Consider the following 111267-nt stretch of genomic DNA (forward strand, 5'->3'; position numbering starts at 1 on the left):
ATAGTTAAGATCTCATTTTATTTTAGAAAAGACAATGTATATAGTTAAGGCATCCTTTGAAATTGAGACATTATTTTAGGATTTTTATAGGAATTGAAAAAAACCCAAAATTGCGTGCGTTGCTAGGGAACATTACATTTTTCGCAAGGTTTTATCGTCGAGGTGTGATGACGGTAACAACTGATATAAATTTAAGAAAATCTAAAACATAAGTTCAATTTTTAGTAAATTTTGTCCGGTTTTTCTCAGTTTTATATAGTAACCGCGGGAAAGGTGACCAGTGGCAAGTTGATTTGAGGATTCGTATATGTGGGAAAAATAATTAATGAGTTGTGGGGGTCACGAGGGATTTGATTTGATGGTGCTGTTAGCTCCACTCACCGTCCGTGCTGAGATAATCTATTTGATGAGAAGGCATGGCATCAGATCCAGCGCGACTCGTCGCCAAAAAGCAAGGTAGCAGGTCAACATTACATCGTCGGAGCTTCTTTTCACACGGGAAAACGATGAGCCTCTTTTGTCTCGTAGCGGCTTTGCCGTCGGCGAGCCCATGGTGGCGCGTGTGGGTCGGGATCCGGGACCCAGATCTAGAGTGGGACCCACGTGTCAGTAAGAGAGAAGGAGCATGTGCAGTGTGCAGGCTCCAGGTAAGCTGGAGGCTAGTGGCAAATCTCCCTGTTTTTATGTAGGAATTAGACAATTCAATATTGAGCTGGAGGTTAGAATTATTGAAATTTCGTGCAAATTAGATTTTTTTTTTATGTAGGAATTAGACAATTCAATATTTTAATTCCAATATATGTCGCCTGGTTAACCCAGTTCTTTTATGTAAAATGGCTGAAAAGATAAATATTTTATGGTAATTAATTGATGAATTAAATATTATAAAATTGGAAATAGATTTAAAATAATATTCTGATAACATAAGATTTTATTTTAAAACAATCGCCCCCTTTAACATAATAGTCTATCGTGGTATGTTCCTTCTGTGGTGAATGACTGGATAGTCAAATGATTTTTCGCAATTAACGGATGAATTAAATATTATAATTTTAAAGTAGTATTTCATGAGATATTGAAATTCATGTATCTATATAAAGTTTTTTAATAAATCTGTTTAAAAGCTCACAAAACATGCGCATTCAACTATCATTCCATCCCTTGGAACTGAACAGGACATATACATACACTATTAGGAATAAAGAAAACTAAAAGCATATTATTGATGATATGATCCCCCCCCCCTTCCTCTAACGGACTATTCCATCCGTAAAAAGAAAAGGCAAACCCTGTGTATGAATCTGACGGGGATATGTCCAGATTCAGATATGTTCAGATTCATACTTAGGGTTTGCTTTTATATATATATATATATATATATATATAGAGAGAGAGAGAGAGAGAGAGAGAGTATGTTTGCAACGCGTCAAAAATTCCTATACATCCCAAAGAGAACTCATTATGTGCGAGTTTGCGAGAAACCGAAAACATCCGGTGAAAGGTGACTTGATCTTTGCAACAAAACTAAAGCATCGAGAGAGAAAAAGAAGCAAGGGTAGTCAATACTTGACCATCTAATCTGTGATCAAATGGATAAAAGCAGGAATCTATAAAGAGCAAGAACAACAATATGCAGGATAAATGGCTTGGCCTGGACGGGGACCTCTCAAGCACGAAGCCGGACACTAGATTCGAGTGTCCGGTATATATGCTTGGATAGCACCGAATCTAGTTAAAGTTGGATTTGATTAAGAGCGAGTGCTCTAGCACTAACTTTGTTAAACATTACTAGCTTAATATAAATACTAGTACGTGACTACCTTTAGAAGGGAGAATCCTTCATCGTGTTTGTATTGGGAAAAAAAAACTATTTTGCATACTTCAAAACTTTTATAAAGTCTAAAATCATGTATTGAATTTCAATTCTCTATGGGCCGTTTGAGATTATTGACCAGATTGTTGTTAGCTATTGAGAAATAGTACGTCCTATCGCTTGAGATTGAATCCAGAAAAAATAAAGCACATGTCTTAAACTCAACTGGACATATTCTACTATTACAATAATTCTAACCGGCAATGAAACTAGAGGTCTTTCTAGCACCCGGATAAATATATCAAACGTTTGCTATAAAATTCTATTTCCAATCGCTACGGTGACACCAAAAATCATATAGGAGTGTATGTGTCTGCCGATCGAGCTTAACCAAGAAAAGCTAAACTGCTCAACTCAAGCAATCTTGTGGTTCAAATGTAATCTCCGAAAAAAATAATCCTTTCATAAAAATACGCCCATTAAATAGAACATCTCCATCTAAAGTGTCACTCTACTCGAACTAGCCAACTAGGTCGATCTCTCGCTCACTTTATGATGAATAAACCAACCATGCCAACCCAACGCTACGTATATGTACGTGACGCAGATAGCGACCTCGTCACCGCACATCGATCTCAACTAATGCGTTCGTTCGCAGGAGAAAGAGAGAAAATGGTTTTGTTATTCGTGCTGATGCTTTCCAAACTACTAAACATTATAAACTTTTAAAAAACATTTTATATAAAAATTAATTTAAAAATAGTATTAATTATTTTTAAGTTTAAAATAATAAATACTTAATTAATTATTCGGTAGTGGCTCATCTCATTTCATACATCTTGTCGATCTTCGCATTTCCCCTCCTCTTATACATATCAAAGAACGCTCACACGTACGCGTATACGTAGCATGGTTGGTATGGTTGGGTTGGCATGGTTGGTGAATTCATTATGAAGTGAGCGAGAGATCGATCTAGTTCGATTAGAGTGACTTTAGATGGAGATGTTCTATTTGATGGCTGTATTTTCATAAATATTTAATTAATCATTTGTTAATTGCTCGTCTCATTATACATATCTTCTCGATCTTCTCATTTCCCCTCCTCTTATACACATCGAAGAACGCTCACCTAGCTAACAGCAAGTACAATAGCAGGCTATAAGCCAGTTTTAAACATATTTTAAAAAGATAAAGGAAGAGAGAAAAGAGCAACGGGCTACAGATTTATAGTCAGCTGCAGCACGGACTCTAAGACGTACTGTGTCTATGACAGGTAGGATCTGATATTAATAGTATAGTAAATAAATATTGTATAAATTGGTTATTACATTGGTTATAGATGATTTGGAGCTAATAGTTGGTTGTAATATTAAGCTTGCTCTAATGCGCTCCGTCTCGCGCATTTCATCAACTTTAATCAAGCGATTAATCAAGCTGATGAACGGATTAGGCCACTCTAACTAAAGCTTAATATTAATCACTCCCCTTTTTATTTCTTTTCTCTTTCTGTCTCTCTCTCCTAGGAGATCTCCGCAACGTCTCTCTGCTCTGCTCCCCCATGACCATGACGCGACACCCCACACGCACCCACCGCCACCTCTCACTGCCCCGTGGGCCCCACCTCCGTGGACCCCACCCGTCAGCGACCGTACCAACGCTTGCCTTTTTGACCCCCCCCTCCTCGTAAAAGCGACGCGGTACCTTCTCACTTGTACTACTACCAGCTAGCCTTCACTTCGCTTCGCTTCCACACTACACTGCTGCTTCGCTTCGCTGCGCTGCGCTGCTCTAGCTTGCCTCGTGCGCGGCGGCGATGCCAAGCTCACGGCGAACCACCGCTCGCGGCGGCGGAGGAGGAGGAGGAGGTGGGGATGGTGATGGTGGGGGTGGGGGGAGGGCGGTGCCGCCGTTCGCGGGGAACAACGCGGACCACAACCCGCGGGAGCTGCGGTCGTGGGCGCGGCGGACGGGGTTCCACCCCTCCACGTTCTTCTCCGGCGAGTCGGCGGTGTCTACCTCCTCGTTCGCCTCCTCCGTGATGCCGCAGCCGCCCCCGCCGCCTCCCCCACCGGCCACCTCGCGCCGCCCGCCGCGAGCACCGGAACGGGAGCTGGACACGGAGGAGGACGGCGACGAGGAGTCCGATCTCCCCGCGCGCCCGCGCCTCGACCTCGAGCGCGGCGTGCGCGGCGGGCGCGGTGCGCGAGGGGGCCGCCCGCCGCCGCCGCGCCGCCGAATCGACCTCCGTGGGGAGCTCGAGCTCGAGATCCCGGACGCGGCGCCGGCCGCGGAGGAGGACCCGGCGCCGGCGCCGGCGAGGGGAGGCCGCGCGGACGCGAGGAGGGCGAACGGCGTCGAGCGGGTGGCGGCGGTGAACGGGGGTGCCAGGAACGGCAACGGCGGCGGCGCGCACGCGGCGGCGGGCGCGGAGGCGAGGAAGAAGGCGGAGGAGGCGGAGGCGAAGCGGAAGGCGGAGGAGGCGGAGGCGAGGAGGAAGAAGGAGGAGGAGGAGAGGGATGCCGAGCTGGCCGCGTACTACCAGGAGCAATGGGCCAACGAGGAGGACGGTGGCGGCGAGGGCGGCGCCCCGGCCGTCGCCAGCGAGACGGCGCCGCTGTACGGGGAGTCCGGGCTCCGGTGCGGCGTCACCGAGAACCCCGGGTGGGGTGAGTTCGTTCTTCTCCACTTCTCCGTGGCATTGCGAAGTGATGGCTCTGATATCATGGTGATTTGACAGTAGCATTTCACAGTGACGGTCTAAGCTTAGCTGATTTTGAAAGTTGACAGTGATGTTCTAGGAGTATAATTACTAATAATCGTAGTGATAGTGATGGCGATCAGTAGTCACACTGGCTAAGTCCAATTTTTATTCTCCAGTAGGTGTGCCCGCAACTTTGCGTAGATGAAGTGCCACAAAGGGATTACTTGTGTTGATCCCTTATCATTGTGTGCATGCAATCTGCCAATTTTCACACACTGTTAGACAGCATATGCAGGGGAATTAGGAATTGGGGTCCCTTGATTCTGGGCACTCCAGTATAGTATTAGCTCTGTTGAATTTTGAGCTAGATGCTACTCAGGGTTCGTAAGACAATCCTTGTTAAGGGGTTTCAGATTCAGATAAGCAGAGTTTTGCAATTAGAATGGACCAACATAAGTAAACTTCCCTGCTGAAATCAACACATTAGTGAGATCAAAGCAACAAACTAAGAGTGCATTTCTAAACACTTGCTAGTTTAAGGCCTGTTAAATTCATGTGTTGGAGTTCTTCTATGGTCTTGTAAACCTTTTAAATATGTTTCTTTATTATTAATACTGATATTTTTTAAGTGATGTTAAGCTAACTGGCAGCTTAGTACACTTTAAACTGGCTAAGAATTGAATAGAACTGCGCAATTCCATTTGAATCATTATAATGATCCAAATGGTATGACATAACAAGAGAATGAAGTTATGTAAATGGAACTAGCAGCTTATAAATTCATTCTCTTATTATGTCACACTGTTTGGATCATTGTAATTAAATTCACATGTATCATGCTTTTGTTTCTCTGTTTGACGATTTTTTTAATGTCAATCTGATGGTAACTGCAGGGACAATATTAATTTTATTTGCTCTTTCAATTGCAGTGCCCCTCATTTTTTATGGCATACAACATTACTTGTCAATAGCTGGTTCACTTGTTTTTGTTCCTTTGATATTGGTACCGACCATGGGTGGATCTGATGTACGACCTTTTCTTCCTTTTTTAATTCCTCTTATTTGTGTTTAGCTGGACATTTGCCTTCAAATAATAAGCTCCCCTCATGTTGCAGGAGGACACAGCAACAGTCATTTCCACCATCTTATTAGTGTCTGGTCTTACAACAATACTTCATACTTTTTTTGGTTCTCGGCTTCCATTGATTCAAGGAAGTTCTTTTGTATATTTGGCTCCTGCATTGGTGATTTCAAACTCGGAGGAATTCAGAAATCTTAGTGAAGATGTAAGTTCTGAGTTCATCAACACCTTTTTACTCAGCTAGCATTATTAATTAAACATTTATCTAGCAAACATCAATATAAAATGGATTTCAGAAAGCTTCAAATGGGATGACAGCATGTAATGGACAAGATTTTTTCATGTATATAAACGAATGGAGTATTAGACAGCATGTAAAGCTTGTGTTGGAGATACAGTGGTACGGAAGTAGGCTGTAATCGTGACACTTGGACACTAAAATACCACCCAACTGCCAAGGACCATGAATATTATGTATGGTGACACGGAAAAATATGAAATAGCAGTCACCCTTAAAACAGGAGAATAGAATCGAGCAAGTTTAGTGATTGGATTTGAAAATCAAATGACATCCTTGAAAGTACCCCCAAATTTGATTCAAGGGCAACCTGCATTGATTTGAAAGATTCAAATTTAATTTTGACCGATATGGTTCCTTATTCCTAAACAAAACCAATATATGAATATATGATGCGGAATATATTGCTTGCCTTGTCCAGTTTTACAATTGACAAGAGGCAAGATACCTTTTGTGGTGGGTTGTGTCTTCATATTTGAATTCGTCTAAGATTTACTTGTATAACAAGCAAAAAATAAGTTAACCATTTAATATTCGAAACAAGGGCCTGGATCATCCAACTCTATTAACATAGGATTCATTCTTTATGACATGCAGAAGTTCAAGCACATAATGAGGGAACTGCAGGGAGCTATACTTGTCGGTTCAGTTTTCCAGATCATTTTGGGATACAGTGGTCTTATGTCACTGTTTCTAAGGTATACCAATCAACCTTTTCAGTCTATTTCATTATCCAAGAAAATAGTGTATACTTATGCCTACTTATGGTATTCAGGTTAATAAACCCAGTCGTCGTGGCACCGACAATTGCTGCTGTTGGTTTAGCCTTTTTCAGTTATGGTTTCCCTCAGGCTGGCAGTTGTGTAGAAATCAGCATGCCCCTTATTTTATTGGTTCTTCTGTGCACCCTGGTATCCTTCCAACACATCTTTATCTTTTTAATCAAGTGACCATTTGCATATCTTCCTATTTTATTTTCCTTGCACCTGCATGTTGCGGGGCATTTAATTATTCCCATGGCAGGCAGTTCTGTTCTATATACTCCGACACCATACTGATTAGTCTTTTCATGCATTGCAGTATTTGAGAAAAGTATCCCTGTTTGGCAACCGTATCTTCCTCATTTATGCGGTACTTCTCTAATCCTGTCCATTTAGGTTCATTGCCGCTGTGTGCATATACCAGACAAGCGTATTACTCTATCCATCAGCTGTGGTGAACCAATGCTTTATGTGATTAAATCATGCTAACAGACCTGAGATATGCTGTTTGCAGGTGCCCTTCAGTGTTGCCGTTGTATGGGCATATGCATTCTTCCTCACTGCTGGTGGAGCATATAACTTCAAGGGATGCAACTCAAATATACCCAGTTCAAACATACTAATGGATTCATGCAAAAGGCATCTAGAAACCATGAGGCGTTGTCGAACTGATGCTTCTAATGCTTGGAGAACAGCTGCCTGGGTGAGGGTTCCCTATCCATTCCAGTGGGGCCCTCCTACATTTCATTTCAAAACGAGCATCATTATGGTAATAGTTTCACTGGTTGCATCAGTTGATTCGGTAAGTAGCTTCTGTTGGCAGAATAATAACTTTCCAAAGAGTACTGAAGTAAAACCCAACACTTAAAGACATTTAACAAGTATTGATGCATCATGCATTGCCATCTTTGTACACCTGCAGCTTTCCTCGTATCATGCTACGTCATTGCTGGTCAATTTAAGTCCGCCAACACGTGGAGTTGTTAGCAGAGGGATTGGCTTTGAAGGGATTTCCACTCTTATCGCTGGAGTATGGGGTACAGGAACTGGCTCGACAACTCTAACAGAGAACATACATACCCTTGAGAATACCAAAATGGCCAGCAGAAGAGCCTTGCAGTTTGGCGCAGTCCTGTTGGTCATTTTTTCATTCTTTGGTAGGATGCAGCATTCTTTTGCTCTATCTTGTTTCTCTATTAGCTGCTGACTGCTAACATCAGAATTTCTTGGCTGCAGGAAAAATTGGAGCCCTCCTTGCCTCCATTCCTGTTGCTTTGGCTGCCTCTGTTCTGTGCTTCACCTGGGCACTAATCGTCGCGCTTGGCTTGTCCACATTGCGATACACCCAAGCCGCAAGCTCGAGAAACATGATAATCGTCGGGTTTACGCTGTTCATCTCCATGTCTGTCCCAGCTTATTTCCAGCAATATGAACCCAGCACCAATCTTATTCTACCAAGCTATCTCCTTCCATACGCCGCAGCTTCAAGCGGACCGGTTCGCAGTGGCAGCAACGGGGTAAGCTCTCTCCCTCTACCAGTGTATCGAAGCAATGACTTTGCCATGGCATCCTGCCATCCAACTACTACTGCCATCCTGCCATCCAATTTAGGTAAAACCTTCCCTAACACTCTCCACTCATCCTGCAGCTAAACTTTGCGGTGAACGCGCTCCTATCCATCAACGTGGTGGTGGCTCTCCTCGTCGCCTTGATCCTCGACAACACGGTGCCAGGCAGCAGGCAGGAGCGCGGGGTGTACATCTGGTCAGATCCAAACTCGCTGGAGATGGACCCTGCGTCGCTGGAGCCGTACCGGTTGCCTGAGAAGATCTCATGCTGGTTCAGATGGGCAAAGTGTGTCGGCATCTAACAACAAAAACAACAGAAGGAATGACCCCCCAACTGCACATTGCGTGCCGGAGGTGAAAGATTCTATTTATTCTATTGCACCCTGCTGGTGTAGGGATCATATGGAAGAGAGAGTTAATATACGGATGCTATTTAGATAGGACCATGTTGATTCTGCTAGCTCCGAGGATGTCTGAGCATACTACCACTTATAAGTTGTAAATGTAGTCGTTTTGTTAGGAATGATTACCTATGTATTGACAGGTCTCTACGTGAAAAGAACTTCTCAGATTAGTTCTTGTGTGCAATCTTTGTCCCACAGGCGTGCTGCCATCATTTTTCATACTGATTTAGGCACAATCACTCGATCAGTGACACAGTGACCACAGAGAACAATAGGGGAAAAAACAGCAAAGATAAATAAATTTCGTGCAGTTGTGACTTGTGACATGCAAGACCTACGGGATTCCAGGGGAACAAGAGCGCATTAGTCCAATGTATATAAAAGCTCTATAAATCGTAAAGGAAATTCAGAAGGCGAATTTAAAAATCAGGCACAACGAATCTCAGGCCACAAGAAAATATATTTGAGCCGTTTACAGTTTAAATTAACTTGTATATAGCTAGGATACAACAATACTCTCTCTGCCCCCAATCGCCGGCGCAAAGTTAGTAGGGTCCTAGTTCGCCGTGGCCGCTGCCGGCCTGCTGCTTCCGCAGCCTTTCCGATTGCACGCCGTGCGGAAAGGGTAGTTCAGGTTGTTGCACTCCGGGCAGGTCCAGCTCCCTTCCGGAGCGTCCTTGTCTTTGCGAGATGGGGTAGCATTAGATCCCTGAAAAGAGTAGGGAAAAAAGTTTATGCTTCTCTATCTATTTGAGAGTTCAACAGCCAAAAAAACAAAATAGAGTGTATGGTTGTAAGTGTTCAGCCACTAGTAGAATGCAAAGCATGACACAGAAAAGCATTGTAACATATAGGAACAGAATACAGTGGTTCCAATTTAGAATTTATATGTACGCTCAATTTCATTAAAAAAAATTACCAACAGTCAATCTCAGAAAATAAATTATTTGCGATATCACATGAGACAAGAGTTAAGCAGAGTTGTGTATAAAAAATATGTATTCTTTCCCATGGGTTCCCAACCCGTCTCCCTCGTTTTCCGCGTGCACGCTTTTCAAACTACTAAACGGTACACGCTTTGCAAAAAAATTATATAGGAAAGTTGCTTTAAAAATCATATTAATCCATTTTCAAGTTTTTTATAGCTAATACTTAATTAATCACATATTAATCTATCGCTCCGTTTTTCGTGCGGAGGGGAGGGGTTCCCAACCCCTCCAAAAGAACACAGCCAACAATGATGGGAGTTTTCTACATTGATTGAACGCAATTGTATAATCACCTGAACAGATTTCAGTTTATAATTGTCACTTGGAACAACAAGTGACATGAATACTAGGGCCTTCTTATCTTGAGCAGTTGAGCAGACAGACAAATTTTGGAAAGATGGAAAGGGAATAGTCTGCTTACAGGGCTTGGCCTTGGAGCTCCACATTTCTTCATATTGCAACTGTTTCTGAAGGAAAAGTTGACATTCTCACACTTTGGGCAGATCCAGTCATTCTCAGCCATTCCATCTGGGCCTATAATAACAAGTTCCATAAGAAACTAGAAACCAGTAGATAAACAGAGAAGTACTGAAAGGGAATGGAAAAGTTAGCCTATAGGTAAATGACTTCAATGAAAATGAAAACAGGAAAATAACAAGCTGATCCATTTCATTTCATCTCCACGCAACTTAAAATGGTACCCTTTAAAAATGAACCAATGTGACTATAAGCCATGTGGCACAACATCAGCATCATAAAATGATCACATTGAAGTCACCCAAGCAAAAGGCGAGGACCTCTACATTTCAATTTAACAGAAAGTATGCTATTGACCAAAGACAGCTGCAGTGTTACCACATGTCCCGATGAATGTGTTAAGTTGGACACCACAGGATTAAATAAATGCACTAAATATGAGTTACAAACTAAACATGCCTTTTAATAAACCATAATGCTTACACTTTATCATGTGCAGGTGCGGCACTTTGTTGAAGGAACAACAGACCAAGTTTTCATATACTTTTTTTTAAAAGAGAAGAAATAACAAAGTGCATATAGGTGGTAAAACAACAAACTAACAAGAATGTATTTAACAGATATCATCAGTTACCTCCACGACGCTTGCGTGAAGCAGAGCTGTCATTATTTTCCACTAATGCTCCACCAGACCATGGGCTAGAAACCTTTATAAATATATGTAGAACGATTTATGAATTCTTGGAGAACAGAAGACCAATTTATAGAATATAGAAGTGCGGTAGCAAAGACAAACCGGCATTGGAGATCCTCTAAAACCATAACCATATCGGCCTAGCTCAGGTCCAGGGCCATAGCCCATGCCTGCAACGGTTACCAAAGGAATCATATGCCAATCTGAATATCTGTTGAGATAACTGCAATATTCAATTGAGAAAGAAATACAGACCTCCCATCGGACTGCCCATTGGTCCAGGTTGACCATAAGAAGAAAAAAGGCCATATGAAGCAGGAGGTCCAACTGGTGGACCATATCCATACCGCAAGCCAAGATGTGGATAGGGGGCACCATAGCTACCAGATCCAAGAGGAATAGGAGGTGGGGTGCCAGCACTACCATAAAACAGATGTGGCCGATCATATCCAAGATGTGGCCGATCATATCCAGCAGCAGGAGGAGGTGGCACTCTCTGTAAAGCATGCAAGATTTAGTACAGAAATATTTCTCCAGGGTTGTGGACAGTTAAATTCATTTCTGTCATGTCACTTTCATGTACATCAGATTTACATACAAGAGAGTATCACAAGAAAGGCCCATCATTACCTAGCACCAGAATGTGTTAACAGGTGCTTATAAAATATGCGTATTATTCTATTCTATAACAGTTTCCCAGTACTGAAAAAGGAAATGATTGGTAGATTTCCACTACGACATCTAGTTGAGAAAAAGGAGACCCAAAAGCTAGATTCACTGATACATACAGGTTAGAATAGCAACGGAACTATATGTGTAAAGATTAGATCCTACAGGAACATGTCTGTCGACGATGCAAAAGAAGGGAAATAACCAATCACCACTTTTGGTTTATTTTCCATCAGACCACATAACCACATATACCAGTAATGACATCACTTGGGGAATCTACAACAACTTACTGGGCTTAGACTCGGTGATGGACGGGGTGCACCACAGGCTCCGCGGTTGCAAACATTTCTAAAACTGAAGTTGACATTACCACACTGAGGACAAGTCCAGTCCCCCTCCCTTACAGACACTGAAAATAGTAGAACCTTTTCTTAACCAACAGACTCAAGTATTAAAAGACAGTATAATGAGTTCCCTGTCCAAAAGAGGAACTAAGAACAATATTATAATACACAAAAGACATTTCTATCTGGAAAGTGCCCTCCAAACAACGCTAAGGAAAGCATAGGAATACCACGGAAATAACGCACATAAATTTTGCAGAGATACAATACTGCATGCTACCTACCCCAACATTTTACGAAAGCACGGGACTTATCTTCTAGAAACTACTAATTTAAATTTATGCATGCATTCTTTACCACATGAAGGAACCAAAGGGACTAAAAACTGCACCATGTTTTCAGAAAAGGAAAAAAATCAATGCACAAATAAATAGTAAGCTCACATAACTAAAACGTTGATTAGAGAAACTACAGATAACCCAGACTAACACAAATGTTCAAACAATTCAATAGTGAGACGGAACCAAATAGCCACCAACTACTTACAGAAGATAGTTAGTTCCCTGGAAAAGCAACACGATAATATTAGGTAAATATTATTACAGAAATAAAGGGAAAGAACCAACTCGATATAGACAGTAGTGACCATGCAACGACTTCTTTTTGCAAACTCAGGGGCAAATTCAACTATGCAAGAATCCAATTAAACATTTCTGTTAAGACAAAAGGCTTAATGAGATTATACGTATAAGCACCATCAATAAGACCGCGTAACACATCAACCTATAATGAAGAGAAGCTTCTGAAAAGGTGGTTCCCAATGAAAATAAAAACATAAATGTCATATGACTAACCAAACCTTGTCACAGAGAAACAATAAGGGTCATATGTATCAGAGGAAGTCACAAAAGTATATAATCCAGCACAGTCAATTCTCTGCACTCATCCTCGTTTTCATTGCTCTCAAATAATAAATATACATATACTACCATATTTCCCTGTTTAATGCGTGCACTCCTCGCAGTTGGACCAATCCCCAACTCCATGTTAAACCAAACCGTTACTCAAGAACAACCCTAACACTCTACTTCACCAAACCCCAACACTTAAAACTTCTACTTCACCAAACCCTAACTCCCAGACTTCAGCTCTCATCAAATGAGACAAACTCTTATAATAGCTTCATCATTTCTTTAATAGAAACGGAGGGCTCTGCCCCTTTGATTAAAAAAAAAACCCTAACTCCGCACTTAACCTCAACCAAAACCCGGTAATAAGAGAAGAAGGGGGATTCCGCCGAGAATCTCACCGTCGTTGCGTGACCTCTTCGAACCGAATCCACCGCCGCCGCGGTTCTCCACCTGCGTTGACAGCACGGAACATCCCCCGGAATCAATCAAAACAAGCATCAGAGAGATCGAAAACCCTAGACAGACAAACCATCCAGAACTCCTCCCCCGCCAAGAACAACCCGAACCAGAGACCGGACCAAATTGGAAGCCCGACGTTACCTTCGCAGAAGCCATCGGAACAGAAAGGAGGATACGGCCCGCCCGACCCGCGCGGTGGCTGGCGGCGCCGGCGGCGAGGCGAGAGGAGGAGAGGGCGGCGGAGGCGGAGGCGGAGAAGCCGCCGCGAGAGAAGAGAGCGAGAGACCAGGAGAGAGAGAGAGAGAGAGAGAGGTGGGCGAGATTTATTTATTTGTTTCCTTTTTTTTTTCTTTTGGCAAAAGGGGCGTGATGATGTGAGCTGTGGATTCGCTGGGCCGCGTGGTGAGGCTTTTGGAATGGGTGAGGCCCACCTGGGGGGTGGTCACCGACGAGTGGGCCCCCACCGGATCGGACACGCGGCAGGCAGCGGCGCAACTTCGAGAAGTACGGCTCGAGACATGGAGTATGTCGCGTGTCGTGGGCTTGTGAGTTGTGAACTGCGACCACCCGTCGGTTTTTGATCATCGAAGAAGATGATTGTTCTAAAAAAATTAATACCATCTTTATTTCATAAGACTTTCTATTGTTCATATTTATATTTATATAGATGTTAACGAGTATAGGTAATATATATATATATATATATATATAAATTTATTAACATATATATGAATACGGATAATGTTAGAAAGTCTTATAATATAAAACAGAGAAAGTATTATTTTAGGCAATAATTAAGAAAAGAAAAAAATATCATTTCCATATTTTAATTGAAGTACAGTGTTTTGATAGCTTTCCCTAAGAAAACTATTACTCACTACGCCCCATCATAAGTTTATTTCTTTACTTATTTCATTTGCCCTAAAATAAGTTTTTTCAAGTAATCATTACATCGAAGCTTATAAAAGTATGAAACAATTACATTGAGAATAGATAAACCGGAGAATAATTACATTGAGATTTGATAAAATAATTAAGGATATTCGAGTCTTTTCAATTCCGTATTGATATATGTATGTGGGGTGGATGGAAATGAACTTGTTATTTTATGAAGGAGGGAGTACAGATAGCTTTATTAGTAGCGCTTTGTGGTTGTCTGGCGGATTGAAGGATTTGAAGCTGATTTGGGGTTTGTTCACTCATTTTCAAACTTTTCTAAATTTTGGCCTTGTCAAAATTAAGGCAACACACTAAAAACATCCTTATCAATAATTTCCGAACCTTCTAATCTGAAGACAGCTAGTAGGAAAAACTGATAAGGTCCTAAACCAAAAATAACCTAATCCTACGTTACCTTTGCTATTATTGAAGTTTTGGTAAGATTTATTTTCCCGATGAAGTGACAAACTCTTGATAATGCCTTATACTAAAGTTGATATGCAACTCTAAAGTTACCGATCTCTATATATTAATTAATATATTAATATGTACGTTTCTCGAGTTTTAAATGATGCAACTTTTGCAAAAACTTTCTACTAGTAATTCTTAGGATATGTTTTAATCCATTTTTCATTGCATAATAATTAATTCTTTCATTTGTATCCTTGAATAGCTATAGCACATCGATTAAATATTTAACCATTCAGCACAAAAGAACATACAATATCAAGTAGCAAATCACACATGGGTGATACAAAGTACAATCTTACTAAGGCCACCGAAGTTCGGTGTGCTTGTGTTATCTTTGCTTCCCTCCTTCCCACACCACGCCGCTGGAAGCTGGGCTCTATCCTACTTGCCACCGAGCGCCATCCTTAGACCCACACCTTACTGCCAAGTGTCGTCCTTCATCTAGCACTTTTTCGCTAGCGCCAACGTTCCCCATCATGTCGTGCCCCACCAATCTACGATACACATCATGTCGCCTGGCGCTAGCTGCTATTTCCACACTACCTTGGCTTATTTCCCTGCCATACTAAGAGTCAAGTACTCCCTGTAGGTCTCGACCAGGTTTTGGGAGCACACATGGTTTGGGCCCAAGGGTTATTTTGGTCTAATCCCTGCTTCAGGTACAGGAATCAAGGCCGATTGCAACCAAAAAATTATTGACCACGTATTACACGAATTGTTTATGTATAGTTTAGATATAATATGAATAATTATACAAACATGAGCCTGTCTAAATAATTTTACGCCCTAAACACCACATATATTTATTAAACGAGAGGTGTAAGTTTTTTCAACTAGAGGTTTGGGGACAATGTGGGATTGGTTAGACCCATCCCTGTTTTTTAGAATGAGACAGTCCCATTCTCTGTTTGGCATGAGAGATAAAGTGGTCCTACTTTTTTAGAGATGGGAGGGTGCGATCCACATGTCAGGAGAGAGAAAGTGGGTTGGATTGTTCCACAATTTTTTGAGATGTGAAGCTGATCTGGATCTTTGCGAAATATTCCCTTTGGGGGACCATAACATCCCACTCATCTACAAACCAAACATAGTGAAAAATGTGTTCAACCCAACTCGAGCCACCCCTCTATCGAACCACACACATGCAGTGATTTTTATGGAAATACTCGACGAGGAAAAAGGAAAACTCTGATCATGTAGCAGAAAAAAAAAGAGTAAAATGTACATTGGACCATTTTTTATTACCCAAGTTTTACTTCGGATCACTTTTAAATCTATCTTTTCAATTTGGATTAGTTAAATTTACTATTGTTACGGTTTGGACCACCCCAAACAACTTTTATTGCCATATCTAACTTCCTTTTTGGCAAATATATGGACCATGCATAGAGGAGTTCACCCGTATACCAGAGCTGATGCGTTTAAGATTATTGATGTGTATTGAAAAAAATCGTTCGATTACAAACCATAACAATGGCAAATTTATCCAGTCCAAAATAAAAAGATAAGGTGGTCCTAACTTCTAAGTAAATCTTAGGTAATAAAATATGGTCCAAAGCTTAATTCACTTTAAAAAAATCAAAACGGAGAGGCCCACTTGCCATCCCCATATGCTTTTTCCTTTATTTTTCCAGCTCTAATTTTTCCCCTTTCCTCCTCGGCCGTTGCCGTTGCCGTTGCTCCCCACCATCTTTCTCTCTCTCTCTCTCTCTCTCCTCCTGCCAGTAGCCGCTGCCGCCGCCGGCGAGCGATTCCGCGGTGATGTTCGCCTGGCTCCTCCGCGGCTGCCGCGACGAGTGCTCCGCCTCCGACCAGCTCAAGCAGGTCCGTCTCCTTCCTCTCCCATCTCATCCCCCAAGAATCTTCTCTCCCACCAATTTGAATGCGATAGTGAGCAAAAAGAAAAGGGGGCGGATTGCGGTTTTTTTTTTTTTTTTTTTTTTGCGTATGTCGACTCAAGAGAGGGAGATGCTACGGTTTCTCATGCCCCCAGTGGGTGAATCGATGAGTGCGTGCTTGTTTCGTCCCTGCGCCCCCGGTGGGAGGAGGAGATGGAGCGAGCGATTCGTGTGTTTTTCTTTTTTTTTTTTCTTCAGTGGTGTTCATGACTTTCTTGTCCACAGTGATCTTCTAGGACTCTGTATCGCGGGCGTACAATGCGAGTTGTTCATGGTTCAGACCCCAGTTGCTGCCTAGTGCCCTACCCTCCTACCGAGGCCTCCTGATGGCACTGAATGGATGTAGTATCTGTTAATTGAATTACTAGTTCTTTTGGTTAGATCAAATTATGTTTTTTTTTCTCACCTGTTGCTGATGCAGGGAGTTGTGAAAGAGAAAAACAGATGCTGGTTTTGGGGTGCTTTTAGTGTCAATGTGGGCTTTAGTAGCGATGCCAAATTATAATGTGAAAAGCACAGTAAGAAATTAAAGGGAAACACCCTTTGAATGCAACTTTCATGTTCATATTCAAATAAGAGGATTAAGAAAAAAGGGGGGTAGCACCTGCCATGGATTTGTTAGGCTTACTACTGTTGATGGGAAAAAAAAAGGTCTCTTTGAAATTGCTGTTTCTTTTCCCTTTTAAGTTACATAAATAGGGTAAGTTCAGTAAGTTGCTGCATTTGTGCCTGCTTGACTGCTGAATTAAAAAAACAGGGCAAAGCTCTGGTTTTTTAAGAGCTATTTCCCCTTTATCTCGTTTTGTTTTTATTTTTGCCTTTCTGAGCTAAATAATCTGAAAGTGTTTTACTTAGCTAAACAATTGTATGATATTCAGGACTGTTGGCAACTCTATGAACGCATCGTTTTATTACCTTGTGAGTTAATTGCTTATGTTACTATGGCTCTATAGGCCCGTGATGTCTTCGTGGCAAAAGAGGCAGTTCTGCAAAAGAAGATCTCTCAGGAGATGGAACGTGCCAAGGAGTTCACAAAATCAGGAAATAAGCAAGCAGCAATGCAGTGCTTGAAGAGGAAGAAATACTATGAAAGCCAAATGAATCAGGTTGGAAGTGTCCAGTTGCGCATTAATACCAAGGAGAAGATGATTGCTGATCATAGCGGGAATAAAGAAGACAAGTGAAATCAGAGTTCTGAATGTATGCCTCTTTCTGTTACTTATATTTGCTTGGATCAGATACATAATCTTGTGTGGTTAGCATAGTGTAGCATAGTTTCTTTTACCAACAATGCAAATTGAATTTAACATTGATGTGCCCTTCCATAATTTATGAAAGTGGCTGCTTTAGATCTTTGCTCTTTCACTCTTTATTGGAGAAAAGTGAATCTCATAAACTGCAGTGTTTATGATTTATGTGAACCATGAGCATAAAATTTCATTTGGATTCTCACTGGATTCAACTTTGACATTAAAAAATTCGCTTGATGTATTTAGTCAATGCACTTTCAGCATGGTTAGTATCACTGATTTCAGTATTTAAGTGTGAGCTAAAACTGGTGGACTGTGATCACTGATTCAGGAGCTGTGCATTTTTACTGTCTATGTGAGCACAACATAGTGCACACTTCAACTACATGTCTGCCGTTCTGTGGCGTGAAATGTGATGTAGGTTTCGTATTCAATATGTGAATTACACTGCATGGGTATATTATAAGTATAGAATGTGCAAACCTGAATTTTGTCTCAACACCTAGATGTGCAGATCAAGTCTGCAGCCTTTTTTTTTAAACCACTTAACCAAAATTGCTCTCTTGTTGCAGAGTAGATGGCAGCAAATTTTACCCAAGCAGCTATGCTAACCTCAGTAACTGCAAGCAATGAGTGATGTCAACATCATGTTAGTGATAGCCTTGGTTTTTTAGGGGACAACCTTTTTTTTCTTTTGAGAGGACAATTTGTTTTCCCTTTTTTAGATGGACAACCTTGACTATTTCTGTACGCGTGTGGGTGGTTTAGTTCTCAGTGAAACCAATATTTGTAAATATCACAGTTTTCTGTCTTGCCTTACCACCAAATCCTACAGTATTTTCATGCTTTCAATTTTGTGTAGCCAAATTAACGACTCTGATGTTTCTACATGTCCGTAGACAACCTAGCATTTTATCAGACTCTCAGACAATCCTGGGCATTTTAAGGTTGTTCTTTTTACAAGAGTAGGCCTCACATTCCAAGCTGAAACGTGGATCTGGAAGCATGAGGCACCATTCAACAAAACTTGTGGTGTCCAAAGGATCATATGAATTAATAGTTAAAATCATTTGCTAAGTACGACCCAAAACAATTTAGGGCTCCTTTACAATACGGAAGTTCTTCCAGATGACCGTAGGATATGAACTAATTCCTATAAAATAATTTCGTAAGTTGATAGCTTTCAAGTTTCAACTTGATGAGCGTGGCTGATGAATCACAGCTACAAACACAGCCAAAATGCAAACAGAGCGAACTTAAGTCACCAAAAAATACTTTCAGAACCATGATCTTTACAACGCTAAGCCAGCCACCTGTATTTTTTTTTACCAGCAAACAAATTCTACGGTAAGTGTCAACCTTGTACATCTCGTACCAAAACGAATATTTTCTCCAGAAGAGACAATGATAACGGATACTCGCTTCAAAAGGAAGCACCATAAATAAATTGATGTGGGGAAGTTTCCTCAGCTCTGGTGCCAAAATGTCTCAAGGTAGGGCGTCAGCACTTCCACAAGTGGGGAGGCAGGTAAGTACTTCATTGAAACTATGCCATTGGTTGTCGCCTCCTGCAATCAGATTTTAAAAAATTATTCGTAGCTGTGGTAATAGAGCAATTTTATACAATGAAAAGCATTGTATACACCACAAGGTAAAGATACATCCGTATTATTAAACATGTTGACAACCAATTTAAAAATAGCTGAAGGTTACTAGGCAATCCTTAGCCAAATAAGGCTAGGAACTACAACTGCAGTTCCATTAACACCACCAATTGTTTCACTAGTAAAAGTTGCTTGACAACATAACTCTGATAGCTGTCCCTAACAACTTGACAGCAAACTGCCTTACATTTTTAACAGGCTATACTAAACAAAATTTAAAAATATTATGTAAGGTAAGCAAATCCAAACCCACAAGAGAAAGAAAAAATATATTACCTTTTTGGTCGGATGCGGTCCTCTTCAAAATCCATTATTCCTCCAGGTTCAGAGAGAAAGTCGTCATGCCCCCGTAAGTCGATGTCTGCCTGCTTAAATTGTTCAACTTCTGCCATCAAGTAAGAAACATGGTCCGGCAATTCCACTATTTAATACTATATGAATACTTAAAAGCATTTAATACTAAAATCAGAATGGAACACATGACAGTAACTGGACATGGGTCAACAGGTCATCAGAGGAATGAGGAACATAGAAAAACATCATAAGAATTATGCAAAAGCCTGATGTTCGCTAGAAAAAACAAAACAGATGCAAGTTTTTTTTCCTTTTTTTACTGTTCATCATTCAATATCTGAAAAACTACAGTATAGTTGGTGCTTCAAATTGATCCAACTCACCTTGATTGATTTTTTGGCTTCTTCTACCTTGTCTTCGAACTCTTTCTGGTGCTTCTTGTTCACTTCACTCATTGTATCAGCCCACTTAATTTTCTCCTGAATCTGATGCAATAAATTATCCGATGTTCCCAGCCTGTGCAATTTACATCAGCATGAGTTGGTACCAATAAACTTCCATTGGTCCCGTTAACATGCACCTCATAATGTTTCAACATAAAATGGACCGAGTAAAAATGTCAAAGCACGAGCATATAAACTGATTACTTGTGAAATGTCAAAAGCACAATATCAGCACCAAATGATGCATATACACTATTGTCTAAATGAAAAACCTCAGAGGTTATTCATCTTTTAACAAATTCAAGGAAACACTTCTATATGATTTAAAACATAAAGCTATGAACTGACAATAAAAACAATGGATAGTGTATAATTAAAACTTAAAAAGGTTAAAAGGCAGACAGAGTGGGTTGGCAAGAGAAGACACAATTTCACATTATCCCTACAGCACCCAACTACAAAAAACAACCAAAACCATACCAACTACAATAGTAGCCTGAAGGGACAACACACATGGAATCTAGAACAAATAAACATAGCAAAATAACCCAGCCGCAGTTCCCATAACACATGACCTCAATGTATCTTTCAGAAGGTCATATCAGATATGAGGGAGAACCATATATAAATGCAAACATTAAAACTTCTGTGAACAAAAAATAGGGATGGGATGCAACAATCACTCAAGTAAAGGTACACACCAGTCAGATAATGTATCTATCATATTGTTCAGCTGATCAGGTGTAAGATCCCTTCCAGTTGCAAATTGTACCTGTCAAGTACAGACAGAATTTAGGGGGATCATTTGCCAGCTAAACAATGAAACCATGAACAATGTACTTGTAAGAACAAGCATCTGACCTCAAAACACCTCCGCAGCTGATCCAATTTGCCCCTGACAATACCCTAGGGAAGCAATTAAACGTTAATATTTGACTAGAATACTAGCATCTATGGTGTAAAAGTTCAAGAAACAAACCGATGATCCTAAAGGCTAGAGAGCTTACAAGAGCAATAATCCACACAAGATATATTTGTAATGACATGGTTTTTGTTAGGGAGGTTAGAAGATGGAAAATAGAGATTTAAGTGCCTAAGGCAAAAAAATTCTCACCGAGTACATGCACTCATTGATGAGGAAATCTTCGAGTTCTCTTACATTGGAAACATCCAATTCTTGCATGAGTTGATCATATGGTAGCACCTGAATAGAAATGATAATAAAAACCAAGCACATTTAGTATTGTCTAAAGCAAAAACATAGAACAGAGTTTTAAGGTAAAAGATAATACTACATGAACTTGACTTCCAGTGCACACTCAAACAGGCTATGCACATAAAGAATAAGATAGTATTCACAGATAGTGTAAAGCTAAATTGGGCACACATAATAGGATGGAAGAAGCTTGTTTCTGGCATTGGTTGTTATCTGTTCAGAGAATCACTATCACTTAACACATATAACTGCATAGAACTATTTCCCATCATACGTAAAGAAAGAAGAATGAAAAACCTAGATAATAAACATGCAGACCAGCTATTATTTGATGAAACAACTGTGAGGATACATTTGGATCTTAAATTATCTTTGCTCAGCCTGGCATAAACCTGCTCATTTCATCTATGGCCCACATAAGCAAGGCAGCGAGGCACGATATTTGGTGCCATCAACAGTTCATGCTCACATGCTTGTCGATGAAGATGGGGCCATTTTTTCTCTCCTTTGACAGCAAGTTTTTTCTGACAATTGTTAAGCTAGATTGACAGAGAAAGTTAGATTTGTTTTCTTTTACTACCAAATGATAACTCCCCTTGCTATGCAAGGCTAAAATCCCCATTGCCAAGGATCTAAACGCTCCCTTAGTAACTTTATGTACACAGGATAAGCAAAAAAAAAATGCATAGCATATTAGACAGTATCAGCCTAAATTTGCACCTTGGTTGACTCAGCCAAAGTTAGCACGCTGAGTTGCTTCAGCTTCCGGACTTGATCAGGTAACAACGCAGGGAGATTGCCAGAATTACCTACATGTATGAAAATTAAAAACAATTAATGAAACAGTAAATGTTCATGTTCTGCACTTATCTGATATTACTATAAACAGAGAATACCACAAACTGCAGACCGTTTTAATGACATGCCGATGAGAGAGGAAACAACAAAATTCTAGCAACCACAGCCTGACACACACTGATCATATTGGTGGGTGAAAAGGCAAATTGATTGTCACAGCTCAAATTATGATTTCAAGCACAGAAATGTGATAATTCTATCCACATATTGTTGCAGAATATAAACCATAAGACAAAGATGAATTATGATTAATTAGTATGTGAATCCCATCCAAAAAATTAACCTATGACAATATAACACAAAAAAAAGTGTGAATTAACATTAACACAAATCAGCACTATTGTTAACCATTAAACATATGGGCTATGGCCCTCACATGCCAATCGCGTCCATGGTAAGCGGCTATTTCATAGGGTGTACCCCTAACACACAACAACAAGACAATGCACTAGACTCACGCACCAAATAAGCATACACATATGACGCATGACAACACATACATAAGGGCAATGTAATGTACGAATCGCAACGGGAGGGGGTGATCTTACTCTTGTAGTCCTTCAATGTCCCATAGGCGAAGAGGCGGAGCACGTCCAGAGACGACGCATACTGCGTTCCAGTGAGCTGCATCAACGAACTGACATTAGATCGAAATCAGAGGGGGGAGGAGAGGTGGTCCACCCCCAAAACCCTAACCCTAAACACGCGCGGCGCGGCGGGGCGCAGGCGGAGCGAGAGGCGGGGGGTCCCTTATACCTTGGAGAGGGCGGGGAGGGAGAGGAGCTCGGAGAAGGCGAAGAGGGCCGGGTGGGAGGTGGCCTCGAGCACGAGCGCCGCCAGCTGCGGCGCCGACGAGGAGAGGGCGGCCGCCTGCGCGGAGAACTGCTCGATCAGCTCCGCCTGCCGCCGCTCCGCGTCCATCGCCATCGCCGCCGGCGATTTGCCCGGGGGGCTAGTACGCGCTAGGGTTTGGGGGATCGGGGTTTCGCTTTCTTTTCGGTTTCGTTCGCCTCGGTGATATTCTGTGTGTTTTGTGGGATTGTAGTGGGGAGAGTGGGTTTCGGGTTCGGTTGGGCTCCACGGTGGTGGGTGGTGCTGGTGTCCGGCTCGTTGCCGCATACTCGTGCTCGGGAGTCGGGACCTGGAGGGCCACGGTCGCTCGGGCTGCGTGTCGACGTGGGGGCTTGCTGCCATTAAGAATGCATCTTCCCCGTTTACACACCAATTTTTTTTTAGCCTTCTTATTACTCCTCCTCCGTCTGCTTTTGATAGTTATATTTTATCTTGATACACAGATCAAGAATAAATAATTCTACTTATCATCCATTTAAACATGCTACTAGTCATTTCTCGTAAACAAGCGATTCATTAATATTTACATTTCTCGATGGCCATGCAACCAATCTTGTGTGGAAGAATGGAGAGTCATGCATTAAATCTGAGAAAGTCATTAAGATGATAAGTTGTTGGATTGAAATATGCCTATCAAAAATAAATTTTTCAAATTTGAAAATATAACTATCAAAAGTAGATGGAGAGAGTATTATACCGCCAAAATAAACATTTTTCAAATTTTAGCAATACCAGCGATAGACTAAATATGTTGTTGTCAAAATTCTCTAGGCATTAACAATGTTTGGTAACAAACTAAATACATTCACATGTTACATGTTTAGCTCATCCACATACATATTTTTGGATAGCCGATATAGTTCATTGCCTAATCTGTTCTACCTCATCAATGATCTGGGTATCGACTGCATCAGATCCAGGAATTACTTTCAGAGACTTGATTAGTTCAGCTAGATGTTTGACAGAAGATTTGAGCTATGATCTCTGATCCTCAGTAGCTTTGGGCAGATCGGCAAGTTTATGTTCTTCAATAGCAATCTGTGCATTGCACTGCTCCAATTCGGCTAGGAGTTCTATCTTCCGAGTATTCAGCCGATCTATGTTGGCTTGAGTGGACCTTGGACCAGCTTCCAACTCATCAAGTTTTGCCTTTTCTTCATTAATAGAAGTCCTGCTAGCCTGGATGGTGGCCTCAAGATCTTTTCTTTCACGGCGATCAGCAACCCTTTGTTTAGCCTTTTCAAGCTTGAGCTGATGATGTTCGAGGTATGCCGCTGGGGTGATAACATCGGTTAGTTCATCTGGGAGTTGGTCGTAGATTACAAGGAATCTATCTCTGATTGATCCACAACTGACCACCAGAGTTTCTAGGGAGCCTTCAAGCCGCTTTGAGATATCCAACAAGGTTGTTTTCACATTATCGGCTAGAGGCACCAAGGCTTTACTTGTAGTTTCTTCCTCTTCATCCATAAACTGCCTGATGTCAAAAGAAAACATATCGGCTAGAACCTGAAAAAGGAGAATATTGAGGTTACTGATTAGTAGAAGTAACATGATAGCCAATATGATTTGTGGATTCAAAATAGGCACTTACAGGGATGGCAGGGGCTGGTGCTACTTCTTCCTTCACATGATGGCTACCTGCAGCTGATGGAGTGCGTTCGCTTGATTCATGAGGAATAGGAGTTGGAGAACGAGGAGGCTGAAAAGAAATAAGTTTGGATTAGCATCGGTTATTTGGAAACTTAAAAGGAAAGATTTCAAGTTTAGTTTACCGATGGGGCTGGTGCTCTTGGTTTCTTGGAAGCTAGCTTCTTTTTCTACAATAGTACAAGTTGAGAATCGGCATAAAGGATTGGAGCAATAGATAGAAAATAAATGCATACCCTCGGTTTGTAAGTGGGATGTGCTGGAGGTGATGGAGTTCTTTGAGGAGCAGAAATGTCGGCTGGTGGTGTTTGTTCTCTTATCTCACTAATGTATTCCACTTTCATATATTCATATATGAGACTAGTAGATAAAGATATGCTTATAACAATGTTAGTCTCGTGTAATTGGATTTGTCATTAATCACCAAAACCAAATTAATGGCACTTGAACTTTCAATCTCCCCCTTTTTGGTGATTTACGACAAATCCATTAATAATGACCACATTTGGATATGAAGGGTTAAATAAATGATATAAATTAACATGATATCAACATGATATGAGAAAATGGCAATTGATTTATATCCATGCATGTGATGATTGTGCATATGGTGCATGTTGTATGCTATGCATGCGATGCTTGTGCATATAGTGCATGCTGGATGCTTTGATAAGTGATGATATGCACCAATTGTGGGATCCTAGAATATTTTCCTCCTGTATATCAACGATCATATCAAACGTGGGATCCTCAAATATTCTCCCCCTTTTGGCATTAATCACAAAAAGATTTGCATGGAACCGAAAGAGAAACAATTTTGCTCAAGCAAAACAAGAACAAACATTCATAAGACCAAATAAAAAAATTAGATGAAAGTGCAAAGCAAAAATTTGAGAAAAGATCCATGTAAGAAATGCTCCCCCTTACTCTCGGAGTCTTGTCACTTAGATAAGAAGAATTAGAATGGATTTTATTCGTAGGAGGGAGTGATTGTGAGCATTTGAACTTTCTCTCGAAATGTACTCATCAATTATTTTCTCTGTGAGAGGAGTTTGATCAAAGATACTTGAGAGATTTTTGGTCAAGTGTGTAATCCCGGTAATGGAATGACAAAGATTAGTAAATACCGAGTTCAAGATGATCAAAAGATACTACCATTTTATATGGACACTACTTGTGTATGCAAGTGTAAATTTGGAATCAAGAAATGGTAGTTGGCTTTGATAGCAAGGATCAACTTGTATTTGGTGGCAAAGATTAGAATTTGGAATCTACCCATGGAGGCTTGGTTCTGAAAAGTATAAAAATGACTTTTGAGTTTCGGTGGATTCATATATCATGGGCATTTCAAAAACCAAAAGAGTTCAAGCAAGGAACACATCCAAAAGAGTTCAAGAATTCATGAAGTTTTTCTAAAAAGAAAGGTCTCATTACTTGAAATATCACCATGCTCAAATAATCAACAAGAAGTGATATGCACTTGAATCCATGTTTTGCTGAAAAGCATATAGCAAAGGTGGCAACTTTTGGCAATGGAAACATGTGGAAACGAGATCAAAAAAATATGCCATAAATTCTGGAGCTAGATCATGAAAGAATACACAAGTTTCATTTTGGGACCATTTCCTAGATCTCAACCGAAATGTAGAAATGAAGCTCAAAATCTTTCAGCCAACTAAAACATTCTGATTTTTTTCAGACTCTTGAGACTGAAAAGGAGGTTGAAAAGGCATCCAAATGACCACTGAAAATTTTGAGTAAATTTGGAAGTAAACTTCAACTATTGAGGATCAAAAGTTGTTATGTAAGTTACTTCTAGTTTGCATCCCATTTATAGATAAAAACATCTCAAAGTTTCAATAAACTGGAAGTTTCAGATTTTTCAGATTTTTGATAACTCCATATTAGCTTATAAAACAACATTGAAAAAGCACCCAAATGACCTCTAACTATTATGGGTAAATTTGGCAATCGAGCTCAACTACAGAGGAACAAAAGTCATATGGTGATCTCTTCCAAATTTGCAATCTATTTGGAGATAAAAAATCACAAATCAGCCCTTGTTCTGAAAATTTCAGTAAGCTGAGCAAAAAGAGAAAAAGTCAAAATAATTTCAAATCAAATCCAAATGAGTTGAAACCGTGCAGATATGATCTTTATACTTGTGAGTAAATTTTCCAAAAAGAATTTCTTAAAAATATTTTTTCTATCAAAAGAAAATACAAAAGGAGCATTGTAGGCCTTTAGATTGATAAAATTTGAGTTGAGAGCTCAAATCACATTCAAATTTTAAATCCGTGGAGTTTGACATTTGTAAGACCTTAGGAGGGTTATAGAAACACTTCTAAGCCAAGACTCACAAAGAACTTTGGCTCAAAAGGCTTAACACACCATATGCAAGTTTTGGCAAAAATGGTCAAGTCAAGGTTTTGGCTGAAACTCAAAAGGTTATAGAGTTTGAATAATTGGTCTTTTGGGGAAACTTTGAATTAGAGAAATGTTTGGAATGACCAACCCTCAAACTTTTATATTAGAAATATTTTAAAAAATGCAATAGATTTTTATTTAGGGAGATAGATCATTTTGAGCAAAAACAAGATCATAAAAGATACTATTGGGACCAATTTTGCTATTTTGTTTCACAAATGAAAATTTTTACTTCAAAAGCCTTGCAAAACATTTGAAATACATATTAGGATACTTTTGAAAGGATTTTCACAAATTTAGGCTATTTAAATAAGATTTTTGACTTTTGACCAAAATAGGCTCTTTTGAAAGACTATAGATGCAACTTTTCGGAAAATTCAAATTTGAGAGCAAGAGGAATATGGATTTGATTCAGATTGCTCCCCATTGATGCATCCCTCATTTTTGCTCCATGAATTCAAGATTTGATAGTAAAGGCCATTTTTTTTTTACAAAAGACTACAAAAGCTCTCTTCTCAAATACCTTTCTCTAATAAAGCGAAAAGAAGCAAATGAGATGGTTTTGGAGAGAAATGAGTATGAATGAATCTTATGTACCCATTTGAGCTAGAATGATGCATTTATGCAACCCAACAATGAGAACTCATCTAAGTGCTAGTAGGTGGCCGTTTATGGTCAAGATAATATTTTGGATAAGATTGAGATTTAAATTTCTTTTGATTGATTGGCCTCTTGGACAAATTTTGAATACCAAAAATGTTTGAATTAGCCAAACTATCTTTTTCATTTTGAAACCATTCACAAATTCCTTTTAGAATTAAGTATACAAAACATTTAAGTTAAAAGCTAAAACAAGATACTTAGAGCTACATTTTTGTTGAATTCATTTTCTTTGAAAATTAGCTCTTCTTTGAAATACAAAAGTATTGAGAGACATTTCAAACATACTTTAAAATCATTTCCAAATATATTCTCATAGAAAAGCTATACTTTTTCAAAATTTTCACTTTTGGCTAAATGGTTTATTTTGAAATTACCAACTAGCACTTAGCCAACTTGAGCACATATGAGGGATGTGATATGCATGAATATGATTGAGTACTAAACACTCATATGCCACAACCTATCTTGCTCAAAAATGCATAAATGATGACTTTCACATATGCAAGGAATGTAAATTCTTAAATGCTATGAGAATACAATACAACCTACACAAGGTTAAATACAAGATAAATCAATATCGATACATGTAACCGAGATGACATTGGTTTTTTATGTGAATTTTGCAATGGTTGGCTCCAAATTCCAAACTTGGTGAGATCACTAACAAGTATATGGATTTACAAGAAACATATGATGAACTTTTGTGTTCCCATGAGAACCTTGTAGATTATCATGTCATGGTAGACATAGCTCATGAGGTGATAATTGCAACGGTAAAATCCTATGAGCCACATGTTCAAGTTGATTTTACTTGTGGCTAACACTTGTTGCTCCAAAACAAACATTTCCCCGAGCACTACATGTGACGCGGGCCCCACCTCTGCTATGCCTCTCGGGTCTTCGCAAGGCCACGTGAACCACATCAAAACGTTGGCTCGTGGAGCCCACCCAACACAGCCAGTAACCTGCGAACCTCACTGGGAGAGCTACTTGCACTGTGAGGGCATTCACAGTTGTAATGCCCCGATTTTCGGTCAGGATTAAAAATCATTTAATATTGCATTGTCTAGAAATTAAATAAAAGATAAATCAATTTAATCAAGTGAAATTATGGAGGAAATTAAAATTTCCTTTAAAAATCATTGGCCGAGAATATTTTGTAATATTTTTTGTGCCCTAATATACTCTCCGGAATTTTCTGTGAATTTTCGGAGCTCAAAAAGTAATTTTAATAGCACAAAGTTCATTGAATCAATTAAATAAAAAGAAAACAAATTAAAAACTCCCCTCCTCCTTGGGCCATTTTCGGCCCAAGAATCCTTCCCCTCCCCCGCGGCCCGCGCGCCCCTCCCCCTCTCGGGCCTCTCTCTCCCCCCCTCAGCCCGCTCGCCCTTGAAGTCTAAATAACCCCCTGCTCCCTCTCTCCCTCAGGCTGACAAATGGGACCGCGGGACCCACTTGTCAGGTCCATCCCCAACCTTCCTCCATCCCGGCCAGCAACCGCCCGAAGCCGCCATGCCGCCTGTTGCCGCCCACGTCGCCGCCGATTCCAGCCCTCCCACTCGTGCCCTCGCGCCCAAACCGAGTGAAATCGGTTCCCCTCCACCTGCTCTACACTCTTCCCATGTTTCCCCCGAAAATCGCGTCGGGATCGAGCTCCACTTCGCCCACGATGTCACCCACGTCGCCGGCCGTTGCCGCTCCAAATTCGCCACTCCCCGGCCTCCTCGTTGCTCCCTCGCGCTATAAAAAGCCTCCCCGTGCTCTCCTCTTCCGCTTACCCTTCCTCCCCGAGCTTCTCACACCCTCTCCCGTGCTCCCCACACGAGCCCACGCGCCGCCGCTCGCCGGCGACCCTCCAGCCGGCCGCTGCCGCCGTCCCCGCGCAGCGCCACTTGCGCCATCGCGTTCGCCGCTCTTTGCCGCACCCCAGCAGCTGCTCCATTTTCCCCAATAGCCACCGGAAAGCCACCCCACCGCGCCACCAACCTCCGCCGCTCGCCGGCATCATTCAGCCGCCCACCACCGCCGTGCTGTGCCGTTTCCACTGACGGCTTCGCCGCATCAAGCTTCACCCCGGCCTCCACTCCGAATCCACAAAACTACCACCAAAACGCCATTCCACCATGCATCCGAGCCACCACTGCCTCCTGTCGCGTCCAGCCGGCCACCACTACCGCCCTAGTGGCCGCTGCGCTGCGCCGCCGCCGCCGTCAGCGTCGCCATGCTGAGCTCCACCCCGGCAGCCGCTCCTCTCCCTTCAACCACCACCGAAAAACCATCCCCACCGCCAACCTTAGGCCGCTGCCGCATTTTCCGCCTCCGGCCGCCTCCTGCTGCCGTCCCAGACCACCTCGCGATGCGTCGTCGCCTTCTTCGGCTCTGCAAGGACGAGGAGTCCCTTGGCTCCAGCCGGAACGCCATCTGCCCCGCGCGAGGTGAGCTCCATCGCCGTGCTTGTTGCCTCCAGCTACCCTTCCTCGTGGTTCCCGGCCACCCTGCGCTCGCCTAACCCATCCATCACCTTCCTCACGTCACGGCGCCCCTTGGCTACCCCTCTGTTGGCGCCGCCCGTCGCCGGAACGCCGCCGCCCCCACTCCGCCGGGCTCCGCCGGCCGCCTTCCGTCGTCGTTCCGTCGCCGGCGCCCCTCGGTGAGGACCCCCTCCGTCTCCTCTCCCTTTCCCCTCTTTTCGCCGCCGCGTCGCGCCGCTGCCGCCGGTGGCCGTCCGGCCGTGTGCCGCCGACGCCTGGCGAGTCAGCTCCCTCCGTTGCCGATTTTGGGCGCTGCCCATGGACCACCCGTGCTCCTAGTCCACGGCGCCACCTAGGCCGCGGTGGACTTGGTCCACCGTGTGCCCTCCCCTTGGAGCCACTGATGTGCGGGGCCCGCGTGTCGGCGCCGGCTTCTCTTGCTGATGTCAGCGGCAGCCCTTTTCCTTTGTGAATATATTTAATAAATGCATCATAAACCGATAATAATTATAGAAATTCATTTAATGGCTCAACAACTTCTAAAATTCATATCTAATTCATTCGAACTCCAAATTGGGCCATTCAACTTGCAAAATTCATCTAAAAATGAGTTCTACATGTATGTTTACTTTTTATATATTGTTTCCTTGGTTTTTATTAGAGTTTTTCCTCGTTTTGCGTGCCAGCGTGTAGAATCCGTTGTTTCGGAAGTCCGCGGTCGCGAGGAAAAGAGTTCGGAAGATCAAAGTGAAGAAGCAAGGCAAGTCACACATTCCCCTTGTTTTTGATCCTAATTTATAAACGTTTTACCGTTTGCAAATAAACATGCATGTCTTGCTAATTACATGGAATCCGGGTATTACCTATCTGCATGCTTGTGCTATGTTTACTTGATATCTGTCCTTTGTCAACATTGGGTAATAAATCGACTAGCTCAGGTTACTTATGTGACCTAGCTAGAACTATATGCTTAGCCATGCTTAATTACCACTAGCTCAGTTGATGGGATAATTGCAGTATTAGACCTTTTTAGCATCAGAACGAGCTGCGTGCTCGAGACACCTGGCCATGTTTCAGTGGCCATAATTATCCAACTAAAATGCGACTGAATGGTGGGCTGTGGGTACATGGTTTTGCTAGTCGCACCCATGGCAATTAAGGACCGGTTTGCGGGATGCCCTGGAAGAACTTATCGTACTTACCACAAGCCAGCATGGGCAACGGTGGGCTTGTAGTGTAGCTTTCCTCTAGCTAATGCATCCAGGCAAGGGTGGGCATGATGGAGTTTGGATGGGCCCTGCGACGGCCTATGCGGCTTCCGGATTCACCTAGGCACGAGAGGGGACTGCCCGCTGCCTTGCGAGGAGTGGGGGTGAAACCTGAGGTGTGGTGTGCTTGGTTAGAGGGGGTTATGCGAAGGGTCCTGTCACGACCTCTTTCCGGTATGTCGTGGTGGCATGTCGGCGCACGGAAATGTGTCGTGGGGCTGTCTTGTGGGTACAGTTGTACACCTCTGATCAGAGTAAAACTATTCGAATAGCCGTGCCCGCGGTTATGGGCGGTCGACCAGATTCACCGTGATTAGTCCCACCTTAATAAATCGACTCAATGCACTGTAGTTCAGGTGGGTTAGTTGGGCCTGTTCAACGTGGTGTAGCGTTGATCAGTGGAGATTTAATGCTACTTTAATTACTCAACAGTTTTACTGTTTTGCTCAGTAAAACGTTTTACAACCGCCTTTATGCAAATAGCCTCAAACCGTCCTTGTATTCCCCTTGCACGCCTGCATCGTTGGTGTGGCTTGCTGATTACGGTGGTTGTACTCAGCCTTGCTATTATTCCCCTTTTCAGAAGTGTAGTGCTTCTGAGCTGAAGACGGAGTTAGAAGACCAAGGCTCAAACCCCAGTTGAGTTTTGCCTATGGAGTGGAGCTGAAGCCTCGCTAGGATCGCCTTTTTTCCGCTGCTGCTGCTTTTGTTTCGGTGTGAGGACTAAGTGCCTCTTCTGTAAGTATTTTACACTTTATTTACGTTTGGAACTGTTTATTACTTGTCGTTTTGTATACCCTGGCTGGTCTTAGACAGGGATTTAATGCACAAAATAATCTGGAAATTTGGGCTAAATTTCTAGGCGTGACAAAGTGGTATCAGAGCCAACTCGACTGTAGGTTGAGCCAAATGGTCACACCCTAAGGACAAGTTTTCTGAAAACCCTATTTGCAAAATGTCTCCTCTCGCCCTTCGACATTTTTTTGCGAAACGGTTTTTAAAATTCTCCTCCCTATCCCTCCAATTCTTTTAGTTGTCAAACCTGGAGGACAAGCCGTCAGCTTCGTGCCTGTTTCGTAGTCAAGTCGAGCCTCAGGCTTCGTGCAAAGAGCAAGAAGATCGATCAGTTCAGAGTTGTCGTTCCGCGAAGGCCAAGAGAAGTTTTCCCGGAGTTACCTAAACCCAATCCTTCCCAGAAGAGTAGTTTCGTTAGCTGCTAGATCGTGTGGTTGTTTGCTTGTGTGTAGGGGTATGGTTTGCATCATTGGTGGGGATGCGACCATACTAGGTTGTTTGCTTAAGCAACTTGAACCATAAAAATCTACTCACAACAGATCAGTAGGCAAGTGGTTTAGTACCTTACCTTTAGAAACCCCTCTCTTCCACCTCTCTTCCGTTCTGGCAGCGGATGGTCAGTATCAGAGAGAAGAGCAACAACAACGACGGTGTGTTAAAGTCATAGATCAACAGTTCAGTTGAAAGTTACAATGTACTCCCAATGCCAGAAGAACCCCTGCTCGTGATCAACATTTGGTGTCCAGGATCAGAAGATGGGTGTATTGATGTAGGAGATGCAAAGCTCGATGCAAGGTCGAATGTAGCGGAAGCAACTCCAGCAGTAGTGTGTTGCAGTCAGAGTCAGTGGATCAGTTCAAGACAACAAGCTACCAGCTGAGTCGGAGCACCTCGCTCTGGTCAGATCCTGGCTAGCCAAGATCTAATGATGGATGTGTCAGATGTTGATACCGCAACCGCAGAGTCCAAAGCAGCAGATGCAACGACAATGTCTCCAACAACAAGTACAAGCTCAACTGCAAGTCGGAATCAGGATCAGAGCGAAAGTCAGTTTGTTTTCCAAGAGCAAGCACCTGCAACCTCAGACAGTACGCCACCAAGTCTTCAGCAGACCAGCACAGCCAAGCCACCACTAATCCCAGGAGCAACAAGTGATACCTACAGAAGGTATGGGTTTCAAGGCCAGTTTCTTGCAAAGTGTTCAATCACCCGTTGGAATTATTTGTCAAAACGACCGACAATAGGGCACCGTGCCCAGGAGAGAAGAAATGTCCAGGTCAGCTTGCTTATAAAAACTATGGTACACCGCAGTCCAGTCTTTGGCAGAGAAAGGACGCATGATTCTTGTGAGAGGGAATATATCATGTGCTCAAGGATAATCAACTGACTTTGGTACTAGCTAAGGCAATGAGAGACCAAAGGACAACTTTGCAACATGTTCGTCAACTTATGGCAGTCAGTAACAACAGAAGCAATACTTCCGCCCTTCCACCAGCTCCATCTGCCGCGGCAACCCACAATGATAGTAATAACATTGTCACCAAAGTTATGAGTTCTTTGCTCTGGTTTCAGTTGGGAGCATGCACAGCGGGAAGAGTGCGCATCAAAGATCCATCAAGTGAGACATGTCTCAATCGTCTTGAGCCGGGACATCACCTTAGTAATGGTCTACTCTTGAGACCAAGAAAGGTAGTCCACCATTGTTTCCAACTGTTGGAAGACCTATCATCTCTCAAAAGGTTGTTCAGCGCCAAAGCGTCAGTTTCATCAAGTCAGCAACATGGTTAAAATGCCTTTGCCTCCTCAAGTTACATTAGTTCCTGTATGAAGTGGTCAGATCCAGTCCAAAGACCCTAGAAAGAGAAGTACTACCAACCGTCACTTGGTTGTAAAGTTTCCATCACGATGAATGTAATTAAGTGCACTGACAAGGTCTCTATTATTTCTCTAGCAATCATTTCAAGATTTCAGAATCAGCACCAGCAGAGCAGACGAAGCCAGGAAATCAGTGATCTACTTTAACTGCAGAGAGACATCTCAATTCTTCAGCAGCGACTGCAGTCAATGTCTCAAGCATTAGACTTCAATGTGGTTATCAACATCAGCCATGCATCTCATGCTGCTCCAACTCAGATGTCTGGCAAGTAATTAACAGAAGAGTTGCACCGACAGTGAGAAGGTCTCGTTCCTTTCAGCTATCAAGAGGATTGATGTTTGTCTTAGGAACGTCATTAGTCAAAGTTTTGTTCTTGTGGGAGCTTCAGCAGTTCTGTCAGCAAGAGTCAACAATTGTGCACTGGCCTTTGGTGTTGAAATACCTTCCTTGTGCATAGAAGTTCCAATCCAGTGATATAGTTGAAAAGGGAATATTGAATAGAGTAAGAGTCAAGCGGTTCTCTTCTTTTCACCTTTGAGTATGCAAAAGCAAGTTAACATGTGTATCTGCAAGTTACAAGAAACCAAGAGTTTCCCTTCTAACTCATCGCACTTTTGTTGTGCTCCAAAACCTGTTTGCGAGCCAGTAAAGAAAGGATTAACCAATGAAGTGACAATGGTTGGATCCATGGTGCTCGACACTATGAAATCTCTCTAAAGGCAGTATCAAGGGTATTTCAAGTGTAAGGAGTAACGAAAAAAAATATTCGGAAGTAACATCATACAAGGAATCTCTACCCTTGGAAACCGTTAGAGAATGGTAAGCGGCAATTACACCCTAGTGGTGTGATTATGAAACAAGAATGGTTTCCATAGTTCAAGGCAACCGCTATAAATTCTAGAAAATCCTCATGAGGTTTCCCAGAAGTTGAAAAAAAGAAATTGTTCCAATACATGGGTCAGAAGTATACATAGTCAAGTCCAGAAATGTGTAGTCAAGCAGGGTATATGGCAGAGAATCCCCTTTCAACGGATCATCTTTACCGAAAATATGAAAGTGAAGTTGTTATGACCAGAGAACAGAAACTCTCGGCAGCATCAAAGTCAGCTTCTGGCAGTCCCGCAGATTACAATATTTTTGGGAAAGCAATTGCAGGGTTTACAGTTCATCAATCCAGGAAGAGTCAGCAAAAAAAAAATTGATGTGTGGGGTTATGTCATGAGAAGGACTCTTGAGTTTGATTCGTTAAGTGGTCAGTGTGTGCTTCAAAGAATGTCAACTATGCAATCTGTCCAGGCATACGGCACCGAGGTCAGGCTAGAAGCAGGACGGTTATGCCAACAGTAGAACTGATTGGGAATGTTAGTCATGAGTCAGTATGTTTATGAGCTAAATGAGAGTTCCTATGTATGGAATTTCCTATCATCAACGAAGTTAAGTTTCAGATCTTGTCGGGAGGAAAGTGCACCGTCATTGTTTCATGTTGATTGATTGACGAAGTTTTCAGTCTTCAAAGCCAGGACTCTTTTTAAAATCAGAGAAGTGTTGGTTTTTTTTTCCAAGGCCAGCAGTTCAATTGTTCCTAGTCAGGCAAAAAGTATGACTACTCCTGTAAGGGGGGTAGGTCGCAGAGATGAGCTTTGGCTCACCTCATCGCTGTTTCAGTTGAAGGTTCAACCTAGTGCAACAATTCGGGTAGTACTTGAATAAGTCAGTTGCAAGGTGTCAGCTGAGTTACACCGATCTCAGGGCATCCGATTGAATTCTAAGGTACACCCGTGAGGCTAGTTCAACAACTCCGCTTAGAGAAGCGGCATCAGGGACAGTTGCAGTTCAGACGAAAGATTGATCAAGCAGCTTCTTAGAATACTTACCGTTCATGTCAAGAGCAGCCCAAGCGAATTAAGGGTCAATGATTTACGAATGCCAGAGATAAGTTTTAGGAACAACTCCATCCTTCTCTAGCCAGCTTGGTGAACTGTCAGGTTATCAAATTGCTAGTACCAACGGTTCAGCCCAAGATAAGAGAGTTTCACGAGCATCCGCAGCCCTAGTTTGGGTCAGTTCAAGCAGAACCAATCAGTTCAGTTTTGGGAAGCAATGGGACAGCAGGGTTGAATCCAGCCAGATCGCTCGTATAGCTTTCATCAGTTAATCGGTCGTGTTGGGTACCAGAACTCCAGGGATCTAATCCAATGAGGCCAGTCAGTTCAGTTGTTTGAAGCAAAAGAACAGAATGGTCGATGCCGATCAGTTCAGTTATGCAGGTTTGATCCATCGAGCAATCAGTCAATCAGTCAGTCCGAAACAGAAAAAAACAGTGCAGTGTGCAGATCAGTCAGATCGGACAGACCACCCGCACAACTAGTTTTCTTTCTAGCCATCCCAGAATCTCGGGATGAGATTCTTGTAAGGGGGTAGATTTGTAACGCCCTAATTTTTAGTCGGGATTAAAAATCATTTAATAATGCATTGTCTAGAAATTAAATAAAAGATAAATCAATTTAATCAAGTGAAATTATGGAGGAAATTAAAATTTCCTTTAAAAATCATTGGCCGAGAATATTTTGTAATATTTTTTGTGCCCTAATTTACTCTCCGGAATTTTCCGTGAATTTTCGGAGCTCAAGAAGTAATTTTAATAGCACAAAGTTCATTGAATCAATTAAATAAAAAGAAAACAAATTAAAAACTCCCCTTCCTCCTTGGGCCATTTTCGGCCCAAGAATCCTTCCCCTCCCCCGCGGCCCGCGCGCCCCTCCCACTCTCGGGCCTCTCTCTCTCCCCCTCGGCCCGCTCGCCCTTGAAGTCTAAATAACCCCCTGCTCCCTCTCTCCCTCAGGCCGACAAGTGGGACCATGGGACCCACTTGTCAGGTCCATCCCCAACCTTCCTCCATCCCGGCCAGCAACCGCCCGAAGCCGCCATGCCGCCCGTTGCCGCCCACGTCGCCGCCGATTCCGGCCCTCCAACTCGTGCCCTCGCGCCCAAACCGAGTGAAATTGGTTCCCCTCCACCTGCTCTACACTCTCCCCACGTTTCCCCCGAAAATCGCGTCGGGATCGAGCTCCACTTCGCCCACGATGTCGCCCACGTCGCCGGCCATTGCCGCTCCAAATTCGCAACTCCCCGGCCTCCCCGTTGCTCCCTCGCGCTATAAAAAGCCTGCCCGTGCTCTCCTCTTCCGTTTACCCTTACTCCCCGAGCTCCTCGCGCCCTCTCCCGTGCTCCCCACGCGAGCCCAAGCGCCGCCGCTCGCCGGCGACCCTCCAGCCAGCCGCTGCCGCCGCTACCGCCGTCCCCGCGCCGCGCCGCTTGCGCCATCGCGTTCGCCGCTCTTTGCCGCACCCCGGCAGCTGCTCTATTTTCCCCAATAGCCAACGGAATTCCGCCCCACCGCGCCACCAACCTCCGCCGCTTGCCGGCATCATTCAGCCGCCCACCACCGCCGTTCCCGTCGCCGCCGTGCTGCGCCGTTTCCACCGACGGCTTCGCCGCATCAAGCTCCACCCCGGCCTCTACTCCGAATCCACAAAACCACCACCAAAACGCCATTCCACCGTGCATCCGAGCCACCACTGCCTCCCGTCGCGTCCAGCCGGCCACCACTACCACCCTAGTGGCCGCTGCGCTGCGCCGCCGCCGCCGTCAGGATCGCCATGCTGAGCTCCACCCCGGCAGCCGCTCCTCTCCCTTCAACCACCACCGAAAAACCATCCACACCGCCAACCTTAGGCCGCTGCCGCATTTTCCGCCTCCGGCCGCCTCCTGCTGCCGTCCCAGACCACCTCGCGATGCGTCGTCGCCTCCTTCGGCTCTGCAAGGACGAGGAGTCCCTTGGCTGCCTCCTCACCGTCGCCATCCCCCGCCGGAACGCCATCTGCCCCGCGCGAGGTGAGCTCCATCGCCATGCTTGTTGCCTCCAGCTACCCTTCCTCGTGGTTCCCGGCCACCCTGCGCTCGCCTAACCCATTCATCACCTTCCTCACGTCACGGCGCCCCTTGGCCGCCCCTCTGTTGCCGCCGCCCATCGCCGGAGCGTCGCCACCCCCTCTTCACCCGAGCTCCGCCAGCCGCCTTCCGTCGTCGTTCCGTCGCCGGCACCCCTCGGTGAGGACCCCCTCCGTCTCCTCTCCCTTTCCCCTCTTTTCGCCGCCGCGTCGCGCCGCCGCCGCCGGTGGCCGTCCGGCCGTGTGCCGCCGACGCCTGGCGAGTTAGCTCCCTCTGTTGCCAATTTTGGGCGCTGCCTGTGGACCGCCCGTGCTCCTGGTCCACGGCGCCGCCTAGGCCACGGTGGACTTGGTCCACCGTGTGCCCTCCCCTTGGAGCCGCTGACGTACGGGGCCCGCGTGTCGGCGCCGGCTTCTCTTGCTGATGTCAGCGGCAGCCCTTTTCCTTTGTGAAAATATTTAATAAATGCATCATAAACCGATAATAATTATAGAAATTCATTTAATGGATCAACAACTTCTAAAATTCATATCTAATTCATTCGAACTTCAAATTGGGCCATTCAACTTGCAAAATTCATCTAAAATTGAGTTCTACGTGTATGTTTACTTTTTATGTATTGTTTCCTTGGTTTTTATTAGATTTTTTCCTCGTTTTGCGTGCCAGCGTGTAGAATCCGTTGTTTCGGAAGTCCGCAGTCGCGAGGAAAAGAGTTCGGAAGATCAAAGTGAAGAAGCAAGGCAAGTCACACATTCCCCTTGAGCATTTTGATCCTGATTTACAAAATAGTCTGGAAATTTGGGCTAAATTTCTGGGCGTGACACTTCTCCAGTCTCCACTCCCCTCCCCTCTCTGGCGATGAGGCCGGGGAGGCGCGGTCCCACGTCGGGTAGATCTGGCTGCTCCACAGCGCCCTCCTCCTCTGCTCAACTCCCTCACGGCCAGCGAGCTCGGGGGATCTGGTGACAACCTGACGAAGCCGGCAATGTCCTCACCTTCCTCAACCCCTCTCATCCCCCTCCCCTCGTGCGGCAATGTCCTCACCTTTCTCAACCCCTCTCATCCCCCTCCCCTCGTGCGGCAGTCGACCTCCCGGCAACGAAATGACATCTTGGCGGCGCGGATCGAGGGAGGCGGCTCCGGATCGACCTCAGCGGGGCGGATCGAGCTTGCCGGCTCCAGGTCAACCTCAGCCCCGTCGGATCGAGGTCACGGCGGCATATCGAGCTTGTCAATGGCGGACTGACCTCGGCGTTGCAGATAAAGCTCCCGTACCAGACGATGGCGCCACTAAGCTCGCCAAATCCGCCAGCTCTGGCCTTGGGCGGAGGTGACATCTCGGCAGCGGTGGCGGCACATCATCGGCAGCAGCCCGAAGATGACGTCTTGACAGCACAACAGCTCGACCATCGCCATCTTACCTTCCTCCCTTTTCATCTGGCACACGCATAGCCTCAGCGACAACGCAAAGCTCTGACACACTGACGAGAAACGCTGGGCTTTGTCTGGCTCTGCGTTCTTCACTTGCTAGCGGGCGGAGCAGACGTGGCGGGGAATCTTTGACGTGGAAGCCTGAGGCTAAATAACATGTGTATGCATTGTGAATGACCTAAGAACTAGGGCTATATATATGTCTCGATGCATCCATTTGGTGGTTAAAAGTGGCTTTTGTTCGAAAATGCTTGTGGTCGAACGTCCGACGCAACAAAGAAAATCGGATATGATCTGCTCACGAGTCACGACCTACATGCATGTCTAGTTGTTGTCTCATCTTTTCTATCAGGTTACTGCATGGCTGCAAATTTCTCTCTCTTACTTTTTTCCTTAGTACTTCACTCTAACGTATAAGTACGTATGTATGTAAAAAAAAGCTATGCATGTATTAGTAACTTCAAACTATTTTTCTCCAAATATGTTAATTGCCGATTACACTATGATACCCGTTGTAATTAAATTTTTACAACAAGGTCTTAGTTGATTATATTTTGATGAAAAAAATAAATAAGAAGAATAAAACACTGTTAGAACTTAATTGAAACATTTTTATTCCATATATGAAACATCGAGTTATAAGTACCTAATTGAAACATTTTTATTCCATATATGAAACATCGAGTTATAAGTGCTGTAACACTGCACATATCTATTGAAACACTCAAAAAATATATCGGTGCAACATTTACATTGAACTAAAATACTTATTGAATCATCTAAATAATATCATGTGCACCATTTATAAAGATCTACTGCAACATGAAATTTAAAATGTGCAACATAGTCAAATTCAAATTGAAACATTTATTTCTCGCACGTGAAACGTCCAAGTTTAACAGTTAAAACATCTGTATTTTTTTCATCAGAATATAATGATATGATATCTTATTATAAAGATTTAGTTATGATGAATACAATGGTGCAATCGGTTTGTAAATCGGATAAATGGTTTTCAAGGAAAAAAGATTGGGATTAGCTGAAAAATTATCGAGTGTTTTTTTTTGAGGAAAAACTTTCAAATCTAACTATAGTATATAATTTAACTAGAACTATACTATAATAATAATAACTTGTATATATGTATTAAAATAATATATGCAACTTTATATCTAATTTATAATTTATATAGAGATAACAATGTAGTTATAGTGTAGTTACAATATAATTATAGTGTAACTGCAATGTAACTAGCATATAACTATAATGTAACTTGAACAAATCTATCATAAGCATGCGATGATGGGACTAACTTGTAAAAAGATAGTTTAGATCCAATAGCAAAATATCTCAGCACAAATTTTAGCGCAGAATCAACGGCCAAAAACTTTTGACAGTTTTCACTCATGAAAACTGTCGACAGTCAGCTAGCAGTTCCGAAAAGGTTTGAAGCTTGCCACTGTCCCTGCACCTCTCTCATTCGGTATTGTGCATGCGCGGTCAAATTTTTATCAATGTTGCTCTTCTCTGCATGTATAGGTAATAGTTTTTTAATCGGATAGATATAGAAGGATGGATATGGATATAATAATAGAAGAGATGTTCGATGAAAACTATCACATAGACGTCCGATCGGTAGTCGTCTCCACTTTTGTTGCCTCCACAGAGTGGCCTCTTTTTGGCCGCCCGCGCCACTTCCGCCCACATCGCTGTGGTTTGTTGACCAGGCTGCTACAACAATGACGGTGTCGAACCCGCACCTCCGAAGGTGCTTGACGATTCCTTTCCTGGCAGCCGAGCCGACCACCACTTGATGAAAAAATGGGCATACCTTGGCAGAAGGATGGATTCTAATAGCTCGAGTGGACGTCCACCCGTTTATTGCATGTCAACTAAATGGCTACGAAAAATTTTCAAAAAAATTGGCAAGATAGATCAATATATAATATATCACTCCACAAACATGCAAGTTAAAATTCAACTTCTACAAGTTGTAACAAAAATAACAAATTTAACTGTAAATATACATATAGTAATTTGAGTTTTGTTTGTTATTTTTATTACAATCTGTAGAAATTGAATTTTAACTTGCATGTTTGTGGATTGATACATTACATATTGATCTATCTTATTCATATTTTTTTAATTTTTTTCATAACTATTTAGATGATATACAATAAACGGGTGGACATCCACTCGAGCTGTTAATATAGTTTCCCGCCTTCTGCCTGCTCTTCAACGATCTCCTCGACGTCCTGCGCCTCGTCGCCCCGCCAATCACCAGCAACACTAGCGGTCAGCGCCGAGGGCCTCTTCACCGTGCGCGTCGTCCGCCTCGCCACCGTCAGCCGCGGTTGCAGCAGCAGCCAGTGCGCCGCCGCCACCAGCCCGGAGAAGGAGGCCGCCCCGAGCTCCGCTCCCTTCTCCCGGTGCACGCGGATAGCGATGCCCCCTCCAGGGGCATGCCAATATGCCATGCCCCGGGAAGCGCGCCGCCTTGGTCCTGGTGGCCGCCGTGGCATGCCCGCTTTGCGCGGTGCTTGTGGCGGCGGCGCCGATTCGACCTAGCCCGAGTACTGGACGGCCCGGAGGCCGGCCGTAGAGGATGAGGCGCGAGGCCTCGCTCGTGGCCGCACCTCGTAGCGGGGGCGCTAACCTCCACACCCGTTTCCGGCCGAAGCAGGGAGCAGCATGCTCGCCACCGATCGCGCGTCGTGCCGTCCCCGCAACGCCCTGGTCACGGGTTGCGGCCGCGAGTGCGTCCGCGCGGCGTGGGTGATGACGCAGCAACCTCAATCCACGGGGCACTGTAGGGAGGAGGAGGACGCTCGTGGTTGAGGACTTGGCCACGGACCCGAACAGGAGGAACCTCGTGGAGGCCGGCCGTCGCGTAGCGGAGGAGAAGCACTGCGACCGCCTCGCCCGCGCCGAGGAGGTGACCGGCGGCTCTATGCGTTACGGGGTGGCCACCGGCGGCGGAAGGCAGGCAGCGAACCCACGAATCGCCACCGGCGTCGGGATGCCATGTCAAGCGGCGAGATAGGCAGATTGCATTGAGCCGCACGCCGTGGCTGTCGGCAGTCGGCACCACACTGATGAAATCACCCGCACGAGAGAGTGCAGCGAGTGCTTGATGCCGTCGAAATCAGCGACGTCGAAGTCGAAGGTCGCCGTGACTTGCGCCTCGTCCGGTGGCGACGTTACGGGGCTCACCGAGGGCTCTCCAGGTACCTGCCCTCCTGAGTCCCGAGCTCGATGCGGATTACCATCGCGCGCCACCGCGTCGTGCGGGAAGAGGAGAAGAAGAGAACGGGCGCTGATGCCGCTCGTCGCCTCGATGGCTGTTTCCGCCGCCGCACGACGTGGCTCCACCCTTCCGATATCGCCGCCAGCGAAGCGGCCGGAGATGCTGGTTTCCCCGCATCGGCGTGACCACCACAATGCGCCGCGACGGTCGGCTCCCATTTGGCAACCGCCACGGTCTATTGTCGCGTTCGCCGGGAAGAACGGCTTGTCGGAGAACCTCATGAAGCAGCCGGCGTCCATGGCGCGCCCGTCGGAGTCCGGCGGCCGCCCGTCGATGTTCCTCGCCGCCACCTCCTGGCACTGCGTGCACCCGCCCTCCCCAACAGTCTCCACTCACTGGGACGCCGCGAGCCACGAGGCGCGAGGCGCCGCGGCCGCGAGCTCGCCGACCAGCCCACGCGCTGCGTCCACGAACCCGCCGTCGGCGACGTCGGCGGAGCCGTTGCACACCTGCGTGTTCTCAGGCAGCGTGGCCGGGCAGTCGAGGCAGGCGGCGCTCTCGTACCTCACGACGCAGCCGTCGAGGATGGCGCGCCCGCTGTTGGCGGCGCCGCACCTGGCGCGGAGGCGCGACGCGGCGGCCGGCGTCGAAGCACGCGACGCAGTCCGCTCCCGCGACGTACGGGCGGCACTACGCCATGGCGAACGCCGGCGCGTCGGCGAGTGGCTCCGCCGCCACCACCACCGCTGGATGACAGGTTGGCGAGGAGCACGGCGAAGGTATCGCTGACGGCGGCGAGGAAGGCGCGAGTGGTAGGGTGGCAAGGCCAAGGAAGGAAACGTGCAGTGTACACTACTGATTGGACGAGGTATAAATCAGAGAAATCGACAAGCAGCGATGCAACAGCCTTCTTCTTCTTCTTCTTCCCTTCCCTCTCGGCTCTGGCTTGCAGCGGAAGCTAAGCAGAGAGCAGAGCTTTGTATCGAAGCTTCTGGAAGCAGAGAGGCTGGGCCCACCTGCCTCTCCATTCCTCTCATCCTCGTCGATAGATCGAGCAGCTTGCCGCCGCGCGCTCGTGCAAGTGCAGCGCGTGCCGGTCAATAAAATCCCCTCCGTCACGGCTCCCATCCACGATTACCCCAATCGCCGCCCTTCCCTCACCCACCCACCGCCGCATTCGCAACCGCCTTCCTCCTCCGCAACCGCAAGCGCAACACGCAACATGCGTAATCAACAGGCGGCCGAGCCACACCGCGCGCCATGGGTGGCGGCTGCTCCGCCACAGCCACGCCGCCGCGCCCGCGGCCGGCTTCCCTTCGGCAACCGCCACGGCCAGGGCGGTGGTCGCCATGCTTCTCCGCGGCGGTTTGGCGGCCTCCACGACCACGAGCGCCCTCCTCATCGGGTCGGTCCCCACCGCGCCGCGTGGAATGAGGCTCCTCCACCACGTCCTCAGCCACGCCACGGCGGCCACGGCCTCGTCGCGGGGGAACCACGGCAACCGCGACGCGGCGTCCTGGAGGAGCTGGAGCTCGATGGTGCTGGGGCACGAGGCGGCGCCGGGCGCAATCCCGCCCAATGGATTGCTGGTCCGCGCCAGCAGCCACGCCGCGGCGGCGATCTCCATCCCGTCGCTCGTGGCCACGCACTAGGAGGTGGGCACGCTGCTCCCTCTCGGGCCGTGCGTGGCGAAGTCGTGGACGTGGAGAGAGGACGCCAGCACGGTAGCCAGGTTGCCGTCGCTTCTCCTCCTCCTCCTCCTCCACCCCTTCATACTCCAGTGTGGTTGCCCAAGATCGGCGCCAACACCGACGGGCCATTCTGGCTTTCCCGTTTTGGAGGTCACGGACAGCAAGCGCGCGTACTCACCGGGCGCAGCAGTTCGGGGCTTCCTGGTGCCAGACCGCAGTGGTCGAAGGGAGCTCTACGCCCAGATTTGCGGCGGCGGCGACAAGGACCTGCTCGTCTGCGTTCGCCGCGTTGGCGAGTCCGTGGTCGGGTCGGGGCCCCGCTTCGTCGCGTCGAGGCGCGCGGCAGGCGCGGTGGCGAGGCTTTGCTGTCGCTGCGTGGTCCGCCAGCGGCCGATGGTGGCGGGGCTCTGCCGCTGCATGTTCGCCCAGCGGTCGAGGGTGACCAGGCTCGACTGCCGCGTGTTCGCCCAGCGGTTGAGGACGCCGAGGGTGGCGGGGCTCCGCCGCTGCCGCTGCAGCTGCATGTTCGCCCAGCGGTCGAGGGAGCGGTTGAGGACGTCGAGGGTGGCGGGGCTCTGCCGCTGCGTGTTCGCCCAGCGGTTGTGGAGGGTGGCGTGGGCGTCGGCGCTGAGCCGCAGGCCTTGGTGGCGGGAGTCGGCGACGCGGCGCAGGGTGGCGAGGCCGTCGTCGTCGCGGTCGCGGACGACAAGTCAGCCGCGCGGGAGTCGGCGTCAATTGAACTGGGAGTGGTGTACCAGCAAATGGAGGCCGTATGGGTTAAGATCGAGCGAGAGGTTGAAGAACGAAGAAAGAACAGAGAAATAGCCAAGAAGACGCGGGACTGGGCATCTGCAATTGATTCCACAAAACGCAGCGAGGCCAAGATTGACGATCTGATCAAGCAATATGATTCTCATTCGAGACGGGCGTCCGAACTGCGGTTGAAGATGGTGAACTTGCAGACGAGACCCATCTCCCCTCCCCCCCGGCTGCGTCGACACCCGTCTCATCTTTTGCCTCGCAAAGGAGGCTAACTACTCGATCTTCTTCTACTTCGCCCGTCCTCCCTCCCTCCTCTTTCTGCTAGCTCCAACTATTTTGACTTCATCTTCGGTTTGTTCCTACTAGATATCGGTTTCTTCTCCTTAGCACTTTGCTCTCTTATTAGTATTAGCTTGATAACTCTTGCCTGCCTCTCTGTTATAGACTATTACTTGGGCAAGCCTAGGGTGTTTGCAAATTGATACTTAATATGCATGTTGGTTGACAACATTCTTCTTTGTGATCGTGCTCACGTACTTTTGACCTGTGCTAATTCAGTGTTGCCACATAATATAATCTCTATCTTCCGGAGATGGTTTTTGGTCGTTTCAGTAGACGACATTCCGTCATTCTCTTACATACCATCTAAATGGTCATAAAAAAACTTAAAATTTTTTTGATAAGATAAATAATATGTGATATATCACCTCGCAAATTGTATGCAAGGTCAAATTTAACTTATACAATTTGTTATTTTTGTTACAACATGTATAAATCTAAATTTGAATTTTACATGTTTATATAGTGGATATATCTTATATTAATATATTTTTGTTTAAAAAATAGAAAAAGAAAAGAGAAAAAAAAACAGCCACGAGCCAGTTCTGAGCATGTTCTTGTAGGAGGGGTAGTGCAAAAGAGAATAAGAGGGTCGGTAACCATCGAGTTATGGTAGTGCAAAAGAGAATGAGAGGGTCGGTAACCATCGAGTTATGGTAGTGCAAAAGAGAATGAGAGGGTCGGTAACCATCGAGTTATGGTAGTGCAAACGAGAATGAGAGAGTCGGTAACCATCGAGTTATTTACTTCTTTTATTATCGACTGACAACTACTTCATCCGTTTTAAAATGTAAGTCATTTTAGTATTTCCTAAATTAATATTGATGTTAATAAATCTAGACATATATATTTATATAGATTCCTTAACATCAATATAAATATGAGAAATGTTAAAATGACTTACATTGTGAAACGGAGGGAGTATTTCTTAGCGAAATGTACATCTTATATATATGCACCACGGTGCATGTGCAAATAAAAACTAATTGATCAAACAAACACAGAAAGAAAGAAAATCTGTTTTTTTTCCGCTAGCCGTCGCAGCGCCTCCTCCAACTCAGGAGGGTCCGGTGACAACGGGCGTAGTATTTCCCACTCCGCATCTGGTTCCATCGCCTCCACGTCGTGATCCGGCTGCTGCTGCTGCGCGACCGCGACGCCGCCTCGGCCTTCTTCTTTGTCGTTGATGAGATTGATCTTCCAGCTCCTGAAAGAGCACCGTTCTGATCCATGGTGTTCTACTAGCTATACTTTGATATCGATCGATCACGCCGGGCGGCCGCTCTCTCGTACCTTATATGGAGCGAAGCGTATATATGCACCGGGAGGCCAGGGAGATGTCCGACTCGGGATAGAACCAACGGCCGACAGAGAGATGTCCGACTCGGGAGTACGTACGTATGCCATGAGACTAGGGGTGGAAACGAGCCGAGTCAAGCTAAAACTTAAGCTTGGCTCGGCTCGTTTCCTGGCTCGAGCCAGCTCGAGCTGGTTTGCAAGCCTTTCTGTTGAAACACCTCTTCATATATATTTAATAATTATTAAAAAAAAGTAAAAACAAATCATCAACATGTAAAATTTAAATAAGTTTTTATATTTAATTCTTCAAAATCTTAATGATAAATTTCAAGTTGACAGATAATAACACTATATAAAGTAAAATAATCAATATAAACACACGATGGCCTAGGCTCGCGAGCCAAAACAAGCGGCTCGCGAGCTAGCTCGGCTCGGCTCATTTCAGCAACGAGCTAAAAAGGAGGCTTGGGCTTGGCTTGTTTCGCTTACGAGCCGAGCCAAGCCAACCAAGCTCGAGCCAAGTCCGAGCTGAGCTCACGAGCCCGAGCTTTTTTTTCCACCCCTACATGAGATGCAGTTGTCAGTGTCATGCTCGGACACAATGCATGCGGGGGCTGGCTGATGCGCGGGTGGTCGCGTGCCAGTGCGATAAGTTCGCCGCCCTCTCTAAGAGCAAGTTTAATAGTATAGTATAGCCCACTACTAGCTCCAATTCGTTTATAGCCAATCTAATAGCCAATTCATACAATAGATGCTTTACTATACTATTAATATATGGTCCCACCTGTCATACACACACTGTGTCTTGAAGTCCGTGCTGCAGCTGGCTACAGATCTGTAGCCTGCTGCTCTTCTCTCTCATCTTTTATCTCATTAAAATATGTTTGTAGCTGCCTTATAGCCTGCTATTGTACCTGCTCCAAGCGAGATTGCTAGTATATGCGATCAGTCGTGCGCCCCTCCCCGCGCGACTGGACACATGTCGCGCGTGGAGAGAGAGGACGGTAGACGCGCTGTGCGGGATGAGGGAGGAGCGGGTTTTCCCTTTTTTGGTTTTTTTCTGTTTTTTTTTCTCTTCGGTTGGTTTTTTCTTTTTTTTCCCGTTTCTTTTATGGTCCGTTTTTTCCGGATGTTTTTAACATGTATGTATACTAAGTTTGTATTCGTATGTATACAAAATTTGTATACGTCCTATATAAATTTTGTGTGTATATATTTTTTATGCATTAAAAATATATTACTATATATATACACACACGTATGGATATACTATATACATTGTATACTGTAAGAGAGACTAGAGGGGGGGGGGGGGGGGACTGACCTCCCAAGGCCATCCATAGTGCAGCCCTCATGGTACCGTTCTTCACTTGAAAAAGCTATGCCATCTAGAACAAGGCTACACATTGGATACAATTCTCACAATGCACACTTATGTCATTCAGCCTCAGGATTCGGGAGGCACTGATTGGCGATCAGTCGCGCCCCTCGCGTGCCGTTCGATCAGTTTCTCACGTCTTAGTCTCTCTGTACAGTGCATGTATATGCATATACTTTATATAGACACGTATACAAAGTTTATATGTATGTATATAAAATGTGTCTATATATATATATATATATGTATGTATGTATTTATATTATAAAAAATATATACACATATATTAAGTTTGTATACGTAGTATACAAAGTTTGTATATGTATGTATACAAAATATGCCAACTTTATATACGTATATATACAAAGTTTATACATGTACATATAAAAATACATATACAAACTTTGTATATGTAGTATACGTATTAAAAAATGAAACAATGAAAAATATACGGAAAGAAAAGTAAAAAAAGAAACCTTGCGGCAAAAAAACAAACAAAAAAACCGCGGAAAGAAAAAAACAAAAAAAAAACTAAAAGAGAGGAAACCGTGCGGAATTGTAGGAAAAAAAGAAGAAAAACCGCGCGCTGTGCCGCCGCCCGCGCGCCCCCTCTCTGCATGCGACACGCGCACGCGTCCAGTCGCGCAGGGGAGGGGGCGCGCGACTGTTCGCCCATTCGCAATCTCGTTGGGCTTCCACATCAAAGATTCCCTGCCAGATTCCCTGCCACGTATGCTCCGCCCGCTACCAAGTGAAGAACGCGGAGCCAAACAAAGCACCCTCGTTAGTGTGTCGGAGCTTTGCGTTATCTCTGAGGCTATGTGTGTGCCAGATGAGAAGGAAGGAAGGGAAGATGGCGACGGTCGAGCTGCTATGCTACCGAGACGCCGTATTCGGGCTGCCACCGACGATGTGCCGCCACCGCTGCCGAGGTGTCACCTCCGTCCAAGGCCAGAGCCGACGGATATGGCAAGAGCTCAGCGGCGCCATCGTTTGGTACGGGAGCTTCATCCGCAACTCCGAGGTCGGTCCGTCGTTGACAAGCTCGATGCACTGCTTTAAATCGTAACCATTCATTCTCCCTTTTCCATTTAATATTAACCCTTCATTCATTTCCCAATCACAACCTCACCCCCCCATTTCCCATTATCTAAACACACCCTAAATTAAGTGCCAGATTTGTCTGCATAATAAAAATAAATAAAATCTTGCTAAGAAAAAGAGGCCAAGTTGCAATTTTGTCAGATTGTCAGTTCAATGTAAATGCGTGAATAGATATTAACAGTGAGGGGGCTAATCGCATGAGAGCCCATAATAGACCCTTCTCAATCACTAAGTAGATATTAACGGAAATATGTCTTTTTTTTATAGTAGAGAGATAGGAAATTTTATACTAACTCCGTGCATCACCATAACTAAGTTCAAAAAAACAAATCATATTAATATTTTTTTTAAAAAGATTAGCTAATATTTAATTAATCATACACTAATAATCCATTTCGTTTTCGTTTTGTGTACGAGGAAAAGCAAATTCCAATTGCTCATCTAAACACACCCATGAAGCAAGTTTAATAGTAGAGCTAAATGCTGGCTATAAGCCCATATATAAAAGCTAACATTGTAATATATGAACTATAATATTTTCTCTATAGTTTTTCTCTTTTCTTTGTTCTCACTTTTATACTCTCTATTTTGCTTTGTCCTATTTTTCAGCAACTACTTATATGCCCGTGCATTATAATTATTTTATTCAGTTTGAAATTCTTATGAAATGGACTATTATATGGAAATTTTGTAGGAAAATTAGTATGAGGTCTTACCTTATGTTTTCTGGTCTTGAATTCCTAGGTTTTTCGGTGTGATTATCAAACAACAGTTTTGAAACTTTTCTATGTTTCTAAATTTCATAAAAATCCAATAAACATGGCATTCTATTTTAACATTTTTTTCTTTTCCATGTATTGACGATTCTGCATTTCCAATTTCCAAGAGCCTATCCAATAAACATGGCATTCTATTTTAACGTTTTTTTTCTTTTCCATGTATTGACGATTCTGCATTTCCAAGAGCCTTGCTCCCTTCGTCCCATAAAAAACTAACCTAGTAGTGAATATAAAAAATCAACCTAGTAATGGAAATGACACATCCTAGTATAACGAATTTGAATATATATCTGTCCAGATTTTTTTTTACGGAGGGAGTATGTTTCATCAGTCATCACCATCACTAAGAGCATCTCCAACAGCCTCTCCAATTTTGACTCTCCAAATGTCTATTTGGCCAACTCTCCATCTAATTTGGCAAGTCTGTTTACTCGAACAGCCTCTCCATCTATCATTTCCATTACAAGTCAATAACAAATGGGACCCATATGTCAGCCTCAACATACCTTCTTCCATCTTTTTTTTCCCCACCCATGGCCATACTACATCTCCCTTCTCCCTCCAGTACTACTTCCCCTTCCCCACTGGCGCACCTATCTCGGTGCGGCGACGGCGGACGGCAACGGCGACGACGACTTGCGTGCCGACGGGCGGAGGCGGGGCGACGGGCAGTGCCTCAGCGAGCGGCGGGGCGAGCTGAGGCGGGGCGACGACTGCGGCGACCGGCGGGGCAGGCGAAGGCGAGCGAAGGCCGGCGGCTGTGGCGAGCAAAGGCCACGGCGGGGCGGGCGGAGGCGGGGCGACGGCCGCGGTCGCGACGAGCGAGGCGCCGGGCTGCGGCGGGCCGGGCGGAGGCTGCGCGACGGCTGCAGCGAGCGAAGGCCGCGGCTGCGGCGAACGACGGGGTGGGCGGAGGGCGACGGCTGCGCGGCGGGGCAGGCGCCGTCTAAGCCTCCCGTAGCGGCGAGCGGCGGTGGGACGGCGCGCGGCGGAGGCGGCGCAGAGGGCGGCGGCGGCCTGGGGGCGACGGCGGCCGGCGCGGCGGCGGTCTGGGGGCGGTGGCTTGGGGGCGGCGGCTTGGGGACGACGAAGGCGCGACGGCGGCACGGCCGCACGGGTACGGAGAGAGAGAGGGAGGATGGGTGAGAGAGGAGAGAGATGGTGGGGCCCACATTTGGCTAGTCTGTTTGGATGGCTAAATTTGGGGGAGGAGTTTGGCCTGTCATTTAACTTGGCCATTTGAGTAGAGAGTCTGTTGGACTGCTATTTTCTGCTGAAGTTGCTAAAATTTAACTTGTAGAGTTTGACGGATAACCTGTTGATGCTCTAACATATTCCTCCGGTTCCTAATTGCCTATCACGCACGCCCCAATGCGGCGATTCTGTCACGTTCCGCTCTGCCGGCGAGTGGCCGCCGCTTCCCACGGCGGCCACCCCCACCAGCCGCCGCTCCCGCCGCCGGAGTGGATCGAGCCGTACACCGACCTCTCGGACCCCAGCCCGTACGCCGCCTCCTCCGCCTCCTCGTCCCCCACCCCGTCGCCGTGGCTCGCCCGCGTCGTCTCCCTCGTCCTCCGCTCCCCTCCCGCCACGCTCGCCGCCGACCTCCGCGCCTTCTGCGCGACCTTCCTCCTCCGCCTCTCCCCGGCCTTCGTCGCCGCCGCGCTCCGCTCGCCGCACCTCCTCCCCAACCCGCTCCCCTCTCTCCACTTCTACCGCTCCCTCCCCAGCGCCGTCGCCGCCGACCTCCTCGCCCACCCGCACCATCTCGTGAGCTGCTACGTCTCCCTCCTGCGCTCCTTCGCCCACTCCCCCGACGCCGCCACCGCGGCGGCGGCGCCGGCCCACGCGCGGCAGCTCGTCGCCGAGCTGCACGCGCACGGGGACTCCGCCTTGCGGCACCTCACGCCGTCGTCTTCGGCGTCTCTGATCCGCAGCCTCGCGGCTCTCGGCCTCGCCGAGGAGCTCCTGTGGGCGTGGAAGGCCATGCGCCTCGCAGGCGTCGAGCCTTCCAGGCTGATCTACAACTGCCTTCTCGACGGCCTCGTTAATGCTGGCCTTCTTGATACCGCCGTCAACGTGTTCGACGCAATGTCCACGGAGGATCAAGTGCGTCCTGACGTGGTCTCCTACAACATTCTCATCAAGGGGTACTGCCGCGCCGGGAGGGCGCATGATGCGATGGCGCGGCTCAGCGAGATGCAGGAACAGGCGAAGCTCACACCGGACAAGGTGACGTACCTTACACTGATGCAGTGCCATTACAGTGAAGGCACGTTTCCGGTGTGCATTGGTTTGTTCCAAGAAATGGAGGAGAGGGGAATGGGGAACGACATACCACAACATGCTTATGTTTTGGTGATTGGAGCACTCTGCAAGGATGGGAAGCCATTCGAGGGAATGGCTGTGTTTGAAAGGATGCTGAAGCGAGGTTGCGCAGCCAATGCAGCTATATACACTGCACTCATTGACTCGATGGGTAAATTCGGAAGAGAGAAGGAGGCAATGGCACTCTTTGAGAGGATGAAAGATAGTGGGCTTAAGCTCGACTCAGTCACATATGGAGTGATCGTTAACTGCTTGTGCCGCTTTGGTAAACTAGATGAGGCAGTTGCATGCTTCAGAAGTTGTCAAGAGAAGGGGATTGCAGTGAATGCCATCTTCTATACAAGTTTGATAGATGGTTTTGGAAAAGCTGGAATGGTCGACCAATCAAAGGAGCTATTTGAGGAGATGATTGCTAAAGGTTTTGTGCCTGATTCATACTGCTACAATGTGCTGATTGATGGATTAGCCAAATCAGGAAGAATGGATGATGCATGTGCCTTGTATAAACGGATGGAAGATGATGGCTGTGATCAAACAGTGTATACTTATACCATTCTCATTGATGGTTTGTTCAAGGACCACAAGAATGAAGAGGCACTGAAGTTTTGGGACGCGATGATCGACAAGGGAATTACTCCCACAGCTGCAGCTTTCAGGACCCTTGCCAGTGGGCTCTGTCTTTCTGGTAAATTCAGCCGGGCATGCAGGATATTGGATGAACTTGCTCCAATGGGGGTGATTCCAGAGACGGCCCATGAGGATATGATCAATGTGCTGTGTAAGGCTGGCAGATTCAAGCAGGCCTGCAAATTAGCAGATGGCATTGTACAGAAAGGACGTGAAATACCTGGGAGAGTTCGTACGATGATGATCAATGCACTTCGAAAAGCAGGAAATACTGATCTGGCTGTCAAACTAGTGCACAGTAAGATAGGCATTGGATATGAAAGATCTGGCAGCATCAAAAGAAGAGTGAAGTTTCAGACCCTGTTTCAGTGAGTTGCAGATGATTGTTCTTGAAAGTGAGAAGACATTCAGAGTTACTGATGAATTTTTACATGCTTTTCCCCCCACAGAAATTGGGAAAAGTCCTCACATCTGAAACAAGGTTTGAGTAGAGATGCCATCGACAACCCCTATCTATTGCATTGATATGCAGGAGAAAGAATCTCCTGCTACAAATATTTTTGAAAGTCTCGCAGATTTCAGGGTTCAAGAAGATTGAAACATGCTAATTTTGAACAACTAAACGAAATGCTATTACCCTTGTTTACTTAGAGCAATGTTCCACCTGCAACCAGAGAAAAAGAAAGTTAGTCCATGAGTATCCCAGAACATGAGAAGTCAAAGCATAGATGTCATCTAAGGAAAAGAAAATAACTCACTCCAAGAAAGTTAGTCATAAGGATCCCAGAATATGGGAAGTCAAAGCACGATAGATGACACCTAAGTATAGAATAACTCAGTCCCTGGATATTCTGCAACTTATATGAGGTATGACCTTTGAGTAATGCTTGAGACACGAAAGAATACAGTTCATGTATTTGCTGGAGATTAAGCACAATAGAGCGTGAAAACACATCAATAATAATATTAGCATGTCAGAGCAAACAATTGCTTTTCAGTTTTGTTCATAACTTCATATGAGGAACTAAAGTTGCTCCAATCTCTTGTATTTCTCTTCTATTATATCATGAAGGTGCATAGTTAGGATTAACCATTCCTTTCAGCGTGAAACACACTTATCAAAGGTTGTTTCTAAGATCATTTAGCGACTCTTTTTGCACCCTTGTATCAAGTGCCATCAGAGGATTTTTAGTCTGGGAAAAGGTGACTCTTCACATAAGGGCCACAGGATCATCCCCCTTGGTGACTCTTTGAGTTTGACAATGACATCACTCAGTAATCTGATGTCACGTCAAAGTATCGTCCTATTTCTAGTACTGGGGAGAAGAAAAGATGAACTCTTTTTTGTTCTCCCACCACAGTTTTTTTGCTCTCCTGCCATGGGTGAAATGTTGGCCGCCATAATCCCTGGGAGAGGAGGGGCCTCTCCCGCTCTGGTCATTTGGGGCCTCTGGGAGAACAGGAAAAAGAAAGCAAAACTGAGAGGAGATGGTGAAGAAACTAGGTGAAACTTGCCATCCATTACTTTTGTTACTTAATAATAATGTATGTTCTAATAATTTGATTCGCTATATATACTTTCAGCAGTGTTTGTGTTTTTCTTTTGGATTGGCTTAATCATGTGTCATTCTGACAATTGCCTACATGATGCCCTATTTTCTAAGTTATGCAACACGTGTAAGGATTATATTGAATATAATTGAGCTTGCACAGAGCATCATATGTGAACCTTTGGTTGCATACAATCAAAGATTGAACTGAGTAAAGTGTTGCTGAGTTGGAATACATTTCTGATATCTCTGGGACAATAAAATGAAAGATACCATGGAGAATTCCATATGAAACATCACTAAGTACAGTTCTTTGAATACATTGCACCACAAATAGAATGCCTATATGTTCTTGGTTGGAAGCACTAAAATTTAAAGACATCAGGACTTAAGTCCTGGTTCATAAGACTCATCCCCATGACTCCATCATTTCAATGTGAACAGCTAACTGATGTTTTTTTTATCGCGAAGAAACATCTAACCGATTAGCTAATGTTAACATATGCAATCAAAAGTTGTCTATAATCTGTGTTAGAAAAATAAATGTCGAGGGTCCTTTGGAATTTTACGTGACAATATTAATTAAAGGGAATTCGTATGAAAATAATGAAATTCCTCAGATATTTGTTAATTTGTCCCACGAGAAGCCTTACGAAGAATCTCCGTTACAAATCAACTTGTTCAAAGGTAAAATGGTCAAAAAGCGCCTAGTATAGTATAGGATGTATAATCAAGTAATCTTCTTTTTTTTTCGGGAGTATAATCAAGTAATCAACCAAAACAAATCAACTTGTTCAAGGTAAAATGACTAAAAAAACCCCTAGTCGAGTGGGGTGTATAATATACCAATACAAATCAACTTGTTCAGGGTAATGATGAAAAAAAATTCCTGATCGAGTGGGATGTATAATCTCGATCTAGATCCATATTGATAAATGTGTGGTATCAATTATTTTAAACCTAAAAAGATGGTATGGATTGGCGATTGAGAAAAATACGACTGAGAGCCTGTTTAGATCATCCAAAATAACAAAAGTTTTACCGCTTTAAATCACTTTTTAGTAAAATGGATCTAAACACTAATAGCAAAAAGTAGACAAGTTGACATTTGTCATTTGAGAGTTAATAGTAGCAAATTTGGCCAAAAAGCATTGGACCCGCGTATGAGAGAGGCAACAGCAATTAATAGCTAAATTTTACCATGCATTTAAACACCAACTTGTAAAATTATAATACCAAATCTTTTGCCACCAAACTTTAAAAAAAAAGAAATTACCGTAGTAAATTGATCTAAACAGGCTCTGAGTTTGGCTCCGTTTTACATCCAATGACTTTTTGATAATCCCAAAAGTAAATGAAACGGAAGAGGTACAAATGTACAATGTGCATGTGTTTTGTAGGAGGACAAAGACGACGTAAAGGTCGGTCATACGCTTTCTGTTCTCTTTGGGCGAGTAGCGAGGGCCCACGGGACAGCCTCTCATTCTCGATCCGGTCGCTTTTAAGCCGGACCGACCGACCGGTCGGCCGGCCGTCGCGCTCGCGGCCACTGCCTCGCCGCTCCATGCGTTCCTTGGCGTGTCTCTCCTCTCCTCCAAAAAAACCAAAAAAACGCCCAAACCGACACGTTTCGTCGTTGGTTGTCTTTCCGATCGCCGTAGCGTGCGGGCAGCTTAAGATACAGATATAATACTACATATTCAAATATAATAAATTTAGATAGAAGTTTGTTTAAATTTATTGTACTAGAATATGTCATATTTATATCTGGTTTATGTTTATTTTTTTGCAACCTGTTGATTGTTTACTGCTACTACATCACCATAGTCATCAGTATCATCATTCGTTAACTGTTTTCTAGTGCGACGTGATGTGTGATTAGGGGAGCATTTAATTAATTCTGATAATATATATTACGACCGTGCATGAACGCAACGCATGCGGATATAGAGTATTAGGGTGACCGGGCAAGATGGAAGTTTAATTGTCCTTTTTCATTTGTCAGTGGCGTGGTTGCTAGTGATATTCTATGCTGGTTTGAGGATTTGCCTGTCCGTGCTTTGATACTAATCTGACCATGAATGAAGCCTGCCTTATCTGTACTGTATGCTAAGGACATGTCCCTGTCCCAATTTTCTTTGCACGGCGATGCAGTGGTTGAGAACACATTGCGATAGCCGATAAGGCATTTATTAGCTGGTTGATAAAATATCCAGTTTGTTAGAAATGTATGTACTCCCTTTGGTTACATACTTTTGACGTTTAGAGTGTATAAGAAAAAAAAATTCTTACATTTAGAACAATGGCACAATCACCAAAACAGATCTTAACTATAATTTTCTATTATTAATAATAAAATCTTTGATCTTAACCTTGTCTAAAATGTTAAGAATTACGGAACCGAAGGAAGTGATTTTTTTTTAAAAAAAACTCAACATAAATCCTACGAGGTACAACTGAAATTGTGCCGCTGTAGCCTAGGTAAAAATAAAAAAAGAAAAGAGAAAACCATACACTCCATTGTGCATCTATAACAAATTATATTATAATCGGATAATTCGATCCCTGCCTAAAGGAAAAAAAAAATCTTTCACGTAGGGATAGTGAACGAGGTCCATGCTTGTCTGCATATATGATATTTCAATCCCTATACCTGAAAACAATGGTGACATGGTAGTTATAACCTGAAAACAATGGTGACATGGTAGTTATAATGGCTATGTGATGTTGATAATGAATCAGTGGAGGAACCAAAAAAGGCAGTGAACTTGCATGGGCTGCATATGTATTCTGAGTGAAGATAAATTAATAAAAAAAGAATATTTATTTGCCTTTTAAAGTTGGCGGATTCTCTTATTTGCCCTCCTAAATAGCACTTCATTTATATCCTTCATTCTCAGCTTTTGTCTTTTATTTATTGGCTCTTTCTGTTAGTTCTCTGTCATCATTAGGAGATGGGTGGAAAGATGATTTTACCATAGTGTATTACTTTTGTATGTTCCAAGAAACTTGTTGATAATTATAAATAAATTACAAATTATTTTCACACTAAAGGTTAATATACATTATTGTAAAAGAAGTTATAAACGAATATACCATATCACTTTTTAAAAGTTGAATTAAAATATTTAAATAAAATCAATGGTCAAAGTTTATAGGGTTAATTAGTTTAAATGTGTTCATTTTGCGCATCCAAAAATATCACTTATCTATGATTGGATGGAATATTAAAACATACTCTCTCCGTTTCTTAATAGATGACGCTGTTGACTTTTAGAACTCATCTTTGACCATTTATCTTATTTAAACATTTTATATAAATATATAAGACATAAATCATGCTTACAATACTTTAAGTGATAAAACAACTCACAACAAAATAAATTATAATTACGTAAAATTTTTGAATAAGATGATTGATAAAAAGTCAATGGCGTCATATTTAAAAAAAAAACAACAGAGGTAGTAGCATATGCATATGCCATTTAATATTTTCGTGTGGTATGTGACTACAGGGAGTACAAACTTAGTATTCATTTTAATGTTTCATGCCATATAAAAAATCAAAGAATGTTGCACTACGATATATTTAAATAATATATTCAATTGTTGGAGCATTAGAGTGTGATGATAGCAAAATGAGAGAATCGATCAAGTTCGAAGGGCAAACACTTATTTTCTCGTATAATAAACTTGACTCTTTGTTTAGTGCTGTAGGGAAATCCATAAAAAAATAATTTGTATCACCGGTGGGATACTGGGATTGTATCGACATTATATGGTACATAATCATGTTTTAATCTTACATAATCAGGTTTTATAGCAAGTAAGACGTAGGATATTATAGGGTGGCGTACTACATTGCATAAATAACAAAGCTCTTCTGTAATAGTACTCCCTCCGTCTCTAAATATTTAACGCCATTAATCTTTTAAAAAATATGTTTGACCGTTCGTCTTATTTAAAAAATTTAAGTAATTATTAATTCTTTTCTTATCAGTTGATTGATTGTTAAATATACTTTTATGTATACGTATAGTTTTACATATTTCACAAAAGTTTTTAGATAAGACGAACGGTTAAACATGTTTAAAAAAGTCAACAGCATTAAAAATTTAGGTACAGAGAGAGTATTATTATCTTGCCGTAATAATAGATTTTCTGCTATATACCACAAACAAACAAACAAATGGCAACATACATATAGTAGAAAGAACGAAAAAAAGAAGCATATAGAAGCTGCCGGTAGTATTTCACTTCCCCTTCCGTTCCGTCTTCCCCCCTCCCCTCCCCCTCCAAGTCGCCAGCGGCCGAACCCACCCAACCCGACCCGACGACGGAGCGCACACGCACCCCGAGCCCGACACGCCGGGTGCCCGGGTGGCTGCCCGCGAACACGTCACCGTCGCGGCGTTACTTCACACCGCCCTCGCTTTTATTTTTTCACATTCAAACCCCCCCCCCCCCCCTCTCTCTCTCTCTCCTCCTCCTCCCCCTTCACTCTACCTACTCTTCTCTTCCCCCCTCCTCCCCGGCGACCACCACCTCGCCGCCGCCGGCGTACGATTGCCTCCCCTCCCTCGTATCCCCCTCTCCCTCCCCCCCTCGGGGTGCGGGCATGGCGTCGCCGGCCGTCGCGTCCCCGAGCCGGACCCCCAGCAGGGGCCCCCCCGCCGCCGCCGCCGACACCACCGCGCCCTCCCCGGCTTCCCCGCCGCGGCGGCTCGCTTCGGCGCCGCCCGCCGTGGACGCGTCGTCGCCGGAGTCCGCGCGGTCCGGGGAGCTCGCCGCCACGCCAGACCCCTCGGTGGGTGGGTCGGTTGCTTCCCGTGTCGGGGATTGCTGCCGGAATATCGCCTCGATTTTGGGTTTGGGTTTGGTTCTACGCTTCTACTACTGGTTGGTGGGGGTTTCTGACGCGGTGTGGGTTTGTTTGGTTCGTTGATGCAGAGCCCGTTGCTCGCGAGCAGGAGCGAGGAGTACAGGCTTTTGTTTCGCCTGCCACCCGACGAGGTAAAATTTTGATTTGATCGCTGCTTCTCGCTTCATCTATTCGATCGATCTGATCCTCGACGACCCTGAATTGACATACTTTTGTTGCGGGGAATTTTGAGTGCTCCAGTGGTTGAGCAGGGTGTTCGATTCGGTGAACTTTGACTTTTTGTGCCGTGGTCATTTTTCCTTGACAAATCGCATCATGACTTGTTCATTGCTTGTACTTGCTTTGGAACATGGCGCATCATGACAAATCGAGCCATTTTCTATTGAATAGTGGCATCAGGTTGTGGCGATTCGGTTCTGTCTATTGAATGTGTGGCGGAGTTGATGGTTGAACTGTGACTAAATTTTGTGGAAGCTTGCCGAAATTGTGGGATTTTGTAACCAGCTTGTAGTTTCATGAACTTCTTTTTATGACTTCATTTGGTTGATGATAAATGAATTTGAGTGACTCTAATTGTGGGTCGACCTAGCATGCCATATCAAGATAATATGCCAAGTTCATTTTTTTATTGAACAGTAATTTGATGAACTATTATATCGCTTATGATTATCCCTGATGGTAGTATTTGTGCATTGCAGGTTCTTGTGCAAGATTTTAATTGTGCGCTCCAAGAAAATATTCTTCTTCAGGTAGTTCTTATATGACATCATTCAGTGCTACTTCTTGTAACTTAAGTCTTGATTCGTAACACAGGTTTTCTAGACAATAAAAGTAGAGAATCACCTATGGCTTAAAAAGAATCTTTCCAAAATATGCAAAATTTAAACATCTATTTTACTTGTATCGTGACCCTGTGAATATTGACAAGCTGCTGGCATTTATGTTGACACTTTTGGCCAAAATACCTGTTAACTCATACTTGTTACAAATACAACAATACATACTTCCCTTTTTGCCTGCATTTTATTATTCCACCCCATTGAGCACAGCAGCATCTAGAAAATTCTTTTGTGCATTGCTTGCCTGCAGAACTAAAGGACAGGGTTACCAAAGGCAACTTGTCACATTTTTAGAAATAAAATGATAACCTGGTTGTTCATACTGTGTTCACAGCTGTCAATCACTCACGAACAGAGTCAATTTGAGGTCTAGCACACATAAATCACCTATACCAAAGTTGATTTCGATATAATACACATGGCAAGTGTTGGCCCTGCAGTTTCGAGGGTAGATTCACTGTTTGGATTTGCTTTGTATTGATTTAAGACATGTGCACCACCAATTCTAATTCAAGTTTATGCCTTTGATGTAGAGAAGCATGTGCAAAGACATATGGAAAGGCTTAACACTAAGATCTAATCCATATTTTTCATAATACAATAATAGTGTAGATTGATTTCTAATCTAGGCACCTGACAAGTTTAGATGAATGTATCTAACTTGTTGCAATTAAGGGTGCTACTGTCCATCATCCTTGCTGTCTTGCAAATGACACTCCTTCTTTCATTACTTAGTTTCAGAGTTCAAACTACTGCATTATTAGACAATCTGGTTTCACTACTGCCCTTAGCCAGTGCTTTGCACCTAAAAAATCCATTGTTTGACCTGTGCAAATGATAGAGCTTGGTTATATTATTTTGCAGGGTAAATAAAAAAATAGGCTTTAGTTTCAGGCCTTCAACACTATCTACGATTTTCAGATTCTAACAAATATACATTATTCTGCAGGGTCATATGTATTTATTTCTACACCATATATGCTTCTACTCTAACATTTTTGGATATGAGACCAAGGTAATGAATGATCAGAAGGCAATCATCATATATGCTCCTTTAGCTTGTTCAGTCGCACTTGCACTTTAAGAAGTGTATTACCGAACATTTTTTTTTCGGATACACATTATTATCGAGGCATAGTGGATTCTGGTTGATGTCATATCTTCTGTGTTGTGTTGTATTATTTGACACATTCTGTTGCAATAAATTGAGCTGAAGAAATGTTGTCCTTAAAATAGTTGCTCCTTTTTTTGGAACTGTGTTATCTAAATTGAACTTTTCTTGCCTTGATATTTTGCGTTGCTGATGGACCATCATAAATGGCATTCTACTCTGTTATGCTTTGTCTTCATATAGTTTCTGTAGTAGGTTAAACACTTAGCATATGGAAGGCCACATGTCCATCAAAACCCTGTTAATCTGTTTGAAGCATGAGCTAGTGGTTGTTCCCACTAGTAATTTCCATTTTCTCTGTGCTGATTGTAATTAATGCCTAAATGTTGGCTTCCTGCAAGTGGAACATTGTTTATTAGCTGACTTGGTGAGCTAAATTGAACTGGAAATGAAGGATTGCTCTCCAACAAAATTGTTTTAATTATTGCTTTTGTCCTAATTGGCTGACCAATAAAGTTAATTTTGCTGCTACAATATGATTATCATCTGACTAATTTCATTAATTTGTCTGCAATAGTTTTATGCTGCTATTTCTCATTAAATATTTTATAGCGGCATATGTACAAAAATGTTATACTGACGCGTTGCTCGTACTGCTATAAAAGATTATTGACTACAACTCTCTTCTACTTTCATCTTTCCTTTTTTTTTCAGAAAACTATTCCGTTGCAGGAAGTGACTGATGTACGTAAAGCAAAAACAGCTGCTATTTTTCATAATGCCATCGAAATTATTGCCGGTACAAAAAGGGTGAGGAACCTATCACTGTCTTGATTCCTTATGTGGTTATGCCAGATCTATCTCACTCAAGGTGCATTGCTTGCAGCACTTCTTTGGATCTTTCTTGTCACGCGATGAAGCTTTTCGCATTATAGTAGAGGGCTGGGAACAGCATGTCAGTGATGCTAGATTGCTCCTTGAACGCCAGGTTATGAAGCATCTATAGTAACTTCTATTTGTTGACATTGAGTGCAGTGCAAGAGTTATCAATAAGCTCATATCTGAAAAGTTGTTTGTATTTGCTCTTCTACTGCACTATAGGATGCAAAGTCAGGAAACAGTAGTGATGAAAATGGTTATGTTTTGTTGGAAGGAGCAAAGGAAACTAAACAAGATGATGATTCATCACCATTAGACAGGTAGCTTTTGCCTTGAACAAAATTCTCTCCTTGATTAAGTTCCATCAAATGGACTTTTCTGTTTTTCTGTTGATTGTTTATGAATGTTGACTTGAGCTTGTTGGACTGTAGATCTGTTAATGGTACAGCTGTCACAAGTGGTAGTAATGATAGTGGTGACTCGGACGTCAATATTTCCAAGAGATCTTCAGAAGTGCTAGAAAATGAAAGTGAAGACAAATGTACTGCTGCTACTGCACTTAATCCATTCATCTTGGGGCCATTTGATGATGAAGCTCCTAATGGTTTGTTCGAATCATCCTTTTCTTTATCCCTTATGTTATCACAAATTATATTACTGGGCTTGTCTTACATGATTGTTTTAATAATTGTTCGTTGTACCTTTTATTTTCTGCAGTTCCCGAACCCTTTGCGTTGATCACCGAGTCAAAGTTTCAGGTTAGCTAGATTTAAATTTACTTTCGAGCGCTATTAAGTACTAATAATTAATAACAGAACATCACAATACAAATTCTTAATTAGCAGGTGCCTGTGGAGGTTCTCTTTAATATGTTACTGTCAGATAGTTCTTTTGGTTTTTTGGATGATTTCCACAAAAAATGTGGTGACAAAGGTTAGTTTTTGTTTAGTGTTACGCTTTTCAATCAGCACTTTCCGGTCAATAATATATTTTAGTGGGACCTAAGATGAGCTGCTGCAGAATTCCGTTGTTCCCCTTGGCGTTTAGATGAACAGGGAGGACTTATAAGGGATGTTTCATTCTTGCATCCAATTAAAATTTATCTTGGTATGTCAAGAGCTTTCTGCTACCATTTCTGAATGTAATAGTTTTCATCGAGTATGTCACATGCTTTTATTTGTATTATCCTTTTGTAACATCTATTTTGTTTCTTCTATATTGTGCTTAGGTGCAAAATTTGGGTCTTGCCAGGAGGTTCAGAAACTTCGTGTGTACAAAAACAGGTTAGGTTCTTCCTCTATTTTTGCACGGTTACACCTAGTAATGGAGTTTTCTGAAAATGTTGAGGATTTTGAAGTCATTGAGATTCACTAACATTTGTTTCATTTTCGCCCTTTGTTGGTCACACTCAACTTGTTGGTGGATCATATCTGAGCCTCATAGCAAAATAATCGTGTGTTCTTATTTCTCATTTATATGTTAGCTTGATTAGCCATACCTTTATGGTTTATTGCAGTAAATGGCAATGTAAATGCCCAACCTTGGTGACTGTGTGCTAAAAGAAATTATATGTTCTCTGAAGAATAATTGATGCTAAACTCTCCTGATGTTTAATTTTCTTGTTTACCTTTTCAAAGGCATCTCATGATTCAGACATCTCAGCAAATTGGTGATGCGCCATATGGGGACCATTTTACTGTTGAGGTGAGGAACTCGGTTGTCAGTATTGGTTCATCTTGCTTGAAATCCACTTTCCCCAACAAACTACTGTTGACTGGATGTATTTGGGATTTTAAATCATATAGCACTACTAAACTTCAACTGGAAATATGGTACTTTGTATGGTGGCTTTTCTTTGTGGATGAGTATATGATATGCTCTCCAAAATATTATTACTTCTTTTCAGACAATCATTCCTGTTATATCCATAGATGGATGGTTTAAATTCTCTAGAACTGGTTGTTCTCCTTATTTTCATATAAACTGGTTGTTCCCAACTAAGGGTCAATTTGTGGTGGGTTTGAATCAAAATTAAGCAAAATAAAAGCACAAATGTGCGCCTAGATCAAAATAATCAAACATCAGAAGTTACAGATTTAACGTAAAAGCTTGACCATATGAGAACTAGGCACGGGTATTGTGACCAGCACTGCCATGGAAATGAATTCCAGCTTCCTTACATTTTACAATGGGAACATATCACTTTTTTTTATGAAACCATAAGATGATGTTGTAGAGATACTGAAATGATGTTTCTACTGTTCCTTATTCTTCAAACAGGGGATCTGGGATGTTGAACAAGACAGCCTGGATGAAAGCAGTTGCTACCTCAGGGTATATATTAATGTAGCCTTCTCAAAGAAAACCATATTTAGAGGTGATACACCCCATATATCCTGATTCCTGAACGCTCCAGCAGTTTGAGACGTTTAAATTCTTTATAGTGGCATTTTTAAATGTATATATGCAGATTTAGTGAACAACCATATTTTGCTTAGTTCTGACTCAAATTCATTCCATATTTAGAATTTTACTTATTTGTGTTATTTCTGAGCTATTCTTGCATGTCTGGGGGCAGTGTTATTTGTTTATTTCTACCCCCTTAAAACATCAGTTTGTTTCATCTACCACAACTTAACTTGCTGCTGCTTTTTCATTTTTTAAATATCAAAATTACAGGGAAGATTGATCAATCAACAAAAGATGAATGCCGTGATGTTTTTGGGCTATGGGTCAAGCTCGTATGTGTTTTCTCATCACAGAACATTATTACTACAAAGCTATTTACAATTTGAATCTTAAGTGATCCTCCCTGTCATGTTTTTTAGGGTCATGATCTTTTGAAGCAGGATAGCAGCTGTCATTCGAGAGGTCTGTTAATTGAATGTCCACTTCACTGCATCAGTCCTTTGCTCTTTCCCTACAGTTCTAACTTGTTTGATCCAAATTACGTCCTCATTTGCATGAAATATTCGAAACTCTGAAACAGTAAATTGATCATTTTCTCTGTCCATTCTTTCAGGACCTTCCAGCTCAACTAATGTTGATGATCCATCAGGGACTACTCTCAGTAGTGAGAATCCTTTGGAAAACACAGATCCAGGCTCGAGTTCTGCACCTGATGAACCTGTTGTGAGAAGCATCGTTCCTTCTATTCATGATCACCAACAAAGTATAGTATGGGATTCCATAATATCCACATCACAAGAACTTTGGCGTTCACTCTTGTCATATATACAGTCAAGTCAGCTCGGGCCGGTGTTAGCACTGACACTGGTAGCCATCATCATTCTATTGCAGGCAAGTACCTTTACCTATTTGATTACAGACATATCATAGTTTAGATTCCCTGGTCCAAATGCTGTTAGTCTTGCTAGTTACTGCAGAACTCAATAGCCCGAACAAAAAAAGGTTTGAAATTAAAACAAAGTAGACTAATTCACAATATCCTTTGTTATCTTCTACCAAACTCATTTGGCGCTGTACATCTATTGCAGGTAACCATCATAGTTCTACTACTCAGATCCCCCAAGGTGTATATGGTTAACCAAGAGACCTCCCCAAGCGGCTTCTCCTATAGCAAAGAGAGCATAGAGTGGGTACAGAAGAGATTAAACCTATTAGGCGAGGAGATGCGGATGGCGGAGAGTCACCTGGAGATGATGCAACATGAGTTTGCCTGGCTCAAGTCTCATCTGGAAAGGCTGCAGAGACTGAGCAGCAGCAGCTCATGAGTCATGGACCCGGCAAATAGTGAGTACTTTACACAAAGCTGAGGGCAAAATACGTACCTTAGTTTGTTTATTTCTTGTTGTTCGTTGTATTTAATAGTACAGTGATATTGCAAGCAATATCGATCCTGTGGGTGTGGATATGTTACGATCGAGGGCACACGTACGATACAGTGATAGACTGGTAGAGTGCACCATCATGGTGGTGTAGTAAGTAAATACATGATGAAACTACAGAACGTTGTGGAAAAATGTCCACTTGCAACGACAATGTATGCGGTAAACTTGCAAAGTTATAGATTCAGAATCTGTGAAAGTGGAAGATGTACATTTTACCTATCCTAGGACATTTGACCGGTAATCATTGGCTTTCTACCTTTATGTTATGTAATATTATGAAACAATCCATAATTATCCGAATGCATTTGCTGCAACATTGCGGCTGAGGTAAAATTTACCCTTTTTCGCAAAAACAAAAAAAAAAGGTTAAAATTCGTCGAAGGTGCTGTGAATTTTTGAAGGTCTTAATGGCGAGCTTTATTAATATCATTCGGTAATTACATCGTCCAATAGTCCGCTTAAAATGAAGCTAGGGGTACCATTATGAAAAAACGGTTCGCTAATCTATTCGTCTCCTCTCGCTTCTCACACGGGCGCAACAGTGGGGATCAAGCGGCGCTTCCCGGCGCCGTGGGCCGCCCCTGCCCTCCGGCCGGCTGGCCGCCGCCCTCCCCGCCCGACGCCGGCGCCGCCCCTTTTCCTCCCCGCCCGACGCCGACCCCGTCTAACGCCGCGCCGCCTCGACAAGCCGCCGCCGCCGCCCAGTCGCTCCGTCTCGGCACGCTCGCCCGCGAGTTCCCGCTCTCCACGCGGAGGAGCACGAGGCCGGCGGCGCGGCAAACGGCAAGGAGCACGCGAACGGTGCCAGCGACGAGCGGCGTTCCCCTGGCTTCCTGTGTCAAGACTCAAGAGAAAGAGAAAAATACCTATGTGCATGACATGTGGGGTCTACTCGTTAGGGAAGAAGCTTTTCTAAAAACGCGTAACTAAACGAGCTTTTGGCTTTCTCACAGCTACTTTTGCAAAGCTACTTTTTAAAAAGTCATAGCCCAGAGCTGCTTTATTAAAAAGCATAGCCTAACTAAACACACATGGTTACTCCCTCCTTCCAAAAGTACCAGTCGTATTACGTTTGCACTGAGACCAAGGAACCCCTCCGATGCATTTAACCATCGCTGCATCTGCATGGATTTAGGGGGAAGCGACGCTTCGCTTGATACGCGATACGTGCGTGCGCAACCGTCCATGCCCGCGCGCGAGCGCAACCGTTCGCGTCCTCCCTCGCCCGTGGCGCGCGTCCGTGCGTGCTCGCCCTCGCCAGCAGCCAAAATTGCGTGGAGCCTTCCCTCCCTCTCCCACTCGAACGAAATTGCATGCATGCAAATTGGATCCGCTATTTGCCATCATGCTCATCGTCGGCCTCGGCGGAATCCGGTGCCCAGCTCACGCAGTGCCCGAGCCTTTCTTCCATCCTTCCTATTGATCACTGCAGTGGATCGCTGCAAGCAGAGGCCATGTAGTGGATAGAACGACACAGGATGGATCGATCAATGGCAGCTGCATCAAGCTTTGCTTAAAAACAAAGAGGTGTAGCTGCAGCGCAAATAGGCAACGGATGGATTTGCATGCATGCATGTTTAACAAATCCATGCATGCATGTTTATACGCCAAATACGAACTGATCAACAGAAACTTCCAAAACTTTTGGAAGGAGGGAGTATTTTTAATAAAACAGTTTGTTATTATTGTAATTTTCACCTCTCTTCTCTCTCCTTTTATCCACCTATACTCTGTTTTCAATCTTGGTTCTTGTGTAGAGATGGTTTTTTTCATGAGAAATGTGGTTTCTTTATCTTTTTACCTCTCTCCTAATTAACTCTTAAGCCACATCAGATTTTTACTTATGCGATAATATATTAAATACTATAGACACTAGATGATGTAGTGGGTTGTGATGGCATATAAGTAGATGATACTAGTTGCGACCAAACAATTGCAGGTTTGTGATATTTTATTTCAAACACAAACATAAACAGAAACAGTGTCCTTTGTTTTTTCTGCCACGTGAGGTAGAAGTCGGTATTACTTTTTTTTTTTACGAGGCAGAGAAATCCGTATTGGCTGCCGAGGAAGACCACAACCGAGCTGCTAAGGTCGTTTACGATGGAATATGTCTAAGTTTTAGGCTTAACAAGACAACTCATATTTACGATAAATTATTTTTATAATAATAACTAGACAATGATACAGGGATCCATAAAAACGTTTATGATAATTTTGTTAATTTTAAAATATGCAAGCTCAGTTTTCGATCATGAAAAGATATGCTCGTGTGTTCATACGGGCACAAACCATCACTATTCATGTGCACAGTGCTTGCTTTCTGTGTGCGGCCAAATCTTAATTAGTGATTAGATGACGCAATTGTGAACCTACGTGATTATAACCCTACATTGACAATAACTCAAGGACCACTCGTGACCATTAATTCCAGGCCACTCAGACCTAGGCCTGCTAATGGTGCAAGACCCGCCCCGCCTCCAGTTCAAACCACAACAGTGAAATTCAATAGTCCAAACCACCCCAATCCACTTACCTTCTTTCATGATCCAAACCAACCCAACCCATTTCTCAGCTCAATCCAAACCAAACCAAACCAAACCATTTCCCCCTTGTGGATTCAATCCACTTCTTCAAACCATTCGAGTCCATTCCAAATCCACTGCTGCAGCGTCGTCAGCTCGTCGCCTCGTGGTCGCCGTTGGCGGCGGCAACTGCAGCCGCTGCAACGCGGTGTTGGCGCCCACTGGCCTCGGACGCCGCGGCGGAGTAGTCATCGAGCCGGCCGGCGGCCGCTCATCGTCCGCGCGCTCGAGTCCGTCAACGTCGACGGCATCGGCGAGACCTTGTGGTGCAGCTCGGGTTTCGCCGGCGGTGCCGAGCAGCACGTGCTGCCCCTCGCCCCGTCGCGGCGCCGCCGCGCGCATCACCTCCGCCGCCTGAATCCTGACCGCCGCAACCAACTCCTCCTTGGCGACGCCAGCGGCAGTCAACCTCTCCGCCTCCGGTGCCGCCGGCGAAGCGGCCATGACGACGAGCTGGTCATGCTGCTGCATGACAGCGTGCACGCCTGAGAAGCAGAGCGACGACGTGTTGGTCGTCGCCGCCGCTGGCCGTCGAAAGCTCCACCACCGCTTCTTCTTGGCAGACAGGCGTCGGCACCGCCGCCGGTGACGACGACGGCGGCGGCTGGCTATCACCTCTGTACTCCTTGCCCTTCCTGTCCTTCTTGCCGCCGGTAGTCCATTGGGGCCAATCCAATGAAAATCCATGGACTCCACCCATTTCAGGCCGAAAACTGGAAACCAAAAACTAATCCAATCCAACCCACCTCTATTCATCATCCAAACCGCCCCAGTCCATTAGGTAGCTCACCCCGTTTACACCCATACCAAAACAATCCAAATTGAAAACCAATCCATTAAACCCATTCTCATCCAACCCATTAGCAGGCCTACTCAGACCATATGTTTAGTGTTGCAAATAGACGTAGATGGATAACCTAGAAGATTCTAGTGTACATAAAGCGATTTTTGTTTTAGAAATAATACATTTTCAATAGAAAATTGTACAAATATAGTTGGGTCATTTAAAATCGTAAGTTTAACACCCTATCGAACAAACAACGGTTGTTGGATAGAGGTTGTTTGACGAGACGGTAGGATTTTTTTGCAATTCTTTATGATGCATGTGTGTACGTTTGTGCATGGGCTAATGTGCATGAGGTACCTATAGAACGTTGAATGTTCGAGAGGCCTCCTGCGGGCGTGCATGCATGCCTGCACCTTTTACTATTTTTTTCTCGGACCAATGATCTTATCAAACAATTATGGTCCGAACCAATGTTATTCGATAGGCTATCTGATATATATCCTGTCACACTTCAGTTGTTTGATATGATGTTAAACTTGTGATTTTATCTGGCATACCTATATTTTTTTCATTTTTCCATTAAAATCGTATTATTTCTATAAAAAAGTTGACATATAGCTATAAAGTGGTAACGGTGATGAGCAGTGAATTTATCTCACTAATTGACATGTGGGACCATAGAGATTGTTAAATTTGGTACCAGCTACTCCTAACGTAAGGTGACATTTAGGAGCCACTAAACAATAGTCCACCCATTAGGCATTAGCTATGGAGGATGGAATAAATTATATTCAACCTGCTCCTTACAACGCATTGATATTTAGCTAGTACTCCCCCATTTCACAATGTAAATTATTCTAATATTTTTCACATTCATATTGATGTTAATGAATCATATACAGGAAATGCTAGAATGATTTACATTGTGAAATGAAGGAAGTATGATTTATAATTGTAAGGATAAGACTGCAATGGTAAAAATACACCCCTTCCTTTCCTTTTTATTTTAACCAGTGTAATTTTATCTTTGGCCAATAAAAACTTTTAAATTATTATGTTTTGATAAATGAAAGTACTATAATTATATTTTGCAAGAAAAATACATGAAAATATGACATATTTTCAAAAAGAAATTTAAAAAGGACAAGATGTCAAAGTTTGTACACGAGATTAGTATATATTTGGTTCTACGCGGTGTGAAATATGTTTATAAATAAACAATCGGATTTGTTAGAAAACTTTCACAAGATTTTTACCCTCGAAACTTTCAGATTTGTGGCCATTGGATCGCCTTGAGATTTGTATATGAAGCGAAAAGTGATAGAAATAAATTTTCACACATGTCAACATTAGATTCCAGTGCTAGTTACCCAAACCATAGTTGAATGCAAGTTTTATATAACTTATATTGTAGTTTCAATACAATTATAGTGCAGTTACAATTATAATTCAATTATAGTTACATCTGAATCTTTTATACTCAAAAAAATTTATAGTAGTTTTTTAGATACTCCCATAAACATTTTTATTTGTCAAAGTTACTACTCCCTCTGTCCCACTCACTAAGACGCGCACGTGTTTTAAGAGTCAACTTTTAAATATTTGACCAATAAATAGTTTATATATTATTAATTTAATTTTATTTGATAAAAATAGTGTTATTGGATTGTCATTTAAATTTATTTTCCTATAATTATGATTTTATTTCTACAAACATTATAGTATATGAGAAATTTAAAGTCAAATATTAGTTTTGAAGACTCTATCAAGTTTGACAGTACCTTAGTTAGTGAGACAGAAGGAGTACCAACTAAAGCCTTGTTCAGTTTAGAGGGGCTTGAATGTGAATAATTCTATACCATGGAAGTACGCAAACTGATCCTACGAGTTACTCACGCTCTTATAAATGAAGTTGGCTCGATATCTCTTTGGTCAGTCTCATTCCAATTAAGCTTTAGCTTCACAGGCTCACAGCCACACTCTTTTTGGCTATTGTTGCAATGGCAGTCGTCGCCGTCGCCGTCGTCATCGCGCTCCTCGCCGCCTTCCTGACGCCGCTGGCCGTGTACCTGGCGAGGAGGGCGTCACCGCCGCCGCCGCCGCGGCGCAACCTGCCGCCGGGCTCCCTCGGCCTGCCGCTCATCGGGCAGAGCCTTTCCCTGCTGCGCGCCATGCGGCGCAGCACCGCCGACCGGTGGCTGCAGGACAGGATCGACAGGTACGGCCCGGTGTCCAAGCTGTCGCTGTTCGGCGCGCCGACGGTGCTCGTCGCCGGCCCGGCGGCGAACAAGGTGGTGTTCCACCACGAGGCGCTGGCGCCCAAGCAGCCCCGGAGCCTGGCGGCGATCATCGGGAGGAGGAACATACTGGAGCTCGTCGGCGACGACCACCGGCGCGTCCGCGGCGCCATCCTGCAGTTCCTCAGGCCGGACATGGTGCGGCGGTACGTCGGCAAGATCGACGGTGAGGTGAGGCGCCACCTCGCCGCCAGGTGGGCCGGCCGCCGCACCGTCGCCGTGTTCCCGCTGATGAAGACGCTGGCGTTCGACGTCATCGCCACCCTGCTGTTCGGCCTCGACCGCGGCGCCATCCGGGAGCAGCTCGCCGACGCGTTCGACGGCATGCACGAGGGCTTGTGGACGGTGCCGGTGGACCTGCCGTTCACCCCGTTCCGCAGAGGCCTCATGGCGAGCGCGAGGGCTCGCCGGCTGGTCGAGGCGACCGTGAGAGAGAAGGCGGCGAAGCTGGAGCACGGCGAGTCGTCCCCATCCGACGATCTCATCAGCTGCCTCCTCAGCCTCCGAGACGGCGGCCGGCAGCTGCTCACCGAGGAGGAGATCGTCGACAACTCCGTGCTCGCCCTCGTTGCCGGCCACGACACCTCCGCCGTCCTCCTCACCTTCATGCTCCGCCACCTCGCCAACGACCCAGCCACCCTCGCCGCCATGGCCCAAGGCAAGTAGTAGTAGCACTAACTTTCCTCTCCTCTCGCCCAAGAAACTCAACTCTCCCCTCCCCTGACGAACACTCAGAGCACGAGGAGATCGCCAGGGGCAAGCGAGACGGCGAGGCGCTGACATGGGAGGACGTCGCCAAGATGAAGCTGTCGTGGCGCGTCGCGCAGGAGACGCTGCGCATGGTGCCTCCGGTGTTGGGCAGCTTCAGGAGAGCGCCCGTCGACGTCGAGTTCGAGGGCTACACGATCCCGAGAGGGTGGCAGATCTTCTGGTCGCCGAGCGTGACGCACATGGATCCGGCCATCTTCCACGAGCCGACCAAGTTCGAGCCGTCGCGGTTCGACGGCACGGCGGCGGCGGCGGCGTACTCGTTCGTGCCGTTCGGCGGCGGGCCGCGGATCTGCCCCGGGATGGAGCTCGCGAGGGTGGAGACGCTGGTGACGGCGCACTACCTGGTGAGGCATTTCAGGTGGAAGCTCTGCCTCGGGGAGGAGAAGAACACGTTTCTCAGGGACCCGATGCCGACGCCGCACGACGGCCTCCCCGTCGAGCTCGACCACATCGCTCCTCTCTGCTAAGCCGCACCATCCGTTATCACGCTTCCTCTTCCTCCGTGTCTGTTATGATGCTTCCCCCAAGTTTTTTTTTCATTTTTTTTTCAGATTTAGTTATAGTATAATTACGACGCTTCCCGCAAGTTTTCTTAATATAACTATAATATAATTGAGGTGTAAATGTATTATAGTTGTACTGTAACTGCATTGTAACTTTATAGCAAAACTGTACAAATTTGTTTCTAGAAATTTTTCTTTCTTTCATGTACACTTAAACGATGCGATGGCCACAAATCCGAAAATTTGGACGGCAAAAAACTTGCGAAAGCTTTCTAGCAGTTCCATTTAAAAAAAAGCTCTATTCTATATGAAAGTTTATTGAAATAATTAAAAATAATTAAATTATATATATATATATATATATATATATATATATATATATATATATATATATATATATATATATATATATATATATATTTGTCATAACTAATACTCGATATTTTTTCTTGTTTCGCGTGTCACCCAAAATCCCCCTGAAGGAACTTAGCTGGCTGGGTTTAATTGGTGACGCCAACACGTTGAGCCCAACCTCGTGCATATCAGCGTCTGGCCCGCCACGAGATGTTGCCCCCACAAAGTTTAAGTTTATACGTTTCCTATTACCATGCGCTAAAATATCTATGACTCTACAGGGATAAGCCTATTTTACAACCCTCTCAACTCTTAGCTTTGTCCAAAAGTAAATTTTATTACAAAACACCCAAAATAAGTGTAATTTACTAGTAGATATTAAAAAACGTGTCACGGCTAAAATATTGGTAAAATCTCTCCTTTGAAACTCTGCGCTCTTGTTGCATGTGTTCCGCTACTCCCGTAGTTTTCGTTTCGGCCTCCACCACTGCTGGCTGCTCCGTGACGTTGGACATGTCCTACCACAGCCATCACCATCATTCCCTCCCTGGAGCGCCGACGTATAAACCCTCCTCCCTACTTTGTTGCTCAGTCTTTATAGAGGAAGAAGAGGAAGGAGAGAAAAGATAGAGAAAAAGAAGAGGGTGACCCCTGACACGTGGGGTCTACTAATTTTTTGAAATATTTTTATAAGTAGCATCTTATATGGTTTCCAATTGTACTAAACCTGACTTTAATGGTTATATGTTTCGGGTATTCATAATTTACAGCATATAATATCTGGTTTTGAAGTTGGGGAATGTATTTTAGATAAAGCAAAGAGTTGAGCAGTAGATAGTCCTTAAACATCATTAGTATATGGGGTTACGTTCAATTTATATATTGATTCATTCGTATCAATTGCAAAATTTTGATAATGTCTTTTCTCACATTATTGCAAATGTTTGTCTAACAATAGTTAGAAAATGCTAGCATTGAAATTTGCATCCACTATCCAATACAGTAGTTACATTGAAGCGAGAGAGGGAGTGTGGGAGAAAGCTGCAGTTGCGCCACTGTTCAGACAACAGCTTTGGCTCTGTCATGGCGACGGTGCCGCCGCCGCCGCCGACGGCTCGAGCAGGCCACAGTCGAAGTTGGTGTGCTCGAGGAAGGGGCCGAGCCTGACCAGCCTCGGGATCACCACGCCGTCGCGCGCCGCGCACACCGCCGGGTTCCCCCACTGCACCAGCGCGCCGACGAGCCCCGCCCTCGCCGTCAGCGGGAACACCCGCCCCCACCGCTCTCGCTCGTACGCCCGCATAGCCTCGCCGTACGAGCTCGCCTCGCCGCCCTCGCTCGCGGCGGCGGTGGCGAGGCGGCGCGCCAGGACGACGGCGTCCTCGAGCGCGCAACAGGCGCCCTGGCCGAGGTTGGGCGTCATGGGGTGCCACGCGTCTCCGGCCAGCACCACGCCGCCCCTCGACGCCGGTGGGGCAAGGCCCGGCCACAGCCACCGGTCCACCAGCGGCGTCCTCACCACGGCGTCGTCCGGGGTGTCGCGCATCACGGCGAGGAGGTCCTCCGGCCACCCGCGGACGAGCTCCAGCGCCTCCCTCTTGAGCGCCGCCGGGTCCGTGATCTTTGGCCCTAAGTTAGTAGAGTCAAAGATTATTCAAACACATCAGCTACGAAAAATGGTAAGATTTCAAGCAAGAATAACTAACAAATTTAGAGAGTGCTATACAACATTGAACAGTTTTTTTCTTAAAAAAAACTTTCAAATGTAAAATTTCACTTGTTTCCCTTGTTAATCTGTTTGGTCGTAAATGCGCGATGTTTAGGATAACATTTGGTTAAACTTTTGAAACTTGAATCCTAAGTCAATGATGTTAATCGATTTTATATCAAAATAAGTTCATAAAATCTAATAATTAATTTCATGGTATTGAGAAACTCCTAGGAGTCTTCTGGCTAGCTTCACAAGGTGGTGTGCTAGACGATCTGAATTCGAAGCCTTGCCCCTTCTGATTATTTGATATTAGTTCTTCCCTAACATTCGTGTTTTAATTTCATGGTATTAAGATAATACTTTCGAAAGCAAATCTACATATGATATTTATTTGTTTTTATAAACTAAGCAAATTTCGCGAACCTGGGCTTGGTCGATTGAAGCAGATGAACCAGTAGACAAGGGTGGGTGAGACGGGGACGAAGCCGGCGCGCATGCCGCGGCCGTAGATGTAGTTCACCTTCGCCTCGAACGGCTGCCCGCCGTCGCCGTCGTAGCGCGCGAGCCCGCGGAACGCCATGTGGCCGACGTACCTCGGCTCGGAGAAGCCCATCCACCGCGCGATCGGCGAGTTCACGCCGTCGCAGCCGACCACCACCTTGGCGACGATCCGCCTCCCGTCCTCGAGCTCCAGCTCGGTGGTGCCGCCGGGCCCCTGCTGCCCGGCGACGGCGACGGCGACGCGCCGCACCTTCGACGAGAAGGAGATGGCGCCCGGCGGCAGCCTGGACGCCAGCGCCTCGAGGAGCGCGCGCCGCTCCACCGCGCGGACCTCCTGCCCCGGTGCCTCCTCCTCGAAGGAGAACTCGCGGAGGACGCCGCCCGCCGCCGCCGACGCCGACCGCATCTTCATCCTGCGGCCGGTCAGCTGGAACGTCACCAATGGAGCTCAGAACTCGACTTGGAGATCAGCCATGGAGACACCAACAGAAGAGGAGGAGGAGGAGGAGGAGGAGGAGAGAGAGAGAGAGAGAGACGTACCCTTGGATGCGGAGGTGCTTGGCGCGGAGCTCGTCGGCGACGCCGATGGCGTCGAGCACGCGCCACCCGTTCTTGAACAGCGTCAGCGACGTGCCCCCGGCGCGCAGCGACGCGCCCTGCTCAAGCACGGTGGAGCCCACGCCGAGCCGCCGCAGCGAGGCCGCCGTGGCGAGGCCCGCCACGCCGGCGCCCACTATGACGATCTCCACCTCCTCCTTCCTCCGGACACCGCCGCCGCCCTCAGACCGCGGCGACACGGCGGCGTTGAGGCGTGCGCGGTGGCGGCGGCGTCGGGGATGCAGGTAGCAGCTGAGCGCGTGGGAGGAGGTGGTGGCGAGCGCCATGGTGATGGCAGCACAAGCGTTTCTTGGACACGACACGAGATGGAGAGCTGGGCGCCATGCGCGGACAGTGTGGTGGTGGTTTTGGGGCGATGGATGGTTTGGAGAGGTGGACGATCGGGAGCCACACTTACCTTGAAGATGATGCACAGGACACGTCCTTACCTGGTTGAGAGTCACTCACCAAAGCAGACAATGGGAGTGGATCTTGATCCCTCGAGGGAATGTACATATAGTTATGAAAGAATTTGATATATCACTTTATAAATATGTAAGTTTAAATTTAACTTCTATATATCGCAATGAAAAAATTGATTGTGAATATACGTTAACTAACTGTAATTTAATTTGTTTTTTTCGTTGCGAGATATAGAAATTGAATTTGAACTTGCATGCTTGTGTAATGATATATTACATGTTAATACATCATCTTAATTTTTTTCAAATTTTTCATAGCTATTTGAGTAACATGCAAATAACGAGGAAACATCCCCTCGAGGGATCAAAATAATTTCACGCAGAAAAAGTTTCCAACTTTATTTCGAAAATTTAAGAATGGTTCTGTTGTATTTTTTTTTTCCTGCTAGACAGGCAGAAACTCTCATGTCATTTCAGAAACTTCACGACTAGAAATTCTTCAGGAAACTTGAGAATCAACTCATCAATGCCAATCAGAGTACCAGACTTTATTTGCAATATTCATTTTTCCCCAATTCTAAGCAAAATCATCTGTACATTTGAATAGACAAGGTTCTCATGTAAGAATCAGCTGTGTTATTTTACCATTTGAAACTTGCAGCATTCAACATTATCTATACTCCTTTTAAAAGAGAACAATGCTGGTGATAATGAATCTACCACCAGCTCACCAAGTTTTTTTTTTTATTGATCACCTACTCTATCATGTTGTTATAAAATAATCCCTCTATATATAGGATTCTATCATATTTCATCTCCACATCTCTACAGGACAAAATTGTGCTAAAAATCTTACTGTTAATTTGTTTTAATACATAGCAAAGCACGGGTATTTGGTTAGTTCTAGTAAATTTTCCAAAGTCCAGAACAGCAGGTCGCTTGCAAATCTAAGAGCTTTATGTGCCACAAGAAAATCAGGCAATACTATCTGCTTATCTTGGATGAACCTAGGGAAAGAGCATGATTAAGATATTACGACATTTATAAGCAAAAACTGACTGCTAGTATTATTTTCGGATCACATCCAATCCAGAAACTTAAAAAGCCATATAAGTTCAGGCAACATATAACTGTGATTGTATCACAGCAAAATTATAACTCTGAAACAAAACTCAAATATTTAACGAGAACCAGCCACCAAGAGGTGATCGATTATAGGCGCGAAGCTCTAAGACTCGTAGATCCAAGGGTGAAGGTTGCTCCTCCACTCAGCTAAACCTTCAGGGAACCAGAGAGCGATCTCCTTCTTCCCGTTGTCCACGGAGTCGCTCCCATGGATGACATTCCTACACAAGAAACAACAGCTTGAGCTTAGGCATAGATAAGCAGGAAGCATTATAATTTTTTTTTTCAAAAACAAAAGCTAGAATTGAACATAGTTTAACATAATCCAAGTAGTTATTATGTCTAAATACACTAACATCGTAACATATAGAAAAGATGAACATCATAATACATGCAAAAGTTTTTTTGTAAATAATATCACAGCACACTTACCTTCTGACTGGTAAAAAAACAGAGGTTCACACATTTATATAGATCAAAATAAAAGCCACTTAACCACCCATTTTCAAACAAAAGCATCGTTTGATGTTACCAGCAAAACAAATAAAGAACCATCCATCGCTCATGATCCTCAAATGATTAAAAGGATCACAAGAATTGACTGAAAATTCAAGCAATAATGAGCTGATGACCAAGACAGACAAGAATGACTCACCTGCCGACTTCCACGGCATAGTCAGCACGGATGGTGCCGGGGGCAGCCTCCCAGGGCCTGGTGGCTCCAATGATCCTGCGGCCAGTGGCGACAACATCTTTCCCTTCCCAAACCATCGCAACGACGGGGCCAGAGATGATGTACTCCACCAACCCAGGGAAGAAGGGCTTGTCGGAAAGGTCGGCATAGTGCTGCTGTGCAAAGGACCTCTCCACATTCATGAACTTCATCCCTGGATCATTGCAGTTCAAAAAGTAATTCGTAAGCACCATCATCCCTCAACCGAATATTACCTCGGTTCCAAAATAAAAAGCATTTATACTTGTTTTTCAGAATGAATCTCAAGATCGATATTCATTGTGAATAACACACAGAAATGCTTATAGTTTGGAACGGAGGAAGTATATTTCTTAAACAGGGGAAGTTAAATGAAATTAAGTTTTTGGATGATGTTTTGCGTGCATTTCGAATAATTCTCATAAAAATGGGCTTCACAGTTGTTATAATCGCCACATCAACCAATACATGGCTACACAGTTGTTATAAACAGGGGAAGTTAAATGAAAGTCCTTTACTTTTGTTCTTTGTTGCTGTTCCTTAAGACAGCTGTTTTTGTTGTTCTGTAATGCTTTATAAAACATTTTGGTTTCCACTAAAGTACAACAACTTTTAGTAAGGAACAAAAAATGGAAAAGAGCACGTTAAATGCATGCCAAAGATATTAGTTGAACTCTATTGCAAGTACAAATGATGTTTTCTTTTCAGAAAGATATTTCCATGATTACAAGTACAAATAGTAGACTACATCTTTGAGGCTTTGACGATCTCTGCTATAATAATAAATAAGTTGCCCATGTCATGTAATGCAAAATTAGACTTGACAACGAATCAGTTGATATACTAAATTGAATATTACTGTGTCAGTCTGTTGTCCCCAGTTAAAAATGGCCAATCATCAACATATAAATTATATAAAAAAAATCTTGCTTTTGAATCATGTATTAAACCCATCAAATTCTCCATGTCACAACCCCAACCTACCCATATGAAACAGAGTATTATGATATCGTCAGCCTCTGCTTTTCATAATATGTGTTGAAAAAAACGGGTAGGTCAACCCAAAATTAGATCAATAAAAATACAAAAGAAAGTTATGAAAAATGAATCCATACGATCAAATCGAGAGGGGAAAAGGATCAGCCATACCCTTCAGGTAGAATCCTTTCTTCTCGAACCTGCTGATGATGTCTCCAATCTGCAGAACAGAAAATCAAAATTCCCCATTAAAAACCACCCAAAACGGTACAGAAAGTTACCAAAACAACTCAAAATCTCACAAACAAACACCAATCAACTACGCTATTTAACCGATCCGAAACCGCAAAAAATCCTCTCGAAAATCTATGGCCAAAACGACAAGAAGAACATTAAAAGAAAAAAAGAACTCAGATTACCAGGCCTCTCTGGACGCCGTCAGGCTTGATCATGATGAAAGACTGCTCCATCTCTCCAAAGAACCCGATCGAACAAACCGATCAACAAGAAAAAAGAAAAAAAAAGCAGAAGCGGAGGCGATGAGGAGGATGCGGAGAGGAGAGGAGTGGAGGCGAGGCGGAGTGGGTCGTGAAAGAGACGGGGTGGTTATTTATATATCAGCCCTGGTGCGATGTGCTGAGGTGCCGTGCGCCGATTGGAATCATCCTGGAAATATTCGCCACATGGAAACGCACCGCTGCGGCTTCTTTTTGGGCCGTCGGTTTGGCTGTTTTTCACTTTTGTTTGTTTTTGTTTTTCTTTTCTTTACATTACAGGTGGCGATTTTGGTTTTGGTTTGCGAGATTTGGCCGCGATTTGCGTGAATCGGAATCAGGCCGTGGTTTTGCAGCAGAAACGTCGGGCTGATGAGAGACTGAAACGTGTGCAGAGGAAGAGTGCAGTGACAGTAGAAGTTCACGCACGAGTTTCTTGTAGGGCAGACTGGGCAGTATAGGAGTACATAGCGGGGTAGTTTTGGTAATTTAGTCTTTTTTTTTCTTAAATATCTTTTACATGTGGGCCTCTAATAAAATACTCCATCCAATCATGATCATATACGACGTTTAGGACAGAAAAATATAACAACATTTAAGTCAATTTTGGTTCTCCTAAACATCATATATATTCTAGACCGTCGGTAGCATTTTAGAGATAGAGATGTTTATGGCACATTGGCACCGTGTCACATAATTTGAGGCTATGTAGGCAACCGCGTATAATGGTCTCACAAAATATCCTACATCGACGTCCAAATTATACAACACCATGCTGTATGCACATCACATTGAATATCACGGCCCCATATTGTAGGTCCAGTTTCTAGAAAACGTTTTATTGCAGGTTTATTTTTTTTAAAAAAATGGACCAAATTATATACAAAGCTCACTTTATAGCACTAGGCACTAGCGTACAAGGATCATCGCAAAAACAAGAGGCAATGATCACATAACCCGTACTCAATCCATCCCATAAAGTACATAGCTAGAAGTTGATATTTTTTTTACAAGACGGAGGATGTACGTTGCATGAGGGATGTGACTGAGTCTCCCATAGCTGGTTATTTTGTGGGCCGAGCCAGATTCCCCAAAGAGAAGGCCCGGTTCGTTTCTTGGTTGGCCCTTGTGGCCCAAGAACAGCCTGGTAATGTAACGCACCATGTCCACGGGAAAAGTACATCGATATGTACAGCATGTACAGTTAATATGAGGAACTTTCACCAGCGTTGCTGTATATATGGTCCCAATTCTGAGACTGAGCTTGAAATCATGTGTCCCCTGCAGGTTCAAGCAGTGAAAAGTCATAGAGATTTGTACTTCTCGATAAGATGCGACGCGTGCAGGCGAGACGTGGGTGTGATGGTGCACCCCAGGTTCCGGAGGTACGATATCTGCACCAAAGGATGAGCAAAGTGTTTGAATGATAATCCATTCAGGTGGGAATAGCATATAAAGCGAAGGAAACCAGTAAAACTATTTTCTGCCAAAAAAAAACTATGGGCTTTCTATTGTCAATAACGGGCACCATAATGGCAATGTGATTGTCAGATGAACCAGCTAGTCAAAGTAGGTAAAGATATGAGAGCATTGGCAAAGATAACTCTGACCTGCTTAGGTGTAGGTTCTGAGGAACCCATGGAGTTCTCTATCCTCTGCTTTTGGAAATGTTCCTGGAAGATCACAAACATGTGAGAATCTTGGGGACAGGTGTCCATCATGTGGTTCAAGATGCCTTGTTAATATTAAAAAGAAAAAAAATTCTAAGTTAATTCATAACAGATCGTAATTCAGGAACTTGCCTGTCTCTCTCTCATCAAATGGCTCCGCTTGTCGATAGGAATCTGTTCCCACTTGATAACCTAAGAGTTCACAATATGAGATTAATAATTTATTAAAGTTCTCAAAAAAATAATTTATTAAAGAGAATCAACGCTCAAGGTCAAGAGATTGCCAAAATTTTCATCGTTTTAGCTTAACTCACATATTGTGCATAACCAAACGCTTCATCACCACTTAAGAATGATTTCAGCTTGCACAATACATCCTGGAAAAAAGAACTTGCAGGTTAATATGTCAGGGTAAAATCTTCTGAATGAGAAATAATAATTTGTATGATCAAAATATCACTGATTACCTATGTATAACACCGACTACGGACAAGATGATATAAAGAACATCAATATAATAAACAATCATGAAATAAAAGATGTGACGGAAAGGGAGATAGTGGAATCAACGGAACAAAGCAACCAACCTTGCGCTTGTATCCTTTACCTCGTAAGCGTTCATCAATAACAAAACCAATCTGAAAAGGCAAGCATAGATAGACTGAACATGAAATGTACAGTAGCAATGCAATACCAACGACTGTTTCAGAACTAACATGTCTCAAGATCCTGACTCCTAGCAAAAATAATACAGCAAAAGACATGGAAGAAATGTAATTTGCTGATACATTCAGTCCCCCACTGGACTGCTGACCATATTTTCCTTGTACCAAAAAAAAAAAAAAAAAAAAATCTCCTTATAGGAACGAATCAATGGCATTATGGCACCCTTCCAATGTAAAATGAAATATTCAGTACCTTATCAAGCAGCCTTTTTGGATTTTGAAATGCCTGTTTCTTCGCCCATTGATGAAATATATGTGAAATTATGGCTCTATCCTCAATTTCAAACCTGCAAAAAGAGAAGAACGAATTTGTTTTGGTCAGGGGAGAAACAAAATACAGCAAATGACATAACATAAAATAGCAAGTGTTTGTTATAGATGCAAATTATCTGTTCTTTAAATACATTGTGCAGGAAAAACAACTGCTTGCACAAAAACAACTCACAAGGGAAATATATCATATCATGCTGATTTACCTCTTCAAGAAATCATTAGCAAGACATGGCTGATCCATTTCTGGGAAAGGTGAAGTTTCATTCCGTACCACCATAGGCCTTTCAACTGATGTATCTCCTTCAGGTTTATCAAATGGAATGTTCACCGGCTGTTCAGGAGTTTTTCTGAGAGTCCCCTCACCCTTCACATTATTGAAAAGAGAAAATTATGTTAAGCTACTATTGCTATAATAGATTATATTACTTATATAAATGACTTTCTAGATTGATATATAGCTGTATACCATCTAAAATTTACAATTTTTTAAAATGCTCCAAGCAGATTGTATGGTGGAATACACAACAATATGGGATAGAGATACCATTCTTCAGGTCTCGATACCATTCAAAACAGGATCTCAAAATAGTGCTCACCTGTACCTCAAGAAGGTGAGCAGGAATCTCCCTGAGGAAGCGTGAAGGTTGCAGCAGCTAGACGCCAGTAATAGTTTAAGTCAGTGAAATCTACATACTTTATAAGGATGAATATAATATAAAATCACCTGCCTGGCGATTAGAGTCAACCGTCACATGTAAGATGTACAGTTTCTTTCGAGCTCGTGTCATTGCAACATAGAATAGCCTTCTCTCCTCCTGTAATTACAACCAAGTTGCAGAATACATACAGAAAATCACATCAGGGAAAGAAATAAAATTTGAACAAACCTCCAGTGTGCTTCCAGCATCTTTCACAGTGCCATTGTACTCGTGCAATAAAGGAATTTCTGAATCATTTGCCTGAGCAAAAGGACTGAAGTGAACAAAAGCAAGAAAATACTCCTTTGGAAAAATTAACGTAGTTGCATAATATCAGAATAAAACAAACACATGAACCAAAATATGTTAGCCATCCATAAATTTTGCAGTGTTTAGACTCTCCATTACAAATCAAAGAAAAACAAAGGCATATAACAAGACCAGTCCTCTATTCTGGCACACTCATGTTGTCACAGGCAAGAATAGTACAAAGTTACTCTGGATCAAGTCAATATTTCAAATTCCTCATAATTTATTATCCACAGATATATATATCATAACCTTTCTGAATTTTTAATGCATGTGAGCATGTCTACCATATACCATTCCCAGCTTGAACAATTTTTTATCGTCACAACATAAAACAGCATACTTATGATAAAAAATGAGAAAACATTACAGCTAAATTCTATGATTTTATAACACCCAGAAAGATGAACAAACCGTAAATTTCCTACTGATTAAAGTACAATACCTGCACGATAAACACAACATCCCACTCTAAACCTTTTGACTGCAAATCATAGAAGGGAATATACATCTTTTAGTGTCAGAATTGCCAAATGGCACAAATAAATTTATTGCAGTTAAGGGAATAAAGAACCTGGTGGATAGTCGTTAATGTGATAGAGTTTTTATTTTCCTCCTTTCGTGATCTGAAGTTTTCAGTTTCTCTCAAAGAGATATAATCAATAAAGGCTTTAAGTGTAGAAGCACAGCCTTTCTCCTCAGTCTTGCTTGTATCCACTGAACTAGAAAAATGTGTTGATAAGAAGTCAGACACATCATCCATTAAAAACTGAAGGACCTGCAGTTTGATTTAGGATAAGTTAACACCACCTCTATGCATACAAAATGTATGTCAAATATAAACCATCCAAACAAAACATGTTCAAAATCCAAAACAGAAAGCTCATGAAGAGACCTCATATGAGTCTAGGCACTACAAGACAGTTAATAAAGAATTTCAGCCAGCTTCTTTGCAACTCACATATCGGTAACATCAACAACAATTAGCGTACTTGGGTTTGATATATATATTGCAACGCCTACAACATTTTGGTAATGCTAACAAAATCCAATCAATATCACAAGTGGCAATCAGAACAAAAACGAACTTTGGTGGAATATAGCTCCCCCCTCCCCCCTGACCTCTCCTATCCTCTTATGTCATGTTAGGGCGCATTTTATTCCTAAGTATTCCCTACTGAAAACCTTAGGTGGAGCTGAACATGCAAACCAAACACCTCGTGCAAGTTGCTGCAGACGAAGTTTATGATTCCCATCTACATGTACTGGTTCTTAATACATACCAAAGCAACCATTTTACCTTTTAATTATAGCCAAAACACCGAGTCAAGTAATAGGGGACAGGAAGTTATAAGTATAATCAACAAGGAGTCCAAACAATATGGGGAACTAAGCTAGAATTAACTATGCATAACCTTGTGTAACACACTATTGTTTCATCAATAAAATTGGTGATGGTATGGAAAATTAGACATAGTCCACGGTTTTAAGTCCTGGAAATAGACAATTGACATTGAGTGTCCAACCATGGTGATTGACAAAAAAAAAAGCAATTTTAAGTCATTTTTATGAAGAATAAGTGTCTTCCGATGGATGCTTCTGACTGACCCAAAGCAGCAGGCTGCTACAGTACAAATATGTAGATATAAATGCATTTTTGTGTCCTTCAAGCTCTGTTGCCATAATTTCTTCAAGTTCTGAATGCTTGAGACAGTATAATCCAAAATTGATTCTTGGTGCATTCAAAGTTTAGTCTTTCTCAAGCATCAATGTGCAAAACACTAAGAGCATCAAAGGTGTATGAACTATGTACTTACTGATCTGATGTCATTATCTTCATTTAATAATTTACCCCCATCAGCATCAACAATCGCACGCTTTTCAAGTAGGTATTTCTGCCAAAAAATGATAAAGTAGCTGTAATTAAAGAAATTGAACAGAATCAAGCACAGTGATATTAAACGTTTAATGAAGCTCAGTACTAGTAAACCTAACAGACTCAATAAGTTTGAATGTGCATCACTATTTTGATCCAAATTACGTAACATATAGCATATCTTTGTAGTTTGTACTGCAAAAGTGCATTAGGGCCTAAAGCATGGCTTTGTAGCTTTTCTTGCCATGAACCATACACCAGAATACTGCTTAGATGGTCATCAGGGATAATACTTTTTATGACCACAACATGCAAATAGGACCTCAAGAAAAGTCATGATGCACATACAAATGTATGGCGCCGATAATTTATTGATTTATTTTCTAGGATGAAACAAAATACCTTGAAGTGCACCAGATAACAGTGAATAGTACAGCACTTGCACCATAAGAAACAAAATGGCGCGTTTCTAAATCTACTTCTAACAGATCATACATGAAGGCGAAGCTCACTAAATACAACTGCAAAAAATTTATTGAACCTGAGGTAGCATATCTCCAGCAGAAGAAATGACCACTGAAACTGATTGTTCCTGTATCACAAAGAAGTTTAATAAATTGTAGCTCTTGAGGTTCGAATTAGAGATACAGATAATTGTAAAAGTAATACTATATCATTGCTCAATTGATTGTACAAAAAGCATAGCTTACCAAATATATTTATTGAATTGATGACACAAGATAGCTCAAGGCTATTAGCAACTCATTTTAGAAAGCAAAAAATGTACCAGTGATGTATTGTCAGTAGGTTGTGGGTGATATGCAGAAATTAGAATCCTATTTACTAGTTAATGACTAACTATCAGTGCAGAAAACAGAAATGGTATGATTGATGTATACTAGGGGATGAGTCAATAGTCATACACAGAAATTAGAATCCTATTTTCTGTTGACAGACAAGGTAAACGAGATCAAAGTTTCATAAATTTATTATCTTACACTTTTGTCTATGTATGTGAGTATTGCACCCTTTCGAAAGATGGTATTTGTGATAATATTATTCCTAAACATTATTGTATATATCAAATAAATTAAAAGTTTGAAACATGTCCATTAGTTTGCATAAATACAGATATAATGGCCAGACCATTTGTCATACCCTTTCAACAAGTTTTGATAGGCTATCCAAAGCTGATAAAACCTTTCTTCCTTGAGTAATCTGGGCCCTACAACCATCAGAATGAGACACTCAGCATAGCATCACATTATATTTGCACCATGAGCATTGGAAGATAGCAATAAAGAACCCTGCAGAAACAAAAAATAAACATGGACTGTAGAACGGTAAGTAAACACGGAAGATAACAACCTTTTGAAGGTACCAGAGACCTTTGCACTGAAGATGTCAGTAGCAGCCGATATGAAGCTACACTTTCTAGCCAATGATATCTTTTCAATATGATGTATAATCTGGGAATTACGATAATTTATTAAATATAAGCAAATTTAATGTAACAAATACAAAAAATAGAATATAATCAGGTAAAACTGAACCTTCTTTTTTTCTTCCTTGTCACCAGGAAGAATGGCCTTGAAGGCTTGATGCCATGGGACATCATCATCACAGCCTGGTAATGTAGTTTTAAGTATGGCCATAATAGCTTTGATAATCTGAAACAGTTACATGGTAAAGCACTTAAATTGTTGCACTTACAGAACTAACAGCATGAAGAGGGTTGTTACTTTCTTCCAAGTTCCAAGTAATTGTAAATAATGAGTAAAATAATCAGAATGTTCCTTTTGTTCACAACGCAAACATGTGTTTTTGCTAAACCCTAAAAGAAATAATGTCAAGAAGCTCAGTCCACATGTTATGTTATGGGCATTGGCCAGGCCCTGAAACAGTTTAGGCATTATAAATAAGGAATAGGTCAAATAAAGATAGGAGATTATCTAGTTAGGAAAGTGGTGAGGTTTGTAAACAAGAGATAGAGATGGATTGGTTCATACAATATTAGAGATTAGATCCTTAGATGTCAAGTCAGTCCTGAGTCCTCCCTATATATAAAGGGACCACATGTACTCCATTATGAATCAATGAATATCTAAATTCTTAAGTTAGCTCTAAGCCTCAAAGCCTCTCTTAATAACTCAGCAAGGAGAAGCCTTGCTGGCACTATTAGAGGGTGAGTGCCCTATCCCTCAGTCTTTTGACCCTTACCCTATCCGGTCCATAACACCACCTTTTTTTCCTCGAACGTGCAGGAGAGCTGTGCATCATTATATTAAGAAGAGAGGGGAGTGAGTCTAGAAAGACTCGTACAGGCCCTTAAGGTCCAGGGATAAACACAACGAAGAAAAAACTAGAAAAAAAGGAAACTACGGTCAGCAACCAAACAAACTTTATGGTCAAAAACTAATAAGATCCTCCCCCCCCCCCCCCCCCCCAATACACCATATAATAACACAGAACATTCCCAAAATAATTTGGTGAAAAAAACAAAATCAGCCTGCACGGTTGGTTTCTTGAATAATTATAGATGATAGTGCACTTGTGTTTTTGAAAAGGTACCAGTAATTTTCATGCTTTAAATATTAATAGAACCAAGGATTATAAATTGATAATTTGGCAGTAAGAAAGCAACTCAAGAAATTGCTAGTCCGCGATAATATTGGGAGTAAAAATTAATCCAAGCACCTTTTTCCTGTAGAAAGCCACACCATGAATATTAAAAGGAATTTTTCTGTTGCGGAATGACGCCTGGAATGCTTTGCCAGTGATCTGTGTACAGGTAACTTAGACCATAAACACAACCAAAAAATATGGTTCAGCGATAAGTGGAAGATTTCTCAACCTGTCTCCGATATAGGACAGCAATTTTGCCAAAATGACATCCTTCAACTGAACTAGATGTGGTTTCAATAATCTTGTCAATAACAAATGCACATTGTGAATCTTCACTGTGGCACTCCTTAACAATGATCTATACAAAATGATGGATTGAATAAGTAACTGGAATGATGCAAGAAGAAGCAATAACAGTGTTCATATGTGGCATCTTTAAGGACACCTTATTCCCAGAGGGATTGTCGGTCTCAACAAGTTTGTGGCTTTGCCGTTTAGTGTTGTTGTGAATTAAAGCTGTTGCTGCTTCAACAATTGCCCGTGTAGAGCGATAGTTCTTGCTCAATCTGACCTAAACCCATCAGCACAAAAACACAATTAACAGACATCAAGCTGAGAATCAAGATTGCGCATCAAAGACAAAGTGCATGTTAGGAAATTCTTACAGAGATGTCGTAATTACCTCTTTGTGATTTGGAAAATCTCTACGAAATGAATCAAAGCCAGAGACATCAGCACCATTGAAACTGAAGATGGACTGAAAATGAGAAGAATAGAATGAAAATAAATACATATTGCATCTGAAAACACTAGTAAATAAACAGATATCACAAGTTCAAATTATAGGATGATGAATGAACCATAATTTGTGCACCTGATCTTCGTCACCAACAATAGTTATGCGATTGTGGGACGCTAGTGTCTTTAAAAGATAATATTGCATAGCACTTGTATCCTGAAACTCATCAACTACTATTGCCTGCCATGTATTTCGGCACTCGTCGTATACTGCATGAGTGATATCATATCACAATCATATTATTCAAAAATTTATCACAATAGATAATATTGTGAGATCAGGACTGAAATTACCTTCAGGAAACTTTGTGAGAAGGGTTATCGATGAATTAATAAAATCATGGTAATCAAGAGCATTACAAGACCTTAATATTTCATTGTAGTGCCGAAGAATTGAAGCCTATTCAAAAAAGTGAGAGGAAACGGAGGTCAATAGTTAGACTTATAAGAATACAGGGGGTTATACTAAAAGGACAGCTTACTCCTGTCAAATCCCCCTTCTTTTCATACTCCTCTGGAGTCCTACCAGAAGCTTTTGCCTGTAAAGGACGATGCTAAATTTAGGGAAAAGATAAAATCAAGCTACCCATAAGGTCAACTTGATACAGCAACAGCTTGTAATAGTTTTTCAGGGACATTACCAGTTTGACACAATTACCACATATACAAAGTTTTGATCTAACACATTATATTGCTCTAGACACTTTAATATTTTTTTAATACGCATATCATTTCATTAAGAGAAGGAGAGAATAGGAAGGGAGCAATGCCCACCAGCCCGATTGAAAACAGGCTGAAACCTTCACAACACACGCAAAAACCTCACCTCCCCAGTGTTAGCAAGCACATGCCTCAAACCATGAAGAGTGTGTTTGTAATATGAAGTTCATGCATCATAGACAGTGTAAGACAGGACTACCATTCTAAACATGCATTGAGTATCCTACTGGCCTATATTCAGAAATCATAACAAAGATTAACATGATCCAGAATTTAGCATAACATACTAGCTATAATTCTGAGGTAGATGCAACTAGCACTAATGCTTCTTTCTCTTATGAACCGAGAGCTTCACACAATTTCCTGGTTCTACCATTAGTTGTATTCATTGATATCATATTTCTTATTATCTACAAGTTCTGGTATCTTTGTTCAGACCTAGCCTGGAGATAGCTTTAGTCCAGTCTATCACAAAGAATCTTGGCAATGTTCTTTTCTATAATTAGCACAACTTTTAACATCATACTGAGAACTTGGATTAAATCATGCCTTATGTATTTATGAGGTACGTGGAGTTGTCGATTACTGTCTGTAGCTTTAAATCCCCTAAGCCCAGCATCTAGGAAGAAACTTAAATCATTTCCTTTATGCGTTCTACATTCTGCTGTGATCTGTAACAGTAAGGTGGAACTAGCAGATCCAATCTAGAGAGAATCTAGCATTCCACACGCACTTTAGGTAGATGCAACAGTGCACCTCACTTTACAGGATGCATACAATATAACATACCCAGTTCCTTTTGGAAGCTCCCTATGCACCAAAATAGAGAAGGGAATAAAAACAAAAATGCTTAAATGATGAATTCTTCAAAAGTAGAAGGCACCTGTGTAACAAACTTCTGCCATTTCTTAGCTTTGTCCTTGAAAGAATTTTTAATATCTCCATCGTAATTCTTATTTGCATCTCCTAGACCATTATTTTTGTCACTTTCCAATAGACGCTCTGCCTCAATAACAGCCCTCCTCTGCTGCCCATTTCCATAGATTATGAATTCAGATGTGCGGCCTAGCCTTTAAAGGATTTATTAGAGCATCAGAATCATACAATAAAACAATAAATAAGATAAGATTCCAATCATCTAAAATGATTCCTACACTTGCTAAGATGTAGGAAATAAGAGCGCACCGAAAGCAGGGAAAATGTGCTCATCATACTACTTCCTCCGTTTCACAATGTAAGTCATTCTAACATTTCCCACATTCATATTGATGTTAATAAATCTAGATAGATATATATGTCTACATTCATTGACATCAATATGAATGTGGGAAATGCTAGAATGACTTACATTGTGAAACGGAGGGAGTAGCAAATATGATACACCATAACAAATTGTCAGTCAGTGAATTTAGAGACATTAAACTACAATTGAAGATGATGACTGATTTGATGTACTAAATCAGATTAAGCAGGGAAAATGTGCTCATCCTACTAGCAAATATGATACACCATAACAAATTGTCAGTCAGTGAATTTAGAAACATTAAACTACAATTGAAGATGATGACTGATTTGATGTACTAAATCAGATTGTGCTGGTATCTCTATGTAATGGGTATTTCAATGCATTTCTGATTTTCATCGCAATGAATAGCGTCATCATAAAAATCATAAGTTAAACTAGAAAACAAGAATTTATTTTCAGCTTCATTTTTTTTCCAGGCTGCATCTTATTCAGATATTACTTTGTCAGAACCAAATGGTCTACAACACTAAGTTCATTGATATGCACTTCAAAGATAAATGTGCAAGTGTAGTATGCTGAGCAAAAAAGCATGTCGATATCCATTGTTGCATTGTATTTTAAGTATTATCCACCAACAGAAAAGACATACTTTTCAGCATGGGTCCTGCAAAGCTGCAAGCAGAATGAGTGAAATGTGCTTATTACAATCTCCTTGGCAACTGCCTTCCCCACAACTGTCCCAATTCGATCCCGCATTTCAGAAGCAGCGGCAGTTGTGAATGTCATAGCAAGAATGTTTGATGGTGGAAATTCCTAATCATCAGGCAAGGAGATATGTGAATATGTGAGCTTCAAGAAAAAAATCCATATAAATTCACTCTGATTATATCAACCAGTGAACCTTACCTCTTTGAGCAGTGTGAGCACCCGACCAACCATTGTTGATGTCTTGAATCATGCCAATTATGGGAAGGAAAATTTCAGTATATACACCAGCATGGAATTTAATATGGCATGACAGGACCTTTGATATGCGCAATAAAGCTCAAATAGACATTATTTTTTAGAACAATTAACTTTTTTCAATCACAACAAAGTTTATGGAATCTGCAATATTGTTATATGTGACCGATATGAAAAATACGATAAAATGGATGGCACTTGCACCGTTTAACGTTTGAAAGGATATAATCTAGGGAATATATTTTGCTTGGTCAGATGGATTTCATTCAGAAACAATCATTAACTGTATCAGCTACAAGAACAAAAGCTACAAAATTAATGCATATCGATAAATGACTATTATTTTTATTAGTCAAAGAGGCTAAATCATGCATGATGTTGGTCTAAAAGGACCTGAGCATCTGACGAAATTGGTCTCAGTTGGTTTCACATTGAAGCTGGGGCCAATAATTTATGACAGCGGTTAACTCAACAACATATGTCCATAATACTGAAGATTAAGACACTGAAACAAAACACACTGGTTATATATGCAATTCGCAGAGAAAAGATGTATGTACATACCTTTCCACTTCCTGGACCAGCAACTATCATTAGTGGAATAGTCACATCACTACACGCAGCTTCACTCTGCCTGTCATTCAGGGACTGAAAATATTCGTAGTACTTCTTTGGAACACACCCTTCATTTTCCTCAATTTCGAGTTCCATTTCCTGTGGCTCCTCCTGGCCCTTGGTAGCATCACCCTGATGGATAGCATCAAGATCCTCCAAGAATGCAACGACAAGCTAAATATTCCCCAAGAGAAAAGGAATTAAACACATTTTTTCTTGATTCCAAAGCAAACCTAGTAATTCAATTTTTAGTTTCCCAGTTCACCTTCCGAGAATGAGGAAACATGAATTAGCCACCACCCAACAACTATTCATCATTTATTTGTTGAAAGTTAAGAAATGAAGCAAATAAGCCATACCTCTCCTTCCCGCTCTTCATGGCAAATTACTGAGGGAACTGAAGGACCATCGCTATTTTTTCCGTCCATATACTCCTGGCACTTGGCAGAAGAGCCTGTATGGTGCACCTCCTCAGTAATGTCTCTGACGTTCCAGAATGCATCCTCAAACTGCCGCCAAGCAAACAAAACATCCTAAGTTCCTTTAGCCACTAGACACCTAACAACTAACATGATAATGTCTTAAAAATTATGCACTTCATACACAACGGCATTTCAAGGGGAAAAAACAGGTCGGCATTCATTTGCCCAACTTTTCTTATCGAAGAGCAACAAAAAGAAAATTTTCAATGCTTCAGACCATCCTAATTCTCCTCTAATTTCAAAGAATATATCACACTCTCCTATCAGTGTTAGGGATGAGGAAAACCACAATTAGACTCTCAAAGTTCATTAATTTTGACAATTTGACCCTTTGCAAAAACTAATTCTACAAATGAACCGCCGTCAAAACTTATTTCAAAAGTGACCCTTTTTTTCAGCGCCAAATCATGTGGCGCTGAACTTAGACACCTCAGCGCCACGTCACCTGGCGCTGAATACCGTGCCACCGTGGATGGAAGGCTGAGTCAGCGTGCCAACGTACATTCAACGCCGTGCTATTTGGCGCTGAGGTGTCTAAGTTCAGCGCTACACGATTTGGCGCTGAACAAAAGAGTCATTTTTTAAATAAGTTTTGGCGGCGGTTCATTTGTAAAATTAGTTTTTGTAAAGGGTCAAATTGTCAAAATTAATGCTCAAAGTTGAGTGAGCCAGATTGCTCCAACCAATAACTATTCATCAGGACCTTACAGAGTTTTCCACCGTTTGACATACCTCTCCACCCCCTGTGGCAATTGAAATGGCAGGTGGAAGTGAATCATCACCAAACCACAGTTCACAGATTTCTTCTTCATCCGCATCCTCCATTTCTTCCTGGCTCGTGGCAAAAGGCTGAGCATCACCTTCCTCACCATTGGCATTCTCCTCCTCCCGGAATGCATCTCCAGACTGAATTCCCCACAAAGAAAGAACAATCAAAATTAGTTCCCTATTAAAAACAGTCACTTCAGGATCTGCTACAGTACATTTCACCAATGGCAGAAACTTTGCTTTCCTAGTTCAAAAAGAAAAAAAAAATCGCCAGTATACAGTTGAACTGCCAGCAGTCACAGATTCATGATAATATCACACCGATAAACTAATTCTGCCCCCAAACTCTTCTCGATCCTAAAGCAATCCCATTTCAAGAAACAACAAGTTTCAGAATCCCTTAGGCCTCGCCACTTCCCTCCCAATTACAAAATTCCTAAATCCACAAATGCGCCCTTAGATCCCTAAACCCCAGTTTCGAATGAAACGAGAGAGAGAAAAATCATACCACTCCGCTCTCCGGTTCGGAGGGGATCAATGGCGGCGCTTCGCCGGCCTCCTTATCCTTCCTGGCCGAGGACCGCTCGTGCTCCTCGCAAATGGCGTCCACCTCCCTCAGGAACGCCTCGTCCATGCCTTCGTCGTCGTCGAGAAGGAACCCGCAGGAGGACCTGGGCGCCTTCGGGGCGGGGGTGCTGTAACCATACCCGTCCCCGTACCAGCATCCTCCCCCTCCGGATCCCCGCTGCCGCAGGGCGTTACCGGTGACGTCGGCGAGAGGGCGGCGCGGCGGCGGGCACGGGGGCTGCGGAGGGGGCGGGGACTGGGGTGGGCGCTTGCGGGGGAGGAGGGAGGAGGAGCCGGCGGGGTGGAGGGGGAGAGGGGAGGCGTTCTCCTTCCAGCGCGACATTGGCCCCCCAGCGACCGCCGCGGCGATCGCCGGCGGCGCGGCGAGGGTTTGGAGGGGGTTTTGGGTGGAGGTTGGTTTGGCGCGTGTGTGGGCGGGAGGGAGGCCAAGCCGCTCAAGTTTCGCCTTGTGTTTTTCAAACGGAAAAAAGTAGCCCAATTCACACATAAGGCTGCGTTTAGTTCACGCTAAAATTAAAAGTTTGATTGAAATTAAAATGATGTGACGGAAAAGTTAGAAGTTTGTGTGTACTGATGTAATGGAAAGTTGAAAGCTTGAAAAAAAAAGTTTAGAACTAAACTCAGCCTAAATCTGTGTTTTTCTGACGAAAGCCATCTAGCGCGCTTTATTAATACATCTTAAAAGCAATTACAGACGAAAAAAAAGATAACCCAGTTACAAGAATTCTTTAACTTAAAAGCATGATTAGCTAGAACATGTGTCCCATAACTAGCTTCCCTATTACAATGCTTAACGGAGACTTTAACAAAATCATATATCAAAATCTGGCATTCATATAAAATTACCGTAGTCGTTGTTGCTGAAAAGCCTTCACCTTGCATCGTCTCTACCACCTACAAACAATACAATTTGATAATAATATTTTGACAACTAATTTGTTGGGCGAGGATGAGTCCGTCCCTAAGGTTTCTGCCATTGCTTCATCATCAACATGAGACAATTACTTACAAGAACCAGCTTCAGAATTCCTTCAACAACATGAGGCAAGTACATACACCTAAATCTGTGTTTGGTACTCCATTGGTCTCCTCGACGGTAAAATCTGAATGATACCACCTCCTTTGCAAAATGTTTATTGTTGACTTTTTCAAAACATTTGACCGTTTATTTTATTGAAACTTTTAGCACAAATATGCAAAAGTATAAATTAAAATTATATTTTATTTGATGATAAAACAAGTCAGCCGGTAGCATTGCCAACTAAGGTCCTGTTTCTTTTAGCTTGGGATTATTATAATCTAAATTATTGAGTCGGATTACTATAAGCTAAATTGTTATAATCTGTAGTAGAATAAGCGGTTAGTTGTTTCTTTTCTAGATTATTAGAGCCTAGATTATTGGGTTTGCAAGTCTAAAGAAGGAGTGAGGTGGCATGGTGGGTAATTTTTCACCCAATAATCTAGAAAAAGCTCACCTAAATGAGCTTATCAGATTATAATAAGTTGGGCTCCATATTATAATAAGCTATTTCAATAAGTTGTCTGTTTCTTTCAGCTTACTCCCAATAATCTGGATTATAATAATCCCAAGCTGAAAGAAACAGGGCCTAAGACTATTAAGCTATGCCTAATCACATCCCTAATCACAGTGCGGCCGCACTGCTGCGCTGCGCTCAGGGTCGAGCCTGCAAGCCACAATAAAATAAATGCTATTTATATAACTTTTTAATAAGATGAATGGTCAAACATTATGAAAAAAAATAAATGGCGTCATACATATTCAAAATGGAGGGAGTATGTTTTGATTGACAACGACAAATATCGGTTACGAGAATTACCATCGACGAGCCTTAACTTTCTTTCATACTATTCCCTAATATAGCCACTTTGTTAATAATAGGTAGGACAAAGGGAATACAATATTTCATGTGAAGCTGTGAGAATTTATGCATAAAAAGTTAGGACATGTGAACTCGAAGTTATAATATTCACCTTGACAGTAAGAATATAATATAGGTAATTAGTATTATATTATATTTTCAAAACAATATGTGACTGCACGAGGAGGGAGGGAGACAAAACCGCTACTACCACATGATCTATTATCCTATACAGCTAAAAGGGGTTTTCTCAAGCAGTTGGGCTGTTCGCATGCCCATATGTGTCGGTAAAAGTTAATATTTTCATACGTGGGTTGCTCAGTCGCGTGTGAAAATTAATTTTCGCATGTGGACATCTTAACCTGGCTTTCTGTGATAATCAAGATTTTCGCACGTGGCTACACTAAGACACTTGCCAGTGATAGAAAAATCTAGTCCACATCTAGAGATTTATCACAAACAGATACTGAATATCGGAAAATTCATCAGAAACAAATCCAGAACATCCATACCAAAAATAAATATAAACAAAACATGCAGTAGAAGCACAAATCGTAGAAAAAAGTAGTAGCAGATTTCGAGTTGTTGTTGCCGCTAGTTCCGAGCCCCCTAACACCCCCAACGCTCCCCAACACTGGATTCGACCGCTGCCTCCACCACCGTGTTGATTCCTGTAGTGGATCAGCGAGGAAGGGGGGCGAGGGAGGCTGGCCGCTCCCAAGTATGACAATGGTGGATCTGACCCTACTAAGGCTGTCGCCATCGGATCAACAATGGAGAGGGAAAGGTAAGGGAGAGACCAGCCGTTGCCGAGTCCGACGGCAGCAGATCCACCCCTCCTGAGAGCATTGCTATTGGATTGATGACGGATAGGGAGAGGCGAGGGAGGCTAGCTGCTCCTGAGTCCGACGAAGGCAGATTCATCCCTCCTGAGACCCACCTTCACCGGATCAATGATAAAGAGGGAGAGGCTCCTAAGGCAAGCAGAGACGGATTCGCCCCTCCCGTCGTGGTGGCGGAACATCTACCCTGTCCGAGGGCAGTGTTCGCCCCCGTCACCGGCATCGACGTGCACCACACCTCCGGACCGACTCCGGACCCTCTCGATAGAGGAGGAGAGGGGCAACACCCTTGCCGCCGTCGATGCACACCGCACCGCGCTGCTAGACCGGCGCATCCGCTCCCAGTTGAAAATGGGTTGGGCTGCAACGGACGACCCACATAGCATCTGATCCATCCAATCCAATCCAATCCAACGACGAGGGCACGCCACGTGTACTGCAGTCTCCTCCGGTCCTCCCCCACACTCGGACCGAGCCGAGAGCTGCGGCCTAGGGCTCCGCCTCCCTATAAAAGCAGCGCGTGCCACGATCTTCGTGAGGACGCTGGAGGAGTGGATCACGCTCGAGGTGGACGGCAGCCACACCATCGGCGATGTCAAGGCCAAGATCCACCACATGGAAGGTAATTTAACTCGCTTATTAGCTCCTAATCCTCCTCCTCCACCACCTCTTTGCCCTGCTCGCCGGTGGCCGGCGAAGCCAGCTGCACAACTGCATTTCCTTCCTCTTGCGCCCGTCATCCATATATCTCGCTTTGTCGTCCCGATTAGAAAATTTTAGGCCTTTAATTAGGGGATAAAAACATTCGAATTTGATTTGATTACCCTCTCTCTCTCCGTTTCATAATGTAACACTTTTTAACATTGCCTACGTTCATATAAATATTAATGATATGTCTAGATTCATTAATATCTATATGAATATAGACAATGTTAGAAAGTCTTACATTATAAAATGGAGTAATTACCCGTTAGTACTTAGTACCATGAATTTGGGGGTTAGTTGATTTGGTTTGAGTTGTACGGGCAGGAATCCCGCCGGACGACCAGCGGCTGATCTACGCCGGGAGGCAGCTGGATGATCGCCGGACACTGGCCGACTACGATATCCAGAAGGAGTGTCTACGATTCACCTCGCCGTCCGCCTCCGGGGTGGCAGCCGTGGCCACTATCCCTGCCTCGCTCCCGGCCTCCTCGCCCTCGCGCGCAAGTACATCGAGATGAAGATGATCTGCCGCAAGTATGCACACGCTTCCGATCCGATCGATCCAAAACTCAAGTGGGGTTAATTTTGGGAGTACCCCTGGTTAATTAATTTTGAACATGCATCTATCTAGTTCGCTCCGTGCAAACAAGACGCAGTAGCTTTGTGTTGCAAATTAAGTAAACTTTGTCTTTGCATGATTGCATCAACGGTATGAAATGCGAAAGGAAGGAATCTCAATTGGTGTGCATCTCAGCTTTCTGATGATTTTGATTCACAGCCGCCTTGTTTGCATAGTTAATTAGTTTCTTGATTAGTTGGGTGGATTCTTGATGGGCATAAATGATGAATTAATTAGACGTGTACAGTTACATTATTATCGAGCTAGAAGCCTATAACCCTTTTGCGGCAAATATATTATCTGTCTGTCCTTCTAATCAACTTGTTTAACTGTTTGCCTCTATGAGTTTTGAAAGTTTTGTCATTTGCTAGCCATTTACTTAAGCTTGCTTTACTGCTTAACTTAGCAAATCAGTCATAATGGAATAAAATCTTTAGGCACAAACTTCTGACTTTGCCATTCATGGATGTGATGTCTCTTTCTTTCGCTGAAGAAGCTAGATAAGTTGTTCCGCTACTAACATTTTCTTTTCTTGCAGGTGCTATGCACGCCTACCCCCCAGGTCTACAAATTAAACTGCCGCAAGAAGTGTGGTCACAGCAACAAGGTGAGCCTTGTTATCAAGCTATCGAAGTGTCCTTTGTGTGGGCTTTCGCTGATTGTCTTATTGGCCATGGCCGTCTTAACTGTATCCATGTTCTTGGCTTGAGTCATCAGTCATCCTAGCAGCATCCATGCATGTTCTTAATTAGCAGCATTTTCCCCTATATGTCTTAATTTATGCTTGTTTCAGAACTGCCATTGCTTGGCATCTATGGGCCTGTTTGGTAGAGCTCCAACTCTTAAATTTAGCTCAAGGAGTTGGGTCTGGAATAGAGTTGTGGAGCTGCCTAAACCCAGCTCCACCTCTCTAGTTCATTTTGTGAGAGAGCTCCACCCAGCTCCGCTCCCATTTCAGGTGGAGTTAAAACTGTTTGATTGAGCTCCAGCTCCAGGAGGGGTGGAGCTGGAGCTGTGCCAAACATGCCCTATATATTCTTATTAAGCCATTTAGGCATCAATACTTGACTTTGACATTATGTTGTGTTTTTCATAGTTTTGAACAGTCTGTATATAGTAAGCGTACACATGGATTCACTAGGCAGATGATAGTAGGTATAAGGTGACAAACATGAATTCCTTCATTCTTTGATCTGATGTTTTTTCCAACATTCCTGTTTTCTTTTTCAGCTAAGGCGTAAGAAAAAGTTGAAGGACTACTGAACCATGGGAATGGAAATTAAAAGCGAACGAAACGATGATATATATGTATACCGCTGCTCTCAGTTGAATGAGATGTCTTAGCATGATGGAACTGCTGTTTTTAGTATCATATTGGAATTTAACTTCAGCCCTAGCTAGTTTAACATTCTTGCTGGGTTATGAACCTTGATTACCCGTTTCCATATGCTAATGGTAGTTACATGCTCAGATCAAGAAGGCCCTGCTGAAAGTTGCTTGCTGGGAGATGAACTTTTTTCATCACACTCTATGGATATAACTGCATCCTGATGGTTCAGATAGAAATGCTAGTTACTGATGAACATTGCAATGTAAATCTTCTGGATGCAATGTCGTTCTCTAACTGTCTACTGTGTATACGATTAGGCCATGCTATACGATTAGGCCATGCTGCTTTTATCCAGGCTCTCCATCCGCATAAATTCCAGGAACCTCCAAGATGCTGAGATCTAGTTAGAGTGCCAAATCTTGCAGTAATTTTTTTAAAAAAAAACGATTTAAATTTTCAATAAGTTCCAAATTTGTACTGCACAGTAACAAATTCTAGTTAAGATTCTGCGCAATAATACTAAGTTGTACTTCAGATTCTATGGCATACTCTTCCTGACCATTTACTTAATTGATCCCTCTGATCCATTATTTGTAGTTCCTACCGAGACGTAGATGTGCAAGTGCAAATGGTTTTATTTGCTTGATTATCAATCTCACGCTCGTGTTAAGTAAATTTAGATGCACGCATGACACATCCAATCCACACGCTGACTAGCTTGCTAAACAGTTTACTATGATCGTCGACGGTCTATTCACCAGTTGAAAAAGGGTTTCGTAATAACAACGAAAGCTAAATATATACTCCCTCCATTTCTAAATATTTAACACTATTGATTTTTTAGCACATGTTTGACCATAAATCTTATTAAAAACTTTTATAAAATATGTAAAACTATATGTATACATAAAAGTATATTTAACAATAAATTAAATGATAGAAAAAAAGTTAATAATTGCTTAATTTTTTGAATAAGACAAATAATTAAACATGTTTTAAAAAGTCAACAGCATCAAATATTTAGAAACGGAGAGATTATGGACTAAATTGGTGCAAGTCATGAACCGCCAAGAACACAAACATGAAAAATCAAATTTGTCCACCAATAATTATTGAATACACTCATGTATGATTATTGAATTATGATACTCGAGGAAAAAATAATTTGGATAAACTAAAAAATAATGTAAGCGCAAAAGGTAGGGAAACGTGATAAATTGTCTAATAACTACACCTCAACGTACACTGAGAGCCATCTTGTTGACGTGGTAACTTCCCATTTTAACCGTTCGATCAGTCTAGGGCTCAAAAGGTTGAGCTAAATATGCCTTGTACACGCACAACATAATGATAACCCTTGTAGAAATGATTGACAGTAGCACTAAATAAGCTATAACCATTATATTCCTAAGACCAACTAAAATGCACTATCTCAATCTTATTTGCTTTGTGCTGCCATATAAAATTACAGGCGTGTTGAGTTACACGTAGCAAGCATCAGGGACAGAGCTAGAGCGAAATGGAGGGTGGTACCACTTGCTTAATTTACTTTATTTTATATCGAGTTTAAGCTGATGCGGGTGCCTAAGTTTGTATTGAGGGGGTGTATACATGGTGAAAATAGATGAAGTATAGCTAAAAAATTTTCTTGACCGGGTTCCTGGGCACCTCCCTAACATATACTAGCTCCGCCCCTGGCAAGCACCTCATGACATTTAACTAGGTGAGCATGGCATATACGTTGTTGATAAAAAAAAAACATACAGCAACGGAGTCGAACTAAACACTACTAAAAAACGATTTTCCTGTCCGACCCTCGTTAGGTTCCAGACGGTCCATAACTGACCGCGTCTGTAAAAATCGACCTCTATTTTCACATACGACTCCTTAAAAGACCCGCACACAAAAATCAATTTTCGCAGGTGGGCCTCTTAACAGGCCCGTACAAGAAAATAATCTACTTTCGCATTCGGACCACTAAGAGGTCTACACGGAAAAATCTATTTTCGCATACGGGCCTCTTGAGGTCTGCACGGAAAAATCTTAAGAGGCCCGCTTGCAAGTCCACTCCTCCTCCTCTTTCCCTCTCAACCTATTAAAAAATATTAACTTCCTCACTTCCTCTCTCCTCCTCTCATTCTCTCTCCCCCTTATCTTCTCCTCACTTATCTTCTCCTCTCATTCTCGCATTCTTCTTCTCTCATTCTCGCTCCCCGACGGCGCGCGGCGACCAGCGACGCGCTCGAGAGATGCGGCGGCAGCGGGCGGGAGCTGTGCGGGCTCAGGAGATGCGGCGGAGGCGTGCTCAGGAGCGGCGGCAATTAGGAGCGACGAGCTAGGGAGCGGCGGTAGCAGCTGGTCGTGGCGGAGGCGGGCTCAGGAGCGGTGGCGGCTGGTTCGGGAGAAGCGGCGGCGAGCAGCTCGGCAGCCGGTGTGCGCGCGGTGGCAGGCGACCGGCCCCCGCCCGGATTCAGCGGAGGCGGCTGCCCCTTACCCGGATCTAGCGGCGGCAGCCGTCCCCCGCCCGATCCGGCGGCGGGTGGGCAGGCTCGGACGATGGGGAGGCGGCGGATCCAGCAACAACAAGGGCGACGCGACGAGGGCGGCGGTAGCAGCTTTAGGGTTAGGGTTTTGTTTTTTTTGGATTTTATTTTTTTTCGGTTTTTTATTTTTGCGTGCGGGTGACCTAAGCACCCGCACGCAAAAATCAGATTTTTGTGTGATTTTCGCGTGCGGGTGCGCCGCACGCGAAAATAGTGATTTTTCCAGATCCTTTGGCGCGTGCGGTTCGTCCACCCGCACGTGAAAACCCTTTTTGACCGCATGGAAAAATTCTTTTCATAGTAGTGAAATGAAGTTGTCAGGGTTACGGATAAGGTATATCCTCTATCCTTGGATGTACGCTGTATACTGGTATGGTATACCCGCGCGTATACGGATAGTTTCCGTGTGCATTAAGAAAATCTATCACGTGATAGGGATAGCATTTACAGATGGAAGGAGTTCTACTCGGACAAGACGGGGTCTTTACCATATCGTGAGGGGCCCGACATCTCTGAGTCCTACTTGGAGATCAACTGACCCGCGGTATATAAGGGGGCCCCTGGGCAGGAGGCATCGAATCTCACCGCCAACACACCCACCACAGCCTATGAAGCCGAAGCGCGCAGGAGCCAAGTCGCCGGGAGATCTAGTCGAACCAACTCGACTACGGTCTCGTCGGTATCATCAAGTTCTGCTATCTCCTTTGTAATCTGTGGTTTCCATTATATAATCCCATACCAACTGGATTATGCCTATTACCTACCAAGGGGCCTGAACCAGTATAATACTTGTCTTTTGTTTGCTTGATGTCGTACTACGTAGATCCTTGTACCAACGGACCCCAATACCCTCTATATCCGGTCTACGGGTATCCCCCGTCGACAGAAGTGATGATAAAAAGAAACTCCAATGCGACGGAGTAAGTTACTCCCTCTATTTCATATTCCTAATCAAATACCCATGCTTTGTTACAGATTAAAACAAATTAATAGTGAGGTTTTTGGAATAATTTTGTACCATAGGTTTTATATTGTACTCCCTCCGTACTCGTAAAGGAAGTCGTTTAGAACAATGTTTAAGTCAAACCTTGGGAATATAAATCATGAATAACTCTCAAGTTGTTGAGTTTAAAAATGTAAAAATTATATGAATAGATTTGTCTTGAAAAATACTTTCATAAAAGTATACATATACCACTTTTCGATAAATATTTTTATAGAAACAAGAAGTCAAAGTTGTGTTTTGGAGACCGTGTCGCTGTCTAAAACGACTTTCTTTATGAGTACGGAGGGAGTACATGTGAAATATAATAGAATCATATATTTAGTGAAACTATTTAATAACAGTAAAGTACATGGTTAGTTGGTAGAAAGTATGATAAAGTAGGTGGTAAATAAAAAAAATACTATACTTGGTGAGGTGGTGACAGATTCACTGCTAACACCATTGCTTTCTTTTAAAAGAGTATAGGTAATAAATCGTTTTAGTTTTGAATAAGTCAAAATTCACTGCTAACACCATTGCTTTCTCATGGTTTTGACTAGGTGTTTCTCATCTTTGATCCTATTTCCTTTCGTTATAACTCCAAATACGCTAACTCGCAACTCGAAGTTCCCATATACATGGGCAACCCTATTCATAGGGCGTGAAATGATGGACGACAATAGTCCTTCTCTGTGTTTCTACGATGGCCCAAGAACACGCTCATTCTTCAGCCGTAGAGAGACTTTTGAATTGTGAGGTACCATTACGAGCTCAATATATACGAGTGTTATTCTGTGAAATAACTCGAATTTCAAATCATTCACTTGCTTCAACTACTCATGCTATGGATGTGGGAGCATCAACTCCGTTCCTTTGGGCTTTTGAGGAGCGGGAGAAATTGTGCCCGCCGGATCCCGCGCCTCCACCGCCGCCACGTGGAGGAGGTCGCCGCGCGCCGTCGCCTACCCCCACCGCCGCCGCCGCCGGCGGGAAGGAGGAGAGGAGAGGAGAGGAGTGAGATAGAGCGGAAAAGAGGAAAAGAGGAGAGGAGAAAAAGAGATAGAGAGGAGAGGAGAGAAGAAAAAGGGATAGAGAGGAGAGGAGAGAAAGAGGGGAAAATTTAAAGTGGGTAGAAGGGAAAAGAGGGAGTAGGTATTTTTGCATGCGGCCTTCTATTATATTTCACATGTACAATATAACACCTATAGTGCTTTGCTATAGATTAAAACAAATTAATAGTGAGGTTTTGGAATAATTGTGTACCTATAGGTGTTATATTGCACAGGTGAAATATAATAGAATAATATATTTAGTGAAACTATTTTATAACATTAAAGTACATGGATAGTTGGTAGAAAATATGATAAAGTAGATGATAAATAAAAAAAAAATACTATACTTGGTGAGGTGGTGACAGATTTACTCCTACCACCATTGCTTTCCTTTAAAAAAAAAGTATAGGTAATAAATCGTTTTAGTTTTGAATAAGTCAAAATTTTAAGTTTGATAAAATTTATAGAAAAAAGAATACACTGTACTGTGCATAAAGCTTTCATCTGCGCAAAAACCGAGACTGGGAGAGGACAGCGGCGAGGGTGAACGAGGTTTTGCCTTTACCCCCAAAGGCAGCAATGGCGGTCGTCGGGTGATTGTGGCTGCGGCGCGAGCGAGCGCCAGTTGCGGCTGTGAGCCTGCCAGCACCGTGCATGCCTCGGGGGATCTCTCTGAAGCAGCCGGCGGCGGCCGGGGATCGGATCAGGCGGTCTGTTGCCCATCACTACCGGAGTGGGCGAGGGATCCCCGCGCGCCGGAGATGCTCGCCACCGGGACACGTGCCGTTCGACGGCGCATCGAGAAGCAAGCCAGGCGCAATGACAACGCGGGCAGGCAGGAAGGTCGCACCAGCGCGACGGCGCCCGCCGATTGCGGCTTAAAAAAAAAAAAGTACGGCCAAGCCTCAGCCCTCAGGAAGCTGCAGATCTTGATTTTTCAATAATTCTTTTTTAAAAAAGGAAATGCTTTGGGTTGACCTGATGGTTGACTGGTCAGCGACGACCCCTGCGTCTCCCCCAACCACCGCGTGCGCCCTACTTCTTTGTCCGCCCAATCTTTCTCCCGTCATCATATCTGCCTGCTTCTCTTCTTCAAGAACACACGGTATCTTCAATCCTGGCGATCCGACTGTCCGTGAAGAAGTACTAAGCTACAGGTACATAGGCTATTTCCCTCTCTTCTACCTTCTTGTTGCAACTTGATTTTTGATCTATTTGCACTTTTGCATAACAGAAGAGCGAGATCATGTTAATTTCTTTAGAGAACTAGATTGTTGTAATTTTTACATAATGGGATGGCGCATTACAAGGATTAAGATAAGATGTAGCACATGCGCATGGAAATTCACACGATCACTTCAGGTTGCCAGGGTTCGATTTCAGTTCAATTTCCCCACCATGGCACCATTGGGTTTGCGAAAACACGATAGAGTACAATGTCCAATGTGTATGCGTCTGGAGCTTTAGGAAACGCTCAGTCTTGAAGTTGAACTGGTTGTTGAAACTTGAAAGAGAACTGATGCTGTTCGAAGGCTACATAATAAAGCCATACATGCACCAGTCTTTGGTGGAGTATTATTATTCATAGCACAACGACAATCTTCTCCAAACTTGTTACTACTAATAGACTACTCCCTCCGTTTCACAATATAAGTCATTCTAGCATTTTATATGTCTAGATTCATTAGCATCAATATGAATGTGGGAAATGCTAGAATGACTTACATGTGAAACGGAGGAAGTAGCATCTTAATTCATTATTCAGAAATAGCACATTGAGGAGACTCCTGGGGTCTAGTGGCTAGCAGGAGCAGCACGGGTGGTGTGCTAGCCCACCTAGCTTCAAATCCTCCCTTATACAAAAATATTTTGGGGGGGCAGTCATCACCCAATTCCTTTTTTTTTAGAACTAGCACATCACAATTAAAGGAAGGAAAAGAAATAGCATAACAATGCACTGTCCCATTACCATGCCCAACACTCCACAGAAAGAACTTCTTATCAAATACTAGGTCCTTGCAGCTCGCACTAGCATGCTTGTGAGTGACTAATAAATTTCCATCCTCCAAACTTTTTTTTTTTGAACTAGAGCCTGAAAGGCCCCCATTTCTTTTACTAGAAATAATCACATTACAGAAGTCTGAAACAACAAATGAAAAACAGAAAGACGAAATGGCGTGACTGTTCAGGACCTTTGCCTGGAAGCACTCCAAAACAACAAAACGACTGTCTGGCATCAGAGGAACCAGAAACACATCTGTAGAGACAACAAAACCAACTGTTCCTATCAAGCTTCAATTCTTCTGATGCCGGCCCTCCATCCAAACTGCGAGCTGAAGATGTCACTTGCCACCTGCCTTATTAGCTTGGCTCCCAGCTGAAGATTTCTTCGACTTGCCTCCTGCTTCTGCAAACTCGCCTAGGTTTCAACCCAATGACAAGCCAAAAAAATCAGATCAGTGGGATCTTTTGGGAGTTTCTTTTCAAAACAAGCTTTGTTTCTAACTTTCCAAATGGCCCAAATTACTGCAGCCATTCCTACCACAATCAAGTTTCTTGTGAACTTGTCAGTGTTGTTAAGCCAATTCCCAAACAGGTCTTGGCTTTTTAGCACTGGTTTTATGTTAACAGCACAAGTAACAATGTTCCAAAGCAGTCTAGCCATGGGACAATCAAAAAACAAGTGTTGAATTGTTTCCTCTCTGTCACAAAATTGGCACTTCTTATCCCCTTTCCTCCAGCCCTTTTTATATAAATTGTCCTTAGTAAGAATTTTATTCTTGACAAAAAGCCAAATAAAAACCTTGATCTTTAAAGGAATTTTGAACTTCCACACTTTCTTCTGTGGAAAGTTTTATTGTTTCATTTTCAGAGCACTTTAAAAGGATCTCACAGTGAATCTGTCTTCTTTTGTCAAGTTCCACCAAGTCCTATCCCTATCACTTTCATTCAGCTGCAGATTACCCCAGCTATTTTTAATTATGTTCCATCCTCCAAACCATTACCCTCCAAGTATTATTTTTGATTCAGGAGTCCAGCAGATTCAAGTTCCACTACTCTGTTGCTGTGATATCAATCAGATTTTGCACCTCCCTTTACGTATCCTTGGTTCTTTTCCTTCATCTTGATTCCAGTGCTGTTTCGGACCGTTCTCACATATTTTCGAAAGCAATAAAATTTGGTTTAAAAGAACATGAAAAAGATTTGCCATGCACATACGTATAATTATTGGGAGAAGAATGAAAAAGGGTACTACAATCCTAAAACAGAGGCCAACTGTGCGAGGAATATTTATGCATATAAAACCATCATTCTTTCATATATAAGGATTTTTTTAGATCTGTACTGCCATAAATAATTTCTAACATATATATTTTTGTGACAACATGCTAAGATTAGCTGTCTTGCCACATTTGTATCTTCAAAATAACATTGAATTGTTGGTGTTGCTCCAGTAGGGCTTTCAACTACTATTTTCGATAAAATTGAGAGTAAACTGGAAATTGTACACATGACTTCCTCAGAAAAATATTCCATGCGTTTTGTTGGCTCTACACACTATAAATTACTGAAAAATAATGAATATATTGCTTTGACTAATGTACCATCTTCATGAATCTGCAGGCACAATATAACCACATCTTCTGTGCCACTCATATGGGAGACTGGTATGAGAAACTTTCACAATCTTTTAGGGATACTGCAAATGAAGTATTGACAAAAGTAGATATTGATCCAAATGTTAGGTGCTTCACAAGAAGGCAGATGAAGCGCATCACAAACAACTACGGCACTGTTCTAGGAAGAGGAGGTTTTTCTGTCGTGTACAAGGGAAAACTTGATAATGATCGTTCAGTGGCAGTGAAAAAATATAATTGGAGAACACAGAAAAAAGAGTTCACAAAAGAAGTGATCATACAGTCCCAGTGTAGCCATAAGAATATTGTTAGGCTATTGGGCTGTTGTGTAGAGGCTGATGCTCCAATATTGGTCACTGAGTTTGTCCCCAACGGAAGCCTTTCTGACCTTATACATGGCAACATTGAACTGCTTCCTGTCACATTAGAAACACGCTTACAAATTGCAATAGATGTGGCAGAAGCACTTGTATATATGCATTACTTCCAAAATCATCCAATCCTTCATGGAGACATCAAACCATCGAACATACTTTTAGGTGACAAGCATGTGGCGAAGCTATGTGACTTTGGAATATCTAGGCTTCTCTGTATGGACAATGATGAATACACGGGGTTTGTTGTAGGAAGTAAGGGATACATGGATCCAGTGTACTGCGAGACTGGACAACTAAACCCAAAATGTGATGTCTACAGTTTTGGGGTTGTTCTTTTGGAACTCATCACCAGAAAGAAAGGGATTGATGACCAGAACAGAAGTCTAGCTCGAATGTTTGCTCGCTCTAGTAGAGATGAAAGACGTGAACTATTTGACAAGGAAATCGCAACTGATGAGAATACAGACTTTATAGAGGGAATTGCAAATCTTGCACTTGATTGTTTAAAGTCTGAAATAGAAGATCGGCCGCAAATGAATGAAGTTTTGGAACAACTTCGGAGTATCAAAAGGTCAGAGATCAAAAGGTCAGAGATATTGAGACAGGAGAGGAGGATCATGACATTAAGGGAAATAGAGATCATGTTGTGTGAATCTGGCTTTGAAAGATTTGTCACAAAAGCAAGCATAGATGCCATCATAGGCGATCCAAAACAAGTATCAGCCTCAGAGGCATTTTCAGGAGAAAGTAATGTCACTGAGCGTGCTGTGGGCAAGGTTTGCATGGGGCAGTTTAAAAGCACTCAAGTGATCTTGATAAAGATTTCTGTGGAAGTTGATGAAGGTTGGAAACATATATTTTTTGATGAGATGATAGTGCAATCTAGAATTAAGCATTGGAATGTTGCCAAGCTTTTTGGCTGCTGCCTAGATCATGTGGATGCCCCAGTATTAGTTTATGAGTATGGTGATATGGGATTGCATGATGTTCTTTTTGGTAATGCATGGCAGAGCATTCAGTTTCCTTTCACTTTCAAAGTACGTTTAGAGATTGCAGTTTGTGCTGCAGAAGGCCTTGCTCACCTGCACTCACTCGACGTGGTTCATGGCGATGTAAGAGCTGCCAATGTACTAGTGGATGTTTTTTCTGAACACCTCGAGGTCGAGGTGGCTAGGAAGGATGTATTTTCAGCAAAGATTGCTGGTTATGGAACACCAAAGCTCCTTTCTATGGACAGGGCTCAGTATGCAAGATTTCTAACAGAGAACGTCTATTACAAGGATCCGCAGTTCCTCAAGACTGGGCTCATGGCTAAGGAGAACGATGTGTATGGTTTCGGAGTGGTTCTTGTGGAGCTCTTCACACAGAAGAGGGTTCAGATGCATGACACAAACACGGTGCTCAAAAAACTTGATGGCCTCGTTGCTAGATGCCATCATCTTAAGGAAATAAAAAAACTTGCTTCTTGTTGTCTTGCACCAAAGGTGACGGAGAGGCCAACCATGGCCAAGGTAGTACAACGCCTCCGTGCTGTCTTGAAATATTGCCAAGAATGCCTTGTATGCAGGCCATTAACTATTTGAGGTTAAATGGTACTTCCTCCGTTTCACAATGTAAGTTATTATAGCATTTCCCACATTCATATTTATGCTAATGAATCTAGATAGATATATATGTCTAGATTCATTGGCATCAATATGAATGTGGGAAATGCTAGAATGACTTACATTATGAAACAGAGGGAGTAAATAGTTAATTGTCACATCTAAAAGTGACAAATAGTTAAATATCTCTGTACGTAGGCGAGCCTGATCCGCCAAATTGCATATAGGCAATTTTAAGCGGGTTAACCTTGCATGGTCCTGTTTTGTTTTCTCATTTGTTCTCAGGAGTACACAAAAGAAGTGATAATACAGTCTCAGTGTAGCCATAAGAACATTGTTAGGTTATTCGGTTGTTGTGTGGAGGCAGATGATCCAATGCTGGTCACTGAGTTTGTCCCAAATGGAAACCTTTCTGAACTTCTGCATGGGAACAGTGGTCAGCTTCCTGTATCATTAGAGACAAGCTTACAGATTGCATTGTACAGAGGATGTCTCTGTAAAACTCTGTTAAGCAAAGAACATAAAGTATTTATTTCGCACGCAAAGCTTTCGATGAAATGCCCATGATAGAATGTCTATATAAATTATGTGTATAATTAAACTAGTTACTCGTACATATGATCATATATAGGATGTTGATAAGGTGGTATCTTGTTTTGTTTGCATTGTCAGAAATAACATGCTGACCTCCAGATTCTGGATGTCTTATATTATACTCTCTCTGTTCCATAATATAAGATACAACTCCTTTTTCTAGATGTTCCATAATATAAGACGTGCATGTATGCATGCAATTAATTAGCACCTCTTCCCCATTAAATTATTATTTTTTAAAATCCTTTACCCTCAAGATCTCTAATTCTATTGGAGTCATGCATTTTATTTATTAGGAAGTAATAATAATTGTTTCTTGGTCTTTAGGTTAAGAGTGGTTGTGCCTTATATTTTGGAAAGGAGGGAGTATCTTTTTGGATTTGAAAAACTAGATTTAGACAAGAATTTATCAGGTTGGATGGCACCTGTGATAGCCTGATAAGTTAGTTTTTATTCCCTTCCCTGAAAAAAAAAATAGAAGCTGGGAAAACAAAGTTGATATTGCTTTTCAGGTTTTGGTGATATGCACCACGAAACTAAGGATGCAGGCTGCTATATACGGATAGCAGTTTGCATTTTGTAATCATATGGACAGCTCAAGCTGCATTAGGAGGTTGTGGCCTATTGGTATATGTAACCTGTGATGT

General features: G+C 43.2%; 12 protein-coding genes and 1 long non-coding RNA gene across 26 annotated transcripts; 7 read left to right on the forward strand and 6 right to left on the reverse strand.

The window, feature by feature from the left end:
- Window positions 1–3526: 3526 nt before the first annotated feature.
- LOC127779126 (nucleobase-ascorbate transporter 11-like) lies at window positions 3527–8890 on the forward strand. The gene is made up of 10 exons (XM_052305822.1): window positions 3527–4479; window positions 5444–5541; window positions 5630–5800; window positions 6491–6591; window positions 6669–6804; window positions 6974–7024; window positions 7169–7456; window positions 7577–7811; window positions 7891–8171; window positions 8303–8890. Exons 1-10 carry the CDS (start codon window positions 3627–3629, stop codon window positions 8522–8524), a joined length of 2436 nt encoding a protein of 811 aa, XP_052161782.1. The 5' UTR covers window positions 3527–3626; the 3' UTR covers window positions 8525–8890.
- A 99-nt stretch (window positions 8891–8989) lies between these two features.
- Window positions 8990–13485, reverse strand: LOC127779127 (ranBP2-type zinc finger protein At1g67325-like). The gene is made up of 8 exons (XM_052305823.1): window positions 13314–13485; window positions 13112–13163; window positions 11749–11867; window positions 11042–11282; window positions 10889–10956; window positions 10727–10799; window positions 10037–10149; window positions 8990–9335 (listed from the first exon to the last, which is right to left on the reverse strand). Exons 1-8 carry the CDS (start codon window positions 13326–13328, stop codon window positions 9183–9185), a joined length of 834 nt encoding a protein of 277 aa, XP_052161783.1. The 5' UTR covers window positions 13329–13485; the 3' UTR covers window positions 8990–9182.
- A 2746-nt stretch (window positions 13486–16231) lies between these two features.
- On the forward strand, window positions 16232–18859 carry LOC127779681 (vacuolar protein sorting-associated protein 32 homolog 1-like). Of its 3 annotated transcripts, none has more exons than XM_052306541.1 (3): window positions 16233–16406; window positions 17434–17680; window positions 18308–18859. In XM_052306541.1, exons 1-2 carry the CDS (start codon window positions 16344–16346, stop codon window positions 17662–17664), a joined length of 294 nt encoding a protein of 97 aa, XP_052162501.1. In that variant the 5' UTR covers window positions 16233–16343; the 3' UTR covers window positions 17665–17680; window positions 18308–18859. The 3 variants fall into 3 exon arrangements, with proteins under 3 accessions (XP_052162502.1, XP_052162501.1, XP_052162500.1); XM_052306540.1 differs by having other exon boundaries at window positions 18303–18858; XM_052306542.1 differs by lacking the exon at window positions 18308–18859 and having other exon boundaries at window positions 16232–16406; window positions 17434–17833.
- A 115-nt stretch (window positions 18860–18974) lies between these two features.
- On the reverse strand, window positions 18975–23262 carry LOC127779680 (COP9 signalosome complex subunit 7). 4 transcript variants are annotated; one of them, XM_052306538.1, is made up of 9 exons: window positions 22962–23262; window positions 22754–22829; window positions 22068–22156; window positions 21246–21335; window positions 20993–21037; window positions 20833–20903; window positions 20072–20204; window positions 19671–19776; window positions 18975–19298 (listed from the first exon to the last, which is right to left on the reverse strand). In XM_052306538.1, the coding sequence occupies exons 1-8, from the start codon at window positions 23130–23132 to the stop codon at window positions 19705–19707; spliced, it is 747 nt and encodes a 248-aa protein (XP_052162498.1). In that variant the 5' UTR covers window positions 23133–23262; the 3' UTR covers window positions 18975–19298; window positions 19671–19704. The 4 variants fall into 4 exon arrangements, with proteins under 4 accessions (XP_052162498.1, XP_052162495.1, XP_052162497.1 ...); XM_052306535.1 differs by having other exon boundaries at window positions 19671–19762; window positions 22962–23261; XM_052306537.1 differs by having other exon boundaries at window positions 19671–19779; window positions 22962–23261.
- A 27272-nt stretch (window positions 23263–50534) lies between these two features.
- Window positions 50535–54860, forward strand: LOC127780868 (pentatricopeptide repeat-containing protein At1g03560, mitochondrial). The gene has a single exon (XM_052307842.1). It carries the CDS (start codon window positions 51563–51565, stop codon window positions 53516–53518), a length of 1956 nt encoding a protein of 651 aa, XP_052163802.1. The 5' UTR covers window positions 50535–51562; the 3' UTR covers window positions 53519–54860.
- A 4308-nt stretch (window positions 54861–59168) lies between these two features.
- LOC127779799 (protein VASCULAR ASSOCIATED DEATH 1, chloroplastic) lies at window positions 59169–66468 on the forward strand. 2 transcript variants are annotated; one of them, XM_052306701.1, is made up of 18 exons: window positions 59169–59503; window positions 59647–59709; window positions 60277–60327; window positions 61367–61432; window positions 62243–62338; window positions 62415–62516; window positions 62630–62727; window positions 62839–63011; window positions 63125–63165; window positions 63250–63340; window positions 63428–63514; window positions 63636–63690; window positions 64045–64111; window positions 64688–64784; window positions 65087–65148; window positions 65236–65278; window positions 65430–65707; window positions 65905–66468. In XM_052306701.1, exons 1-18 carry the CDS (start codon window positions 59315–59317, stop codon window positions 66139–66141), a joined length of 1896 nt encoding a protein of 631 aa, XP_052162661.1. In that variant the 5' UTR covers window positions 59169–59314; the 3' UTR covers window positions 66142–66468. The 2 variants fall into 2 exon arrangements, with proteins under 2 accessions (XP_052162661.1, XP_052162662.1); XM_052306702.1 differs by having other exon boundaries at window positions 63253–63340.
- Window positions 66469–66806: 338 nt separating this feature from the next.
- On the reverse strand, window positions 66807–69314 carry LOC127780239 (uncharacterized). The gene is made up of 2 exons (XM_052307168.1): window positions 68898–69314; window positions 66807–67091 (listed from the first exon to the last, which is right to left on the reverse strand). Exons 1-2 carry the CDS (start codon window positions 69312–69314, stop codon window positions 66807–66809), a joined length of 702 nt encoding a protein of 233 aa, XP_052163128.1.
- Window positions 69315–71630: 2316 nt separating this feature from the next.
- Window positions 71631–73349, forward strand: LOC127780607 (cytochrome P450 716B1-like). Its single transcript, XM_052307535.1, has 2 exons — window positions 71631–72585; window positions 72663–73349. Exons 1-2 carry the CDS (start codon window positions 71631–71633, stop codon window positions 73163–73165), a joined length of 1458 nt encoding a protein of 485 aa, XP_052163495.1. The 3' UTR covers window positions 73166–73349.
- Window positions 73350–74412: 1063 nt separating this feature from the next.
- On the reverse strand, window positions 74413–77699 carry LOC127779690 (monooxygenase 2). Its single transcript, XM_052306558.1, has 3 exons — window positions 76308–77699; window positions 75690–76180; window positions 74413–75184 (listed from the first exon to the last, which is right to left on the reverse strand). Exons 1-3 carry the CDS (start codon window positions 76649–76651, stop codon window positions 74637–74639), a joined length of 1383 nt encoding a protein of 460 aa, XP_052162518.1. The 5' UTR covers window positions 76652–77699; the 3' UTR covers window positions 74413–74636.
- Window positions 77700–77826: 127 nt separating this feature from the next.
- On the reverse strand, window positions 77827–80200 carry LOC127779691 (nucleoside diphosphate kinase 1). Its single transcript, XM_052306559.1, has 4 exons — window positions 80021–80200; window positions 79773–79821; window positions 78567–78798; window positions 77827–78132 (listed from the first exon to the last, which is right to left on the reverse strand). Exons 1-4 carry the CDS (start codon window positions 80069–80071, stop codon window positions 78015–78017), a joined length of 450 nt encoding a protein of 149 aa, XP_052162519.1. The 5' UTR covers window positions 80072–80200; the 3' UTR covers window positions 77827–78014.
- A 731-nt stretch (window positions 80201–80931) lies between these two features.
- LOC127780630 (ATP-dependent DNA helicase SRS2-like protein At4g25120) lies at window positions 80932–94866 on the reverse strand. 7 transcript variants are annotated; one of them, XM_052307560.1, is made up of 31 exons: window positions 94372–94866; window positions 93828–94001; window positions 92973–93122; window positions 92563–92730; window positions 91942–91983; window positions 91685–91848; window positions 90673–90859; window positions 89552–89608; window positions 89364–89469; window positions 89146–89279; window positions 88954–89028; window positions 88717–88842; window positions 88501–88629; window positions 88344–88427; window positions 87200–87316; window positions 87015–87115; window positions 86805–86871; window positions 86188–86238; window positions 85588–85665; window positions 84345–84548; window positions 84216–84254; window positions 83651–83722; window positions 83492–83578; window positions 83360–83416; window positions 82967–83127; window positions 82684–82777; window positions 82353–82403; window positions 82080–82142; window positions 81898–81957; window positions 81706–81768; window positions 80932–81489 (listed from the first exon to the last, which is right to left on the reverse strand). In XM_052307560.1, the coding sequence occupies exons 1-31, from the start codon at window positions 94771–94773 to the stop codon at window positions 81400–81402; spliced, it is 3453 nt and encodes a 1150-aa protein (XP_052163520.1). In that variant the 5' UTR covers window positions 94774–94866; the 3' UTR covers window positions 80932–81399. The 7 variants fall into 7 exon arrangements, with proteins under 7 accessions (XP_052163520.1, XP_052163519.1, XP_052163518.1 ...); XM_052307559.1 differs by having other exon boundaries at window positions 92563–92745; XM_052307558.1 differs by having other exon boundaries at window positions 92563–92766.
- Window positions 94867–97706: 2840 nt separating this feature from the next.
- Window positions 97707–100094, forward strand: LOC127780739 (uncharacterized). The gene is made up of 4 exons (XR_008018817.1): window positions 97707–97795; window positions 98203–98412; window positions 99036–99104; window positions 99728–100094. It is a non-coding gene; the product is annotated as an uncharacterized LOC127780739 (long non-coding RNA).
- Window positions 100095–104942: 4848 nt separating this feature from the next.
- Window positions 104943–110628, forward strand: LOC127778633 (wall-associated receptor kinase-like 9). 2 transcript variants are annotated; one of them, XM_052305254.1, is made up of 4 exons: window positions 104943–105299; window positions 105405–105564; window positions 108032–108075; window positions 108154–110627. In XM_052305254.1, exons 3-4 carry the CDS (start codon window positions 108065–108067, stop codon window positions 110003–110005), a joined length of 1863 nt encoding a protein of 620 aa, XP_052161214.1. In that variant the 5' UTR covers window positions 104943–105299; window positions 105405–105564; window positions 108032–108064; the 3' UTR covers window positions 110006–110627. The 2 variants fall into 2 exon arrangements, with proteins under 2 accessions (XP_052161214.1, XP_052161213.1); XM_052305253.1 differs by having other exon boundaries at window positions 108032–110628.
- Window positions 110629–111267: the final 639 nt, after the last annotated feature.

This window comes from Oryza glaberrima, chromosome 7, assembly GCF_000147395.1.
Source record: "Oryza glaberrima chromosome 7, OglaRS2, whole genome shotgun sequence".
NCBI lineage: Eukaryota > Viridiplantae > Streptophyta > Magnoliopsida > Poales > Poaceae > Oryza > Oryza glaberrima.

Coding starts and splice junctions, on each gene's coding strand:
- LOC127779126 (XM_052305822.1), top strand. CDS start 3,627: ATGCCAAGCTCACGGCGAACCACCGCTCGCGGCGGCGGAGGAGGAGGA. Junction 5,801..6,490: donor TCAGAAATCTTAGTGAAGAT/GTAAGTTCTGAG, acceptor TATGACATGCAG/AAGTTCAAGCACATAATGAG. Junction 7,812..7,890: donor GGTCATTTTTTCATTCTTTG/GTAGGATGCAGC, acceptor TCTTGGCTGCAG/GAAAAATTGGAGCCCTCCTT.
- LOC127779127 (XM_052305823.1), bottom strand. Junction 11,283..11,748: donor CATCACCGAGTCTAAGCCCA/GTAAGTTGTTGT, acceptor CATGCTTTACAG/AGAGTGCCACCTCCTCCTGC. Junction 9,336..10,036: donor GAGCTCCAAGGCCAAGCCCT/GTAAGCAGACTA, acceptor TACTCTTTTCAG/GGATCTAATGCTACCCCATC.
- LOC127779681 (XM_052306542.1), top strand. CDS start 16,344: ATGTTCGCCTGGCTCCTCCGCGGCTGCCGCGACGAGTGCTCCGCCTCC. Junction 16,407..17,433: donor CCTCCGACCAGCTCAAGCAG/GTCCGTCTCCTT, acceptor ATGGCTCTATAG/GCCCGTGATGTCTTCGTGGC.
- LOC127779680 (XM_052306535.1), bottom strand. CDS start 23,132: ATGGCGATGGACGCGGAGCGGCGGCAGGCGGAGCTGATCGAGCAGTTC. Junction 22,157..22,753: donor GACATTGAAGGACTACAAGA/GTAAGATCACCC, acceptor TCATACATGTAG/GTAATTCTGGCAATCTCCCT. Junction 19,299..19,670: donor GACCGCATCCGACCAAAAAG/GTAATATATTTT, acceptor ATCTGATTGCAG/GAGGCGACAACCAATGGCAT.
- LOC127780868 (XM_052307842.1), top strand. CDS start 51,563: ATGCGGCGATTCTGTCACGTTCCGCTCTGCCGGCGAGTGGCCGCCGCT.
- LOC127779799 (XM_052306701.1), top strand. CDS start 59,315: ATGGCGTCGCCGGCCGTCGCGTCCCCGAGCCGGACCCCCAGCAGGGGC. Junction 64,785..65,086: donor AAAGAAAACCATATTTAGAG/GTGATACACCCC, acceptor TCAAAATTACAG/GGAAGATTGATCAATCAACA. Junction 65,708..65,904: donor CCATCATCATTCTATTGCAG/GCAAGTACCTTT, acceptor CATCTATTGCAG/GTAACCATCATAGTTCTACT.
- LOC127780239 (XM_052307168.1), bottom strand. CDS start 69,314: ATGCAGCAGCATGACCAGCTCGTCGTCATGGCCGCTTCGCCGGCGGCA. Junction 67,092..68,897: donor ATTTGGAATGGACTCGAATG/GTTTGAAGAAGT, acceptor GTCTTGACACAG/GAAGCCAGGGGAACGCCGCT.
- LOC127780607 (XM_052307535.1), top strand. CDS start 71,631: ATGGCAGTCGTCGCCGTCGCCGTCGTCATCGCGCTCCTCGCCGCCTTC. Junction 72,586..72,662: donor CCTCGCCGCCATGGCCCAAG/GCAAGTAGTAGT, acceptor ACGAACACTCAG/AGCACGAGGAGATCGCCAGG.
- LOC127779690 (XM_052306558.1), bottom strand. CDS start 76,651: ATGGCGCTCGCCACCACCTCCTCCCACGCGCTCAGCTGCTACCTGCAT. Junction 76,181..76,307: donor AAGCACCTCCGCATCCAAGG/GTACGTCTCTCT, acceptor GACCGGCCGCAG/GATGAAGATGCGGTCGGCGT. Junction 75,185..75,689: donor CTTCAATCGACCAAGCCCAG/GTTCGCGAAATT, acceptor CTACTAACTTAG/GGCCAAAGATCACGGACCCG.
- LOC127779691 (XM_052306559.1), bottom strand. CDS start 80,071: ATGGAGCAGTCTTTCATCATGATCAAGCCTGACGGCGTCCAGAGAGGC. Junction 79,822..80,020: donor ACGGCGTCCAGAGAGGCCTG/GTAATCTGAGTT, acceptor TCTGTTCTGCAG/ATTGGAGACATCATCAGCAG. Junction 78,133..78,566: donor TATGCCGTGGAAGTCGGCAG/GTGAGTCATTCT, acceptor TTTCTTGTGTAG/GAATGTCATCCATGGGAGCG.
- LOC127780630 (XM_052307556.1), bottom strand. CDS start 94,773: ATGTCGCGCTGGAAGGAGAACGCCTCCCCTCTCCCCCTCCACCCCGCC. Junction 89,609..90,672: donor GGCAGAAGTTTGTTACACAG/GTGCCTTCTACT, acceptor CGTCCTTTACAG/GCAAAAGCTTCTGGTAGGAC. Junction 89,280..89,363: donor TCTCACAAAGTTTCCTGAAG/GTAATTTCAGTC, acceptor TCACTCATGCAG/TATACGACGAGTGCCGAAAT.
- LOC127778633 (XM_052305253.1), top strand. CDS start 108,065: ATGGGAGACTGGTATGAGAAACTTTCACAATCTTTTAGGGATACTGCA.